A 144,179-nucleotide genomic window follows, 5' to 3' on the forward strand; every position below is an offset into this window, starting at 1 on the left:
TTGACGACCTCTGATCGACCTCGCGCGCTGACGTCATATTGCCCTAGGACGGGGGAATGGGTCCCCGAAACTCCCTAGGGAGGTAACGTTTCATAATATTATGTTGATATCGGATGTCGCTCGCAGGCGTCTTAACTTACTTTCTGTTTGAAAACATAAAGGAAAATGTTTATTTACTAATTAATTATTTATATATAATTAAATATATCCATGAATGAATACAAAAATAGAATATAGTGTAAACAAAATGCCTGTATATGACTACATACATGGACACCTTTTTTGCACTAACTTTTTGTTAATGTTAACATATCTATTTATTTTTATGCCAATAATACGTTATCTTATTAATTTAATGTAATAAAATTGTAACCAGGCGAGGTCTGCACATGAAATGTATACGAGAAAAGGAACATATGAGGAATTTTATTCTTTATTCTTTATTGTACACAAAAAGGTTATTGAAATGTAAAAACAAACATAATAGTGCACAAGGGCGAGCTTATCTCCAATAGAGACTTCTTCCAGCGAACCCAATATGAGAAAAGTGACAGTTCATTAGTAGTTACAGTCACACACGTGTACCAATCGACTTAAATGTTATAGTTAAAAATAAATAAATAAAATATCTTTACAATTGAAAAGACAGACAGAATTTTAATAAGAGCAACAGAAACTAACACAATTAAATAAAAACAGACAGACATGTAACATTTTTAGATGTTTATCTTCTGAAATCTATGCGTATAAGTAGCTGATAGAATGTTAATACTTATTAATATTATTATATTTTCAACCGACTTTAAAAAAAGAAGGTTCTCATTGCGGTTGTATGTTTCATTTTTTTGTTAAGTCATAAAGTCAGTCAGTTGTAAAACGATTTGGAAAATTCTTTTTTTTTTTTTTATCTAAAAGAATATACTCATACATTGGTATTATAGAAATTTTATTAAAATCAGTTCAGTAATTTCACCAGAGGGAGACTTTGTACAAAAATCGGTTGCTTGGGTACCTCTGGCAATGCATGGGGGTATCATGAGCGAACCAGTATACTCTGTTATGTCCACGGTACTGCTCATGTCTATAGGCGACGGTTACCACTTTCCATCAGGTGGGCCGTCAGCTTGTTTGCCATTCTAAGTTGTATAAAAAAAAATAGTTTTAAAATCAAAATAACTGGTTTCTATTAGGAATTTTTAATAGACAGGGATATTGAAATAAATTTACTAACAGTGGAGTACAAACTCTATCAAAGTGTGGCTCTACTCTTCTACCACTTTTAGCCATTCTATTATCATCCATTAAAATTGAACATACAATATATTTTTTTTATTGCGTTAAAATAACTTATTCCAAACATATAAAAAAAAATAAAAAAAAATGCACGAATGTCATCGTCAGTACATCCGATACGGAAGACGACAAATGTTCTTATACTTACATATAAAGATCGATGTGGTAATCTAATTCGAACCTTGTTACATTCCATTAGAGATCTAAATAAAGGAGCCCGATGACCGATGGTCGGTTCCATATATGTTCCAAGTATGTATGTATTCCAACAAAACTTTTCCAACGCGACATTTCCAAGACCAAGTAATGTTCCACATTAGTCACAGAATCACAACATTGCTATGCGTCGTACGTCAATTGTCCATAAAGTTACGGTCAAACTGACGCGACCCAAGTTAATAGGTTTTTTATGGGAATGGACATTAAATGTTTTTACCAGAGAGACACTTTATACAAAAGTCATTTGCTTGGATACCTCTGTCCCATTCGTGTTTCAACCGTAAAGCAGTTGTGTTTGCATGACTGTGTTTAGGTTTGAAGGGTGGGATATGGCGTGAATTTACAGGGTACAGAGGAATAACAGCTGAGTCCTCAGGAATGGCAACGCATGGGGGGTATCATGGGCGAAACAGAAAACACTGTTATGTCCATGGTACTGCTCATGTCTATAGGCGACGGTTACCACATTCCATCAGGTGGGCCATCAACTTGTTTGGCATTCTAAGTTGTATAAAAAAAAAATATTATAACAAGATACCTAAGAATATTTTGGATCTATCTTTTAGTTTAAAACTGTTATTAAAAAAAACACTTATTGAATAAAACCTATTTATTACACACTAAACGATTACTTAAATGATAAATGTGCATGGTGTTAGTCGATCATGCATTGACTTTTAACGGCCATGTAATTTTAAATATTTAAATAAATGTACATAATGTTAACAGAGATTAAAAAGAGTAACTGTTGAGTTTCTTGCTGGTTCTTCTCAACAGATAACAACCTTCCAAATTCTGCAATAATTAAAAAAAAATTACTAATTATGTCACAATTCAAATTGGTTTTTGTGGGATCTTGACAATCTTTAACTTAATAAATCAAAATTTAACTTAATAAATAAAATTGAAGAGAATGCTTATTATTCTCTCATAGACACCTACGTCACTATCGCTCATTATTTTGTCTCTGACATCTTGGATTTTTTTTATATCAATTATAATATAACGCCTACTCGACCACAATGTAAGTTGACTACGTTACAAAACATATACGAGAATAGTGGCATAACGTATTGTCTGTTTTAATGGATTTAATGGAAAGGTAACCAAGTTCGATTTAAATTATTATTTCTCAACGATGCTTGGAAATGTGAGTATTATTTTGACAATCTTCTTAGAGATAAATCAAAATTGCCGTACTGGCCAGATACATGCGGGCAGCGGCCGGCAAAAGTTGTATGAAAATCCATATCTGTCGTGTTTTGCGGCCAGATAAATTACTATGTAAACTCATATCTGTCCTGTACTTTAAAAATGGAATGACCTTTTACTTCGAAACATGGCTACCAAGGAGGTAACTAGTAAAAGGTTTTATTTCAATTTCGAACTGGCTTGCAAATAGAAAGCTGTTTATTGAAAAAAAAAACAAAGTAACATTATGGCGCGTGAAAAATTATTATTGTTTGTTATTCGTCATTGAACTTAAAAAGTAAAATTGTGTTTTTGATTTCCGCGCATTGTTTAAGAAAAGTACTATACAAGCCTTGGCCAAAACTAGGCATTGATGAACTCACGTATGTGTGCCTGGGCTACGCCTCGGCCCACATTTGCACGTTTGTCCATCAATGCCCCAGTTGCTGGCCGCTGCAGTAATGTACTAATATAAACAATCTCTGAATGAAATTAGTAACGAATTGAAACATTCAATAAATTATTCAATTTGTAATTTGAACTGCTATTAGACAACATCAGACTGACTTCCAGTCAAACCAATTATTCGTTTTGTTTTTATATTTTTACTAAGTTAGAGTGTAATACGTTTCAGTGGAATTAATCCAATTATACTCTGGCGTAGGAGGAAAGGGATTGTTAGTAATTTGAACTACCAGTCTAATTGCTCTAATATACATTGTCAGGTCGACCTCCACGTGGTCCCACCTCGAAATCATCGTGTTGAATTCCACATCCATCACGATAGTCTAACTAATATGTCTTTTCATTCTCATCTATCATCCATCACTGGTGCCCCATCAAGGAATATCGTTAGCGCAGGCAGAGTTGCCATTCCATTATCATGCATAAAAAAAAACTATAGCGTAGGATTGAGCGAAGCTTTAACGTTGACAGGTGAGAGACGTGGTAATTACCTCAATTCACAAACAACAGTGCGACCAGCTGCTAATCAGTGTTTAATGCTAAACACATAATGATATTGTTTTTTCCATTACCTCCAAATTGTAAAATACCAAAAGCAAAGTGGACACATTATTGAGAGTACTATAATTTGCGATATACGAATAAATGAATCTATTAAGTGTATGTTTATCTGAAGGGTCACTGAAATCCCACGAAGTGATAAATAAGCAGTGAAAATGTTCCGTCGTAACTATAGCATGCGTTCGTTGTGTGACCAAATGTGATGTGGCCAAATTAAGTTAATTCACAATAAGCATTATCATCCTATCAGCTATTAACTGTCTACCGTTGAACATAGGGTTCCCCCTATGGGGGGGGGGGGTTGCCAGTAGTTGCCATGTTTAGCAGGCGAAGTGGCAACTGAAGTTAGGCTTTGGTGATATTTTAAGAAGAACCAACCCTAGATAAATAAGTTCCCTTAATTGCCTTTTACAACTTTGTTTTTTTTTTTTTTTTTATAAGTGATAATGAAATAGTAAACCAACCCGCGCTATCGGTATACACCGGCGGGGCACCAGTGAAGGATGATAGGTGAGGATGAAACAGGTCAGTTAGCCCATCGTGACGAATTCAACAAGAATTATTCAAGATGGTTTCGAGGGGGAACCTTGTGTTACTAACTATCCTTTGCCCCATATAAGTAGTTATTATACTACAATATAAATATAAATCCTATCATAAATATAAAAAGATTATTATATTTATATTTCGAGTTATAAGAATAGCATACAGGCTGAATTCTTATAACGTTGAGTGTCCATTAAATTGATTGAACATTATTATACCTCTATTTAGAACTCAAATAAACAATTTACAAAGTACGATTACATATAATAATAATAAATACATATAGAAATATGTATTTGGAGTTAAAACACCCGAGTCCTCAGAAATGACAACGCGTGGGGGGTATCATGTGCGAAATAGTATACTCTGTTATGTCCATGGTACCGCTCATGTCTATAGGCGATGGTTACCACTTTCCATCAGGTGGGCCGTCAGCTTGTTTGCCATTCTAACTTGTATAAAAAAAAATCAATTTCATCATCGTTATCCTTTCCACGAGACAGGCTTTGCCTAGTGTGGGGGTCATAGCTATATTGTTCCATAGACTAATTTTGTTTTTTTTCTTCATTTCTAGAAATAAAGTTTATTATTATATTCGCCATTGAGTCTTCACTGCTGTATTCAGCAGTGAAGACTCAATGACATATGGTATATTTACCATATGTTATGCTTTATATACAAACTCTATAGATATTTTCTCCTTTCTGGTTCTCAAGGTTGACTGGAAGAAACCCCTTTAACTGATAAAATAAAACTGATAAGTCCGTATTTGTACATTTATGATTTAACATAATCTATCTATATATATAAAAACTAATGCCACTTTTCGTTGTAACTTTATCTCTCAAGAACGGGCTCACCTATCCAAACCAATTTGTTCGGACTATTTAGTAGATGGTTTATGTGAAGTTTGCACAAAATCGGTCGAGCGGTTCTTCATTTATCACATTTTTTTGTAACAAATGAATTCAATAAATGGCGGATCGTTTTGTTAATGGAGATTTTTGTGTCAAATTCAAACTTTTTTTAAGTTCGGGATTGTGCTGTCAAATTGAAACTTTTTTCAGTGTTGACAGTACAAGCATGTTGTTATGTCATTCATGCGGTCATTTAAAATATTTTTTTTATTATTTCACTTTATACATAGCGAAGCACGTACCGGGCCGCTAGTATTTATAATATAATTTAATGTAAATATACAAAAGCATACAATAAATAAACAAATTGTATACGTAATTATTCTGAACCACATACTAAGCAGCTGTTCCTGTTTCGACCGCAGTAAGATCGAACCACTGCAATTGTTCTACAGTGGAAAATTCCGATAACGAAAATTATTCAACACGTCTGATTCAACTATTGCTACACACACATACACACAAACGATTGTATTGTAATATTAAACATTTTGCTACCAAGCAACAAGTCCATTATGTAACTCTTGTTAGTGGGGGGAATTGTTAGTAATGGAGTTTGACAGCCCCATTGCTAGCAATATGCCTTATTAGGTCTACCTCCACGTGGTTCCCCCTAGAAACCATCGTGAACACTTCTTGTTGAATTCGTCACGATGGGCTAACTGACCTGCTTCATACTCACCTATCATCCTTCACTGGTACTCCGCCGGTGTATACCGATAGCGCGGGTGGGGTTACCATTCCATTATCATCCATTAAAAAAAAAAACTCTTGTTACTAACAATTCTCATATGCTCTTCTACACCAGAAGGAAACTTCGTACAAAAGTCATCTAGATTAGAACTAAGGCCTATAAAATAAAAGGCAGCTAGACGCCATAAAATCGATTTAATTTTCACTATGTACTTAAATTTTTTTTTATACAACTTAGAATGGCAAACAAGCTGACGGCCCACCTGATGGAAAGCGGTAACCGTTGCCTATAGACATGAGCAGTACCATGGACATAACAGAGTATACTGTTTCGCCCATGATACCCCCCATGCGTTGCCAATCCTGAGGACTCAGGTGTTATTCCTCTGTACCCTGTAAATTCACGCCATATCCCACCCTTCAAACCGAAACACAGCCATGCAAACACAACTGCTTCACGGTTGAAACTCGAATGGGACAGAGGTACTCAAGCAATCGAGTTTTGTACAAAGTCTCTCTCTGGTATCTATATATTTCTCTTAATTAAAAGTTCCATTAATTAAAATTCAAATTATTACTAATATTCTAATTTTTTTTTCAATCTGATTCAAAATATAGAATATCGTTCCATATCCTTGACAATTTATTAGTTTTTGTATTTTCCTAAACATTTGACAGACTTGGATTTAGCTGTCTTTAATTTTATAGGCCTCTCTCTCTCTCTCTGTCCAGTTTTTTATATTTATAGCAACATCTATATATTGTAGTAAGAACAATATCTATACATGTATTGGTCTAATAACAGATATATTGTAATGTAATGTAATGTAAGAAAGACTCTGTTTTCCGCACTTAGCCTCCCATTTGGGCCGTTGTGCGTGTGAGTCGTGGCTAGTACAGCCAACCTAGCTCCGCCCAGAAGCGCAGAAGCTTCCTGGGTTCTTCACAGGCTTCACGGAGCGACCTCACCGTTCCGAGGATTTCTAAACGTTGATGGGCCACAGCCTCACATTCCAGGATTACGTGAGCAGCCGTTTCTTCAGCGTCGAAACAGCCTCGACATAGAGGGCTGTCTGTGGCTCCTATTGTGTATAAATGTTTGTTTAATGGACAATGACCCGTTATTGTCCCTGTCATTATTTTGAGGTTTTTTCTATCTAGATGTAATAAACGTTTTGATAGTCGTTGATTCAACGTAGGTACGGCCAATTTTGATTGTCTGCAATCAGTAGCCTGTATCCATCTTTGGTTTTGTATGTCAGCGGATCTTTGACGAATCCACATTCGAAATTGCGAGAACGGAAGAGGAAGAAGTGGATACGGGCCTACCACCCTCGTTCCTGAGCCTCTTCTAGCCAGTTCGTCTGCGGCATCGTTACCATAAGATCCACTGTGCCCTCTTATCCATTGGAGGATAACTCGGTTATTGGAAGATATCCTATCCAGTGAATGGTGGCATTCAATTATCAATTTGTTGTTTGTCTTGTTGTTTCGTAATGCTTTTAGTACTGCTGCGCTGTCAGATAAGAATCTAATGCTAAAACCATTTATTCCTAGCTTATGTACAGCTGCAGCAGCCTCGGTTATTGCAACACATTCGCATTGGAATATTGAGCTGTGTACGCCAAGCGGTATGTGCACGTTTATATTCAGGTCTAAGGAAAAGACTCCGGCTCCTGAACCGTTCTCGGTTTTGGAGCCATCGGTGTATATGCGTAATTCATGTACACCGGATTGGTCCTTTTCCTCTTCTTGAATTTGTATTTGGTATTTTTTGTTAAATATATAATGATTATGAGTCCTGTCGCACGGAGCCGCAATCAAAGGTTCATATTCGATTGCCTGGTTCAGAATAGAAGTGTGGGGACTGTAGTGATTTTTACCCCATAGATCCAGATGCATTAGTCGGATAGCGGCTAACGCCGCTTCCTGCTGTATGTGCAGGTCTAGGGGTGTTATGTTGAGGGCCAACTCTATTGCTGTTGTAGGAGCTGTTTTCATGCAGCCGCTGACAGAAGAGCAAAACAGTCTCTGAAAGCTTTTTAGTTTGGCGGCGGTGGTCGATAGTTTTGTCCTCGGCCACCAAACCAGTGCACCATAGACCAACATTGGCCTGATTACAGCTCTGTACAGCCATAGAGTTATTTTTGGCGAAAGACCCCATTTGTTTCCTAGCATCTTTTTGCACTGGTAGAATGCAATTGTGCTTTTGTTAAGTTTGTAGTCAAGATGTTTATTCCAAAGCAATTTACTGTCTAGTATTATGCCAAGGTACTTGACTTCTTCCTTAAGTTTCAGTTCCGTATTGAAGAGTTTTGGTAGTCTGTAAGGACATGTAACTCTTCTATTTGTGAACATGATTAATTCTGTTTTTGTAGGATTAACCGAGAGTTCATGCTGTGTGCACCATCTCTCAATTATTTCAAAAGCTACTCTCATGCGATCACACAGAGTACCTTCGAAGCTTCCTGTTAAAAGTACAGCTATATCATCCGCATAACCTACCGTGTAGAGGCTGTTATCGTTAAGCTCTATTATGAGCTCATTTACGACTATATTCCACAATAGTGGTGACAGTACACCGCCTTGTGGACAGCCCCTACCGACGATTCCTCGTGTGGTAGTATTTACAGTAAATTGTATAGCTCGTTGTTTAAGCATGTTATGTATCCATTCTCTAAGTGTTATTTCTACTCCATGTGTAGCTAGTGCCCGACTTATACTGGCAAAGTTTGTTTTGTCGAATGCCCCTTCGATGTCTATAAATGCACCTAAGGTTGGCTGCTTCGATTGCAATGCATTGCCTATTCGGGATACTACGTTATGAAGTGCTGATTCAGTTGACTTGCCTTCACTGTAAGCATGTTGGTTAGGATGTAAAGGTTTGCACAGGGAGACTTGACATCTAATCTCTTTGTCACATAGTCTCTCCAAAGTTTTCAAAAAGAACGAGGTGAGACTGATGGGTCGAAAGGATTTGGCCACAGTGTAATCTCCTCTACCTGGTTTAGGAATAAATATAATTTTTACCTCACGCCATTTCAAAGGTATGTAACGGTGAGCTATGCACGCTCGGAACAGCTGTACTAAGTAGTCAGCTATGACGCTCCCGCTCCATTTCAGAAGGGCTGGAAATATTCCATCCAGGCCTGCCGCTTTAAATGGTAGAAAGGTACTGATTGCCCATAGTAGTTTTTCTTTATCTATAACTCTGTTTGCTACTTCCCAGTCCGAGCTACTGGTTTCCCTTTCCTTGTATGGTTCCCATGACCACTCCGCAGTAGTCTGGAATCCTGGAAAATGTGTGGTTAGTAGCAATTCGGTTGTTTCTGTGTCGTTCTTTGTATAATTATTATCAGGTTTCTTGAGGCAACCTATTGTATGATCTTTCTCATTAGAGAGACATGCTTTTACTTTAATCGCCTGGTTATTGTTTTCTATATTTGTACAAAAACGCCTCCAGCATTCTTGCTTTCTCTGGCGTATGAGTTTCTTATATTGTTTTTTGGATGTTGTGTATTTATTCCAGTCTTCTTGTGACCGTTTGTTCATGGCTATGTTAAACAATTTCCTTAACTTACGACGGTGTCTTTCCAATTTTGGACACCACCAGTGTTGCCTCCCCCATACTGTGGTGTGGTTAGGGCACAGGACTGTTCATAGCTTGAGGTTAAAATGGACGTGATGTAGTTTGCACTATCGTCCAGATCTGTTACCGCTAAATCGTCTAGTAGTGGCAGTTGATTGTCAAATTTTTCCCTGACCAGTGTAAGAAATTTATGTTGGTCAGTCCTTCGAGGTATACGTCTAGGCTGTGGTTTGGGCAACTCCATATTAATGGAGAATCGAATCCATCTATGATCTGAGCATGATATTTCATTGGATACATGCCAGTCACAAACAGATTCCGAAATACCAACAGTCGTTAGAGTTAAATCTATAATAGTTTGTGATCGAGCGTTTATAAAGGTAGGTTCAGAACCTTTGTTAATTAGAGTAAGGTTATTACTAAAAATAAAATGCAGCATTTCCTCACCTCTGTTATTGCACTTGCCGTTACCCCAAAGGGTATGATGCGCGTTGGAGTCGGCAGCGATGACCAGATCCAGCTTCTCCCTCTCACAAAACTCGACCAATAGGTTGAGCTCCGGAGTTGGTATGTCCTCGTCGCTCGGCAGGTATGCGGAGGCAAGGACAATATCCGGGAGATGCTGTTCTGTCCTAGTTAATCTGACTGCTGTCAGGTTCCTTGAACAGAATTCGTTGATTAGTAATGTTGGTACATGTTTCGGTACTAGTATACATGTTCTCGGTTTACTTACGGAGGTGTCTAGAAGAAGTTTTCCTCCGCTGTTTCCAAGACCACATATCCTGTTTTTCCTGATCCACGGCTCTTGGATCAGTGATATGGTCTGTGTGTTGTTTTCCAGCACTCTGCGTAAGGAAGCCGTTGCAGTTTGGCTGTGCTGGAGGTTGATCTGTATGATTTTAGTCTTCCCGGAGAGGGGAGGAGTAGAGGACACCATCGCTGGTTTCACTCTCTCCCCCCTTCCGGAAAGCACTCTTCATCCGAGATAGATCTCGGAGAAGGCAGATTTTGCACTTCCATCGCAATCGGGGGTTCCGCGTGCCCAGGCACGGTCGCAGCTTCCCTCGTCGACAATGTCGGCTTAGGTGCCGCGCTCTGCGTCAAGGTTCGCGCCTCCTCCGGTTGTTGCGTGGGGTTTGTATTGGGTTGTGGGGAAGCATCTTTATCCAGAAACCGAATATAAATGTTCCCCATGAGGTAATATAATCTTCTGTCCTGGGCCTTTAACAGATTAGCATCCGTTTCCGGCACCCGGAAGAACAGACAGGTTCCTGGGGGATCCGATCTGGCCCTCTCGTGTGTCAGTGTCCAGGAGTTAATGTTCAAGTTGCGGTTCTGCCGCGCCAAAAGCTTCCGTAGTGCAGCTGAATCGCCAGTATGACCCGGTACGAATAGCAGACACGGTACTTTCTTTGGGATAGCTGATTGTGGCCTGACAACCAATTTTGAATTAGCTACCGGTGAGGCCATGTTTTGAACGGTCCGATTAAGCCGGGCTAGCGTGAAAGCATCCTCGCACCAGGTTTTGAGGACGCCATCCGCATAATGTGCTCGGCCTCGGAACCTTATATCGTTTGGTTCAGTTTCAAGGGAAGCATCCGGTTCCGCCATGAGCTCATCCCGAAGCTTGCCTTCTATTTCTTGCCGAATACCTTCAGCTTGCTCTTGCGTCATGTCAGAGAAGGGTTCCATCATAACAGCAACGCAGAGCTCGTTAGCGATGAAGGTTGCGGCCGCTTCAGCGTACGACGCAGCGGTTCCTCTCACCGTTCGGGGTTTGTTGGTTTTGGGTTTTTTACCAACCCCAGTCGGTGTTACAGAATCCTCTGGACGTGCACGCTTCTGCGCCCTCGGCTCTGGTTTTTGTTGATTATTACCTGATTTCTTTCGACCTCTTGATTTCATGCTGCGCTTGCGTATGCCTGTGGAAGGCGTAGCACTCGCACCGACAGACGCAGGTGCCGAGGGCCCGCCCAATGTTACCTCTCCTACTGGTTTGGTTTCCACTGGGCGAGAACCCGGTCCCGCGATCTGCCTCGCAGCATCTGCTGCCAATGCACGTTGTGCCGCTGCCTTCGCTTTGGCTTTAAGGCGCCGCTTCTTAGAGGCCGATATTGGTTTTGTTATTGTTTTCCAGGTTGAGTCTGATGGTGATTGTATGGCATCCTTAAGGGATGACATATCCATCGTTGGATAGTCTATTTCTGCATCTGACGCAGCCTTTGAAGACAAACCCTCCGCCACAGCCTCGGTCAGCACCACTGGTTTTCCCTTGGAGGACGCTTCCTTTGACGCAGCCTTAATTGGCGCATCTCGGAGTGCGTCTTTCCTTGGTTCCACCGTTGTAGTAGCCGTCCTTGGTCGGGTAGAGGGAGTTGCCTTGCACGGCGCATCCTTGGACAACGACGTGGATGGTGCATCTCGGGACGCTGCCTGGGTTGGCGCATTCCGTACCGCTACCTTCCTCATCGTATCCTTGGACGCAGCCTTCTTCGGCGCATCATTTGCATTTTTAGACTTAGGGGCATCGGAGGACGCAGCCTTGAGCGGTTGTCGCTTAAGCGCATCCTGAGACGCAACCCTTTGTTCTGAATGTTTAGGCGCATCCGACGACGCAGCCTTTGGTAATTGATGTTCAGGCGCATCCAATGACGCAGCCTGTGATGTTGGTTTTGTTGTTTCGTTATTTGTCTCATTGTCCATGAGGTTGTTTGGTTTTATTCACCTCAGGAGCTCTCCACCCGCCACGGAGCCCTCACGTCGGGGACGTCATTCGTTCTACGAATGATCGCCAGAGCTACTCCCTTGGTATAGGCTCAGCAACTTGAGAAGAAGGTGAATCTGCACGCAGCAAAGCATCAAGAGCGCACCTACGGCACGAGACAATACCATAGGCTCTACCTCGAGACGCCGTGCCGCGCCGACTATCCCTCCCCAAATCGCCGATCCTCGCTTAACAACCCGCTTATGGGATGTCGCAGCCGATTGATCGTGGTTAGCTACTCCACGACCGCCCGTTTGAGAGGAAATCCAGACCGAAGAGATGTGTTGTGAGCAGCGTACAACTACCGCCGGCACACTGCTGCACTCAATCTCCAGGACTCCTTCATCCCTCCGTACGGGTCTCCGCGCACGGCACAAACACGCGGGAGGTCATTACTATCCACCATCAGTCTTGTTTGATGATGAACACGCAAGGACATGACCTCTCCATCCCTGCTTTGGACGCACGGCAGTTTTAGTTACGTCTATTTCTTAAGGAACTAGACCAATAACAAGGCGGCAACCTCGTGAAGGCTAGTCTACCGCACTTGCCTTGAGGATCTACACGACTTCTGCGCTCTCCCTCAAGACCACGCCCCCCCACCCCCTCTGAAGGAGGAAGTAGGGTAGGCCTGTATCTGTACTTCTGACATTATACTCTAGAAGCAGAAACACAGGCCCGCCTCCAGATATATTAACTATCGGTTATCCAATATCGTAAAGAAGAACTCGCTCGTAATGGATATCGATATCCGACTGGTATGGGCGATATCGCAATGGGCGGTTATCAATATTTAGATGAAATCAATATATAAATATCGAATGTTACCTATCTCTATTAATTAAATTTAATTCAATAAATGACTTTTTAAAAAATTTAATGTATGTATGTAAATGTGTAATTCAGTTGTATTGTATGACATTTGTTATATTATTGACTTGTTATGTATTTGTTTTTGTTTAGTTTGTATTTGTATTTGTTTCTGTATTCTTTTGTTTTTTTGTTATTGCATTTGTTGTGTATTCTGCTACTATTAGTATGTGTGTGACTGCTAATATATTTTATGGTTTGATCCTACTCGGCTATTAATATACGTAGGCCACTAAATTATAATACTAAATTTGCATGCCTTTAGATAAGGCAAATTGATCTATTATATTTAAGACCATTATTATTACCACATTTCGAGCAAATAAATAAATTATTATTATAAATTATTATTATTATTATTCTAATTTTTCCACCAAACAACTACTGCACAATTGCGTTTCAGAACTACCTGCTGACAGACTAGAGGCAACCAATTTATTATAATTAACATTTAAAAATTTAAAATGAAACAGATTCAATTCAGATCAAAAGTAGAGCAGCCTTTTTGCATTGACCTACTTGTGGCTTCAAAACTCAATTCAGCTTGTAGTATCGAGGAGCTCGTTTTAATCTGTAAAAGTGTCAGATGCTAACCACACATAATAAGCCCCTGAAAATCTTGAAATAATTTGTTCTATGAAAATTGAAGTATATTTCGTAATAAATATGTAAATATTTATTATTATTGTTTTGATTTCTGTTTTGCACTACTGCTGCCCACTCACTACTTTCTATGCCATTGTGTTAGGTTGACTGGAAGAAATCTCTTTTAGAGATAAGTTCACGTTTGCCTAAGTTATTACTGTCATTATTACTGTATGTTTTAGTGCAATAAAGAATATATGTATGAATGTTGAACCGTGTCCGTTTAGATTCTCTACGACTCTACATAGGAACATAGTACCTATTGAGCTTCTTGAAAAGAGGGGTAAAGAGGTTTCTTCAGGGTCGGCAACGCGCGCGTAATACCCCTGGTATTGCAGGTGTTCATAGGCTACGGTAACCGCTTACCATCAGATGGTATCAAAAAATACACAAACTGTATCTTGGCTTCTCTCCTTGGCCAAAAAATGGCGTTGAATAAAATTTCTAATTTATTTACCTACTTATTTCAATGCAATCCAATAACCCTTATCAACGTTGGCGCCAAACAATCAAACAAAACAAAAGATAAGCTGTTTTTTTTTGCAATGTCGCAAAAAATATTTAAAATGAACACGAAAAAGTTGCAACATGTTTGTAGTCCTACAACGTGACTCAACTTACAAAAATTTATAGAGTCTAATGCTATTTCGTCATCCTTTCAAGTGTCCCCAAAATAATTAGTCCGAAAGGAGTTTTAAAAAGAGTTCGAATTCCGAACAATTTTAAATAAATCGTTAAAATAAAATCCAGTTGATTGAATGTTAGAAACATATTTAAATTGCAAATTTAAATTACAATGTTTAAGTACAATTTTTTTAGGGACGTTTAAGACAATCCTTTATTTTTAAATTTGTTTCTGGCATTGGCAGTTTAGATGATGACAACCCTAATCTAACGACAACTTTGATGGCTTACAGTGACTTCTCTAAGTAACCAATTAAAAATACAATGTATATATAGTCTGTACTTGTAAAAATAATAAAAAAATATCAGTGTAATGAAATATTTTTCCTAGAGGAACCAAATATCCAAAAAGAATCAGGTTATGGAATGAGCTCCATGCCGAGGTTTTCCCAAGAGACTACAGCATGGGGTTCTTCAAAAGGGGGGTAAAGAGGTTTCTTCAGGGTCGGCAACGCGCGCGTAATACCTCTGGTATTGCAGGCGTTCATAGGCTACGGTAACCGCTTCCTGGGTTCTTCACAGGCCTCATGGAGCAACCTCACCGTTCCGAGGATTTCTAAACGTTGATGGGCCACAGCCTCACATTCCAGGATTACGTGAGCAGCCATTTCTTCGGCGTGGAAACAGCCTCGACATAGAGGGCTGTCTGTGGCTCCTGTTGTGTATAAATGTTTGTTTAATGGACAATGACCCGTTATTGTCCCTATCATTATTTTGAAGTTTTTTCTATCTAGATCTATCTATCATCTAGTCTCCGTACCATGTAATTTTCTATTTATTTAATACTAGCACCCAGTCCCGGCTTCGCACGGGTGGACATTTTTACGACATTTTAAAAAGTGGTTATTGTGACATAACGATAATAGTTAGGCATACAGTATCACGAAGTTTTTTGTAGTAATTTATATTTTCTTCAATATTGTAAAACATACTTTTGTTCTATCACCAATAGTTTCCGCAGCGCATGAGACGCAAAATATCTTTTTAACATTTTTTTACACCTTGAGTTACATTACTAAAGTTTTAGTAAGGATCCCTAATCTTTTCTAGCAATAAATATAGTCTATACTTACTCAGGGTGAATACAGCTTTCTAATGGTGAAAGAATTTTTGAAATCGGCAAAGTAGTTTTTGAGTTTATTCATTACAAACATACACACAAATATACAAATCTTTCTTCTTTATAATATTAGTGTAGATTATACCAATGTCATGGGGTATTGCTATTTTTTTAAAAATCATTCAAATTGACGTCAAGGTGTCGATGATACTGATAAATGATAGATAACGTAGTAAATAAATATTTCCGTTATCGGCCGTCCGTTACGCCGGCCGCAAGGCCAAATTACGGGCTTACAACGATCTAATCCTCGCGAATCCGTGCAAAGGACTTTAGTTTTTTTTTTTTATACAGCATGGGTGACAAACGAACCAGCCTAGAAACTCCTAACAACACTAAAAACATCACTCTTGCTTTACAGATCCTTATAGCACAAAGACTTTGATATACTTAAAGTTCAGCAACCATATGATAGCCCTGGTATTTTTTTTTGATGGGTGAAAATGGTATGGTAACCCCGCCTGCGCTAACGGGATACGCTGGCGGAGTACCAGTGAAGGGTGATAGATGAGAATGAAAACAGGCCAGTTGGCCCATCATGATGAATTCATCAGGAATTAACCATGATAGTTTCCAGGGGGTACCGCGAGGAGGTCGACCTGGTTGGGTATATTGCTAGCAATGGGATTCTCAGTCTCCAGTACTAACAATCCCTTTCCCCCCAATATCCCTGGTATTACAAACGTCTCTAGGCTATGGTAGCCTCGTTTAGCATCAAACGTATGTTCATTTGCCACCTTTTTTGCAGTCGGTTGAAAATAGTCCGAAACTAAGCTGTACCTTAATGCAATATATAAATAAATCTATCAATAGAAGCTCCGATCAGCGCTTACGTGAGAAAGAAAAAGACAGTGTACATTGCCATCTCATTCTACCTCATAGTCTCGCTAGTGATAACGATTCTATCAATAGATTCGTTTGAACTTTGTCTAAACGAACAGAACTTGTACTATTGTACTCGTATACTAATCAGTCTTATCGTCACAGTTAGAAGGTTAACAAGCGATCAGTCACACTTTGGATGTTTCATCTCTTAGTAATGTTGCAGTGTTTTCCCAATTTATTAGGCCATATATAAACTTAATAATTATATTGAGGGTTTAGCACGGCCATTTGGCAGCTACCTATTACACCAAGTGCCAAATCGGTGATAACAAATACCTGACATATCACAATACAGATGTGACCTTCATGATCACGCGGCATGCCCGTGATACTACCCATAGTTATGTTACATTCCTTTTTAATTCACATAACAAGTATTTGAGTATTTACCATATTATTATGATAGTAATATTTTATTAAACCAGAGGGAGACTTTGTACAAAAGTCGTTTGCTTGGACACCCCTGTCCCATTCGTGTTTCTACTGTGAAGCAGTTGTGTTTGCATGGCTTTGTTTGGGTTTGAAGGGTGAGATATAAAAGTGAATTTACAGGGTACAGAGGAATAACACCTTAGTTCTCAAGAATGCCAACGCATGGGGGGTATCATGGGCGAAACAGTATACTCTGTATGTCCATGGTACTGCTCATTTCTATAGACGACAGTTACTACTTTTCATCAGGTGGGCCGTCAGCTTGTTTGCCATTCTAAGTTGCATAAAAAAATTTAATATCACCATAGAAGAAAGCCTACTACTACGTACTATAAACTAAATGTAAAAATTCGAAATTTTCTTAAAAATATCTCTCGTATAGGTCTCGGTTCGCTCTCGCTTCGCTCTCAGTACGATAATAACAAACAGTTCGAGAGTGATCGGAACGAGACTAGATTGTAGTGTGAATACACACATTGTTTCTTACGTACCTAATAATATTTTACCGGATCGGATCGGGAGCGAACCGAAACCAGCATTATAGTGGTGATCCAGCCTTATTAAAATTTAGAGGCTCAATTTGCCTGTATGCAATTTCTTTGTACCTACCTTCATTCTAAAAATTTGTTGGAGAACACTAAATATGCAAAAGTATAATTAATAAATTATATTCAATTTAATAAACATTTTGCATGATAGTAAACTTCTTAATACTGTAATAACCCCATATGGAGGGTAAGACTAAAAATAATACCATCTCTTGAAAGAAGTATTCTACCATTGAAACGAAACGTAAATATTTCTCAAGAAACACGTGCAAAAATTTTTATATCTTCATACAACTTTGTATCATTCTTGTTTTTTCTAAAATAAGATGTAATCTTGATATCGATGACAAAAGGTGCCGACGTGTGACGCCGTACACCTGACTTCGCCACCGCTAGGGATGTAGCGACACAGGCTGACTCGAACACTCGAAAATTTTCATATGTATTCACGAAATAGATTAGATTATAACTGTAATATATTAATAAAACAATTACTTGTATTACTAATATAACAAAATTGTAACTAAACAATGTCTGTACATGTGAGATATTTAAAAAAGTTCATATGTCTTAACAAGCACAGCAGCGGACATAACTATCAATTTTAGGACTTTTTTTCTATCTGTCATTTATAGGCACGATTATTTTGGATACGATTTTTAAAATTGTTTTCCAGAAGGTTTAAAATAAAATTTTATGTGTGTTTCATTAAAGTAATGGCTACCTACTTGCAAAATCTGTTATGGGCAAGTATAGATTACAAGTACAGAATATTCGGAAAACATTTTTTTCGATGAATTTGACGTATGGTATATTTTAATTCTTATCGCATGATTGTCATTAGTTATTATATTACCTATGGTTTCTATTTCACCCTAAGTAAAATTATATTCATTTATTTTATATACTCATATATAACTGACAGTTAAATATTAGACATTAAGCTCGCCTCTTGTGCAAAGTTTTATTGTGAATAAAATAAATACATTAACACCAAAAATAAGCTTTACAGCTTCTTAATAAAAACTCGAATCCAATGAAATATTATACACTACAATATTCGAGTTTTGCCAGAATCTCAAACTCGAATTAATATAATTCTTAATTTTAATGAATATTAAAATACTAAAATATCAGAGAAGGCCCAACCACAGTATTGAGTACCTATTTATCCGAGTTCTCAAATTAGATTTTTTTTATATTATACTCGTATGTACCAAAATACTCGAATGCAATAAAATGTCGACTCCACACAGCACTACCGGTCATACCGTTACTCAACGTGATGTATCGGCTATACAATATTGCTAAGAATAGCCCGTTGTAATCTGATGCTGCGTCCTTCAAAGGTGACTGCGGTTGTGGGCGCCACAGTAACCTACCACCGTTTTCATTCAGTAGGTATTACCTGTATAAGATCTACAGAAGTCTATATTTCTAATTTGTAACCTATTTAAAAGGGAGTAAATTGTCAATTTGAGTGTATATAAATTGGCGTTATCCTCACCAATAATGATGAACCAATATTAATTAACTCTTTTTAATTTAATCGACTTACACAAGCTCGATTTAAACCAGTTTCAAAAATTGTTTAGTTTTAGTAAAAGGATACGATTTCCTTTTGGAAATCATCACTGTTGATTCTTGCAACTTCATTACATTGAACTGACTAGCCTGTTTAACAGATTGTGAAGAAGAAAGAAACTCTTCGACATGCCTACAACCACCTTTTACCATCGCACCGCTCGCCATCAACAAGGAATCCCATCCTTATAAACTAGATGCAAAAGTGTCACACACAATGCAGTTTCAGAAGAGCTTCTTCCCGGGAACGCTCAGGTCGTAGAATGATCTTCCTGTCGAGGTTTTCTCTAAAGACTACAACATAAGATTCTTAACAAAATATGTAACAAGGTCTCTTAAGAGTCGGCAACGCACACGTGACACCCTTGGTGTTACAGACGTTCATAGACTACGGTAACCATGGGGTTACCGTAGTCAAATCCTGTGATATATTGGATGAAGATTTCTTAAAAGAATTTAAGAGTAATATTAATTAGATTGGATTACTTGAGTATTAAGCCGCACAAGCTTATTGGTAGAATACATATACCGTTCGAGAAGGGAAAGGAAAATGTAAATCATTACTATTTCGAATAAAAATAAAATTAATGCGTTTTATAAATATCCTGAGCCTAAGTCAGCAAATAAATACCAATAAGAGATAATATATAAGTACCATGGGATACTTATGTATTATTCCTTATTGGTAACCCACCAAACAGATGATGCGGGCGGGTTTCCCAATCCGTTTTCATACGTCAATAAAGTATTCTCATTCATTTCGACTCGGATCTGAACAATAGAATGTTTATTGATGATAAAAAATCGAATTCGCATCAGTATCAATAACCTGGCACTTAACCTAATTTTCATCGACCTTGATATACGTGGGTATAATGATTTTATCGATATCCAATGATCGATCGATGCGGAAATAAAGAAAAAATATATGAAACGGACCGAATGATCGCGAAACAAATGTCGTTTATCTATTCTCAAGGACAATTCGAATTATTGTAACTTTAAACAATACCTACTACCACAATGGGGGGGGGGGAGCAGTAAACAGATTGTTAGTAATAGGGATTCGTAGCCCCTTTGCTAGCAATACACCCTATCAGGTCGACCTCCTCACGGTTTCCCTTAGAAACCATTATGCACAGTTCCAAGTGTATTTATCCCTATGAGCTAACTGCTCTGCTTTTCCATCCACATCTATCATCCATCCCTCTGCAAATCTAGCCCAACTCATCTGACTTCATCCTCACCTCACTCTGCTGGGGAGAAAGAGATTGTTAATAATGAAGACTGAGAATCCCATTGCTAGCAATATACCCAACCAGGTTGACCTCCTCGCGGTTCTCCCTGTAAACTATCATGGTTAATTCCTGATGAATTCATCATGATGGGCTAACTGGCCTGTTTTCATTCTCATCTGTCACCCTTCACTGGTGCTCCGTCAGCGTATCCCGTTAGCGCAGGCGGGGCTACCATACCATTTTCACCCATAAAAAAAAACACCTCGCTCTGCTAGCCTAAATAATTATACCCCGCCTATAGTCACCATTCCATTTTCATTCATTGTAAAAGGAAACAAGAAAAAGCAACACTGTAATCACTTATATAAATAATTACATAAATTAGTGGAAACCAATATCCATTCATAATTTACCAGTAAAGATAAAAGGAAAAAATTACACCCTTAGTCACCAGATACGTACCCTGATGAGTAACGCTGGTTGTTCTGTGAGTAAAAGAGAATATAAAGATGAGTATAAAGTAGAGATTAATAATATCTGATATCTATATATTGAGTTCTTCTGAACATTGATAACTACTTACTGCGATATCGTCCATACCAGTCGTATATCTATATTCATTACAAATGCGTTCTTCTTTTCGATATTATAAATTGGATAAGCAATATCTAATATACTTGATATTAGGCCAATACATGTATAGATATTGTAACTACAATATATATAGATATTGTTAGATATTACTCATATATAATTTAATGGTACCAGAGGGAGACTCTGTACAAAAGTCGATTGCTTGAGTACCTCTGTCCCATTCGTGTTTCTACCGTAAAGCAGTTGTGTTTGCATGGTTGTGTTTTGGTTTGAAGGGTGGGATATGGCGTAAATTTACAGGGTACAAAGGAATAACATCTGAGTCCTCAGAAATGGCAACGCATGGGGGGTATCATGGGTGAAACAGTATACTCTGTTATGTCCATGGTACTGCTCATGTCTATAGGCGACGGTTACCACTTTCCATCATGTGGGCCGTCAGCTTGTTTGCCATTCTAAGTTGTATAAAAAAAATTCGAGTTTTGTATTTCATTTAGTCGTTCGTTTAATTTATGAAACATTGTCTTGTAAATATATTTTGTCACTGATAAAATCAGCTGCAAATTAATCATATTGAGGAATTTAGAGTAGTGTTGATTTATGTCAAATCATCATGATAAACAAAGAATTGTAGGTAATTCCACTTACCTAATCGATATATTTTTTTATTTGTGGGCCGTCAGCCCACCTAATGGAAAGTGGTAACCGTCGCCTATAGACATGAGCAGTACCATGGACATAACGGAGTATACTGTTTCCATTCCTGAGGACTCAGATTACAGTTTTTTTTAGAAATTATCATTATTTAAATGAAATTTTTTATTAGAGACTACAGTATGGGTTTTTCAAACGGGTAGGTCTATTAATGTTTTTTCAGGATCAGCGACGCGCACGCGAAACCCCTAGTGTTACAGTCTGCAGTGACCGTTCACCATCAGACGGACTATATGCTTATATGGCACCTTTGTGGTGTAAAAAAAATTAGTAACAAATTAAAACATTCCACCGATTAGTCGATATTTTATTTGTACTGTTCTTAGATATCAACTTATTGTACTGGGGGGAAAGGGATTGTTAGTAATGGGGTCAAATAGCCTTATTACTAGCAATATACCCTGTTAGGTCGACCTCCACGTGGTTCCCCCTGGAAACCATCATGACTAATTCTAGTTTAATTCGTCAGGATGGGCTAACTGACCTACTTTCATCTTCATCTGTCATCCCTCACTGATACCCCGCTAGTGTATACCAATAGCACAGACGGGGTCACCATACCATTACCACCCATTAAAAAAAACTGATTCTACTTTAATTGGGCTAATTACATTTTCATTAAATTTTATTAAAAGGAGAGTTTATACCTACAGAAGTCAAATACATGGGTACCTCCAATATTCCTGGCGTAAAGCAGCTGTTTGCATGACAACGTTTTGGATTGAAGGTATTTTTTAATGGGTGATAATGGAATGGTATGGCTATCGGTATACGCTAGCGAAGCATCAGTGAAAGATGATAGGTGAGGATGAAACCAGGTCAATTAGCCCATCGTTAAGAATCCCATATGAATTAACCACAACAGTCTTCAGGGGGAACCGCGTGGAGATCAAGCTGATAGGAACATTACTAGCAATGACTCCATTAATAACAATCCCTTTCCCCCGTGTTCGCGACATTATTTGTATATGTGTAATTATAGCGATATTTATAGCAATGTTTATAGTTGTTAAGTTTCTAGTTTAATCGTTTTTTGTATTCTGTTATTTTATATAGATTTACATAGATTTAAGATACCTATAGTGTAAGTTAAATAAAGTATTCCTTTGTGTGTTGTCATTATTACCTACAAATAGAAATAGAAATTGTAACAATAAATAGAATTAAGAAATTGTAAATTGTAATAAATAAATAAACGCTATAGGGTACCGATCTGAAGAGACACGCGTCTCGTTCATTCTCGCCCCGTCCCGCTCACACAGATTCGCTAACGCGAGTTGGAAACGTTATCGTGCGAGCGGGCGGGTATAAAGATAGGCCGCCTCCCGTCGAGCGGCATTCGCTTCCGGGCAGCGACGCACTACACTCGAGAAGAAATAGGACAAGAAGAAAAAATACTCTCTTCAGACGGTACCGGAGGCTTCAGAATAGTAATCGCTGTGTTTCACTCCAGCCTGAACCAACGCCCCTACAGTCCACGCTCACCGAACGGCAGTCCACACCGTTCATCGTGGTCCTTCGAGAAGCCGGATTGCTGGAGGAACACCGTGGTCCTTCGAGAAGCCGGATTGCTGGAGGAACACCGTTGGTACATCAAGAAGCCGGATCGCTGGAGGAAGACCATTCTGAAGCCGGATCGCTGAAATGCCGACTACGAGAAACATGAAGTCGTCGCAACAAAAAATCGCCGTCACCGAAGCCACAACGTCCGCCGCCACCACGTCGACTACGGCCGCCGGAACGCTGTCCGTCGCTGCCACGCCGTCCGTTGCTGCCACCACGTCGTCTGCGGCTGTCAGAATGCCTTCTGTCGCTGCCACGTCGTCTACCGCCGCCACCACATCGACTACGAATACGTCCGGCGATACGACGACCACAGGAGCCACGGAGACTACCGAAGCCACAGGAACGACAGAGGAGACAGCAAGGAAGAAGGAACCGAAGCACGGCACGGCACGCACGGTTCGCACCACGGCCTCGCAGAAGAAGAAGGCTCTGGCCAAGGCACGGGAGGAGCTACTTCGAAAGGAGGTGGAATTGGCTGCTGCACGTGTCGCCGCCCTGGAAGCCGAATCAGAGGACGACGAGGAAATAGAAGACGACGACGCTACCGTCAGAAGAGAACGAACGTCGGATTGGGTTCATCGAAGCACGCTAGCACTCACGATGGAGCCGCATGTACCAGAGATAGAAGAAGTCACCGGCAAGCGTCAGGGGTTCGTCCCATCGAGACCCGTTGAAGAGGATTCGAGAGCGCCGCCGCCACAGCCGAGCAGCGACGCACTTCACCGGGACCACGCACGCCACGTTGACCCACATGCCGCCATGCCTACGATAGCAGCAGCGATGCAGTCGATGAAGAAGGAAGAACCGGTGCTGAAAGTGGGCATCGATTGTAATGAGTTTGCGATCGCCATGCAGATGGCCGCTCGCAACATACTGCCCTCCACAGCGTCAAGAGTCACCGAGTTGCCAGTCTTCAATGGATCGTCGAGCGAGTGGTTACCATGGAAGATGGCCTATGAAGAGAGCGCAAGTCAACTCACAGAACAAGAGAACCTAGCAAGACTGCGCAGAAGTTTGAAGGGGGCCGCAAAGGACGCGGCACGCTCCCTATTCGTCGGGTCTACGACCGCAGAAGAAGTGATGAAGATGTTAGCCGCGAGGTTCGGCCGCCCTGGAGCACTCGTCACAGCCGAACTGAACAAACTCCGCGCGCTACCACGACTCTCGGACAACGCAAGAGACGTCTGCCTCTTCGCAAGCAAGGTGCAGAACGTCGTCGCCACGATACGAGCGCTGAACAAGAGCCACTACCTCTACAACGAAGAAATAGTGAGAAACGTCACAGAGAAGATGCCGTCGGTACTACGCTTCAAGTACTACGATTTCGCCAACGACCAACCGGAGGGACAATCGGACCTCATAACACTCTCTCAGTTCCTGCAAAGGACCGCCGCACAATGTGGAAACTTCGCCCCCGCCGAGGAGATACCGTCCGAAGACCGGCGGGAGTCCGCTCCTAGGAAGACGGCGAAGACATACACGACGCAGGAGAAACCCGCTACACCACCGTGCCCGATGTGTCGACGAGAGGGACACGCTCCATCGGACTGCAAGACGATGAAGGAAGCAGACACATCGGCGAGATGGGAGTTAGCGAAGACTCATAGGCTGTGTTTCCGCTGCCTCAAAGTAAGAAGATTTCGCCACGCCTGCAAGAGCAAGAGATGTGGAGTGGATGAGTGCACGCAGACTCATCACCCTCTGCTGCACACCACGCGACAACAGCCGGAGAATGAAGTAACAACACACGTCGTCGAGGACAAGTCCGCCGCAGTCACCGCATCGGCAAGGGAAAACGACAAGATCGCGTTCCTGAAGATCCTGCCGATACGAGTCACCGGTCCCACGGGAACGTGCGACACCTACGCGCTACTGGACGACGGGTCGACTTGCACCATCATCGAGACGACGGTGGCGGAGCGAATCGGTGCTACGGGTCCCCCCGCACCATTCTACATGGAAGGTGTGGCCGGGGCACGGATCAACGCAGCTCAATCGACGCGTGTTCACTTCAAGATCCGCGGGCGGAATTCACAAGAATACACAGTGGGGGCACGGACGATGGACAGACTGCAGTTATCACCGCAGTCGGTACCACGCAGCGTCATCAAGGGCTGTCCACATCTACGAGACATAGAGAGGGAATTGGTCTATGAAGAGGGCAAACCGACGGTACTGTTGGGACAAGACAACTGGCACCTACTGCTGGCCCACGAAGTCAGAAGAGGATCCGACACGCAGCCGGTCGCATCACTCACCGACCTGGGATGGGTACTGCACGGTACGAGTCGCGGCAGGACAAGACAGCAGGTGCACAGAATCAGCCACATAGTGACGACACATGAAGAGGAACAATCGATGGAAGAAATAATGAAGCAACATTTCGCGCTCGAATCGCTGGGAATCGCACCGAAGAGGTCTTACAATGAAGAAGAACGTCGCGCCCTACGCATTTTAGAAGAGAAAACTCGTCCGCTACCGGCGGGAGGATACGAGACGGGGTTATTATGGAAGAAGGACGACCCTGTGCCGCCGGACAACTACGAATCGGCAATGCGACGTCTCCGACCGGTCGAAAGGAATTTCGACAAAAACGAAGAACAGTGGCCGCGTGAAGATAGTACGAGCGACGATAGTCAAGCGGAAACGGGAGAAGAACGCGTACACAAGCTACAGAACGCGACGCAGTTGTCTATAGCATTACCCGATCCGTCACGTTTTTCTAATTGGTTGAAACTTGTTCGCAGTTCAGCACGGGTGTTGCAGTTCATCGACCTCCTGCGACCGACCAGTCAACGCTGTACCGCCATCCGAAAGAGGAACAAGAAGAAAGAGAGCACCGACCCCACTTGGACCCGCACGAAAAAAGTCGATAGAGAGAAGACGAAGATGAAAATCAAGAACAGCAATAGTCCATCTGTGTGTTTCATCCCCATAGACACACACACTACCTAGATCGCGCGCGACGGCTATGGATTCGCGCGATGCAACAAGAGGCGTTCGGCGACGAAATCGCAGCATTAAAACGAGGGAAACAGCTGCCGTCATCCAGTCGACTCATACAGCTGTCAGTCGTCATAGACAACGACGACATTCTGCGACTTCGATCGAGAATAGCAGCCGCCGCCGATCTGTCAGCCGAGCAACGAGAGCCCCCATCGTCGACGGAAACCACGCCTGGGTGCGCCTATACATCGCATGGGTGCATCGGAAACTTCACCACGGCGGCTTCGAGATCACCACGAACGAGGTGCGACAACACTTGTGGGTGTTGCGCCTACGACACACCGTCCGCAGTGAACTGAAGAGGTGTCAGCTGTGCCGCCTACGAAGAGCAAGACCGGCGCAGCCGTCAACGGGCAACCATCCACAGAGCAGGCTGGCGCATCATCAACGACCGTTCACGTTCACCGGCCTAGACTACTTCGGGCCTATGACCGTGACAGTGGGCCGCACTCACCAGAAGCGGTACGGAGTGCTCTTCACCTGCTTAACGACGCGCGCAGTCCACCTGGAAATCGCCGGCAGCCTCAGCACGGACTCCGCCATAATGGCCCTGCGGCGCTTCATAAGCCGCAGAGGGTGTCCCACGGAATTATGGTCCGACCAAGGCACCAACCTCAAAGGCGCTGACGTCGAGTTGAAGAAGGCAGCCGAGGAAGCCATCCAAGAAGAGTCATCAGTCCATTTCATCCGGTGGCGCTACATTCCCCCGAGCGCACCCTTCATGGGAGGTGCGTGGGAATGGTTGGTGCGTAGCGTGAAGACCGCACTAGCCGCCACGTTGAACGAACGGGCGCCCAAGGAAGAGGTCCTCCACACTCTACTGGTCGAAGTCGAGCACACCCTCAACAGCCGACCGCTAACCCACGTGTCGACATCGCCAGACGACGACAGCGCCCTAACCCCCAATCACTTCATATTGGGCGGTCCATCGCGCGTCCCACTGCCAGGCAGCTTCACCGAGAGCGACGCGGCGGGACACAAGGAGTGGCGTGCCAGCCAGAGGCTAGCTGACTGCTTCTGGAACCGGTGGGTGAAGGAGTACCTACCCGAGTTGCAACACCGGCGGGAGCCCCGAGCTACACACGGAGCCATCAAAATGGACGACCTGGTCCTAATAGCTGATGGGACCTTGCCTCGCAACACGTGGCCGCGAGGCGTGGTGGTGGCAACCTACCCTGGACCAGACGGCGAGATCCGAGCGGTCGACGTGCGGACGAACAAGGGCATTCTACGGCGACCCACTAAGAAGCTGATCATACTGCCCACATCGACATCGAGCGACGCGAACACGAGTTAACTCCAGCTACGAGAGCTGCGGCGGGAGATTATGTTCGCGACATTATTTGTATATGTGTAATTATAGCGATATTTATAGCAATGTTTATAGTTAGTTGTTAAGTTTCTAGTTTAATCGTTTTTTGTATTCTGTTATTTTATATAGATTTACATAGATTTAAGATACCTATAGTGTAAGTTAAATAAAGTATTCCTTTGTGTGTTGTCATTATTACCTACAAATAGAAATAGAAATTGTAACAATAAATAGAATTAAGAAATTGTAAATTGTAATAAATAAATAAACGCTATAGGGTACCGATCTGAAGAGACACGCGTCTCGTTCATTCTCGCCCCGTCCCGCTCACACAGATTCGCTAACGCGAGTTGGAAACGTTATCGTGCGAGCGGGCGGGTATAAAGATAGGCCGCCTCCCGTCGAGCGGCATTCGCTTCCGGGCAGCGACGCACTACACTCGAGAAGAAATAGGACAAGAAGAAAAAATACTCTCTTCAGACGGTACCGGAGGCTTCAGAATAGTAATCGCTGTGTTTCACTCCAGCCTGAACCAACGCCCCTACAGTCCACGCTCACCGAACGGCAGTCCACACCGTTCACCCCCGGATTGAAGGGTTGTATCTTCATACCACTATCCAACTTGGACATAGACCTCCCCTATAAAGAGGATTTCGCCATTAGTAGCCATGCTTGACAGGCTGATTGGCAACCGCAGTTAGGCTTTTAGAGATGTTTTAAGAGAGACGTTGCTGCCCATCCCTCGCCCTCCCTTAGTCGCCTCTTACGACACCCACGGGAAAGAAAAAGGTGGTCCATTCTATGCTGGAATTAGACGGTAAGGATTGGATATGGCAGTGAAATTTCAGAATACGAGGACGTAATACTATAGTCCTCAGTAATGGCAACACATGAGTATACCACGGCCATCGCAGTATATTGGAAATGTCAACTGTCACATGAATGATGAAGAGTCATGTGTTGCCATCATAAAATGGGTATCATTAAAAATGACATGATTGCAGACTATTTATAATTCACTTATGCATGTTTATATTTGATATATAATTAACGATCTTCAACATAACATTTTTGAAGTCTATCCAAATTGCATTAGTAACAAATAAACACACGTTCTAAACATTAAGTTCAAAAATAGATATTACATAGGTTTTTTTTTGATGGGTGAAAATGGTATGGTAACCCCGCCTGCGCTAACGGGATACGCTTGCGGAGCACCAGTGAAGGGTGATAGATGAAAATGAAAACAGGCCAGTTAGCCCATCATGATGAATTCATCAGGAATTAACCATGATAGTTTACAGGGAGAACTGCGAGGAGGTCGACCTGGTTGGGTATATTGCTAGCAATGGGATTCTCAGTCTCCATTACTAACAATCCCTTTCACCTTATTACATAGGTATTAATGTGTTAAACAAGTTAAGTGGTTCTAAAGAAAAAAAAAAACCGGAAAAAATATTGCCTCTAAAAAGGTGTAAATATTAAATATTAATTCTTATATAACAGAGTCTTAGATTATATAGATAGAGTGTCACCATACAAACGCATCGAGAAAAGCGGGTCAACTTTTTCATACAATTTTGCGTGACAAATAGTTATGAGTGTTTCCTTTATAACTTCTACGTTTATTTTGATTTATATTTTTTGCATCTTTTTGATACGCAAAAACGCATTTTATTTATTAAACAATTAAATCTAGATACGTCAAGATATATTATGTACGTAAATAATACACCGATACAAAAACGAGTCAGCTAATTTGACAATTAGCTGACAAAAATTTGACCCGTTTTTGAGACTCGAGACTCTATCTACATAATCTAAGTGCAGATCTTTGTTCGGGCTACAATACTTATGGCCTTTGCTGCTTCATCAAACACGCGTAGGAAGAAGGGAGAAGGGCACTCTTAACCTGTAAAAGGTGGAAGCGGTAAAGGTCAATTCCCACCTGCTCCCTCAGGATACGAAATTATCTTTGACCTTATACCGTCCCCGAGGGCCTACCATGAAATGTTTTCCGAAATTTCGGAGCCAAACGAAACACAAATTTGATGTTAAAATTACATAAAACATGCCGTTTGGAAATATTAAAAATGTTAAAATATTGTTCCTTTGGGCTTTTATGATAGGATGTATGACGAATACGATCTGGAGATAGGAGTGACCCAATAAATTATAGACCTATATCCATACTCCCAGCACTCAGTAAAATTTTTGAAAAAATAATCCTTATGCAACTTGTCAGTTATTTCAATTTAAATAATTTAATCCACAATAGTCAATTCGGTTTTTCCAAAGGTCGTTCAACTACAGACGCAGGTGCAGAGTTGCTTAGACACGTATTTGCTGCATGGGAAACTAAAATGGATGTGATAGGTGTTTTTTGTGACCTTTCTAAGGCTTTTGATTGCGTTGATCATAATACATTGCTAAAAAAACTTGCTTTTTATGGCGTCAAAGACAATGCTTTAAATTTAATAAAATCTTATCTATCTGATAGAATACAGAAAGTGAAGATTAGCAACGCTACGTCTGACGGGTCACTTGTGCAAATGGGTGTACCTCAAGGATCTATTCTCGGTCCATTTTTATTCCTAGTTTACATTAATGATCTCCCATATGCCATGCAGGATAGATGCGGCATAGTATTGTTTGCAGACGATACTTCATTGATTTTTAAATAATAGAATGACTAATAATTATGACGATGTAAATAGTGCTTTGCGGCGTCTCCTGCACTGGTTTACAACTAACAATCTTATGTTAAACGCTAAAAAAACAAAATGTGTTAATTTCTCTCTATCTAAAAGTTTTAATACTAATTGCAATATTAAATTAAATGACGAATCTCTCGAATTCATAGACTCTACTGTCTTTCTAGGAATCACACTAGATAATAAAACACAATGGGGTGCACAAATTCAAAGCCTTGCAGCGAAACTAAGTTCAGCAGCTTTTGCCGTGCGTAAAGTTAGACAGTACACTGATACTGATACTGCTAGATTAGTCTATTTTAGTTATTTTCATAGTTTACTCTCTTATGGAATATTACTATGGGGAAAAGCGGGAGATATTAAGAATATATTCATATTACAAAAACGTGCCGTTCGAGCGATCTACTGTATGAAGAGTCGTGACTCATTAAGAGAGAAATTCAAAGAGGCAAATATTCTCAACGTTGCTTCTCAATTTATATATTCAAATATTCTATATGTTCATAAAAATCTTGAATTTCCAAAAAACAGCAATATTCATAATATTAATATAGTTAAACTTGCTGTCCCCAAGTATCGTTTAGAAAAAGTTAATAGGTCTTTTATGGGAATAGGTATAAAAATTTACAATAAGATACCAAAGGATATGTTGCAATTACCCTTAAATAAATTCAAAACATCTGTTAAATCATATTTACTGAGCAAAGCCTATTACTCACTAAACGATTACTTGAATGACGAGTGTGCATGGCAATAGTTGTTCATGCACTGAATTTTCATTTAATGTTAGACATAGACACCTATATAAATATACATTGTAAATAAACTGGCTTTAAAAAAAAAGTAATTCAATTGAGTTTCTTGCCAGTTCTTCTCAATTGGATCTATATACCGAACTGGACGGTAGGGTAAATATAAAATTATAATGTACAAATTTGACGTTCATAAGCGGCTAAAATGTCCTACATGAATAAATGATTTTTGAATTTGAATTTGAATTTGAATGAAATGTTAAACTCCATTTATTGGTCCGATTTTGGTATAAACAAATACACGAAATTGAGTCTGAAATTTCGGAATTTCATTTCATGGTAGACCCGCAATTCATGTACGAGTATTAGTTTATTGTTGTACTTCTACCCCCGTTTGATTATTATGAAAACAATAATAGTACAAACTAAAATAATAAAATATTTATAGTAACATTATCAATAGGTATCAGTATATCTAAATGGTTTTATTTAAACGTAACATATACATAGAAATATATATAAACATACATATACTTGTATATTTGCCGCGTAAATTCAGCATAGATTTCGATGACATATTTAAACTTTTGTATGTACTTTACTTTCAAAAATAGACTTAAACGAGTCTTATTGTTTTTTTTTCTTTTTGAGTTTTTTTTTTTTTTTAATGTTACTGTCATTGTCAGTTGCAATAACTTTGTATTCAGAGTTTGTTCTTTTTTTAATTTTGGTTATAATTTATTTATTTATTTATTTTTAGTTCAGTGTATTGAGTTTCCCATCCGAAAAATGGGTATTGGTGACCTGCACGAATGCTAAAGTTCAATAAGTTAAAGGGCCGCCTGAAAATCAGCGCTATATAGGTGCATCTCGCTTGAGGTATGCATATATATATAGCAACAGCTGAGGCGGCTCCAGCAACCAGCAAAATTAATTGTTTTTTTTTAACTATTATTGGTGGTAATAAAGACTCTATCTATCTATCTATATATCTAACTTTAAAACTCCTAAACATACATAATTATCCGTTTATTAATCATAGTGGAATTTAACAAACGAGGCACAATTAATCGTACCTACTCTAAATCTCTAGTATCGAAGTGTTGATTGCTCTGACGGTGTGTCAAGTATGAGCAAATACGACGACAGAGTGACGTAGTGTGCAGCCAGAAATAGATACTTACGTTCGGACGAAACAAATAGAACTATTTGTAACTCTGTACCTACGTAGAGTTTACACTGTTTTATTGGTTACACGAATAGTTTTGAGTTGTGTAACTTTAAGTAATTTATATACAGGGTGATGAGATCTGAACCGTCAGCAGCCAAGGTTGCCTGGAAGAGACCGCGGCGCTGTTTAGCGATAAGGCCGCCCCTTGTTGCCTCTTTATCTTGCTTTTATGTAATTATTAATTCTGTTTGTGTACGTATTGTTAATATTTATAATCTGTATCAATATTTGAAGGGAACCAATAAAGTATTTTCATTCATTAATTAAAATTAATTTGCCTGGAAGAGATCGCTTTTAGCGATAAGGTCGCCCATTGTTTTCGCTGTATAATATTTGTAATTGTTTGTATTTACAATAAGTTTACTATTGTAATCTTTTGGAGGAAACAATAAAGAGTATCTATCTATCTATCTATCTAATTAATTCATCCTTTTTCGAGAGTAGTATAAGCGAAACTGTAGGTACATATTGGAGTAAAATTTGTTTTTTTTTATGTGTGAAAATGGTATGGTAACCCCGCCTACGCTTACGGGATACGCCGGCGGAGCACCAGTGAAGGGTGATAGATGAGAATGAAAACAGGCCAGTTAGCCCATGAATTAACCATGATAGTTTCCAGGGAGAACCGCGAGGAGGTCGACCTAGTTTGTCGTTAGTCGACCTAACAATCCCTTTCCCCCCTAAAATCTATGTTAGTTCGTAGTCAATACACTAAGAAAGCTGTTTCTTTATTAAAAAGTTTAATAATTGTAAATTTAGCACTGCACGTACCGGGTTAATGTCCTACCCCACCATTTCCATCTTAATTTCCTTTATTTGTATTTAGTATGTATGATTATTTTTCGTCAGGGATGTTATTCTCTTGAAATCTGTTCGACTCTAGAATAAGAGCAGACGGGTATGCGATCCCGGTCTCCCGAGCCGCTGCAGTGTCCCCCTTTCCCCTTTCCTTTCCCACATATCTCCCTTATTCCTCTTATTTACCTCCTTTACGCATTTCTAACGTTCCCTTCCTTTTTTCCTCATCCAATCCTTTCCTTCATACCATAGGTGACGGAAATCACTAACAAATGAATTACCAAAGAGGGTTGACATCAGGCAGACGTATAATTAGTACAAAGAGGACGATAGATACACCATCAGTTGCTATTTTCCTCAATTCATAGCAGGCTAGTGTATAGAAAATGTTTGATATGTCAATTATTTGTCAATAACAAATTTTACATTACTAGATTCTCGGTGAAGTGCAGAGTCACGCTTCGCGTACCTCCAATAGTCTCCGTTTAAAGACCCCAGCACATACATCCGTGTACTACACCAAATCCTTTTCCGTTCAGGCAGTGTGCTTATGGAACTCGCTGCCACCGTCTATACGGAGTGCTCAATCCTTGGCTTCGTTTAAAGGACAAGTCAAATCACATTTTCTTTCATTGTAGTTACTCTTTTCCACTCCTTTGTAATTTTTGGACTAGATTTGTCATATTTCCTTGTGTGTACTATGTATGTATTTATATGTGTATGTATATGTGTATATGTATGTATATATGTCTATGTATGTGTGTATATATATGTATACATATGTGTGTATGTGTAGGTATATATGTGTATATATATATATATATATATATATATATATATATATATATATATATATATATATTGTTATAGTAAGGAGTTTAATAAATTATATGTATTTGATATTTTTGTGCATTACATGTTTTTGTATTTTATTTGAATTATTCACTTGTCATTGTATATTTTTATTTATGGTGCAATAAAGAATTAAATAAATAAATATTCGACAAAGTTTATGTAGAAAGTATACAAGCAGGTTGTATCTGAATTTGGTAGGGTTATACGGCAGTATATTTTCTATAAACTAGCCCGCTATGAATTAACAATTTTATCACTGCTATGTAATACCTTGTTCTTAGCAATCGCCATACATATCTATTTCCCTGTATGATCAACTGTCAAATGTAACGCCATTGACGTATTAGATATCTAAATTCTAAATCCTTGATAACAACTAACAACGTAACATACGTATAATAATTGAGTCAAGATTATGATTCTGACGCATGTGTGACGCGACCCATAAACAATTAACATCAATTAATTTACTTCAAACTTAGTTAAAAAAAAAAAAGACAGGGAATGGATTGCGCTAACGATATACGTTGGCGGGGCACCAGTGAGGGATGATAGGTTAGAATGAAACGGCAGGTCAGTTAGCCCACCGTGATGAATACATCTGGAATTTGGCATGATGGTTTCGAGAGGGAACCACGCGGAGGTCGACCTGACAGGGTATATTGCTAGCAATGAAATTGATAGTCCGCAAGCTCTCTATAAATATTATTAATACAATTTCTCATAGGTTATGGGCCCAGCATGCTTTCATTAATTTATAAATTCACTTGAAGAAGCATAGATAGTTATAATACAGTCTTATGGAGGGGAAAGTGATTGTTAGCAATGGAGTTCGACATTACTAGCAATATGCCCTATCAGGTCGACCTCCACGTGATTCCCCCTGGAAACCATCGTGAACAATTCTTGTTGAATTCATCACGATGGGCTAACTGACCTGCTTCATCTTCACCTATCATCTCTCACTGGCGCCCCGCCGGTGTATACCAATAGCGTGGGTAGGGTTACCATTCCATTATCACCTATTAAAAAAATTACAGTCTTAAAGCCTCGTACTAGAAATAAATATGAGTATATAATAGTGTTACCTAATGCAATATGTCTAACTTAATTATACTTAAGTAGAACCTAACTGAAACCTTAAAAATACTTAACAGGTGAAATAATATGTAGGCAAGTAAATGAGAAGACTAGAAATTTTATCAAATACCTATGCTACACACGTACGGTATATTTTATGATGTCCACGTAAACCACCTGTTAGGCGGGGGGGGGGGGTAATGTATGGAGGGAGACTTTGTACAAAAGTCGATTGCTTAGGTACCTCTGTCCCATTCGTGTTTCTACCGTGAAGCAGTTGTGTTTGCGTGGCTGTGTTTCGGTTTGAAGAGTGGAGTATGGCGTGAATTTACTGGGTACAGAGGAATAACACCTGAGTCCTCAGGAATGGCAACGCATGGGGGGTATCATGGACGAAACGGTAAACACTGTTATGTCCATGGTACTGCTCATATCTATAGGCGACGGTTACCACTTTCCATCAAGTGGGCCATCAACTTGTTTGGCATTCTAAGTTGTATAAAAAAAAAAATATTATAACAAGATACCTAAGAATATTTTGGATCTATCTTTTAGTTTAAAACTGTTATTAAAAAAAACACTTATTGAATAAAACCTATTTATTACACACTAAACGATTACTTGAATGACAAATGTGCATGGTGTTAGTCGATCATGCATTGACTTTTAACGGCCATGTAATTTTAAATATTTAAATAAATGTACATAATGTTAACAGAGATTAAAAAGAGTAACTGTTGAGTTTCTTGCTGGTTCTTTTCAACAGATAACAACCTTCCAATTCTTCGAAATAGTATACTCTGTTATGTCCACGGTACTGCTCATGTCTATAGGCGACGGTTACCACTTTCCATCAGATGGGCCGTCAGCATGTTTGCCATTCTTAGTTGTATAAAAAAAAATTCAAATTTCTTTGTTTTTTTTTTTCAGAAAAAATACGACTCAAATTATGTTTTTTTTTTTTTTCAATTCAATTTAATGTGCCCCAAAAAGTTACAGATAGAGATACTGTTTATAAAATATGCTAGTTCTTGTTGTTATATATTATTATTTATTAATTATATTTAATTGTAAGTAAAAATTCCGTCTGTTGACTTCATGTAATATATATTTTGTTATAAATCCATTTGTTTATCAACTTTCTTTTTTATAAATAACTACAATTGTCAATGTATGTAAAAAGGTCCATTTTGAACAGACACATAGGTATACCTTGTTCACCACTGTGGAAAATTCCCAAATTGTTTTTATCAACACATTTAGATTACGAGGGTATACCCATGTATACCTACGCTCGCTGCTATCGATGATTAAGATACGTTATCACTGATTTATCATTGATGACTAATAGAACAATACAATATTTACGATGTTCCTTTAAAGCATTGTAAATTTTATCACCGCCTATCAGATCATTGAATAAATAACACCCAACTGAATTTAAATGCAAACAGAAATTGGATTATCAAGATTTAGAATTTGGACAGTGGAATTTTTATCAAAATTTATAATTAATTATAAATTTATTTGTGTGTACATTTACGTATCTTTTTAACAAAACCGATCGCACTATTAAAACTAAACTAGTTGTTGAACATTATTAAAAAAAAAAAAGATTTACCTACACTGTTTAACTAGCCGATCAGTGTGAAAATAAATGTACATCTATCTATATACATCACACCACTAAATTTTCCTAGAAATTCCGGTAAAATCGGTGAAAGGAAGCCCTTTGTCCTTTAACTGTCCGGAATTGAAACGAGATCCAATAGATTACTTTGTCGCCTCTTGCGTGATCTCAATAATGAAAAGAAATGTACTCGTAAACATATTCTGTTTTCATTAAATTATCCAGATTATTTCAAAGGAAATGTGTGACGCGTATTTAATGTATAGAAGGTAAGATAGAAGGAAGAAGGGGGAGAGGGAGACCGAGACATAGTTACATCAGGCAGACCAAGGAAGGAGTTGGTGTCGTGTCGTATCAAGAGGTGAAGAGACTCGCTGATAATCGTAGTGAGTGGCAAGAACTCCACCGACAAAAGCGCAGCTCTTAAATGGATAGAGAGAGTATTTAATGTCTGGCGGAAGGAAAGATAAACGGAGGAAATTGAAATATCGCGGCGTCGAAATAAATTCATTATTATGATTTTACTGGCACTAATCTCACTATATGCGTGTATCACTGTATATCGCCATGTGTCCCGGCATAGAATAGGCTACCCCTTCCTTTCCCATCGGTATCGTAAGATTCGACTAAGGGATGATCGAAGAATGAGCAGCTGCTTCGCTCTTAAAACATTTATTAAAGCCTAACTGCGGTTGCCAACCCGCTTGCCAAATATGGCAACTACTGGCAAAAATCCCCTCATGGGGAAAGTTTATGTTCAGCAGTGATTAGTTAACGGATGAAATAATATTACTGTTTACCATACCATTAGATTATGACTGTTTACATTTCATGATAACGTCCCTCACTAGTTGTATACCGCGGCGTCACCCTCGTGAAGCAGTAAACAAAGCATCCTATGTAATAAGTTAAGATTACTAAGTACTAAGTTTTATTCAAATCCGTTTAGTAATTTTCGTGAGAAAAATTCACAAACATCTATCCATCTATCGTTACAAATTTTAGCATTTATAATTAAAGATGGTGGCCTACAAAAAAAAAACCACATCAATTGTGTGAAAACCATATAAAAATTAAAAAAATTAAATACTGCACCGACGGTAATAAAATTTCTTTAGAACCAACATTTAATCATTTCAGAAAAAAAAAAAAGAATTTTCTTGGTTATAGGTTTAGAACTGACAGAGTCATGAGGTAACGAACACAAAAAAAAATTACAACCGAATTGAGAACTAACTTTATTTTTATTTGAACCGGTCCATTATATTATATTATATTAATTATTAGGATTATATTAACTGTCAAGGTCATAAATATTTACAGATTTGTCATCATTGACTTTGTAATGTTTGTGTGTACTTTAAAAAACTGTAGGTATTTACGATTTGTCATCAGCCAAGGATAAACTGTTCCATGCGTATAATCACGTACGCAATTCGGTTAACTTCCATTTGAAATATAGAGAAAATAATGGCGGGAAATACCCGAACTTCTATGGCAACCAATGAATCACGAGTAATATAATAAAATAATATTTTTTACCAAATATTTCTTCGATGAGAAAAATACTCAAATCGAAACCTCAGTGGTATAAAAAAAATGTAACTTTTTTTTATACCACTGAGGTGGCAAACAAGCATACGGCCCACCTGATGGTAAGCGGTTACCGTAGCCTATGAACGCCTGCAATACCAAAGGTATTACGCGCGCGTTGCCGACCCTGAAGAAACCTCTAATTACTTTAAACTCAAGCGACGGACGATATGTATTAAGTCAGTCGTTCCTCTGTTTTATGTTAAAGTTTCATCCCAATCATCTGGACGAGTGGCGGTCTTCCACTGTGCGTTTTTCAAGGCACTTTCTTCCAGGCACAACCACTCTTTGGAATCAACTTCCAGCAGCAGTATTTCCGAACCGATACGACAACATAACCTTCAAGAAAAGAGCATATTCCTTTTTAAAAGGCCGGCAACATACCTGTAATGCCGTTAGTGTTAGTTACCATCAGGTGTTGTAAAAACCAAAAATGCACGTACCGCCATTTGTATGTTCCCGTCTACAATATAATAATATAATTAGTTTCAGTTAGCTGTAATCTTATTTAAGTGCATATTTGTATTGTTTTGTAAAATAAATATCTTAAATCGTACCATGATACACATATTACCCACGTCTATTCACAAGACCGATTAGTTCTGGTAACACTTTTTTTTTGTACTACTTAGATTGGCAAACAAGCTGATGGCCCACCTGATGGAAAGTGGTTACCGTCGCCTATAGACATGAGCAGTATCATGGACATAACAGAGTATACTGTTTCGCCCATGATACCCCCCATGCGTTCCATTCCAACCCAAGCAATCGACTTTTGTAAAAAGTCTCCCTCTGGTTTTGTTCGCATTAAATCTGAGCACAAGACATGAATATTAGCACGTTTCACAAATGTAACCGCAAATATCGAGTTGTGTCCGCCGCGTCGAATGTAAACGCATAAACAAATTCATTGGGAACAATCATGTGCCAACGTTTATTACGGTTTAAACAATACTATTAATATCCGAACAATTTATTCTCGTATATAGTTTATTATGTAATAATTTTATTGTAATTGTTTTGCGACATATAGTAGTTTTTTTTTTTTTTGTTTTTATTTCTATATAAATCGTCATCATGTAAACTTTATATATTATTCCAGAGATTGGTGCGTTTAAACCAAAAATTTTTTTCGTTTCCCCTCTAACCAAGGTTGTCTACAAGAGCTACTTTTAGCCATAAGACTGACTTTTGTATTTCATAAGGACAATATATATATATATATATATATATATATATATATATATATATATATATATATATATATATATATATATATATATATATATATATATATATATATATATATATATATATATATATATATATATATATATATATATATATATATATATATATATATATATATATAAAGCAGTTGTGCATGGCTGTGTTTCAGTTTGAAGGGTGGCGATATGGCGTGAATTTACAGAGTACAGAAGAATAACATTTGAGTCTTCAGGAATGGCAACGCATGGGGGCATTATGGGCGAAACAGTATACTCTGTTATGTCCATGGTACTGCTCATGTCTATAGGCAACGGTTACCACTTTCCATCAGATGGGCTGTCAGCTTGTTTACCATTCTAAGTAGCATAAAAAAATGATTCGATTAACCATAATTTTAACCTATAAATAATAACAAACCAATGGGATTATAAACATTGTTGAATGAAAATGGCATGGTAACCCCATAAAATGGTATGGTGAAGGGTGATAGATGAGAATGAAAACAGGCCAGTTAGCCCATCATGATGAATTCATCAGGAATTAACCATGATAGTTTCCAGAGGGAATCGCAGGGAGATCGACCTGGTTGGGTATGTTGCTAGCAATGGGTGATTTTGCTAATAGTTGCCACGCTTGGCAGACGGTACGATATCCGCAGTTAGGCTTTGGTGATGTTTTAAGTTTGGTGAATTATCTTTATGTAAATTAGTTTTTTTAAACACCAGCAGGCGCCTTCACGTGCCCTCCATGTCACGGACACTCATCTTTACATATCTAACATATTGTAGCTGTTCAGCTGTTTAACCTTGTCATACTGAGTAGGTATGCAGTGCTTCCTTGAGAATTTATTTATTATTTATAAAAAATAAATCTACATCTCATATATTACTAAAACTTTATAGGGGGGAAAGGGGTTGTTAGCAATGGAGTTTGACAACCCCATTACCAGCAATATGCTCTATTAGGTCGACCTCCATGTGGTTCCCCCTGGAAACCATCGTGAACAATTCTCGTTGAATTCGTCACGATGGGCTAACTGACCTGCTTCATCTTCACCTATCATCCTTCACTGGTGCCCCGCCGGTGTATACCGATAGCGCGGGTGGGGTTACCATTCCATTATCACCCACTAAAAAAAAACTAAAACTTTATAACAGAGTTAATATTAAAAAAAAAACATATATAAGGCGAATTGAAAAACCTCCTTTTTTGAAGTCGGTTAAAAAATGAAAGCTTCATCTTCATTTTTTTTTTTGTTACGAGATATCTTTGAAAATTTATATTCATTTTGTAACGATGTCTGCATATATGTAAGTGTACTGTTGAGTGGTCCCGGCATAGAATGGGCCTCCCCCATCCTTTCCCGTGGGTGTCGTAAGAGGCGACTAAAGCAACTCAATGATCGAGGGATGGACAGCAGCATCCCTCTTAAAACATCACCAAAAGCCTAATTACAATTGCCAGTACCACGCACAGTTACCACGCTTGACAGGCAGGTTGGCAACCAGTGGCGTAACAATAGGGTTGCAAGGCTGGCAAAATGCCACGGGCCCCCGACCCAAAAGGGCCCCGGCTCAAGAGGTGGTCAAATGGTACAGTTACGCCACTGTTGGCAACCGCAGTTCGCCTTTGGTGATACTTCGATAACAACGCTGCTGTCCATCCTTCGACTATTAAGTATAGACATCTTTAATGTGACACGAAAAATATTCAACAAAATCGAAATCAGCATTGATATTATGCAAACACTAGCTTTTACCCGCGACTTCGTCCATGTAGGCAGAATATACTTTCAAACCGGGATAAAAAGTAGCCTATATTCTTCTTTATACTACAAATACTAAAAAAGGGGGAAAGGTATTGTTTGTAATGGAGACTGAGAATCCCATTGCTAGCAGTATACCCAACCAGGTCGACCTCCTCGCGGTTCTCCCTGGAAACTATCATGGTTAATTCCTGATGAATTCATCACGATGGGCTAACTGGCCTGTTTTCATTCTCATCTATCACCCTTCACTGGTGCTCCGCCAGCGTATCCCGTTAGCGCAGGCGGGGATACCATACCATTTTCACACATAAAGAAAACACATTCACAATTAAAAATATTAGTAAGGACTGTAATTAGATAGATAATAAACTAAAAAAAGGTATAGGCATTGACCATGACGCATTGAAATACAAGTTGGTGTAGGTAAGTGACGCGTCGCTAGTAATTATGACGAAATAATGGCAATTCTGAAGTAACATTCTTTTAATTTATGCCTAAAATTATAATTTTAAATTATTATTATAAATAGTTTGTTGTTTAAAACTTTATAGTATACGGGTGGATAATATATATATATGTATATTAGTTACAATATCTATATATATTTTTTATACAACTTAGAATGGCAAACAAGCTGACGGCCCACCTGATGGAAAGTGGTAACAGTCGCCTATAGACATGAGCAGTACCACGGACATAACAGAGTATACTGTTTCGCCCATGATACCCCCCATGCGTTGCCACTTCTGAAGACTCAGATGTTATTCCTCTGTATCCTGTAAATTCACGCCATATCCCACCCTTCAAACCGAAACACAGCCATGCAAATACAACTTCTTCACGGTTGAAACACGAATGGGACAGAGGCACCCAAGCAATCGACTTTTGTACAAAGTCTCCCTCTAGTTAAATATATTGATCCAATAACGAATATGTTAAAAGTCTATTAATCCAAAAAAAAAAAAAAATATTGGATAACAGAGTTTTAATATATTCGGAAACGTATAGATATCTGACCGATATCGAAATGGGTGATGACCTTTTATCAGCCACCAGTGTCCAGATCAACCAAATAACGGATCAATATTCATGTCTATTATTGTATAATCTATATAGAATTAAATGTGAAGCAATTCTGATAAGATTCTACTAAAAAAATTACTTTATTCTAGCTCTTAATTTAATTATTTGTTACGCTATATCTTTTTTTTATTATTTCAAAGCTGGAGAGAGTTACTTCAGAATGTATTGCATTGTTTGGTTTGACCAACTAGGTATTTATATATATTTTTTTTATGGGTAAAAATGGTATGGTGACCCCGCCTGCGCTAACGGGATACGCTGGCGGAGCACCAGTGAAGGGTGATAGATGAGAATGAAAACAGGCCAGTTAGCTCATCATGATGAATTCATCAGGAATTAACCATGATAGTTTCCAGGGGGAACCGCGAGGAGGTCGACTTGGTTGGGTATATTGCTAGCAATGGGATTCTCAGTCTCCATTACTAACAATCCCTTTCCCCTCATTTATACCTTTATATGTATATTTTATTCTGTATTTCATGCAACTGTATTTCAGTTCAATTATTTATAATGTCATTGTTTACTTTTATGTTTTCGGTGCAATAAAGTGTTAAATAAATAAATATATTAGTATTTAAATACTATGTTATGGAATGTTAAATAAAAGAGGGCATACTTTCAAAAAGCTCTGTATTTATCCATTAGGTACATAATATAAAACTTTCAGATCAAACACTACATGTTGCATGCAACATGATATTGTGAACATGTAATACGTTTATGAAATTGCATAAACAAAGCAGACAGTAATACATTTCGATTGAACTCTATTCATTATACCAATATCATAACAGTAAACTATGATATGGCAGTCTGATAAATTATTTAGTTTTATTTTAAGGAACTTTGTTTTAAAATATAAATTATAAAAGTACACATACTCGGCGTATCCACATGTCGCACAGGGCCCGACCTAAGGGGGCCGCCGCCGGGCAAATGCCCAGCGGGGCAAAATAAGTTCACTGTTGAAATAGTAACTCATTAGATATTAAAAGGCCGCAAATATTTTCCCCGGTAAAATACTTAGATCGGGCAATGGCTTCACACATCATTCGAGCTCTCTATAATTCTCCAGCATTCCTCAATTCACATTATAACAGACTTAGTCAAATTTGGTTCAGTTTTACTGATATTATCTAAATATATAACTATAATATATGTATAATACTATTCATAAAGCTGGTCCTTTTTAAACGGCATTTTGATATACCTAATTTAACATCGTAGTTACTCTGTACCATTATTTAACTATACATTTTGATATAGGTCTTAATATCGACAGTTGTCATCATAAAATTTAAATAAATCGCAAATACTGTTTTGAATATTTAAACGGATATCTAATCTGGGTGGAATTCGTTATACTGCAACGTGCAATGGTGCCAAACACATTGTTTGTTCTCGAAACAGTTGTTCACATAGATCGAAACGAATACAACAAGACCATTTAAAATAAATAACATCACGACTTACAAATAACAAATCACAGATACGATTCACAAACTGCCACTGGCTACCCTAGCGACCGCTCGGGCGCCGGGCTCGACTCCGGCGACGCGTACTCCGAGCCGCGCGCAGACGGACCCGGCCGTCCGCACTGCGGTCGAACTTAAACTAACGCAGTCTCGAACCCACTCAACAACCTAATACTGACAACCTGATGAGTTACATGCGGTGAGGTGAGCATCGAACGGATACACTGGTTAGGTCCCGGCCGGTCGGGCGGCACTCACGGTACTCAGCTGGTCCGGTCCGCGGGGCCCGCGCCGCGGTCACAGGTACGGCACGCAGGCGGCGCAGCGCGATCGCTCGGGGCTGGCGGCGCGCGTCCTGCACACAAGCACCCGTCAGCGGCCGCTCACGAGCTTCGCTCCTCGCGCCGCGCCTCCGACCGGCCCAGCGCGCGCTTCAGCTTCTCCACCAACCTGCTGTGGAACTTGTCCGAGTCGCGGGGGTCGCGCGGCCGCGGCGCGCTAGCCGGGCCCCGGGGGCCCCGGGGGCTGTGGGGGCCCTCGGCCGCCCGCAGCGAGGCGCGCGACGGCGGCGCGCGGCAGTACGACAGCGAGCGCATGGCGGGCGCGCTGCGGTGCGGACTGAGGGCGGCGCGCGGGCCCCCGGGGCCCCCGGTACCCCCGGGGCCCTCGGACCGCGACTCGGACACCTTGCGCACGCGGCCGCCGGGGCCCGCCTTGTCCCCCGCCTCGGTGCTCCGCCGCGAGTTGTATATGTCCCAGTCGTTCTTCACTACGGGCATCATGAACGCCATCTCGATGGCGGCGACCGTGACTCTTGAGCTTTAACGTGTTTGATGAAGTACCGGCTGCGCCGAGGTGAAGACGGTGGCTCCGTTCTCGGAAAATAATTCGCCGGTCGATATTAATAAAACTCTTCGTTTCGATATTAGCTTTCACGAGATAGTTTTCCGTTTTTTTTTTTTTAGATTTTTTTATTGTAAGAAATATGTAAATGTTGATATTTTTGCATACAATTTAAGACACAGTTGAGGAAATGTCAACTTTCACCTCAATGTCACTGGCACTGAACCGATTAGGATAGGATGTTCACCCTAGGACGAATTGCGGTAGAATGAAGTATTCGTGAAAACACACCCTGAATATAAGGAAAATATTGGCGCCACTGTCGCTGTGGCCGTTAACGAAAACTTTGCACATTAATATTTTCTAATGTTGTTATTCTTGGAAGTAATCATACACATTAATTTAGCTAATTATCATTACGCTTAATAACTTTTTATTAGAAATTGATAACAATAATAGTGTTTTAAATAATAAAAGAGCGGAAAAATAGATTTAATACGACTATTTAATAATAGCTACTCAATTATAGATGGCGTTATTATATCATAATGTTGCCACTATACAATAGATGGCAGAATGTTCTTTGTCAAAATATATCTAAAAGCACGCTTCGGAAACATGCTTTCACGAAACTTAAATTTGATAGAGGGCGCAGAAATATTAATATATATATATATATATATATAATTTAAATTACATTATTGAATTTGTATTCTTTTTAATCAATTTTAAAAATGTTTGAGTTACTCAATAAAAAGAAATTTAAGACTGTTTTTGTATGTGTATTTTAAACCGATTTTGATTGTTCTTTATTATCGATAGGGTTAAAATCTATTTTTGTTCTCGCCTTTAACTAGCATTATTGTGCTATAATTATTAATATATATCTAAGTATTTTTTTTTTTTTGATGGGTGTATTTTAAACGGGATACGCTGGCGGAGCACCAGTGAAGGGTGATAGATGAGAATGAAAACATCTAGTTGGCCCATCATGATGAATTCATCAGGAATTAACCATGATAGTTTCCAGGGGGAACCGCGTGGAGGTCGACCTGGTTGGGTATATTGTTAGCAATGGGATTCTCAGTCTCTATTACTAACAATCCCTTTCCCCCCTATATCTAAGTTTTAGGTACATATTTAACATATATGCATGGGATTATATAATTTTGTTTGATTGATATATATATATATATATATATATATATATATATATATATATATATATATATATAATATATATATATATATATAATTATTTTTTTTTATTATACAGTTCTATCATACCTACTTGTACGACAATTAGTCCATTACCTTAAGGTTGTCTTGAAAACATTGCTCTCAGCAATAAGACCGCCTTACTGTACTTATACAATTGTATCGTTGTGTTTGTAAGTTGCCTTGCATATTTCCTATATTGAATAATGCAAATAAAGTATACTCATTCATTCATTATTCATAATAATTAATCGTTATGACCATCATAGAGTGCCTGCTATTACTCGTAGAAAGACATTACTATCGCGTTGTTTTGTTATTGCGTTATTCTACCGAATTCGTAGTTACCGAAAAAATCCGCTAGAGGCGCTTTAAGACAAAAAAAATCGACGTAAGTCAATGGTAAAAATAATTAACCGCTATTAGGTTTACTTTAATAAAACTACAAATGCAAATTAAGAATATATTTTTACAATCATTAATCATATTAGTTAACAATAAATTACATTCATAACATATATTTTTAATTTAGCTAAAAAAAGAACATTCCTCTCAGGGATACAATACGTATTAATACATAATATAATACTATACTAGTACTGTTAACGTGCAAATAATTAAACAATTATATCACTTTACAAATACACTAATGGGAAATAATATCACATTAACTTGCAATTAAAGGCATATTCCGTACATAATAAAGATCATTTTAAATTAAACAATTATGACTATAATGAGTATTTAAGGAACAATTAAGAGAGTCTATAATTATTTTATCATCATTAACTTACGGAGGTATGGCAACGTCGTAATTATCAGTCAATTTTTTAAAAAAAATTAACAATTTTCAATATTTAACTATTTTTTATATACTTTTAAAATTGACAGATTAATTTAATGTTACCACAGTTCGGTAAACTGATTTTTTATGCAACTTAGAATGGCAAACAAGCTGACGGTCCACCTGATGGAAAGTGGTAACCGTCGCCTATAGACATGAGCAGTACCATGGACATAACAGAGTATACTGTTTCGCCCATGATACCCCCCATGCGTTGCCATTCCTGAGGACTCAGGTGTTATTCCTCTGTATCCTGTAAATACACTACCATATTACACCCTTCAAACCGAAATACATGGCTGTGTTTCGGTTTGAAGGGCAAACGCAACTGCTTCATGGTAGAACCACGAATGGGACAGAGAAGCAAGCAGTCGACATTTATACAAAGTGAATGTTGTAGATACAGGGTTAACACCAGACTTTCACAAAAATTGTTTTAAATTGTAACCTATATGTCAATGTGCTGTAAATTTTATTATGTTGTTATTTTGTGAGAGAAATAAATATATATTTACATTACATTGCATTACATGGACGCTCTTTAAAAAATCTCTCAGTAATTATCATAGGCATATTTAAAGGGCGAATGGGTGGGCCGTACCCACCCCATAATTATCTGGTACCCACTTCAAAATGCAAGCAAAACGTTTCTGCAAATGACATATGTATATAAGTCCTATACCTTTTTTATGGGGCTGCACTGCCACCTGAAAAAGTATCTTAAATATTCCTGTGGTAATTATAGAGTCATATCTACATGATTTATTCTATAATTTCAACATATTGCATCACGATTCCACTAAATCAGACCCATTGTTTAAGGATTTTTTTTAGATACCACTGTGGTGGCAAACAAGCATACGGCCTGACTAACCTGACCTAAGGTAGGGCAAAAGAACTTTTTGATAGGGCATAAGCCATAATTATGTGACTTCGATAAAGCGAATCAAATTTTCTTTTTCGAAGTCACTTAGTTAGCCTTTCATTTTAGGGGCATTGGGCGTTTTAAGGTAGGACGTTGCCCCTCAATATCCCCCCCCCCCCCCCCCCAACTATGGCTATGCACTAAATATACATATACATCTACCATTTGTACAAGGAGAAATTGAAACAAATATAAGTATTAGCTATTGAGTATTCTACCGCCCCGCCCCATAGACAAAGGACAAACGAATCTATCAATATCGATTGTAGCTTAGTAGCTTTTTTATCTTTTTATCCATACGAAGGTTGTGATAGTCGTTTTAAACGTATAAAGACGTCGTCTCGACTAGTGCTTATAAACGTCTTTAGAGGGAGATCGGATGGACCGTGCCCATTCCAGAATTGGTTGATACCCACCCCAAGATGCCATCGAAGTTTCACAAAGACTTGTTTGAGGATACAAATAAGGCTTTGTAACCCCTTACACACTACACTTTATATACATTGATATTCGTGTTAAATCATCGTTATTCCTGTTTTCACGAATCGTTAATAATAACGAACCGTCAACGGATGTGAGAACGGACCGTAAATCTTCATTTCGCATATCCTTTATGACGCATTTAATGATTTAACTGTAGTATTGTGTTCGTCCTTCGATTTATCCGGCTCGTAGTACCCATTCAAATTGACCATGGTCAATAATTCTACTAGATGGCGCTGGTAACCGCACTCCATGAGTTTGGTGACCACTTTGTGCAGATATTTAGCTAGTTTCTCGAACAAATGAAACAATTCCTGGAGCTGGGCGTAGCTGGTATGTGTGAAGTTGCCGTCGGCCTCCCTCTGGTGCCATTCACTGGATACAAAATGGAAATAAATTAAAATAGCTACTTAGAACAGAGTAAAAGTTCTTCATGTTAAGAAATATTGGCAAATCATAATTATTAAATTAACTATCAATGAGACAGAGTTATATTTCTTTTATACCAACAACACTGACATGACATTTTTATTTTAATAATTAAAGATGCTTGTCCCTATCTATCTATCGTATTTAAGAGCTACGCTCTTGTCGGTGGAGCTCTTGCCACTCACTACGATTTTCAGCGAGTCTCTTCACCTCTTGATACGACACGACACCAACTCCTTCCTTGATATGCCTGATGTAACTATGTCTCGGTCTCCCTCTCCCCCTCCTTCCTTCTATCTTACCTTCTATTATAATGTTCATAAGTTCGTCGTGTCGTATCAAGTGTCCCAACATTTTTCCCCTTCTGTCCTCAATAGTTCTAATAATTTGTCTTTTTTCCTTAACCCTAAGCATTAAAAAAGAAACAATTTCAATTGTGTCTAAACCAGTCATTTTGATTTAAAAACTACAAAACCAATTTTGATAAAATTTCTATGGAGTCAATCTGTGAGTATAATATATCCTCTCAGATAACAAAATAATTTTCCAAATCTCTTTAGAATTGACGGAATTATGTGCAAACATAAGAAAAACAAAAACAAAACAAGAAACAACCGAATTGAAAATCTCCTTCTTTTGAAGGCGATTAAAAACTTATTCCAATTAATTTTTTGATTTATTTTTAAATGAAGAAATTTAATAAAAAAAAAATAAAAGCCACTGGTATTCACTAGTTAGCCAAATATAGTTATTATATATCAAATAAGGAACAACACAAATTAATCATCGTTTTTTTTTATTGTGAATGGCGTATTACAACTGATGACAAGCTATGTATTAGTACCCTACATAATAATAGCTTTTTCCATAAAAAGTTATAACAGTGAGGGTGGTTCTAGAAAGAAACTGACACATCGAATTATTGATAATAAAACAAGAGTAAAACGGAATATACACTAAGAAAATATTTTTAATAACTCACCCGGCTTTCAACACGCGGCTAAACTTCAAGATCACGGTGAATATATCGTTCAGTAACTTCATGACGGGCGTCGATCTGTTATTCAAGAGACACCTGAACAGCACCTTCTTTATGTATACAACGTGACACTCGTACAAGTCGTCCAAGGTCCTCGCTTTTTTCAAATCATTCTCGAACTCGGTCCACGATGTCAGTATACAGGTCGTGACGATGTAGTTGTCCAGCGCCCTGATCATGGAGGCCATGATATGACGGTATATTTGTATTGAAATGTATTGTGGTGAACGTAGAAGCCTCCGGGAGTGCTGCTTTGACAACTTCACTGACAGTTTTAGCGCCTGATGCAAAGATAAATTTAAAATTAACTAAATAAATATATATATATATATATATATATATATATATATATATATATATATATATATATATATATATATATATATATATATATATATATATATATATATATATATATATATATATATATATAACAAAGGAACCGACAAACGTACTAAGTTTATAAAGCTTTTGTTATATATATATATATATTTTTTAATACATGGAGGTCAACCTGATATCCTTATTATCAGGTCGACCTCCATGTGGTCCCCCCTAGAAACTACCTTGTTGAATTCCAGGTGTATTCATCACAATGGTCCAACTGACCTGCCTTCGCATTCTCACCTATCACTCTCACTGGTGCCCCGCCAACGTATACCGTTAAAGCAGGGTCACCATTCCATTATCATCTATTAAACAAAATATACACACGTAGCCTTCCACTAAATGGAGAAACGAGCTCAAATATCACATTTGCACCATGCAGGGAACCTGAACATAGATTTCCAACCCGAACATAGACTTTGGGCTGCTCTATGGTCAGCTAGACAATTAATATCTGAAATGTTAATCTTACCTCAAAATCTTCACCGAGCACCCAGAATATTCTCCTCATCTTGACGAGAAATTGGAACACCTTAGCGTACCGAAGCAGGGCCTCTTGGGACAGTATGATGTTCAGCGGCCAGTCGACCGCATACGTGAGCGAGAGACATTGGAGCACGTCCGGGGAGCTGTGCTGGAAACTGAGCGGCGACTCCGTGATGGTGAAGGACAAGTTCTCGGAGAATTTGTGGACATCTGTATAACGTATTTATTTAATCCTTTGTACTCCAGCCTAGTAACTCATAGAGGATACTAATAACCCCAGCACTATATTAGTTACAAGGAAAAAAAGGGGTGGCCTATTTTATGCCGGAACCACACCAAACCAAAGTATTATATAAAGTATGTATAAACTATTGTATAAAGTATATACGTAAGTATTGTATAAAGTATAATATATATATATATATATATATATATATATATATATATATATATATATATATATATATATATAAAGTACAAAAGGCGGCCTTATCGCTAAAGCAATCTCTTCCAGACAACCTTTAAGTAGAGGGGAAAAGAAAAAGGCGGTAGCTACTGACGCAAGAAGTGTATATAATAAATAAAATACATCAAAGCCTAAGTGTGATTGCTACCCGCTTGCCAAGTGTGGCAACTACTGGCAGAACCACCCAATAGGTGAAGGCCTATGTTAAGCAGTGGACAGTAAACGCCTGGTGTGATGATGATGATCATGACTGCGTATCTAAACCACAAATATTTGAATCGGAACATTGTTTGGATTGTCGCATATGTATACTAAATCTGTAATGCAAGAATCGTGAGCTGAGAAAGCCATTTACCATCAACCTGGCCGTATGCTCTATGCCATATGCTCGACTGCCACCATAAAACAAATGCAAATAATTACAATCAAATTAAAAAGCAAACTTACGCGAAATCGAAGATCCCAATGCCTTATCCAAAATATTGTGCAACGTTCCAAAATTGAGCAACTCCTGCGGATTCAACGTCTTGGTCAACTTTGAGAACAAGTTGTGACAGATACTTCTAGAGAACTCTCCGTCCATCAAGAAGAAGTAGTCCTTCAAGCTCCTCAGATGTTCGTACATATCGAGATTCACCAGAAAGTACGTTAAGATCGAATTATTTACAACCTCCAACTGATATGTCAGGGGTAACATAACAGATCTTTGGAGGCAAGCCGTCAGCGTTGCTATGTTGTCGCAAGTAATCTTTTCTTCTTTCACCTCATCGTGGGAGGCGAAGATATTTGCATACGGTCTTTTCTTTACTTCATCCATTATGATAGCCGGATGTGTATACCACGACATTGCCATTTCAGCGTCCATTTTATTACTCAAGTATTCTTTCGAATAGTTTTTCAATTGTCTTATGCCGAAGGGATCGAAATCTTCAACCGTGGTAGCTCCATCCAGTACATTAAAGAAGGAATACTTTTTGGTCAACGGTTTCTCTTCGTGATCTACACTTTTCGATGGGGACGTATCTGGACTATCTTCGGTCTGTGCATCGCTGATTGTCTCAATATCATCTATTATGGGGTAATTAAAGCCATCGGATGATATAAATTTGTTGTCAGGTGCAATTTTTGCTGATTCTATATCTTTGAATTCACTGCGTGGTGTGAATACGTCAGCGGACTGACTTCCGAGAGGTATTTCGGCTGTTGTAGGTGTTTCTAAATCGAGCTGTAAATTAAAACATTGCTTTTTTTTATTCAGATATCTTTTCAAATTAATGACTTTTAAAATATTTGGTAGTATCAACCCTAATGATTACTCAACTCATTAATTTCAGTTGGAAATCAAAAACCACGTTATTAACTGCAAGATAAGGTTTCAAATAGATAATTAAATGATTATAATAATAATAAAGATGATGATAGTAATGCCACATAATAATAAAAGAACAAAAATAAAGTAATAATGTAATAGAAAAGAAATATTTTTTAAACAAGTAAACACAATTTTTTATTGTAACGAAAAACATAACAATGAGAAGCATTTTTAAAAGGTGATCGCAGAAAGGATGTATGAACTGTGTGAAAGATAATATTCATGACAGAGGAGTGTACGAAAGACTGACGGTTGACAGGGATTTGTTGAAGAAGACATACTGCGTTGACCCCAAATAAATTGAAAAAGGCAAGGCAATAATAATAGAAAACATTTTGAGGTGAGCAAAATGCAAAAACAAAGGAAAAAAGTACATGTGATATCAACGAATTAATCAAAAGTCTGTGTAGTCAAAAAGCTACCAAATAAAAAATTACTTACTTTCGGAAAAAAGTCTTCTGGAGTCACACCTCCAGCGTTAGATAATGCAGCTATATTTTGGCCAGACGATTCACCATATGGCTTCAAATTTAACGTTAAGCCCGCCCTCCTTACGCTCTGTTTAGAATTTGATTCCCCACTCCTAATATCGTACTCAGAACTCAGTACCTTCTTTTTATTACGTATCGCTTCCTCCTGAGCCACATTTGCGGGCTCTTTCTGAGCTGTTTCTTCAACTGGTAGATTATATTCAACACGCATTACTCTTTGCTTATTCAATAACGCTTCTTTTTGAGCTTCTGTTGCTGGTTCAACTTGTTTGCATTCAGGTTTTACCAAATTAAACTCAGTTCCGAGAACTTTCATTTTATTCCGTTTAGCTTCAGAAAATGGCGACAATGATTTTAAATTGTTCTCTTCATCGACTGGCATCCTTATTAGTGGAGGGTCTTTCATCAAATTATTTTCTTTATCAGTCCCGTATTCATGTGACATCACTTTCTGTTTATTCAACAACGCTTCCTGCCTTGTTTTCATAAATAGCAAATTATCGCATGCCTCGTCTAATTTACTACCGATAACCTCACTTGAAGTACCTTTAGTGTTAGAATTTACTTCGGTGGCAACTATATTGCCTTGGGCATCTAATTTGTTTTTATTATCACACTTTTCTTCGTTACTCTTCGAAACGCCAAATATACTTTTAGCAGCATTACAAATAACACTAAACATGTCACTGGTCGTTTGTTTTTTACCAGACTGAGCCATTTCCGATCTTTCGCCGGATTCGGTGATGACAGACGATGATGGTTCCATCGCAGTATTTTCTATTTTATCACCATCACCATCTTGTTCATCATCAGATCTGTGATCAATACTCTGTATAGACATAGCCATAATTTCTTCGTTCTTCTGATGTTCTAGCTCTAATTTTTCTCGTTTTAAATTTCTCTCTTCAGTTGACAGTAACTGTATTCTACTCTGGTCCAACTGTAAACGTCGTATTTTCCATTCTGTGTGTATTTTACTTTTTTCCACTTCCATATTTAACTTTGAATAGTACTCCATAATTTTATTCCTAGAATCATTAACATTCATATATTTAATTTTGTTCTACTCAAATTTACTTTCTTAAAATGATGTTCTGAATTCTAGTAATCTATACCGATATGAGAAAGAAGAAAAGATTTTATTGTTTATTTGGATATATTTAAAAATTAACAAATTGACTTACTAAAATCTTTCATCTATATATAAAAAGCTACATCTATCTATCAGCGACTAAAATAGGCTATATATGTATTATTTAGAAAAAATCTATCTATTTATTTATTCTTTATTGTACACAATATATATATATATATATATATATATATATATATATATATATATATATATATATATATATATATATATATATATATATATATATATAATAAAAATATAAAACAGGCGAGCTTAACTGTGTAAGAGTTTTCTTCCAGCAAACCCTGAGTGGAAAGGAGCATTATAACCGTGTGAACTCGGCATTACTTACTTTCTACTTTGCATTACTTACAGCACACAAATAACAATAGACACAGTAAAGAGATAAAAAATACATATAAAAAAAAAAACAATATATAAACAATTTTTCTTTAAAGCGTATGTTGTGTTGTGACCATTTTGGTCACAACACAATTTACTGTTTTGCCCTCAAAAGAGCAAAACACTAATATTCTGTTGTGGCCAAAAGCAAGTGGCCAAATTATATACGGTACCTTTCGTCATCCCGGATCCTGGAGTCGACATCGTCGGTCAGGTCATCAGCGGTACGCTGTAGCCTGGCGATGCGGTCCGAGTGCTGTCGGCGGCGAGCGGCCGCTTCCGCCATGGCCGCCTCGAGCACACGCAGCGAGTGTTGCTTCTCGGCTATTATGAGCTGCCCCAGTCTTTTGCGTTCAGCTAATACAGATACACAATTTGATGGTCAGTGTTTTTTATTGATGATAACATGTGCCCTGGTGCCTTACAATTATACATCATCAATTTAGGGCAAGGTTTTTTAATGGTAGTGATGGAACGGTACACCGACCATTCCATCTTCACCATTTAAAACCCTCTGCTACTTACCAACAATCTTTTCCAAGGTCTCCGCTTGCTTCACCGACGCCATTTCCGTGAAGGCCTTCTTCTCAGCCTCCCTCTTGAGTATGATCTGGTCGAAGGTGACGGGCTCCCCGCTGACGAACAGGCATCTGGTTCTATACACATCGAGGATCTGCTGCTGCTCCTGCAGATCCTCAAAGCTCGCGCAGCATTTAACTGACGGGTGGTCTGACGATATCAACAGGACTAAGGGATCCTGGGACAAATGATAAATGTTTTTTATACAGAAGACTATGTTTAAAGCTTTATAACAAACTATTATCGGGATAAAAATCTTATCTCTCTAAGGATGGAATAGGGATTATTAGATACTAATGGGACTGTCCGTCCCCATCGTTTACAATGTATCCTGTCAAATCAACCTCCACGCGGTCTCCTAAAAACCAACGAAGAACTCCTGCGCTTTCGATATACGCTGGCGGGGCACCAGTAAGCAATAATAGGTGAAGATATGTGTGTAACAGGTCAATTGGCCATTACTGGCGAAATCATAAAGAATTAGCCAAGATAGTCTTCAGGGGGAACCGCGTGGAGGTTGACCAGACAAGGTACATTACTAGCACTGAAGCTGGTAGTTCCCCATTACTAAAACGCACACACACAAGCACGAGCACGCGCACGCACGCACACGCACGCACGCACGCACACGCACACACACGTTTGTAAAACAACCCAAGTCTTTTGCAATTGTCGATGTATTTAGGTACACTAATTTCAATGAGAATTGAAACAGTATTAGTCCATTTTCAATCGACACAATAATGTGGGGACAGATGGATCATCATCATTATTATCATCTCGGCTATTACCCATCCATATGTTGGACATAAGCCACCCTCACAGACTGCCATAAAGATTCCCCTCAGATCAACAATTAAAAATATCTTTCTATACTCACACTGGGATTACAGAGCTTTAACAATCGCAATGATTTCCCACACAGCAGTATGAACTTGGCGAGGGCTCTGAGGAAGTCCGGTATCGCTATACTCTGGGTTATGTGGAAGCCTTTGTCCCAGTAGCGTTTCGAACGACAGTTTACGTATTGGGAGTCTCTGCGTATGAAGAACTCGTGGTAACGGTCGTCTAGTTCGCCTTCGAAGATAAATCTCTCGATAAACCTGCCAACATGCATTGTAACTAGTTGATGGAGTCAAATAAAAGAAGCTATAGAGCGAGAGTACATGAAATGCTAAAAATTACTTCTTTTATGTATTTTTTTTTTGTATATTTTTTTTTATACAACATAGAATGGCAAACAAGCTGACGGCCCACCTGATGGAAAGTGGTAACCATCGCTTATGGACAAGAGCAGTACCATGGACATAACAGAGTATACTGTTTCGCCCATGATACCCCCCATGCGTTGCCATTCCTGAGGACTCAGGTGTTATTCCTTTGTACCCAGTAAATTCACGCCATATCATCTCTGGTATATATGCATAATATTGCTGATTTAAATAGAAATATATTATACTAGGGATGTAACAGTATGCAGAGTTTCATCCCAAAAAAGAACTACAAAGGGTATTCCAAGATGCATTATAAAAAAAAAACAATACTCACTTGAAATAAACCTGGCAAACGGAGAACAGCATGTTGAACGTCGTGAATGCTGTCTTCCTCTGTGTAACCAGTGATATTTCGTTGAACAGGTACGACATCAGCTCGGCGCCGCGTGGCAATGTTGTTGATTCTACATTGAAATAAATTTAAGTATTTGTGAATAGTTATTTTTTTTTTTCTATTTCCAAATCTGAATGCGATTACAATGGAGACTAACGGGAAAGAAATTCAGCTGTTGCTTTTTACAATTCAATTTTTAAAGTTAAATCTTTCTATACTACTATTAGACAGAAGATTTAATTGTATGTTTGTTTGTAATAATAAATTCAAAAAATACTTAATAGATTTTAAAAAAATTTTGACATTTATAAAGCTACATTATCGACGAATAACACAACAGTAACATATTTTTTTTTTTAAATTCTAACATAAATAAATAATAATATTATTAATTATATTAATAAAAATTAAGAATATTAGCATATATGTATGTACCATTTAGTTTCCACCCACGGAACCTCACGCCGTGGGTGGAAACTAAATGGTTGAAAGATGGGCAACAGCGTCCCTCTTAAAACATCACCAAACTAACTACGGTTGCCAACCCGCCTGCCAAGTATGGCGACTAATAATAAAATCACCCTAGGGGAAGGCCTATATTCAGCAATGGGCATTGAATTACTGATATAATAAAGAAATAACAATAATGTATGTATGTATATATATTTCATATGTATTAGTTTATCCATATATATAAAAAGTAATGTTTATGTATTATATGTGCATTTCTTATGTGTATATTATATTTATATTGTGTATTAATGTGTTACTATAATTGTCACATATTTTTCACCGCATCTGCCCTTCATACGCTTTCTGTTTTTACCCAATGTTTACCTAGTAGAGAATGCCATATGGCATTAAGCTGGCCATTTGTACAAAGTTTTATTGTGCAATAAAGAATAAAATAAAATGTATGTAAATTTCGTTCCGCTTGAAAATGTAAAGTTTTCATAGTAGACAAGCAGTGCTAAATAAAAAACCGTACCTGAGTCGATCATTTTGTAAACGGCCACAATAGTTTCAATTTCACATTTGAGCGGTTCCGTGTGGTACAATATCTGCAGCAGTGTGGGCATGCAGTTCAAATCGTCGGACCTGTTTCTGGTGCATTCCTCGTATATCTCGGTTGCAGCAAGACGGAACTCCAATAGGTAGCGTCTTATTACTTCCCTCGCCGCCTAAAACGAGATATTTGAGTAAAATGCATATGACGGGTCTTAGTACGAACAATAGACGCCACAATTCCGTTCAACATTGTTGATACTTTTAATCACAGAAAATTAAAGAGTTCCTGTGGGATAATTAAAAAACTATAGTAACTTATACAGCTTAGTACACAACCTACTTAAGTAAAATCGTTTTGGGGGGAAGGGATTGTTAGCAATGGAGTATGACAGCCCCATTGCTAGCAATATGCCCTATCAGGTCAACCTCCGCGTGGTTCCTCCCTGGAAACCATCGTGAACAATTCTCGGTGAATTCGTCACGATGGGCTAACTGACCTGTTTCATCTTCATCTATAATTCTTCACTGGTACCCCGCCGGTGTATACCGATAGCGCGGGTGGGGTTACTATTTCATTATCACCTATAAAGTCGTTTTGACCTAAGACAAAGAGTGAAAACGACACGTCATTTGTTAATTTTGGTCCAGTATTCCCAGACATAATAAATAGGTAGGTACATACATCGATACGTACTAAACGGGAATAACATATAGCACGTAGACAAAGTGGCGGACATTAGCTAGTATTTTTTTTTGATGGATGAAAATGGTATGGTAACCCCGCCTGCGCCAACGGAATAAGCTGGCGCAGCACCAGTGAAGGGTGATAGATGAGAACGAAAACGGGCCAGTTAGCCCATCATGATGAATTCATCAGAAATTAACCATGATAGTTTTCAGGGGGAAACGCGAGGAGGTCGACCTGGTTGGATATATTGCCAGCAATGGGATTCTCAGTCCCCATTACTAACAAACCCTTTTTTAATTAAATTCCCCCTATTAGCTAGTATTGAATAATAGTGTAAATCTATTTATTGCATAATATTTTATTATATATTTTAATATTTTATTTAACTGTATATTTGTTTATGTATTAATAGTTGTAGCACTTCAGCTGCTCGCTAACGAAATGCTTTCTCACTGTACTGGGTTGACTGGAAGAGATCTCTGTCAGAGATAAGTCCACCCTTGCTCACAACATTTATAAATACATCATTTTACATGTAACTTACAAGTGCAATAAAGAATATATATTAAATATCTGTGAAACGCTTACCTCATAAATCAATCCGTGGCTGTGAAAATGGTCGTCCAATGTGTGGTTGAAGGCGAATCTGTATAGTCGCCGGTAATAGGTGCCGATATGCAACAACTCTGATGTATAGCCTTGCAATCTCTCCCTGGATATGCCCTCGAGAACTAAATTACCTCTCATGTAGAAGCTATTCGTCTCATGATTGAACGGAAACGAACTTGTCTCTACTCCAACTAAAATCATTTTTAATCTATTTAGATAGATAGATAGATACTCTTTATTGTTTCCCCAAAAGATTACAATAGTAAACTTATTATAAATATAAACAATTACAAGAAATGATCACAATGAGAAAACAATGGGCGACCTTATTGCTAAGAGCGATCTCTTCCAGGCAACATTTGGATTGAGAGAATTATAAACAGTTTGATCGGAGGCACGGTGAAAATTCTATTATTTATTTATATAGATATATGATATACATAATAATGTAAAATATATATACCTACTCATTAGATACTAAAGTTTACATGTTTCACTCAATCATACTTCAATGATTGAACAAATTTGAATAAAATTTAATACACATATAGATCATAACCAAGATACACATAATACAATATATATATAGTCCTAAATTATACGAACAAAACTGTAGAGTATAGCTAATAAAATTACATTTGGCCCAACATTTACATTTGTTTCAACCGTAAAGCAGTTGTGTTTGCATGGCTATGTTTCGGTTTAAGGAGTGGGATATGGCGTGAATTTACAGAGTACAGAGGAATAACACCTGAGTCCTCAGGAATGGCAACGCATGGGGGTATCATGGGCGAAACAGTATACTCTGTTATGTCCATGGTACTGCTCGTGTCTATAGGCGACGGTTACCACTTTCCATCAGATGAGCCGTCAGCTTGTTTGCCATTCTAAGTTGTATAAAAAAAACATACTGCTGAACAAATATGACACTTTGCATCACAACGTGTCACCTCGCATTAATCTCCGGTATTCATATAGACATTGAATAAAAATGAAGATAAGTTTTAAATATAGTAACGAGTATTATTTATGTCTCGTGCCCCGAGATAGAATGGGCCACTCCTTCCTTTCATAAAAGGAGACTAAGGGAGGGCGAGGGATGGGAGCAGCGTCCCTTTTAAAACATCTCTAATAATCTAACTGCGGTTGCCAATCCGCCTACCAAGCGTGGCAAACTACTGGCAAAACTCCCCTTAAGACAGCAGTGTCTTGTGTCAGACAGTTAACGGCTGGAATAATAATAAAAAACGTTTATATCTAGTTAAAATGACAGCAACCACTTCCTACAAGATCCTCTGCGCGATTATCACTTGTTTTTCTTTTTTTTTTTCAAATAAATAAACTATTATTACTTACTAATTAAATACATAATATGCCTTATAAACTGTTTCTCCGATACGACCGTGAGGTCAGACAGCACATCTTCATGTATCCGCCGCCATAATCGAAGCTCCCTTGGCGAGCTTGCGATCAACTGTCGCTCATTCACTGCTGGTAATTTTGCTGTAAATATTAAGTAAAGTAAAATAAAGTAAGATCCAGCAATATCTATACTAGTGATATAAAGTGGAATAGTTTGTTTAAATGTTTGAACATACTATTAGCCTTAGATTATATAGATAGAGTGTCTCCCATACAAATGCTTCGAGAAAAACGGATCAACTTTTTCAAACAATTTTGCGTGATAAATAGTTACGAGTGATACCTTTATAACTTCTATATTTATTTTGCATTTTTCTTATAAATTCTGCACCTTTTTAATGCCCAAAAAACTGTATATTTGTCTATGTATTAATAGTTGTAGCACTTCAGCTGCCCGCTAACGAAATGCTTTCTCACTGTACTGGGTTGACTGTAAGAGATCTCTGTCAGAGATAAGTCCACCCTTGCTCACAACATTTATAAATACATTATTTTATTTGTAACTTACAAATGTAATAAAGAATATATATATTTGAAAAAAATCATTTTTTATTTACTAATTTTAATAAATAATTATATTTTTTATATTTTTAAATAAATATAGATATTTACTAAATAAATATAGATAGGTACATCAAGATACATTGTGTGCGTAAATTAATTTAACAATGAGCTGACAAAAATTTTACCCGTTTTTGAGGCTCTCTATCTATATAATCTAAGGCTATTGCATATTGCATATTGTTATTTCCTGACAATAGGCTGGAAATACTAGTTAGATGTGGAAAAATTTATTTGCATCTATAGTTAAGGAAATAACAGGCTATTAAACATCACGATGCGACCATGCGTGAAGAGATGGCTAGTGGGTACTATTTGTGATAATTCAGTCACTCAGCTTTACTTAGTTTAATTCTTATATTATAAACAGAAACAAGTGTGAGTCTATGACTAATGTACTTACCAACAGTCTCCCAAATATCATCAGGTATGTCCTTATCAACCTGCGTCGCCAGCTCCCAGATGTCCACTTCCTCTTCTTCAGCTCTCCCTCTGTATACTTCCTTCACATCCAATTTCAAATTTGTACTTTCTGATGAAACCTGTAATTTTTTTTACTATTTATTAATGACTACTATGAAAAAAAAGGTCAAAATAATTACAAATAACAGTTATTATACTTTTTTACGAGAAACAAGGTAATGAACACCTTAAGCATTAATCATGTGATGTTTTAGCAACTTTTTTACTCCCTCCCCCTCTGTTGATGTGCGAGGTTTTAGACTTTTTTTTAATAGATGATAATGGAATGGCAACCCCGCCCGTGCTACCGGCATACACCGGCGGGGCACCAATGAAGAATGACAGATGAGGATGAAGCAGGTCAGTTAACCCATCGTGACGAATTCAACAAGAATTGTTCACGATGGTTTTCAGGAGGGACCACGTGGAGGTCGACCTAAAAGAGCATATTTCTAACAATGACGAACTCTCTACGTCATTAGACCCCATTACTAACAATATCTTTCCTCCCCGAGGTCAGACTACCCCCCGCTCCCTCATACCCATAATCACATATATTTTTTTAGTACAAAGTATATTGAAAGAATTGATAGTATATTCTATGGGCCAATCTGTAAGTATATACCGGTGTATACCGATAGCGCGGGTGGGGTTATCATTCCATTATCATCCGTTCTGTAAGTATGTCCTTTCAGATAAAAAAAAATTCCCAAATAAGTTAATAACTGAAGGAGTTATGAAGTAAGAAACATAAATAAAAATATATGTACAACCAAACTAAATACTACCTTCTTTTTGAAGTCGATTGAAAATTAAAATTAATATAATTTTACGTTTTAAATTAATATTATTTGTACCTTCTCACTGACATCATTAGACTCAGATACAGGTATCTGCAAATCTCTGGGTGCCGTCAATTGTGGATAATTGAACATACTTTCTGAATATGGTGACAGATGGGTGGATGTCATTGATGCAAGTGACATGGGATTTTGAATTGTCTTCAGGTCTGATGGCTCTCGCATCTGAGAGTTGGTATCTAAAACTAAAAAAAATTATTATAAAATAGTAACATTATAATATTAATGATATAAGAAATTGAATTAATTAATATATATATTTTATGGAGTTAATTAAATATTAACTTAGACACTATTAAAGTCACCTTAAAATTATAATAATGATCCAATTCAAACAAAGCTCTTCCAGTTTTTTTTTTTATATGACTTAGAATGGCAAACAAGCTAACGGCCCACCTGATGGAAAGTGGTAACCGTCGCCTATAGACATGAACAGTACCATGGACATAATAGAGTATACCGTTTCGCCCATGATACCCCCCAAGCGTTGCCATTCCTGAGGACTTAGATGTTATTCCTCTGTACCCTGTAAATTCACGCCATATCCCACCACATTCATCAATATATCCATACAAGCTAGCTGGTTACAACTGCTTTCAGTTTAGCCATTTTTCAACACATCATCTATTTGGTGGATGTGGGCGAAAGGACTGTATGCTGGTATGGAAACACGGTGTTTTAGAAAGATAATATAATTATATAAAAATATACATAGCAAACCAACGGAGTAAAAAAGCGAAGGCAAAAACAAAACCGAAACTGACACACACTTCAAATTACAAACAAAACATCTTTTTAATAAATTTAAAAAAGAAACTAAAAAGGTGCGTTGTGCACAGTGGACATACTTTTTAATGAATGGATGATAACGGAATAGCAACCCCTGGTATACACTGGCGGGGCACCAGTGAAGGATGACAAGTGAGAATGAAAAGACAGGTTTGTTAGCCCTTTATGATTAACACACCTGGAATTCAGCACAACAGTTTTCAGGTGGACCTCATGGAAGCCTACCTGACAGGGTATATGTATTTCTAGCAATAGGACTGATAGTCCATATTACTAACACTCCTTTCTCCCCCCACGAATGAAATACTAGGCCCCTACTATAATCACTACACAAGTCGAGGTTTTTTCAAGAGACTACAGAATAGGATTCCTTAAAGCATTTCAACATGCATGTAATGGCTCTGGTAGGGGAAAAAGGGATTATTAACAATGGGGTTTGACAGCCCCATTTCTAGCATTATACCCTATCAGATCTACCTCCACTTGATTCCCCTTAAAAACCATCATGGCTAATACTAATTCTTGTTAAATTCATTATGATGAGCTAACTGACCTGCTTCATCCTCACCTATTATCACTCACTGGTGCCCCACCAATGGATACTGATAATGCAGGCAGATATATCATTCCATTATCACCCATTAAAAAGACGGCCCTGGTATTTACCATCTCAGAGGGATAAAAAATACAAGATGCTTGATAAATACCCATATCACAAAGAAATATTTATTAGCATATACTTACGAGATTTAGAGTCAAAACTCTCCACAGTATATTCAGTGTATGTTTGAGATATATGGCTGTCCAGCAGTGATGCCTGCTTTTTTAAAGAAAATGGGAGCTCAAACACATGTGAAGGGAAGTATGGGTATGGTTGCACAGAACCAAAACTCTCCCTAGGTGGCTTTGGAAGCATATCATCCAGGACTCCAAAGGAAAATGGATTCTGAAATTTCAATATAGTCAACTGGTTGGCCTCTCAAGGTATCATAAAAAAAAACGAAATATTTAGTTAATGGCAGTAAGCAGCTTTATGGGTAATGTGATCAAACATAAGCATAATAGTTTTACCTGATACATATCTACCGACAAATCATCTTTAACAGAATTACTTAACCCAATCAGAAATCTCAAAACGTTATAGACACAATTGTGATACTCTCCAAAATCCTTATCACGGATATCACTAATAATCTTCTTCAACTCAACAGATCTTTTATATTCGGCTACATTTCTTGTATGTTGATGGGAGACAAAATTATAACACAATATATCAGCTGTTGGGTCTCTATCAACACTTTGAAGACAAGGCACCGCCATGGGCGTCTTTCTAAGTAATATCTCATAACATTGAGACCTCATCTTGCTCATAAGCCGCTTTTGAGGTATTCTATTTTGAGCACAATATTTAGAAGCGGTTTTCTGACATAATTCTGTGAGAAGATCAAACACTCCATCATCCTCCGGTGTCATTTTATTAAATAAAACCATGATTTATGTAGTCCAAAACGACGCAATAGAATATTACATATTCGATATAAATAACTATATCATATAAGAAATTGAAATCTAAATTACTGTCCAAACAGGTACGTAAGGTTTTTAATTGTAACCGATATAAGTTAGTAAATAAAACAATAAACAAATACAAATTAAAGCAAAAACGATCTGTCAGCTCGAGTTATCAGATCTGACATTGACAATTTGTACTTTTAACAATTTGGTAGATTAAGAATAGTAACTATATAAAAAAAACTAAAGAAATAGTATTCTATAAACACTATTATATGTATTAAATAAAAATTCTCAAATCATGTATCTTGTACGCGTATAAAATTAGTATTTTAGGCTTTAAATCAGAACACAAGGGACAACCCATAGTATTTTGGATAAGTACTTAATATATACTGAGGTATACCACATGTCACTGTCATAATAATATTGACAAGTAATGGTGCATATGACCGAATGGTTCTACTTCCTTTATGTTATTTTTCTATCTCTAAAAAAAATAATCTAACCTAAAATTTTATTTCTATAATACTGTGCATTAAATTAAAAAACATTATAATTAAATAAACATTTTTACTAGTACATTTTAAACATGAATCAAGCTGATGTTACTAAATTGGTTTCCAAACTTCGTATTCCTGTACATCCAGAACGTCGCAAGCTTAGAAATCCAAAAGGTCCAGAAGGAAGAATAGATAAATTACGTAAAACTGTAACCGGCTTAATAAAATACGAAAGAATTGAACTTAACTACAACAGAGCCGATGAAGCTCGACAATATGCAGAAAGGGTAATAACAATATTTATTTTTAGGATACACATAGGACAAGTGAAATAAATTATCGTGCTTAATACATAAGATGGCCAGTAATATTTGCAGACAAGATTATTATTGTTTATTGACAAGTAACACTGCATATCAACATTGAATGTATTTTGTGGAAACAATTGTTGGTAAACCTAAATAAATAAATAAATGTACAATGTTTACAACACTATTATAAGTAATATTTGCCTAGAAAAATATCATTAAATCTTTAAATCTGCAAACTACAATTAATTAATTAATTATCATTTGCAAGTAGTGTACTAACATACATACTCAGTGTACAGTGTAATTACAAACATTAAAGTTACCTTTTTTTTAATTATTATCTGATAAATACACTTCATAAATGTATAATGAAATAATGGGAAACACTATAATTGAAATGTGTGTGTAATCAAGGATTGAAATGTGTCATTTCTCCAAATCTATCTTTTAAACTTTTAATTTGATATCACTACAATATTTTTATTCTAAGAACAAATATGAGCTGAATTTTTAATAAATTTGTCAAAGTATTATAATAGTAATTATAAATTTAATGCATGAAACAGTAATTTCAAGAAAATTAAAATATATAAAAATAGCTTAATGGAAATGCTGTCTCTGAAATAATCCCATTATCTACATATTTTTTGTGAGTTTACACTGTAGGTAAATGAAATTATGAGTAAAATTTACACAGCTATTGCCCTGTTATGGTGCCTCTGCTATTTATAAAGATTTCTTTTTTTATTTATTTCTATATTTTTTTTTTTTTGTTTTAGCTTATATCAGAAGCAATACAACATGGAGACTGTCATAAACCAACAATGGATATTGCAGATTACTGGCTCCTGGAAAAAGAACTTGTACACAAACTTTTTAAGGTCCTTGTGCCTAGGTATGAAAATCTCAACTCTTGCTATACAAATTTGCTGAAGGCACCACGACCTCAAAATACTAGAAACATTGAAAAAGTTGTTCTAGAATTGAAAGGGAACCCGTACCCACCATTACGTAATAAACAATCTAACAATAAGCTCCTGATTCAGAATGTTTTGCTAGATGCAGCCAAATATGAGTACAGACAGTCCAAATACGCTGAAATAGCTGATAAAATTGGCAAAGGAGAAACAACAGTTGACAATAATCAAAAAGAAAAGGTCACAGAAAAACCTTCTCAGAGTTAAATATTTTAATTATTATTAAACATTTTAGTATTGATTTAGTGTAAGAAATAAATTGTGTTAGATTTTTTAATTTACTATCATTTTCATTAAAACCAACTTTCTCTGCTTACCCCACAATTGTTCGATAGAAAATACCTTTAATGTGTCAAGTACATATGCCATGCATACTTCAGTTGCATAGTTAAGTTATTATTTGCATTAATGCCATAAGCAAATAACATCTAGTAACAACAACAATGTTAATTGTACTAAATAAGCAAATTTAGGCTATTTTATATATCAATTGTTTACTAGATATTTATCTTTTGCTCACATTACTTATATATATATATATATATATATACATGCAAACTTAATGCCTGATGATTCTGTGCCAATTAAGTATTATGCTAAATAGATATTAAACAGAGGAACTAAGCAAGAATAGGTAATAGACACTGGTATTAGACAATCAAAGGCAAATGATTACCCTGCCTGCGCTATCGGCATACCTTGGAGGGGCGCCTGTGAAGAGTGACAGGTGAGAATGAAGCAGATCAGTTGACCCATAGTGACCAATTGCACAAAAATTTACCACTGGTTTCCAGGGGAACGGCGTGGGGGTCGACCTGATACGGTGTAATGCTAGCAATGAGGCTGTTAAATCTAAATTTAAAATGTAAAACAAATAATTGTATTATGTAGTGACATTCCTAATGGCTAGATGAGAAATACACTCTACTGTGACATATTCCTTTTTAAAAGGCCGGCAGCACACCTGCAATGCCGCTGGTGTTGTGGGTGATCATGGGCGGCGGTAGTCACTTACCATCAGGTGAGCCGCATGCTCGTTTGCCCCCTGTGTTGTAAAAAAAAAAAAAAAAAATAGCGATCTAATGACAATAGGTACAAATAATTCATAATACTAATTATATTATCCAAATCACTTAGCAAAGACATCGAGTAATGCTTTTTAGATAAGACGGAATATTTCAAAAAACAAAGCTAATGGATAGAAACGAGCAATTTTAGTTATCGCAATGTTTACGAGATTGTTGGGAGCTGTTCTTCTTTTTTTCGTATACATTCGACAGTGATGTCTGTATAGATGAAGTCGTAGCATCTTTTTAATATTCTAGCAGTGAAACAGAGTATTTTTCATTAAAATATTCTTCCACGTTCTTTTTTTTTTTTGTCGAGGGGAAATGCTTCATGCAGATCCACATAGTTTGGAGGAGATATGTGGGTACTGCCGGACTCTTATCGGCTAAAACCCCCCGGTGTTCCTCGTCCACCTATTCCCGGAGCCGCGGGGAACCCACTTGAAGTCGTCCGAGACTCCGACGGCTCCATATGACGGCTATGTACCTATTTTTTTTTTGATGGGTGAAAATGTTATGGTAACCCCGCCTGCTGGAACAGTATACGCTTGCTGAGCAACAGTGAAGGGTGATAGATGAGAATGAAAACAGGCCAGTTAGCCCATCATGATGAATTCATCAGGAATTAACCATAATAGTTTCCAGGGAGAACCGCGAGGAGGTTGAGCTGGTTGGGTACATTGCTAGCAATGGGATTCTCAGTCTCCATTACTAACAATCCCCTTCCCCCACTATGTACCTATTTGTCAAGCGACTTTAAAATTTCATAATTCTTTTTTTTTATGTTTTTACCTCATTACTCAGTCAATTCTAAACCGATTTGGAAAATTCTTTTGTTATCTGAAAGAATATACTTATTAATAGACGGGACCAGTCTGGTCCCGTAGAAAGTTTATCAAATTCGATTCAGTTGTTTAATTATTAAATCGAAATAACTTATTTTGTCACAATTAAGGTGGGTCTTTCTGTGGGATACGATTCTTTTTTAATGGATCGTTTTAAAAAATGGTAACCTCGCCTGCGCTATTAGCATACCTACGCTTGCGGCGCACCAATGGGAGTTAATAGATGAAGATGAAAATAGATTAGTTAGCCTACCATGACGAATTCAACAAGAATTAACCAATGTGGTTCCAGAGAAACTGCGTGGAAGTCGACCTAATAAAGTATATTACTACCAATGAAGCTGTTAGACCCCTTTTTATAATTTTTTCATTCCTAATTATATTCTATAGCATCGGTATATTCGCAGTTTAACATACAACTAACAATTCCGATTTCACCTGTATACCTCGTCAGCGTGTACTAAGTGTAAACAGTATTACTATTTCATTTTCACTCATTAAATGAAAAACGGGCTCAGTACGGGACGATAGGGGGAAAGGGATTGTTAGTAATGGCGACTGAGAATCACATTGCTAGCAATATACCCAACCAGGTCGACCTCCTCGCGGTTCCCCCTGGAAACTATCATGGTTATTTCCTGATGAATTTATCATGATGGGCTAATTGACCTGTTTTCATTCTTATCTATCACCCTTCACTGGTGCTCCGCCAGCGTATCCCATTAGCGCAGGCGCAGTTACCGTTACCATACCATTTTCACCCATAAAAAAAAAAGTACGGGACGATAGATGTGGATAAAGTCTGGTCAGTCAGTCCATTGTGACTAATTTACTAGAAATTAACCACAGTAGTTTCTAGGGTAAACTGCGTAGAGGTCGTCCTGATAAAGTGTATTTCTGGGAATGGGGCTATTAATGCCCATTACTAATAACCCCTAACCCCGTACACTTTTTTTAATGAATAATTATGGAATGGTAATCCCACCTATGCTGGCGGGGATGAGGCATGATAGGTAAGAATGAAAAGGCAGGTCAGTTAGCCCATCATGATGAATATACCTGAAATTCTGCACGATGCTTTCTAGGGGGACCACGTGGAGGTCGACCTGACAGGTTATATTGCTAGCAATGGAATTGATAATCCCTTGGGAGAAGGAGGGCGACCGAGCGGCGCTTGGGGTTGTCGAGACCCAATGTGGACGATATTGAAATTATTTTTTTATGAAACTTAGAAAATAAGCCTTATAGGCTACCTAATGGAAAGTAGTAACCATCGCCTGTAGACATGAACAGCACCATGAAGGTCACTTTCTCTCTTTGTGATACATAGTCGCCTCTCTGCGATACCCGTGGTATCCCTTATATTTGCCATTCCTGAGGACCATGGTGTCTCTGTATACTGTAAAGTACAGCTATATAAACACACTTGCTTTCAATTCTTGAGGACTATAGGAACACCTTTTTAGGAATCCAATATATGGATCCGGTATGTGTGATATCAAATCCGATCTAAGCAGCTTCCAAATGTATTACCTTTTGTCTTTATGACTTATTTATGATCCTTTCCTCCTTTTTTCATCGTAAAATGTTCGCAGGGGCCCTAGGTACACTAGGACCGGCCCTGCTGAAGACACAACATGAAATTCTTTAGAAAGGGCCTAATAAGACTTCTTAAAGATAGGCAACACGTGCGTCAAACCTTAAGATACATTGGTATTGGATGTATCGTTACTATTAGACGGGCGATACTTATTTGTCGTCGTAATAATATATAAAAAAAAAATAGGATTTTCATGTGGTAATACACGCAAAATACTAAAAACGCATTCACAGAATACCCAGAGAGGAATATAGGAAGTATACGTATGTTGGAACAAAAACACTATTACAAGAAAGTGAAGCTTGTGTGCGTAGGGCTATAATCCGTTATAAAAAAAAAAAACCAGCTACTCGGGGATAGTCGCCTCCGGAGTTAAAGCCGGAGCAAAGGGGTTTATCCCGAGGCCCTACCTAAATACTTCTAGGAGGGATAAGAAGACCCGTCGTCGTCGGTATTCGCTCAGAACCACAAATCCACAGCTATGCGGCACACGTCTGTTTTAATAAAAATTGAAATGCACTGTACAGTGTGCAAAACAACAAAAAATATATCTTTTTTTAATTATTCTAAAGACTTTACTAGGTAAATATTATGTTATTATAATATATTTCAGCCATTATCCGTCCACTGCTGGGTATGGGTCTTCCCCATAGACTGCCATAAGGAATAGTCCTGAACCACCTGCATTCACTGAAATTCATTTGAGGTCGTCATTCCATCTAATAGAGAGTCATCCTGCATTGGCCCGTACGGGATCACCACTCAAGAATCTTTCTTCCCCATCGGTTGTCGGTTCTTCGAGCTATGTGACTAGTCCATTGTTACTTCAGCTTGCTTATCCTTTGGGCTATGTCGGTTACTTTGTTTTTTTTTTTTTGTGAATATCCTCGTTTCGGATTTTATCACGCAAAGAGACTCCGAGCATAATGCTCTCCATAGCCCGCTGAGTAATTTGAAGCTTCTGCATACAGGGAATCGTGTAGGACCATGTTTCGGCTCAATAAGTCATCACTGGCAACACGCACTGGTTAAAGGCCTTGGTCTTCAAACTCTGAGGTATTTTGGATGAAAAGATATGGCGTAGTTTTCTGAACGCTGCCCAGCCGAGTTGGATTCATCTGTTAACCTCACGATCGAAGTTGGACTTACCTATTCGGACAACTTGTCCCAGGTATACGTACTCGTCGACAAATTCGAGCATAGTGTAACCTCATGCGTAACCGGTAGGTATAGCCGTGACGCAGTGAGCATAACCAACAATGTGATAGAGATAAGTTATGAGGACGTTTTAAAAGCAATGAAGAAATTTAAGTATTTTATCATTTTATTTTTTAAAATAATTTCATACTACTTTAACATGAAATTCCTTTTTTATCGTAATGTATATATCTAATACTATGCCCTGTAGCAGGGAATGTAGATAATTTGGTAACAACATATATATGTATATATAACTGTCTTGTGACAAACCTTACACATTTGTCGATACATCAAACGAGCTTTCCTTCTGGGTATAATATCTAATCTGTGACGCAGCCACGTTCATGGCAAGGAAATTTGTGTTGTACAACGGTCACGCGCGTGACTTGGTGATGGCAGAGGAGTGCGCCTTTAAGGCCCGACTTCATCGACTTTTATATGAGCTGTTTGCTTTCCTAAACGACTTATTATAACAAATTTAATTAACAGCACTACTTAAAAATTTAATCCAGCAGTTAATCACGAGATTTATATAATCTTTTTTGTAAAACATTATCTTTTTGCATCCATTATTATTAAGTTACAGTTTTAAAAATAAAAATTATGCAACAAACACGGAATAAGAACATTGCCATAAAAATAATTAATCCGGGTTAATTTATTTTTATTATAACCCTACATTGAAATTGAAATATGAATATAGTCAGATTTTAAAAAATATGGGTGATCACTGGTATGCGATTTATAACAGTGTGTTTTCCGTCTTAGGCATGCTTAACGTAGATAAATATATCATATATAAAATGAATAAAAAAGAATTTAATATATTTTTTACAAATTTAATAGGCAATTAATTCCTTATATTAACACAAAAAGGAACGTCACTATGTAAGGTTATCTCTGAAATGTCATCATGGAATCAAAACAACTACTTAGGTAGAAATAAATATTTTTATCAAGCCGAGGCACAAAAAGTATTTTAGTGAGATTAGTATTTTTTTAGACACGATCCCATTATTTAATGCTCAACATGAATTGTGGAAACGATTTAGTACCCAAAATAGTGGTTTTAGGATCATGTAGTGTAGACTTTACAACGTAGGTATTACGTATGTTTATTATAACCTTGCTATGTCTGTCAAATCAATAGAAATTTAAAACGAACGAGACAGCAGGTAAGCGTCATATGATCTGTTATGTAATTGACATTTTTGTTCTTTTATCTTCCAGTTATGCTCCCAGACTTCCAAAACCTGGAGAGACAATTATTGGTAGTAAATTTACAACCAGCTATGGTGGGAAAGGTGCAAATCAATGCGTAGCTGCGACAAAATTGGGCGGAAATACATCAATGATATGCAGACTAGGTTGACAATTATCTCTTCTGTAACCTATAAATATTTACGAATAGACAAATGGGTATTAAACAGAATATATATAAGAACCTAGTAAATACAAAAATAATGCAAATACTTTACTGATCTAAAGACCTATATTATTTATTTATTAATTATGTACGATGAGTTCGTACAAATGTAGATTTATTGTAAAGGCACTATTTTATTCGAAAATAAAGACTGTAATACTCGGTTCGGCAAGTAAGATTATTGAATTGTTGTTGATTATATGAGTTATATTTTCGAGAAGTAAGACCTGGTTCACACTAACGTCTGCGTGTGAAAGTAACGAGAGAAAGAGATAGGTATATTGACGGCCGTTGCTGATTTTATATAAAGTGAACCGAAATATATAATTTTACAGAAGCATTCCGGGATGTCTCAGTTTTTTAATAGGGCTTTATTATGTTTCTTGATTTCTTAACATACCTATATAAACTACAACCTATACATTTGTTTTTTGCTTTTTGATTAACATCATTTAAGTGTTTAAAATATAACCGTATCTGCTACAATTTCTTTTGTTTGGCAGGTGACGATCGATGGGGCACCCAATATAAACAATATCTTAAGGATATTGGCGTTGATGTGACTTACGTTCACATAACACCGAAAATTACTACAGGAATAGCTCAGATATCTGTGGCAGAAAGTGGGGAAAATCAAATAGTCATTGTGCCCGGTTCTAATGGTTATCTAAGCAAATTGGATGTGAAAGAATCTGCTGATCTTATAAAAAGTGCAGATGTTCTTATCGGTCAACTGGAAACTCCATTCGAAACTACCTTAGAAGCATTTAAATTGAACAAGGGGGTAAGTTACAATTAAGACATGACGTTTGTGTGAATGTTTGTGAGATCGGCTAGTATAATTATATTTAATAATATTTACCTATATACTATTACCTACTATATACTTACAATTTGTTTTTATTTTTTAGATAAAATTATTAAATGCAGCACCAGCTCGTGAAGATATTGAAGAAATACTACCTTATTGTTCAATATTATGTGTAAATGAATCTGAAGCCTCAATACTTACAAAACTTGATGTTGATATTTCGTAAGATTTTTTTGTGATCATACATGACTATTATATTATAGGTATTATATTATAGGTATTACGGATAATGACCTTTTTTATTGCTCATCTAATATTACAGAAATGCTGTAACTGCTCTGGAAAAACTATTGGAAACCGGCTGTGATACTGTTATTATTACTTTAGGAGAAAAGGGAGCTGTCTATTCATCGAAACATGAACCAACCCCATTACACGTGTTATGTGACCCAGTGACTCCTGTTGATACTACTGTATGTCAAATTTGCTACTAATACATATTTTTAAATAAAAAAATAACTAATGTTGTTTATTTAAGACATTAACTTAAGTATATTATACAATTATTTTTTCTAGGGAGCTGGTGATGCTTTCGTGGGAGCTCTTGCCACGTTTCTAGTTACGCAGAAGAACTATTCATTGCATCAAATTATTGGAGCTGCATGTGAAGTCGCTACTATATCAGTTACGAAGGAAGGCACGCAAACCAGCTATCCCACAAAATTAAATCCTTTTAATAAAGAATTTAAGTATTTGTACCTATAACATAAATATTGTTTAAATAAAACAAGTTTCATCTAAACCATCAAGGCTTTATATTTAATTAAACAATCTACGTGCGTGTATTTTTAAAGATAAAGACATCTTTAGAACATATCATTATTCGTAATCTAAAATCTAAATTAATGTAAAACAAGGAAACCAGTAGTAACAAAGTTACTAATAAATTATAGGTAATTTATAGATATACCAACTTATTATAAAGATTCATATTTATAATTATATAAGTAAATCTTAGTAACTAATTATACATTGAATTTTAAGTAACTATATTCTAAACATTAACATCTTAATCTGAAAGAAAGTTATGCAAGTTTTATTAATAAAATAATTATAAAAATTAAAAATATAACAATTTTTTACTCTAAAATATTTCCGCGGTAAAATAATGTTTCACTACATAATTTTGCATTGAAAAGATTTTTTCAAAATTTACTTTATAATTTATTTATTCAGCAAACAGAATGAAAAACATTAATTAATTGGATACAGAAAAATGAGGACGTAAGGCAACATATTTTTATGTACTCTTCGGTAATTCAGCTTAAATCACAAACTTAATACAATTATTAATGTAATTAGATCTTTATTAATGCTGAAATTTATATATTTTAAAGGTATGGCATAATATATCTAAATACATAAAGATTTTCTGTCTTTGTACAGATTATCTAAACAAAATATTTATTATTATTATATATCAAACCGTTTCGAAAAAACGTCATTTCTAAATCGACAACACCCGCATGTGTATACTCAACTTAAATCAGATAATCAGTTTTTTTTTTAGTTTTGGTTCAAGAATAAACTTACAAATCTTATTTAAAATTATTAAATAATGAATGAAAAGTGTCGCTTGTCTATAACTGCCTTATTTATTTTTGCTTATTATAATCTTAGGCGGATCACACACTGTAATGCGCCGATGCGCGACTGGACCGTGGAACGGGTACACGCGCTTGGTGGCAATCACGCACGCCATACCGTGCGTATTGTCTCATCAGAATTGCTAAGTCCTTGTCCGGGCTTTAAATTAAATTAAATAGAAAACAGATTTAGTCCAAAAAATTTAAAATGGTATTTCAATGGCATCTATTTAGTATTTAGCCTATTTTCTTAATAAAATACAAAATTTTGGATGCACATTTATTTATACAAAATAATTTCTTGTGAAATTAATAATCAAGGAATATTATAAAACCTGTATTAAATAGAGATATAAAACATTAAAAATATTGTCCGCGACGGCTTTGGAAGCTAGCGTTTTCGTAAAAAGGCCCAAAAACAAGTGAAAGGGTGTGAGCATCATGGTCGTAACATTATAGAGTATTTTAAAAGTTGAACATGATCAACATGAGACTGTACTCGGCAGAGCAAGCAGTCTCGATATACTAATTAGGATGGAGGATTACGGAAAAATCGGCGGCGTTTCACATATCGTCGTTGAAAAAGTTGCAGTTTTGATATGTGCCTTCCTTGGAGACAATGCCTTCATTGTCATTTGGCGTATGCAATACGCCTAAAAATCAAACCCCATTATTTTGTTTCAGTAAAATATAGATGGTCGTACTAGAACACGTCTTCAAGTGTATCATAGATAACACTACCATTGACTATGAGATTCGTTCCACATTTAATTTGTAGAAATATCTAATAAGTATTTAACGTTATTGTCGGAATTCTTTTCCAATATTATTAAACAAAAAGGTTCAATATTAATTTCAACCTTCATAATTATGAAGAAATAGTTTAATTTTAGTAAAATAAATAAGAAAAATGTTGCCATGTTAACAGGAATTAAAATTTTAGTAGAAACAATTATATTACCGAGGAAAATCCAAACTACATTAGTAAAACTTAGTTTGTAAAATAAAAAGCATATAATTATAGAATAGCAGTTGAACATATATACATAGCAGAAAATATTGCCAAGAATAAGAAAATGGTAAATTACTACCATGCAGAACTCAAAAAATGTAATCGGTACAGTATAATTTTTATTATGTACTCATAGTACCTAACTTTTCATATAGAGAAAAAACACAAAATTTTAGTGTTTATTTTTGCAACTGAAAAATTAGATAATTAATAAGTAAAAAATCTAAAAGAATATTATCGTTTTTGTCTAGTATTACAAAAATGAATAAGTAGTTTAAAATTATTTAAATTTAGTGTTAATATTGATGTGCTTTTTATATATTCTAGGAACACTCATATTGAAGTCGGCAACATTTACAATTATCTGACAATTTACAAGTAAAAATAATAATTTGAAAATAATAACTTCAATAAAAAATATTTAATGTGCTTTTCATACAGCATATGAAATAATTTTCATTATTTATTCATATATATTACTATAAGTAATTCCTACTTCCATCCAATTGCTAATGCAGATTGAACTATGTGACAATATGTAAATTGGTTTAATGTTAGCAATAGAACAAGTTACATAAACTGAATATTTAGCAAATAATTATATTTGATACTTTATTTATCAATCACTTAAAAGAGATTTTGTAAATTATTCTATTAAAAACAATTATTCACTTGAACTTTGACAGCTAATGCAATGTTGCCTGTTTACCAGTAAAGATCCTTTACTATATAATCTTTGTTTACTTGAGACACTGTAAAAAAAGAATTTTTGAATTTAATTACTACCAATATTACAACACTTGACTTTTAGACTGTTCTAGGGTAAAATATTTAATGCTGAACAGGATTTGTATTCAAAATATACATATAATAAGACATTAGATATTAACTGTCAATAGACTGCAAAATTATGCTCATGATGTATTAATACAGAGTTTAATTATTGATAAAACACAATGTTTTAATTATAATTGATGCTAATTTAACAGATTATTCTTTGATAATTAAAACTAATATTTTCATCACCTTAGTGATATAAATAGTATATAGAGTACAGGAATTTAAATAGATGCAAAACATTAGAACTTATCAACATAAAATGAATTTACAAAATTTGTAATACATCTCAGTAAGGTATCAGTAAATTCATATATTAATTCAGCTAACACAACACATATGGGCTATTCAGTTCTGTATCATTGACAATCTGTAACAATACTTGTAGATCCTCCAAACTTGATATAAACTTTGGTGCACCTACAAACTCAACAGTCTTTCCATCAAATTCTATAACATACTTTAAATTCTTAGGGCATTTTACTGATTTAGAACATGTTCCATTAACACTTTTCTTGAATATAACATGAGTAACATCAACCTTAGGTAATAACACATTTTCCTGCTTACTTTTCTTATCGACACTCACATTTTCTGCTTTTTTCTCATTTTCCAGTATCACATTCGTTTCTTTACTTGTACTGAGAGTTTGAGGAATTGCACTGATTTCCATAGAGGTTTTATTAACAGAACTGTCAGAAACTGTTGTATTTATATTAATTGGTTCTGGATCACAGGCCACTGGTAAGTGTTCTTCAATTCCCTTCTGCAATGCCTCGTCCAATATTGAAGGGCTATGTGGATTTTCTATTTCATCTATAACTGGGGTAACAGGAGCCAGTTCCACTTTTGTATTACTCCCAGTGCTCTCAGTACCTTGAATAGCATTTAACTGTGCAACATCTTCAATTAAATTGCTCATAATAGTGGTATCTACCTCCATGGGTGTAGATTCTTGTAATTTAGGCTCAGTTTTGCCTAGAAGCATGGCTTCAACATCACTAGACTCTAAGTTTGTTTTAAATTCTACTGAACTGCTTTGGTCACTTGTTTTGTTGTCATTATCACTTGAATTGTCATTGAGAATATCCATTATTGAAGGGAAATCATCAATTTTATTTTTATCAAGTTCCGACTTTGTATCATTCTTTTTTTCAGGTTTTTCGTTGTACATGAGATCTTCTAACTCTGCTGCTATTCTGTCATACACTTTATCATCAGTTGGTTCCTCATTTTTTGGAAAATATTCTATGCACCACTCTTCTGATGGCAATATACTTTTGTTGATGGCAGGTAGTAGGGCAGACAATGTTATATGATTTTTCTCTTTATTATTATTATTAGTAGAAGGGTCTACAAATATTATACCATAACGTTTCAAGTGTGAAGCATTTTTTCTCCTTTTGTCATCATATTGAGAAATATTGATATTTGAGTTTTTATCTGTCACCGCTGGAGTCTTCTTTAGTCTATTAATCTCTTTTAATACATTATTTGAAGACCTTGAATTTGGCGGATCATGTATTCTGACTCTCTTAGGGCTTAATAGTTCTTTAACAGGATGTTGATTGTAGGCAGTTCTGTGGATTAGAACCATTCCATTTTCATTACTCTTCAATCTTTTATTTGAATTCGGAGATGAAACCTCGTTCTTTTTCGCTTTGGGAGTCGAGTTGCTCTCATATTGAATTTTTACTTTGGTGAATTTTCCCAGTATCTTGGCAAAGTCCATGCGAGTTACAACAACAGCACATTCCCGACACTTTCCTTCTCTATAAAGTCGTTCTATGTTCTTAGGCATTTTAGGAAGCCTTGACCTCCTGGATTCACGAATTCTATGAGAAATCATATTGACGCATAAATATTTGCTGTTATTCAATAAAAATTACTGGTTAGTTGACAGAGGAAGATCAGATATGGTTACATTTCCCGCGCACGATATTAGCTCACTATTTCACAAGTTAATGGATCACTTTTATGTCTCATGGAATGCTTACAATAAGTAGATTTAAAATATTTTTTACATACAATGAAATAAAATATGTTTACAACGAAAATACAAATAATTATTTAAAAATGACACGGAGAAGACTCATAGTCAACGCAAAAATGGCGTCACTTTAGTGATGTCCATCGACTGTCAGATTTGAAACGATCTAAATATCGATAGAGACAACTCTCTACTCATACTCTCTTACTTTTTAGATATATCCAAATAATGAAACGGTCCCAATTAATAAAATGCAAAATAACGAACCATGAAATCATGCTTGTAATAAACGTGACCTTAATCAATTAAGTATTCTAACATAATATGATATATCAGATTTGTTATGATATTATATATTATATTATTAAATATGTAAGTTCATAAGTGAAAAAATATATTTGACGAGTTTTATATATATGTATGTAACTCATGAAATGTTTTAATATTTTTAAAATCGGTTAGGATTTAATCCAAATACCAATGTATTTATATAGCAGTAAAAACTTTCTTAATGTTAAAAAAGCAGAGACGTAATAGTTAATTTAGAACTACTTCATTTAAATTCAATACCTTAATATTTTTAATTGAACATAAAACCGAAGTAGAATTTATCTAAAGCGAAAGTATGCATTGATTCTTGATCAGAGCTAAAGCTGGCGCTAAAACTCTATTTATTTCTAAAGTGCAAGTAAGATGTTGACTGATGAAGACTATATTATTATAACTTTTTAAACTTTAATCTTTTAACTGATCTGGTTTCAGTTAACGTATCCTAATGAATTCAATAAGAATTTAACATCATAGTTTTCATGAGGGACCTCGTAGAGATCAATATATTAGGGTATATTTAAAACTACGAGGATTAATGTCCCCAATACTAACGATTCCATTCATTCTCATTCATGATAGTGTTATTAGTCAATAAATTTAAAAATACATGTCATTTATACGTAACTATTATCTACTGCTTATGCTAATGGTGCTATACTAGTAACAGTAAAGCTCACGTGAATGGGAATTAAGACTGGTACTTTTTATAGTCTTAATGGCCTGCGCAGATGGTCAGGAACTTATAGATATTTGATAAATCTCTAATGCTGCGAAAAAGAGTCTGACCTGTAAATTAGAGTAGAGAACACCATCATATTTTATCTAGGTAGGAACTCTTACTTCTCCCAATCCAGGAACACCAACTTATTCAAAGAAAATAAAAAACTTGCAAGATATCAAGTTCTGCCATTAAACTGTGTAAGGATAGATAAAACAGACAATATTCCAAAATAGCATAAAACCAACAAAAGACATTTTTGTGACAAAATAATTTACTGGAAATATATTTTATGTGAAATAATAATAAATAACGACATGTGAAACTGTCAATTGGAATCTTATTATTAAAATAATTTATTATATTACCTACTTTAATTATAAATACAAATTCAAATTATTCTTTATTTAATTACAAAAGTAATTTTGATTGAAATTTATATGAATAATTTAAATATTTTTTTTTTTAGTTTCTAAAAGAGGTTTTATAAATTTTGTTTATATAGTAAATTGTTATCTCAAAGAAAGGCTATGTAACAATTTTTTTTAATAGTTTCTTTTATAATTCATAGAATGGACTTCATTAAAGTAATATTAAAAATTAGCATTTTGAAATATGAAACAATATTTAGAATGGATGATTGCACATCACTAATATTCGCCAAGCCAGCAACGCAATTCAATGAGCACGCCTGGCTAACAAAATGGCCGATCGTTTAATAATATGTCAATACTAGTTGTATGTCAAAAAATATTTTTTTTGATAAAAGTACAATATATATCTTAAAAACTATAACCTAAAAACTGTTAATATAAGTTTAAAATGTCTTGGCCAATACCGCCAGCTGGTCCATGGAATCCAGGTATTCCTGTTCAACCAGTTCCGCCTATTCAGACTATTCAGTCTGTTCAGCCGGTTCAGCCAAATATGAATATGGGATCATATACTCCTGAACAATGGTCAGCCATGCAACAGCAAAACTGGCAACAGTGGGCTCAATGGCAACAGCAATACGCACAGTGGCAAAGTCAATATGGAGAAAAGGTTAGCATCTATTTTTATTCTTAACTAAATAATTCGACCTCCTAGCCTCTATTCAATTTTTTATTATTTTAAATCTGTCTTCTAGCTTCAGGTTACTTTCTTATCAAATATCATCGAAATAGGTGCTAATGGGTGAGGTTGGGGAAAGGGGTTCTTAGTAATAGAGAAAAAGGCGCCATTACTAGGAATATATCTAATCAAATCAGCCTCTACGTGGTCCCACCCCAGATCCATCTTGCTAAATCCAGGTAGATTAATCACTATGGGCTAATGGACCTGCCTTTCATTCACACTCTTCATTCCTCACTTGTGCCCCTCCGACAGATACTATTAGAGCAGGCCAGGTTACCATTCCTTTAAAAAAATAGATATAATAGTTGATGTTTGGTAATGGATGATTTATTGTAAAGGAATCAATTTTCACCCCATAAGAAAAGATTAATCTAAATCTAAATTAAAAATCTGATGTAAAGATTACATGGCTTATTAGTTCCAACTTGCAGCTTTGCTCACATAGATTATGATATAAAGTATCCTCTATATCAAAAACTTTTGTGACAAAGTGTGGCAGTGTCACAAATGTGTTAATTTAAAAAAAAAAAATTATTGATTATTTAAAAAATGCTCTGCAAGTGAACTAACACATTAATCATGCAATAGCATTATTGCTTACTAAGCTGTCATTAAAAATTTTAATATTAAGCAAGAAAAGAAATAAATAAATAATTTAATCGAAGAAGCATGCAGCCCACACAGTAGCAAAACAAGAAGAAAAGAAACGACCAAACAAAAAATTGTATAGTAATATACAAATAAAAAAAAAGTATACAATATATAGTATACATATTTTGATTGCAAAAAGGTATTTAAAAAATTCTGAAGCAAATTAAGAAATGCTGTAAAGTTTTTAATGGTAGATTTGTTAGTAGTGTATTTATTACTGCTCATGTCTATAGGCAACGGTTACCACTTTCCATCAGGTGGGCCTTCAGATTGTTTGCCATTCTAAGTTTTATAAAAAAAAAATATTAATGCTTTAGTTTGTTAACATCTTTGAAAACTGATAGATAATAATCTCTCTCTCTCTCTCTCTGATATTATGACCCATGTACATGCCTATTTCAATTAAAATCTGTTAGCAGTAGTAACATCTCAACAACCTTTTACAATTGTAATGCTAGTACAATTATAATTTATGACTTGGAATGAAGATGCCAAACAAGGTGACTGTCCACCTGATAGAAAGTGGTAATAATTTCTAGCCATGATAGCCATGAATACCACCATTACTTATATCTATGATTACATCAGGTGTGATGTTATTTTGTTTGTACTTCAAATTTTTCTGTTTACCATCAGTCTTAATACTATAAGCATACACAATGAATATAAAATGTCATTAGAAAGAAGGTACAATTTAGTTGTGAGTTTCTTTTATCATACAAGTAGTTTTATTTATGAATGAATATGGTAACCCTATTTGCACATTGGTGTATAATGGTAGGAATGCTATGGAAGGGTGGTGAGACCGCTGGACAGGTGGGGTTATGAAAACGAGATTTAAGTTACTCCTACATTCTAATAGTACCTACTGACTACTTATTTTTGTTATGGATAATTGATTAAAATATTAGTAAAACAATTATGTTAATTCTTTTAGAAATTTAATTTATATTTTAATTGTATTATTTTTGTTGTAGTAATTTATATATGCATGTTTTTGTTTAATATAATTTTCTGATAGTTTTTTTTTTTGTTTTGAAAAAGGAAGATGTTGGATTATTATTCACAGTTATGTAGGTAGTCACATTATAAAATATTCAAGGTAATTTGTAATAATTTGCATTATAATAAATCAGTGGTTGTTCCAAGCTCTTCTTTCATTGACGTGCTGCACCTACGTGCGTGACGTGTTGACAGGAATCACAGAAAAATAGATAAGGATGAAAATAAGTCATCTAGCCCCTTGTGACAAATCTATTAGCAATTAATCACAATATATTTCAAGGGGTAGGGGACATGGAGGTTGACCTGATAGGGTAAATTGTTGCAATGAGGCCATTAGATCAGTATATGTGAAGTATGATAGGTGAGGATAAAAAGGCAGGACAGTTAGCACATTATGATGATTTCACTAGCATAATAATTTCCAGGGGAGATTTATATTTTACTTTTAAATAGAAGTATGCATTTAAGTGCCATGAGGTTCCAGTATAGAATAGGCCACTCTTTCCTTTCGGTATTGTAAGAGGTGACTAAGGGAGGATGAGGCATGGGTACAGTGTCCCTTTTTAAACAACTTCAAAGCTTAATTGTGGTCGTCGATCCGCCTGCCAAGCATGGCAACTATTGGCAAAACCCCCTAAGGGGGAGACTTATGTTCAGAGTAGCAATTACAACTGACAAAGTACTTCAAAGGTTGACTGGAAGAGATCGCTTGTATGAGATAAGTCTGCCATTGTACTCATTCTTTTCTTAAGAACTGTGTAGGATAATTTAATATTTTCCTGGACAATAAAGTGTTACAAACAAACAAATTTTGCACGGTCTCAGTCTAGATTGTTATTTTACAAAATTATTGTTTCAAACTTCAACTACAACACAGTATTTGGTGTCATAATAAAAGTAGCTCTTGGTTACTAGTTTATGATGATGTGGATTCATATGTGATTATTATAATTTATACAATTGACACATTAAAGGCGATCTTGACGAAAGTATGCTAGGTAACCCAGCGATTTTGCCACTTCTCCATGACGAGTATACTTGTCAATCACAGTTAAGCTACAGTAGAGATAAATTGTATTACTACGACTCCCACCCTTAATGTGTTAATATTTATGCTATTTAAAATACACCCTGTCTGTGTATTGATGGACTCTATTGTGACTGCATGTATTTTGTGTGTTAATTTTCAGATTTAAGTAGGCTCAAAGAAATTCAACTGCATGTTAATGTAAAGTTTCTACATAAAACTTATCTCAAAAATATTTAGAAGGCAGTCAAAAACATTATTGCAGTTTCTTTGATATGATTTGATGTAGAAGGAAATTTTCTATCAGTACATTGATTATTATTATTATTATTATATTGTTTTGTATGTTACAGTATGAACAACAAATGCAGGCTATGCAATCTATGGGGGGATTCATGCCCCCTTTGCCGCCTGTCTCCGCTCCGCCACCGGCGCCTCCACCGCCAGAGAATCCACCACCCCCTCCACCCCATGAGAATAATCAGCCCCTCTATATACAGAAAAACCAACCAGCACCAGTTCCTGCACCAAATAATAACAATGTTAGTGTTGGTGCAGGACCCTTTAGTAATACTAGTGCCAATTCTGGAACAGGTAATAATAAACAATGGTATGGTTCAGAGAAACCTGAACAACAATCAACCATTGACAATGAAGCTTTAAAGAAGCTAGCAGAGGAGCAGAGACTTTTTGACATTCAGTTTCAGAAATGGGAAGAAGAGATTGAGAAGTGGAGACAGGAGAATGTAAACCATCCAGATAAGGAGGCATATAAAGAATATGAGCAAAAGTTTGAGGCGTGTCGGGCACAACTTTTAGAGCGACGGCAGCAGATGATCCAAAAGAAAGCTCGACTACTAGGTAAAGATCCAACGGCAGCAAATAACCCAATAACAGGTAATATTTCTACTGCAGTTCCACCTCCATTACAGAACATGAATAAAAATAACTTTAATCAAAGTAATGTGCCTAAGCAGGATTATAAAAGGGCTGGTCAGAATTATACAGATCAAGGTAATGCAAATCCTTCTTATAATCCGTACAACCAACCTCCTCCATCTGGCTATAATAGAAATGTCAACAAAAATATTAACCCACATGATAAATATCAGCATGAGGCAGGCAATTATTCTGCAGCTAACAAATATTCTCATAATGATAACTATTCTGGTAATGATAACTACACTGAGAATGATGCCTATAGGAATAATTACTCCGAGAATGATAATTATTCTGGGAATGATAACTATTCTGTTAATGATAATTATCCTGGAAATGATAATTACTCTGCTAATGATAATTACGTGGGTAATAATGACGGTTATCCTGAAAATAATGGCGATTATCCAGGTAAACCAGATAATTCCACATTCTTACCTGCAAATAGATCCAGTGCTGGTATTCCAGGATTAGACTTGGTACCTGAAAAAGATAAAACATTACCACAATCACATGAGGTGATTGACATAACTGATGAACCTGTAAAAAGTCAGGAGGTGAGAGGACCTGATTATTCAACTATATCTAAGGGAATAAAAAATATACTTGGAGATGAAAAAATTATGAATATGTTGTCAATGGTTCGTGATCAGACTATGATTGGTAATCAAAATAAGAGTACTCCTAATGTGCCAATGAATACAAATATCCAGAATATGGTACCAAACAACCAATGGGATAGGAATGCTGGTAATTTCAACCAGCAAGTTGTTGACAGACAGATGCCTTATGGTAGACAAGATTTCAATTATCCAACTCAACCCAACCAAGAAACAAATTATCCACCACAAAGAAGAGATATTCCGCCACCTCAGAATAGGCCATTTGATGATCAAAAAGTAGCACCTGGTCAAGACCGCTATTATGATAGAAATAATCAATATGGCCCTCCTGGGATGAATCATAAGGGTCCACTAATACAAGACAATATGGCGCAACCAAGACCTTTAATGGAACTGAGACCATTGATTGATAATAATAGAAACATTCAAGATAATAGAAGCATGCAAGGTAATAGGGGCATGTTAGATAATAGAGGCATGCCAGATGATAATATAGACATGTTAGACGATAATAGAGGTATGCCAGGTGATAATAGAAGCATACCAAATAATAGAGGTATGCCAGATAACAGAGGTATGTCAGATAACAGAGGTATGTCAGATAACAGAGGTATGCCAGATAGTAGAGGCATGCCAAATAATAGAGGCATGCCAAATAATAGAGGCATACTAGATAATAGAGGTATGCGGGATGTTGAGGACATACAGAATGTTATGCCCATCCATAATAACCAACAAATAATCAATCAACCTCCAAGGCCGAAGTGGGTTGAAGAACCAATGTTCACTCCATCCCTAATAGTTGAATATGAACACAAGCCTTTAAGACTTAAAGGTCAGTTGATTCATTTTCATAATTATTTTTGGTTTTTTTCTTTATATGAATGCCTAATGTATATACAGCAGTTTTCTTTTATGTGAATGCTATATTACTTTGCGAAGTCAAAATAACATTATTCAAGGCGTATTGCCCATCGTTCTATACGAGCAGCTTGTGAATTGGCGATCTACGGCGAGCACTGCGCTGTGCGTGTTCAATACAATAATGTTTTCAGGGTGTAATTATGGTTGCCATGTTTTTGTAGTGCATACACAATATTTGCAACTCTGTAGCAGCAGTAATAACATTTTGAGGGCGTTATGTCATAAATATAATTGTCCAGCCAACTCATTTAGGGCTAGAATTATTATAGATACCATCAAATGATTTCATAGTCATCTGTAATAAAAAAAATTATATATAGATGTTAATACTATATATTTTTGAAACTGGATTTTGAATTTGAAACAAGTTCTATTACTGTGTCCATTAAAAAAAAAAAAATAAACAACTCAAAACATCTATGGAAAAATAACGATAAATAGTCCAGAATAAGTGAAAGCTGTACTGTGGATACTAGACGACTAGTCATATTTGGATCCCAAATATTTTTGTACATGTATCATTAAAATAATTAGAAAATACACACATGAAACATGTTCAGCAAATGATAATGCAAATTAATATGATCCTAAAAATATTATACCCTTCATCTTCATCATCATCCTTTAACTGATCACTGCTGAACATAAGCCTCCCCCTTGGAGGGTTTTGCTAGTAGTTGCCACGCTTAGCAGGCGGATTGGTAACCGCAGTTGGCTTTGGAGATGTTTTAAGAGGGACTCTGCTGCCCTTCCGTTGCCTTCCCTTAGTCGCCTTTTACGACACCCACGAAAGTAAGGGGCTATTCTATACCGGGACCACACGGCATTATACCATTAGATAAAGATTTATTGGCTTTATTTTTTACCTAAAACTGTTTGCTGATGTCCATTAGTAGTAAAAATCAAAAATGGATTGTAACTAATTTCGCATTGAGTAAATTTGTGATAATTCCATTAAAGCTTTGTTACATTTTCTTTTAGTTTTTTTATATTATATTTTATAAAGCAAAATTTCGAGTCTATTCTGAGACGTTATTTTTCTAAAATATCATATCGAATTCTATATGCTCAGGACCAATATGGACTAAATTTCTAATAGATTTGATTCAAAATTATAATAAATTTAATTTATAATGATCTTTAATGCAATAATTTCGCAAAACTATCAAATTCAAATATTAGTTTAAGAGTTAAGAGAAGTGGCGTTTCAGAATCGAGGCCATTGGTGAGTGACATTATTATTTTTCTATTTTAGCTCGTGACTTCATTGAACCTGTACACATGTTCGATTACAACCACAAATCAAAAGACGGTGAAACCAGAGACGATTTTGAAAAGGAAGTTGTCGATTTGTTTACAAGGAAACCTAGGAGACCTGAAGTGGATGATGATTATATGAACGCTGATAGATATACAAGAGATCAGTATTCCAGAGATTATGAGAGGCGGGCGCCAAGAAATGATTATAGAGATGATTATCGTCCAAGGATACCGCCTAGAGACGAATTTGATGATAGGCGAAGGTTTGATGATAGGCATGATGATAGAAGGCACGATGATCGCGACAGAAACGCTAGGCGCGATGATATGTACAAAGACAGAGAACGGGATAGAGACAGGGACAGAGATAGGGAGAGAGAAAGGGATAGAGATAGGGAAAGGGACAGAGACAGGGAAAGAGATAGGGAGAGAGATCGGGAAAGGGAGAGAGAGAGGGATCGGGACAGAGATAGGGAGAGAGGAAGAGACAGAGATACGTTTAGAGATAGAGACACGTTTAGAGATAGAGACACATTCAGAGACAGAGACACATTTAGAGATAGGACCAGAGAGATTAAGAGAGACGACGATAGAAATAGGAGTACTAGTATCGATAAAGATCGTAAGAGAGGGCGTAGCAAGGAGAGTGATGTTAGTGAAAGCTCAGAATCGAAGAAGCTGAAAGATTTAAAACAGAAACCACCCAGTCATATTGTGATGATTGATGATCTCTTGGAGATGCCCGGGCGGGCGATGCGGCCGGAGAAAATTGTCATCATACTTAGAGGTAATTTTTAAACCATTTGTAACTAGCAACCCGTCCCGGTTTCGCGCGAGTACACATTACATCACGTCACATTAGAAACCTCTAAAATTATCAGTGTTTCTTCACTATATTATTCATGTATTATATATATAAACCTTCATCTTGAATCACTCTATTAAAAAAAAAACCGCTTTATAATCTGTTGCGTAGTTTTAAAGATTTAAGCATACATAGGGACGGACAGACAGCGACAGCGACTTTGTTTTATACTATGTAGTGATTCTTTTATCTCACGAAAGTAATTTTTACTCTTTCACTGTTATTATTTCAACAAAACACACTTCATAGTAATATGAAGGGAAACTTTGTACAAAAATCGTTTGCTTGGGTGCCTCTGTCCCATTCGTGTTTCAACCGTGAAGCAGTTGTGTTTGCATGGCTGTGTTTCGGTTTGAAGGATGGGATATGGCGTGAATTTACAGGGTACAGAGGAATAAAACCCGAGTCCTCAGGAATGGAAATGCATGGGAGGTATCATGGGCAAAACAGTACACTCTGTTATGGCCATGGTACTGCTCATGTTTATAGGCGACGGTTATCTTTTTCCATCAGGTAGGCCGTCAGCTTGTTTGTCATTCTGAGTTGTATAAAAAAAAAAAAGCTAAATCAAATATGTATTATTATGTATCATGTATTATTTATTTATAGCAAGGCAACAGATTACAAATTAATACATTAATAAAATAAATATTACATAAAACAGCATTAAATTTGCACTCCAATAATGAATGTTATGCACTGCTCTGCATAACATTCGTTATTATATACAAATTAAAAAATGATGGCTATAAATTTAAAGTAACAAATTGACATCTTTAATGTAACATTGCAAGGATTGTTGGAAAATATCAAGGTCCTTGCATACATTGTTATATTTTCTGCACATGCGGATAATTGGATTGTGATACATAATATATTATAATACATACATAATATATTGATACATAATATAATATATACATACATTATTATTACAAATCGGTATATAAAATATTTTTTGTATTCTTTTATTACCTGTACGAAATGAAACAAGGCTCAACAATGTGCTACTGTCCCATTTATAGTTAAATATTTTATAGAGAGTGATGAAATCAGATATATATATAAATATCTATATAAAATCAATTTTCCTAGAACTCTCGTTTCGAAATTTCAATTATCGTATTAAATTAATCTAGATTGATATCTTTAGTGAATGATTATAAATTGTAATTTGAAAATACATGTAAATAAGTATTATACTGGAAAATGTATTTCGGGACTCAGGATTCGACTTTGTATCCCTCGGCTTTCCAAGTTGAGTCTGTATCCAATCACTATTAAATATACAGTTTTTAATTTTCTTTAAACTTTTATCATAAGTAAAATAATCTTAATTTTTTTAAATCAGAATTCCTAGTGATTTTTTAAATATGTAAAATCCTTTAACATAAATTATAAGAATGCTTAAAACTGTTTTGTTTATTTCTAGGTCCGCCTGGCAGTGGTAAATCATATTTAGCTAAATTAATCAGAGATAGGGAGGCAGAGCATGGTGGCACAGTTAGAATCTTGTCAATAGATGACTATTTCATGCAGGAAGGCGAGATAGAAGAGAAGGATCCAGCTACCGGCAAAATTGTATGTGTATATTTTTTAACACCTCGAGTGCTAGGGGGGAAAGGGATTGTTAGTAATGGAGACTGAGAATCCTATTGCTAGCAATATACCCAACCAGGTCGACTGCGAAACTATCGTTAATTCCTGATGTATACACTGGTTCTCCGCCAGCGTATCCTGTTAGCGCAGGCGGGGTTACCATACCATTTTCACCCATCAAAAAAAACATCTCGAGTGCTTAAATTCTTATATCCTGGGTATGGATGCTAAATACTAATATAGATTTTTGAAGATGAAATTCTTGTAGTATAGTTTTTTTCTTTATTATATTTTCACTATGGGGTAAACTGTTATTTATATATTTCGTCTTTATGTTTATGACCTTAATGTGAGTTTGACGACATAAATTTCTTTATGACAAAGTTAACATGCAGTAAGTTTTGTGCATCGATGACGCCTTATAGTTGTTCGAGTGTTAACACAAAGTAGGTATGTCGTTAGTATATATTCAATATGATGCCTACAGCCACTTTCTACCATCGTACGGCTCGCCATCGACAGGGAGTTCACCCTCATACCTTACAGCCTAAATGGTCGCGTACAACGCGGTTTCAGAGATGTTTTCTCCCACGAACACTCAGGTTATGGAATGAGCTCCCTGCCGAGGTTTTCCCAAGAGACTACAGCATGGGGTTCTTCAAAAGGGGGGTAAAGAAGTTTCTTTAGGGTCGGCAACGCGCGCGTAATACCTCTGGTATTGCAGGTGTTCATAGGCTACGGTAACCGCTTACCATCAGGTGGGCCGTATGCGTGTTTGCCACCTCAGTGGTATAAAAAAAAAATATCGGTCATAATTTAAATATTCTTTATTACACTAATACATACAGTAATAATAACAATTAGAAACAATATAAGTAAAGGTGAACTCGTCTTTAAAAGAGATATGTTCCAATCAACCTAACACAGTGGCATAGGGGGGAAAAGTGATTGAATAGAATAGAATAGAAACATTTATTGCCGTACAATTACAATATAAAATATAAATAACATATACAAAAAGTATCCCCCGCACAGCTGATGCGTCCCAGCGCAATGTTACACATTCCATTATCATTCATTAGTTAAAAAAAATTACTATTACGTACTTTCGCCACGTTAATTGTAAACACAATTATATCATTTCAGGTAAAGCACAGGCGGTTTTTTTTTAATGGGTGATAAACCCCGTCTGCCTCTTTGAAATACGAATAGGGGGATCCACGTGGAGGTCGACCTGACAGGGTATATTGCTAGTAATAAGGCTATTTGACCCCATTACTAGCTTAGAGGACACATTATCATTCATTAAAAAAAAAAAAATACTATTAATTCGTTAATTGTAAACACAATTATGAAGAGAGTTTAGAGGACACATACCTTAATTCAAAGAGAACTATTACTGATGGTTACTTCACATTTTTAATATACGACGCCACGAATGAACACTTACGATGTTACGCAGATATATGGAATTATGCCCGACAGAATAGTTTCCAGGTATTTTAATTTTTTAATTCTTTTTTTTTTCAGAAGTTGTATTAGTAAAAGGCATCTTCAATAATAATAGATATTATTTTATCTATTGTTATTGGAGACCTGTCTTTTTGCCATTTATATGTAGACATTCTATGTAATCCTATGTAATTACCAGAGAGAGACTTTATACAAAAGTCGATTGCTTGGGTACCTATGTCCCATTCGTGTTTCAACCGTGAAGCAGTTGTGTTTGCATGGCTGTGTTTCGGTTTGAAGGGTGGGATATGGTGTGAATTTACTGGGTACAGAGGAATAACACCCAAGTCCTCAGGAATGGCAACGCATGGGAGGTATCATGGACGAAACAGTATGTGTGTGTACTGTTATGTCCATGGTACTGCTCATGTCTATAGGCGACGGTTACAACTTTCCATCAGGTGGGCCGTCAACTTGTTTGCCATTCTAAGTTGTATAAAAAAAAATCTAAGACACTGTCATGTAGCAGTGACTTCAACGTTCCTATTGCATATTGGAGAAGCCTATATTCCATGGAGGTCAAATATAAAACAAACGGGTTCATGTTACAGGTTTACGTTTGCACGCTGGAGCTAGACGCACAAACGTGCTTTAAAAGGAACATCCACAATCGTAGCTTGGAAGACATTCAAGTTATAGTGACGCGCTTCTTCGAAACGCCAGCACATCACATACAACTGGACCCCACCACGTTACTCCAGAGCGCGGCTATCACTGAGGTTCAGATGGAGGACGCCGTGGATGATGTAGTCATGGAGGATGTCGAAGAAACTGAGGTGAGGAGATGACCATGGATCACAGGCTACGACATATTTTTATTATGGTTGTGTTCTATTTATCAAGCCATTTCTATAACAGTGATAAATGCATGTAATTATTTTAATACACTCCAACTGTGGGCAAAATAGGTTTAACATGAGTTATTTAATTATTGTCTATTAGTGAATGGTAAATACTTTTTAATATTTTTTTTTTTGGGTCAAAGAATGCATTTGCTATTAATTTTTGAAAGAAAAGTGACAGTGTTGAAGTACATAGTTTTTGGTATGCAGACTTTAAATCTACGTATAATCTCTTAGAGTTAATAATTTTGATAATATTATTTTTTAATTTACTTAAACTTAAGTAGCTTTTCTGAATGCAGGCTACAATGTTTTTTTTTTTTGTACTACAAAGTCAAAGACTATGAAATTATTAATTTTCTACGTATTATTTTTAATTTGAAACATATGTAGCATCTATAACTTTCTTACAATGTACAGTTGGAAATTATGAACATTTTATTTTTTTATATACAAATTTTGGGGCGTAGAATACATTTGAAATTTATGTAGTGTATGTTAGTATTTGTAGGTTGTATTATTTTTTTATTTGGGAAAGAGAATATTCGAACGAAGAATTTCAAAAGTAGATTACATAATTCGTTCATCGAACGATATTAATTATGATGAGTTTGGTTTGTTTGCTTTTTTTGGGTCTAAGAACAATTGAAAAGCATCTATTATTGTAGGCTGAGTGGTTTTATTATAAGGTTTAAATGCCATCTTTATATTTCTGTGATTGTCCCTTAATTTTTTTTTTTTTGTATGTAGATAGGGTAGGGCTAATAACTTTTATTGCAGCATCTTTACTAAACACGTAAGATGGTGGTCGATCGCAGGTGGAAAGCGTTTTTACTTCCAAGTGGGAGCGAATGGACGACGCCGCGCAACTAGGTAGGTTATCGATGGGATTGCATACGCATTATTTTTTTTTTTAGTGTTACCAAAAACCGCATACACGTGTTTTATTGAGTTATTTTACATTGTGAGGTATTTCAAGAATAGTGATCGCGAAGAGAATCTTTAAATCTATTACAGTGACATTAGATGTTCATGGCTTCGGTTTTTTAATTAATTTATGTTAAGGGAAATTTAAAAATGGCGGACATTTATCGTCCTTTAGTCTTTTTTACGTACGTTACATAAAAAAAAAAATGTATCTTATTGCGTCGGTTTACTAAAGAGGTGCAAAAGAAAAACCGATTTTTTCTTCAATGGCAATATTTAAAAGATATAAATTTATAATTTATGAAGGAGATAAATGATCTTTTCGATTGGTACTTGTCATGGGGTATAATTTTTATTCATATTAAGATAAATACAAAATGGCGGGTAGTTATATCTCACTTAAAACATATAGAACTAAAATGGCTTTTAAATGATAATCTTACCTACAAATCTAAAAGGAAATTAAAATTTCTGTGTGTACGTTTTGTGCAACATTACCCATATGTACTTATTATATTTTACAATGTATTCTATATTTATGATTATTGATAAAATTACAAAATGGCAGTTATTTGTATTTGCTTGCATTTGTCTGAATTATTCTATTACATCAGCCGTTAACTGCCCACTGCTGAACATTGAACTCCCCTATAAGGGGCGTTTTGCCAGTAGCTGCCACGCTTGGCAGGCGGGTTGGCAACTGCAGTTAGGTTTTGGTGATGTTTTACAAGAGACGCTGCTGTTAATCTCTCGTCTATTAACACCCCTTAGTTACCTCTTAAAACATTAATGCGAAAGGAAGGGGTAGCTTTATTCTATGGCTGCAAAATGGAATAGGTTTTTTGAATGCTACGTTTAATATATTGTAATCCCAAAGTGGTATATGCATAACGTAATGTCTAAATATATTGGTGCTTTGTTCTAGCCCGCCTCGACGGGATCAGTAAGCCGCTACGACCATCGCACCTCTCAATGGAAGACTACCTTCAGTTAGACGACTGGAAACCGAACGTTGCTAAACCTGGCAAGAAAACTGTAAGTATAATAATTTCTAACTTTCAATTTGTAGTCAATAAATATTATAACTTTAACTAACTTTAGTGATCTCGAACTTATGGTCTGCATTCCGATATGGTTGTGGAAATGTACTGTACTAGTATTCGTTTTGACCCGAAATTTCCACTTGGAAGTTATTGAGGGTTATAAAGCGTTGCCATAAAGGTGGGTAATGCCTTTTATTATGTATTTAACATTGAACCATGTAGTTGGGAGAATTCTAGATTGATTCCTAGATTGAGGAGATTGAAGAGTGGTCAATAAAGTTTTACTAAGTTAATGTACACAACAAGTTTTGAAATATTTTTTTTTTTATTTTGCGACTGTTATGCGTTTGACTAAAACAATTGGTCACGGAACTTGTCGAACTCTCGTGTGCAGTCCCCAACACGCTCCCGCGGGAGCTGTATTTTTTTTATACAATTTTACAACCATATCCAATTTTAAATTTTCGACGTTTTCCGTTTAATTTTTCGTTTTGATACTCGCAAGAGTTCCGTTGTAACTCGTCAAGACGATTCGGTTACCGATTGGGTTTTTTTAACAGTAAAAGGTGAGTTAGCAATGTCTGAAGTACAGTGTGGCGGTGGATTTCATCCTTTGTACTTGAAACAGGTACGCTGGGCCGATATAGAAGAAAGAATACAGCAGGAGAAGATGCGCGCAATCGGTTTTGTTATCGGCCAAACGGATTGGACTCGTATGACGGATCCTACTATGGGCTCTAGCGCTCTCACTCAAACAAAGTATATAGAAAGAGTGAGACGCACATAAAAAAAATATTTAATTGCTCTAATACGCAGGGTTGACACAACGTCATGTAGGGTACAGAAGTACAAGTATGGTTGTGGATGACGGAATGAATGATTAAAAAATCATTGTATGTAAATTATTTATAATATTATATTTGTGAGTGTGTATGGTGTGAACAGAAGTATTTTTTTTAATGGATGATAATGGAATGGTCACCACGCCTGCGCTATCGGTATACACTGGTGGGACACCAGTGAAGGGTGATAGATTATGATAAAGCAAATCAGTTAGCCCATTGTGACAAATCGAACAATAAATCAATTACGATGGGTTTCCACGTAGAATCGAGGGGAGGGTATATTGCTAACAATGGGATTATTAATATTCATCACTAACATTCCCTCCTCTACCAGGGGGTAGAGGAGAGCAGAGGATAACAGAAGTGGCGTTTCATTTTTAACAGACAAATAAACAGTTATTTTAAAATGGGATATAATTTTTATATTGAAATGCAAAGAATCATGTGATTGGAATTGTCTCAATGATTTATGAATTCATCACCATCATCACCTTCCTATCCTTATCCCAATTATTATTTGGGGTCGGCATAATATGTTTTCTTCTTCCATTCTTTTCTATTCCCAGTTATTTCCGCATTCACTCCCATTCTGGCCATATCGTCTTTCACACAATCCATCCATGTCTTTTTAGATCTTCCTGTGCTCTTATAGCCATCTACATTCATTCTTAATACTTTTTTTAAAATATGATTAATGAATTATTGGTACATTATAGCAACAATATCTGTGTCAATTTGAATTCACTGTGAGTGCAGTAACAGTCTGCTTTCTGAATGCGCTAAGGTTTCATGTCCAAAACCTTACAATAGTTAGCTCACATTTTTAAATAAATAGCAACCCTAAATGTAAAAACATCGTAAAGTTCATTTTTTTGTATTATTTTTGAAATTACAAAGACTTTATATATATATATATATATATATATATATATATATATATATATATATATATAAAATCTCGTGTCATGGTGTTTATGGTCGTATTCCTCCGAAACGTCACGACCGAAATTATTTTGTGTATATTTTTGGTAGGTATGAGAATGGGGCGTAAAGTATATTTCATACCATAACGTGATTAAGATGTTCCAATTCAGAAACATTTATTTATATGCCAAAACAACGCTTGTCGGCTTATTTATTTTTTACATAGTTTTTTTTTATTAAGTATTATGTTTTTTTGTATATCTGATGATATAGTATTTATGATAAATATCCTACCAGCGAGCTTAAATAAATGTTTGGCATCTAAATAGTAAATATTAGTACTGATTAAGAAGGTTTATACCATAAGGTCGAGAAAGTCTGTGTACTGTTGAGGCCATTCATGTAGAAAATAGCTTTCTTTCATTGGCATCTCATAGATGTTTCTACATATAACAATAATAGAATTGAAGGGCCTAAACTGAGAGCCGAGTTTGATAGCAAAGTATTTTAGTGATAATGCAATAAGATTCTTAGTGATCTCATTGGAATTTTGGTATTGGTTAATAAAAATGATGTTTTTTTTTTTTATCATCAAATCCCAAAATTTTGCTTGAAAAGTGTGATTGGAAAACATACTATAATTTGTATGGTCGATTTTTTTTTGTATATCTTTTGCTGTAATTTATTGCATTAGGCAATACAATGTTACTTGGATTTGAATTAGTTATAATAAGAAGTGGTAGTGGAAATTGTTTATTTTTTTAATTTTATCGAGTCTTAAGGTATGAACGCTCTTAATGACATTGTCAAAGGAAGATTCTGAAACCGGTTTATTATCCTAACCGGTTTTTTTCTTCTGAACCACTTTTATTTATTACTTATTATTGGTTTGTGAAAAATTATAAATTGTCTGATATCAACTTATTTGCAAAGTAATAAACAATTTTGTTTATAATTTACGTATTCACGTAAATTGCATTAAAGTGCATAGTATGCAATAGTCGCGCGTGGTGACCTTTTCATTATTATCTTGCAATTATTCAGTCTGATAGAAGTAATTAATAGTCTGTAAATGCTAGTGATGAGTTAGTCAAGTTGGTTATAAGTTAATTGTACAATTTATCAATTTAGGTATAATAAACCGGTTACGAATCTAGCGTTCAAGTTGTCGAGAATAGTTTCATGAACGTTTATATTTATTATTTATATTATTTGACTAAACTTCATCACAGTTAATTCTCTTTTAAAATGCAATAAAAACACATTTACGATTGCATATTCACAAAATAGTATATGTAATGTTTTTAGAAAACACAAAAATGTTTTTAAACACTTAACTGTCTATCTAATAATTTTTATATTAAATGTAGATAGTATAATTCATAATAGATTGGTTAGTTTACAATTTGTAAAAAGTTAAGACTTTCACACTTGTCAAAATATGTTTATAAATAAGTATACGTAATAAATAAACTTTTAAATGTAAGCTTTGTATTATTGACCTTATTTTATTTTAATATATTAATATTAAAGGTACATTTATTGTCGCATACATGTTAGAGGAAGTTATTTAACCGTTGTTTCGAAAACCGTTAAATTTGAATTGTCACGACTACTAAGGTTGCCTTTGTATTTCCGCCGCGTTTTCGGCGGCTCGGCCGTGTCGATTTTCATTAAATTATTTTCGATCGTATCAATTACATTTGCGGTGTTCGTTTTATTTAAATCATGTGCGTGTTGGCCACTCTCTTTTATTGCCATTAGACCGGTCTTATCGATTTTTTCCATACTGTTTTTCTTTAAGATCGTCTCGCCCTCTCTTCCGGCAGTCATGACCATTATTTGTGGAGTGCTCATGTCTGTCATATGGTCCCTTATGCACTGTTGGAGAATGTGCAGGAAAAAGAGAAACGCCAACAAAGTGAGCGCGGACATGGCAGCGTTGTTCTTCTGTCCCCCGCCGCCATAGTTGCTGTAACGAAAAAAATAACCGGTTTCATACAATTCGTACATGTTACAGTTTTTTTTTTGATTACGGTTTAATAAAATAATTACGGTTACCATTTTTTTACCGTGTTTCTTTTAACGTAAACTTTTAAACACTTTTTTAGTTATTCACAATTTTTGAATCTAATTACTGGTAGCAGCCAGCTGCTATATAATAAATTTGATATATTTGTTTTTTTCTGTTACATTTAATACACACCGTATTGCAATAAGCCATAATGTAGTGTATAATAAAAGTAATTTTTTGAAATTTAATATTACAATAATTTACATTATTAAATTTTAAAACTAAATTGTTTACTGAACTACTACGAAATATTTGTATTTAAAAGATTAAAAAAAAAAAGAGTCTCAATGCGTCATTGTCAATGGTTTTTAATATTTGTATACTTATAAAAAAAAAAAAAAAAAAACTGAAGCAAATAATAAATGAAAACAATGAAATAATATTATTTACTTCATTGTTTTCATTTATATAAACGGATTAGTATTACAAATTGTAATCAATAAATTATATAAAAAAAATACGATAAAATACGACTAAGAGACTTCGAGAGCATCACTCACTATCGACTCAAGAGACTCAAGATATGTCGCGACTATCACTGGGTTGGTTTCTGTTACGATCAATATTGCTACTATACAGGCCACTGCGGAGAATGGATCTATTGAAACAGCCATATTTATAAAAAAAGCTTATGATGTACCTACAAATTTTTTATGACTTTTGCCCTTGTGGTGAATTTTTTTTTCTTTTCAGCTTTCAAAGTGTGTAGTGTAGACACACGAGGACTATTATTGCCATACTTGAGATTATTTTCAAGGGAGGATATGGCCCTTTAAAAAGGTACTTATGTACTCTCAGACGGCCGTTTTTAGCGTATATTTTAAAATTTACAAGGGTATTAAAACCTGTGGCATAGCAGTGTCATAGGTTTGTAGTAATGAAAAATCTGAAAACCGTGAATTTCTAGTTCATGTCAGCCTTTAACTGTCCACTGCTGAACATAAGCCTTCCCTAGAAGGGGAGTTTTGCCAGTAGTTGCTATTCTTGCTCTTACTCAGTTATAATTTGTAACGAACCATTGGTATGCGAGTCCGACTCGCACTTAGCCGGTTTTTTTTTGTTTATTTTTATAAATATATTAAATATTTCATCATAAAATTAAATGCCCAAAAATTATATAAAAGACCAAGTTCACTTTAAGTTGATCGTGTCTGGATACCTTTTTAATGTCCATTGCAAAAAGCAAAACATAACTGTCAAATGTATAATTTTTTAAAACATTTCTCCTTTAATTTTGAACATGTATTATATCACCTTTAGTTCACCAATAAAAAAAAAATCATGCAAAGAAAGGTTAAGATATAATATTCGACAACTTACTGTTTCGAAGATGCTTCATGCCCATGCTGGGACGCAGGCTCGTAAGAGTAGTATACCGGTTGTTCATGGATCGGTCCGCTGTATTCCGTGAATCTGTAGACATCGACATTTAAAAAAAAACTGTATTTTACTTAAAAATAGCTTTTGCGTGCTAACAATATCTATATATTTTGGTTGCAATATTTATATACTAATCGAATAACGTTAAAAGTCCGTTATCCAAAAAAATATTGGATAACATATTTGAAAATAGATATCCGACCGATATGAGCGATACTGAAATGTGAGATGACCTTTTTCCGTCATCAATGTCCAGGGAACCCGATATATAGATATCGGATCGGGATCGGTATTATCCCTGCCTACTACTTCGTACATTTGGATCTCAGAAGTGAAAAAAATAATTAAATAGAATATTTCTAGATGATGTATCAGGATGTACATATATCAGTTTTTAAATTAGATCCTCAGCTGAGAAAACTGCATTCAATTTGGTGCAGTTGTTTTTCTATAATGCCGAAACAAACAGCCAGTCTTGTTAAGACCTCTATATTAATTTTTTATTAAATATCTCTTATGTTCAGACATTGTATAGTTATTTTTTTTAATAAGTAACGTAATATAATGGGAAGCAACTGGTTTCTAAGTCCTGTCTTCCTGATGACCTGTGTTTTTTTTTTTTTTGATGGGTGAAAATGGTATGGTAACCCCGCCTGCGCTAACGGGATATGCTGGCGGAGCACCAGTGAAGGGTGTTAGAAGAGAATGAAACCAGGCCAGTTAGCCCATCATGATGAATTCATCAGGAATTAACCATGATAGTTTCCAGGGAGAACTGCGAGTAGGTCGACCTGGATGGGTATATTGCTAGCAATGGGATTCTCAGTCTCCATTACTAACAATACCTTTCCCCCCGATGACCTGTGTTATTTATTGTATGTGTGTATGTACTAGTAGGTACTAGTAATGAATGATAATTGAGGACTAAGCCAGGTTAGTTGACTCGTCGTCATTCTCCAGGAATTAAGTACGTACTTAATGGATTCCAGGGGAGAATGCGTGGAGTTCTAGCTTACAGTGTGTATTTCTAGCAATGGGGTCGCTAGTCCCCTTTTTTAACAGTCCTCCTCTTACGCTTTTCTAGAGGAGAGAAGAAAGAATATCTCGATGTTCTTATAGGAAAAAGATATGACTATTTTTGTGCGGGCAAATTAATAAACGAAATAGGTAATTCCAAATAAAGTAACAAAATTTTGTTGATATTAAAAATTTAACCCATATTTCAACGCGATAAGGTTGAATTTTGTTTGAGACTGTACATAGTATTAATACTATTTCACTAACCTGTCAGTGAGGTGCTTCGTCCCTGTTCCCATTTGTGACAGCAACTTTTCCAAAGTCATATTGTGTAGTGTCACCCGCGAATGTCAAGGTTTGAATGACGGGTGCGCAGGAGCACCGGTGCGTTGTTACCACGCTCTACTTGTTTGTATGCGGGACCTAGCATAGCGGTTTTCACCGTAAATATGTTTTAATAATCGTCGCAGATTTTATTATGTCATATTATCTATGTGTATATAAATGAAAACGAATTGCTAAATGTGTTCTAAGCGTAAAATTCGATAGCGTTGGCCTAGCGATAAGACCGCTTTGTACCTTTTAATCTGTACTTCATGCTACCGTATTTCAGTTGAATTGTTTATATGTTATATTATATATATATATATATATATATATATATATATATATATATATATATATATATATATATGTTTTTGTTGCAATGAAGAGTTAAATAAAAATAAATAAATAAAATCCGAGAACGACTGGACCAATCCAGCTTATTGTTTTTTCAAATACTCGTCGAAGTCTGAGTAAGGTTTTTATAGATTTTTATAATGTAAAAATCCCTTTTTTTCACAGTATATGTGCTGTTTATGGCTTTAAACGACAGTTACTACTTTTCAGCAGTACCATTCAAGCCTTTTGACATCAGCTATTCACTTTCTTGACATTGTAGTTGTTTGGAGGAAATAAATAACAACTAACTTGATTATATTATTGATTTTCATATAATGAGAGAACGACAGCAGAAATGAATGTGAGAAGTAAACGTCGCTGTCATGTCTGTATGTCCAGTGCGAAAGATAGAAAGAGGTGAAATATCTATGTACAATTAAATTAACCTACTTGATGGAAAAGAAAGTAATGATGTTGACAAGTGGCTATGAGATGAATATTTACAATATTTATTTACAGACGCCACAACATATTTTATCGATTATGGTTTAAAGTACTTGACCTCTGATCCATTGTTTTTATTCCTTTATCAGTACGGATTATGCGTGAAGCTATGGAACTAATTAATTATTAATATACGTATTACAGGACCTCAAATGCATTGTAGGAAGTCAGGGGAAACAGGTGGTTCAGGGCTGTTCTTTATAGTAGTCTATGGGAGAGGTCTATGTTCAGCAGTGGACGGATTATGGCTGATTTGATGATGATGATACGTCTGTAATTGATATAATCGAAATAATCATGAAGCTACAAAACCAACTTTTTTTACAATTTAGAATGGCAAACAAGCTGACGGCCCACCTGATGGAAAGTGGTAACCGTCGCCTATAGACATGAGCAGTACCATGGACATAACAGAGTATACTGTTTCGCCCATGATTCCCCCCATGTGTTATCATTCCTGAGGACTCAGGTGTTATTCCTCTGTACCCAGTAAATTCACGCCATATCCCACCCTTCAAACCGAAACACAGCCATGCAAACACAACTGCTTCACGGTTGAAACACGAATGGGACAGAGGTATCCAAGCAAACGACTTTTGTACAAAGTCTCCCTCTGTAAATTATATACCTGTAAACTATCTCTCCAACTGTAAATTGATAACATGCTAATTTTTACCCAAGATTTTTTTCGCCTGATCGGAATGCTTTGACTGATCGGGTTAAAAAATAGTCCATCTTTGTTTATCCAAAATATGGGTATTATGTTACATGCGTACCAAATTTCATGACGTTTGGTTCGAAGCCATTAAAGTGCCAAGTGGTAACAAACTTACATTGATTTTTATAGACGGGCAGTCCTTGATTTACGTCGAACAACGTTTTGATGCTATTCCTTAAGCATACGTCAATTGTTTCGATTTCCGACATAGGAGAATTCACTTTGCATCATATTTAATTATTTTAAGAACTTACTTTTTATAATAAAGTATGTTATCATTCAGTCATTTCATGGCTTGGTATATCTATTACGACCAATCATCTTTAGGGCATAGAGAATAAAAGAGACTTTAAAAAATATTTCTATTTATTTTACAACAATCACAATCACACAGGACGTCCTCAATCACACAAACACATAAAATATACAATACTAACTATTATGTGATAAAAACAGTTAGTTAGTTATATCACACAGAATTATTTTTACATCAGTCGTTAATTTTATATTGAAATTGGCGGAATATTAATTGTTTATACCTATAATACAAACGTGCCAATGGTTTGCAACATTGATTTGGAAGGATTCACTGGACGGGACCATACGGGTTGGATATATCTTTGTTTTCCTACTTATTAACTTCTAAAATAAGTTAAATAAATAAATAATTTAAATAAATTAATACAACACTATGTTCGACGCGCTGTTGGCCGATGGGATATGTTTGAGCACAATACACCTCAGTAAGGCACTATGCAGAATTTTGTAACCGAGTATCGAATTTTGTTTCTTTTTTTCTTTTTTTTTTTAACAAAATTTGATACCAACGCCAATAATGAAATTTTGACTAATGTAGTTCACTCAATGTTCACACTATTTATCGAACCACTTACGATGTGCATTTTGGATCGAATTTTAATAATTTGTAGCAAACTCAGTGTCACCAATATTCTTCGCTTGCTGGTGGTTTTCATACTGGTGTATAAGTTTTGCCAGCGTTATTTTCGCCCTTAGACTTCGTTGCACTGAAGGTACATCTGGCGGCAATCTACGCCCGAGCGACCTCGACGGCCCGCCTCGGTGAACTCATCGAAGGCACCCCCAGATTGTCTCTCCATCACGAAGCTTGCTGCATATCTGTAAAATAAATTTTGATTTAGGACTCATCCCTTGATAATGTTAACGAATACTAATCTGGAGTACTAGAGACATTGACAACTTGAATTTGATTCAAGAGGCTACAGGCAGGAAAAATAGAATCAAGATACTTACGTTCCAAGTTGGCAGAAGATGCTTTTAGGGCCAATATCCGTAGAACACTCGAGGTTTGCATCGCATATGTATTTCTGCAGGCATCTGTCGTCGTTGGTTCCAAAGGACTTCACATAAGTCTTCAGCATAGCGATACCGGCTAACGCAGCGTCACTGACTGAATCCTTGCGGCCCATAGATCGCGCAGTCAGCGACCGATGAGAGAATGATGTCTTCAAAGCGTCCAGGAGGTTCACCACGATGTTGATGAACTGTAGAAAAGAGATAATATTAGGGAAGAATAATGACTTCGGTAAGAGGCTATAAAAATTTCAAGAAACTGTAAAGAAAAGGCAATCGGAAATATTTATGAGTTACCTGACAAAATAACTTATTACATCGTGATACTAAAAAGGAGGGGAAATGGGTTGCGTACCTCTCCAGCCTGCTTTGCCATGGAGGCGACCTGGTCGGGATCTTTTGCACCGAGCACCGTCGACAGTACCGCAGCCAATATACCCTGAAGCAAGCGAGAAGCGACACCGTATCCGTAACCAAACTTTACTATTTACACTCCAAAGTATGGGAATACCTCAACGATTATATTACATTTTCAGATACAGTCTTCATTGACGCGAATCTATGAGGTGATCCCAGGATGTGAAGCAATTAATATTTGTTGTGAATTAAGGTCTCTATGAACTACTACATGGATATAAATATACCTGTTACTGTGAGGGTAACTCGCAAGGTGCTTTACAGATTATACTATCGGAGTGACAAATTGTTCTAAACTATATATAGCTACAGAAATGATTTGTTAGTAGATCAGTATGGATAAATAAGATGCCATTTTTGTTTTCCAGTTTGTACATAGTTTTGTGAAAATGTTTTTATTAGATATATATATAAGTAGGAAGTGTTTATGATGAAGGTTCTAATTGATTGGCATGTATCAAAACATGCATTATGTGATTTAGACGTTTGATATTAGTACCTGCATGGGAGAGGATCCGTTGTCAACTTTGTCGATGCCATCGCTAGAGGCGCCTCCTCCAAGGATTGCCGTCAAGATCTTGAGACCCATGGAAAGAAGGTTAGCCCAGGGGGACGTTGTTGCGACGTCAGTATCCAGATTGTCACTCTTATTGGGTCCGGTATTTCCGGGGTTGAAAAGCATTTGCATTATCATCCCTGAAAACGAATCATGAGCAACACGATTTATATTTTGTTTTGTCCAATTTTGTGTAATTTATCTGAAAATCGCAACAATACAACAATTGTTTGGAGAAAGTTGTTGTATTTAACTTCAAAGATTACATATATTTAATATAATAATATATTTAATGACTACTACACGCTATAATACGGTCAAAATTTCTAACATTTATTTGCTGTTTTCTTCGACGTTAATATTGGCGCCCAACATGGGACAAATTGAAATAATCTTATAAAAAATTGAGTAAACATTTTTCTTAAATGACTAAATTTGACTAAAATTATTATTTGGCGAACTCACCAAGCATGTTGGACCACGAGAATCCACCGTCAGATATAGAATTAGTTTGTATATCTTCGAGATCATCGAGAGCGACTTTCTTCAATGCATTTGGTTTCTCAGCAAATTTACGTTCTTGAGCGACTTCCTGCGGCAACGTGTTACTATAGTACTGTGGATGATTTTGTTGCCTAACATTGCTAGTTGCCTGAAAACAATATGCATAAGAAAATAAATCTAACGTTCTTTTATAACAACTTATTTTAAATTATATAAGAATTTAAACCTATTAAATTATATCATCAAGCAACTGCTTGAATGCTCGTATAATGAGTTCTAGTTGGAAAAGTGAGCAGTAAAATTTCTGGGTATCTATTGTAACTCGAGATCTTCATGCCACAAATAACTGTAACGAACATTTAATGTCTCTGGTCCTGCAATTTGCAATTGAAAATGTTCATGGGCTGTGTTGGTCGATTACCATCAGGCGAATCGTATGTTTGATTCAACCGTTGTATAAAAATATTAATACACACAAGTTGAGGTAAGTATTATTTTAAATTATTTAGCACCTGTGTGATAAGCGGAAGATGTTGCTGTGGATACGCTATCGTGTGGAGGACCATCGACGAACTAATCAGCGCCACGAGCGCCCAGCCTCCGACCTTGGGATGCATCCTGTCAACAAGGAAATATTTCGTAAGTAACTCAAATTATTGAAATATGATGGGTAAGAAATTTTAAAAAAATAAGACACGGTTTGATATATTTTTAATCATCACGTATTCGTCGAGTGAACATTTTTTAAAACATCTACTCCTATTACAACATTAATATATTACGCAACGAACTGAGCTCATCCGTCGTGAATCTTTATTTACTTAAAATAAACACACTTTCTTTTAATTTAATTGTGCTCTCGCGCACTGGACGTCGATTAGAAAGTGTTCTGATGAGTGATTCCCGCAAATTGATCGCTTGCCTTCAGAGTTGTCGAGAAAGTCGCTCGCGCGTCGCGTCCGATGCATTTTTAGAGGATGTCGGACCTCTAATTAGAGGATGTGTATAAAAATAATAGTTCGAAAGTTTACAACTCAAATTCTAGCCTACACCAATTACGTGAGGCTGTTACGTTGTATTTTTGTTCGTATTCCGAGATATTTTTATGACGGCATTATTTTTAAATGGCATACATAAATTTACATCGATAGCTATTCGAATGTTCCCGTTTAGACCTGTCTTTGAAGCAGGTCCATCAATCCGGTATACAAGTATGCGCAGCCGTCAGTTTGTCCGGCCTAGATGCAGTAGGTGACCCGGTCTCTACTAACTGTAGTTCGGATGTCACCTCTCGCACCTGTCTTAATAAGGCGCTAGTTATATAAATTGACGTAAATTTTTATACCACCGTTAGTCACGAGCGTCTATGGACGGTACACTTTCTACGACCGATAAAAGCGAACTATTTACACCTGCTTCTTCGTTTTTGGTCTGACAATTGTTGTGTCACGACATTGGTTGGTCGAATGCATGAAGAATTCTAGGAAGGGCATTACAAATAGTTTTCTCTGTGTACACAATAATAAACAAAACTTTTTAGATATTCCGTGCCGCAAGTATCTGTGTACGAATACGAGGCATGGTGTATTTTTTCCATTTTGTTATTACGATGTTACAAGAGTTATTTATTGACAGCAATCAACCTTCTTCGCCCAATTGATACAACGATAACACCTGTACGTAACTGTTTTTGTCGATCGCCTAACCTTTTTTTGACATCAATACCATGTAGAAAGTTCGAATAGAAATTTACTCGCTAGTCCAAATAGGCACTTTTCCCTTAGGGCAAAAAATGGGGACGCAAAGTAGACGCGGCGTCTATTTAAATCTATGTAATTTAAATAGTTTACTTGTGAGGAAAATTATAATAGTAGGTACATATTATCGTGAAGTGGAAGCGTGTGGGCACGGCGACGCGGCGCGGGCGCACCGGTCCGCAGTGACAGCGCGACCGTCGAGATTCTTTCCGGTGAAATTTGTAGCTGTTGAGACCGGAGAGCTGCGATTGCTTATGTTTTATGTATGCTTTGTTGCTCGGCAATATGCGGCTTATATTGCTATTTATATAAAGGCGTCCGACTAAGCACTTCCAAATGACATACGGCATATGTTTGCAAACGATAATTACATATAAAGATGCCCATTTTGTTGTAGAGAAAGCAGGAAGTAGTTTGTAGTGGCGATTGGAAAACAATTCCGTTTATTTTGACTAGTACTTAATCGAGGTTTGTTCACTGTGATTTAATATTTTTACTTTCTATGTTGTTTATCACGCGACGAACGTTAATGCGATGCGGTTTCATTAAGTGAAGGGCAAATTATGGACGTCTATTCACGGGGTGAAGTGGCATCGACCGGCTGACCCAGTGACCCTGCGCCGGCGCAGCGGCGTGGTGCATCGCGGGAAACCTCACTTTCGATGAACGCGGATCTTGGCGGTGTCCCACATCATGTTACGATAAATATACTGTTTATCAAATTGTATTGCTTTTTTTTTTATAAATTGTAATGCAATTTTGTAAATGGATATTATTATAACTTTTTATTTGATTATATTAATGAATAAGTCAATTGTCGACTTATTTATATAATTTTGACATATATCATACGATTATTATGATAGTGTATACATACATACATACATATAGTAGTAATAGTCTCCAGATATTGACATATTTTACAAAATAATCTTAAATACTTAAAAAAGATTATACGAATTAAAAATACTAATCTATACGTATCTACCTCCAAACGGTAAATACTTTTTTTAAACAAGTAAACGTAAAAATACAGACGAGGGAGAGTCACTGCTAATTTTATACGTTTCTTATATTACTTTATAAGTAAAGCAGAGCACAAGAACAACCCCAGCGAGTGAAAGCAAGCCCTGGTTAGGGTAATATTGTTCTATATCGATGGCCTGCAGAGGCTCAAGTGGCCACTTTCTGTTTGGTTTCCATCGGAAATTATCTGTAGAAAAATGTGTATGGCGAATTTCTCCAACAATTTTCCTACATATGCCCCGCAGTTTCTCTGCCTACATTACCGAGATTATGTTGAGAATGGAAGATAATTTTGTTTATAAACGTCAGTCATGAGCGATCACTGAAATAGTGGAAACGTTAAGAGCAAACTGTACCAATTCGGCTCTATTGTTTTACCTTGCTGTATATTTCTATGTATAGTTTTATATTAAAATACAAGTGGTTTATTTCGTATTTAAAGTTATACTGTTATTATTAGTGAATTTACAGGGTACAGAGGAATAACACCTAAGTCCTCAGGAATGGCAACGCATGGGAGGTATCATGGGCGAAACAGTATACTCTGTTATGTCCATGATACTGCTCATGTCTATAGGCGACGGTTACCATTTTCCATCAGGTGGGCCGTCAGCTTGTTTGCCATTCTAAGTTGTATAAAAAAAAATATAAATTGAAATAAAAAAATTGTCAGCAACAGTACCGAAATTGTTGTTGACATTTTTTTTCTTACATGTTTCTGACAAATTTCTATTATATAAGTGCTCAACAAGAACATAAGTACGTTATATCTTGGCCATTATCGTACTCAATTCAAAGTGTGTTCATCACGATGGGCTAACTGATCTCCTTTTTTATTCTCACTTATTACCCCTCTGGTGCCCAACTAGCGTATACCGTTGCGCAGGCGGGGTTACAATTGCATTAACATTCTCAAAAAAAAAAATGTGCATACCTTTATCTATTATTTTATACTGTTTATGGTCTGTCGTTATTTATCTGTGTTTCTATTGATACTTTTCTTCACGTAAACAAACTTTTTTAGCAGGCATATTAATTTTGTGCTGACCTCCTGGTATGGTAGGTGGGTGTAGGAAATAATAAACAATAATATGTCACAATACGACTCGCACGACCACCCGCCCGGACGTCACCCAGAGGAGTGGCAGGAGCAGGGGGACTTGCAGTCTAAACTTTAATGAATACATCACATTTCTTTTTTTAAACATTAAATAAGGAGTGGTATAATTTTTTTTCGTTACATGAACTGGCATTTATTCTAATTAAAACAATCGGAAGCGAAGTTTGAATTAGCGATGCAATAGTTTAAAATATAGTTTTGCAAAAATTTTTTTTTTTGTGAATCTTGACATTTTTTATGGAGGGTTTCGCAAATTATAAGATCGTATTAAGTAATGTATGAATATTAAATATGGTATCACTGTGTTTATGTATACCTTTATTGTTTACCAACATAGTGATAAGAAATATTTAATTTTAAAGGTAATGTAAAGGCGATCTTATCTCTAATTAGAGATTTTTTCCAGTAAACCTTTTCATGTGAATTAAATTGTTACTGAAAAATAAAAATAGGCAGTCATACGATTTGTATACATTGCAATATAAACATTTAAAATTATTAGCATAAATATATTTGTTAGATAAACATATACAAAATACAGTACAAATTATGTATTAAATACACAAAATCTACAAACCATTTAAATATATGAATATTAGAATAAATAATATATAAACAAATAAAATAAAATAAATATATAATAAATTTGAAGTCTATGTAATAAAGAATAAATAAACAAACTGTGAATATTGTCTGGATTAAAAATCGCGTGGTAGTCCTAATTGTTGAATTTCCTAAAATGTGGTTGAACACAACGATAGCTGGCTCGTCCGTCATGCTCGTGAACGGTTTTTGTTTAGTACACGTGACTTTATAAAATTATAAATAAACATTACAATGGTGATTACAACCATTGTTTTGTATACCTATTTTGTTTTCAAATTAAGTTTCTTGCCATTTTTTCTCTGCAAATACGAGTACCTTTCTCTCTGTACTTATCCATTCTTTATGCCAGGTTGTCTGTAAGAGATTGCTTTTAGCGATACGGCCGCCTTTTAATACAAGGAGTATTTATACAGAATGTGCATATACGCACATTCTGTATATATATATATATATATATATATATATATATATATAAATACTCCTTGACATCTCTACTGTGCGCAATAAAGAGTTTATTATTATTATTATTATTACACTCTGATTTCAGCGGTAAAATAAATTAAAGTGTCTATTAAAAGAGTAAACAATACTGTTTGAATAAAGATGATTTCTATTCTATTAGGCACTCATAGCTTCGAAACTGGACCGCAGTGTAAATGTATAACATTTACTGTGTGAGTGGACGTTTTGCTAGAGGCATATCTTTCTCCTGGCCGGTGTTCCGTGTGTTTTGGTTGTTTTTTCGTCGCCGGTGACCGGTGTAGCATGCGATCCGCTTTCTAACTGGCCACTATCAAGTCTCGTGCGTGTTTCCTTCGCGGATATGAACTGAGTGGCTAGTGTGAGTCGGTAAGGTTTACGTTACGCCTGCGTTTGAGTTGCGTTGATTTTTGTAAAGTTATCAGCGCCTCTAGCGGATGATTTTAGAAAATATTTCTATACAAACTTTTGATCAATCGTTGCAACTTTTATTGTATATACCATTCAAAGGAGTTTTTCATTTTTGACTTATTATTTTTTATCATACGCGTTCAATTTGAATGATTTTTGATCGATAGTGACTATGCCCCTCACTTTAATCACATATGGGGTTTTTCTAACAGAATGGTTAAATTTTAATTGTATTATTATTATTTTCTTCATAATAACAAATGTACACATTTAAATTAAAACAACAATTCTAAACGAGTATACTCAGCAAAAAGTTCAAGAAATAAATATATAGGAACTTTTGAGGGCACGACCCAGAAGGTGCTTCTAAAACACCATGTCTCCCCTTAGAAATATTTGTTTCCTAAATTAACTGATAATCACATACATTCCTCCAATCGAGAATCGAACTCAGAACTTTATTTACGCAATGTTGTGTAATTTACGTACTACTGTGTCACGGTACTCATAAATGCAAATGCTTTTACAAAGAATGTCAATAGTGTTGCTAATTTGATTTGTGGAACTATAGGAGACTTTGTAAACAAGTTTATTTAAATAAAAATATATAATTTATATTCTGGTAATACTCAAATTTCACGCATTAACATAATAATATAATTAACATGATAATAATTTGTATGACCATTCTTTACGAAACTTTTGTTCTACAAAAATATATAAAAAAAAAATATATTTTATTTGGTGTCTTTCAGCTTGTTTGAAATTCCGATTTCAAAAAAAAAACTGACTGAGTAGCCAATAGCCAAACCGAATTTAAGTTCTTATCTTTCTAAACCGACCTCTAAAATTAAAATATCAATTTGATATCATGACAAAATCTTCCATCCCATGTATGTATGTATGTGCCTAAATGTATGACAAATTTTATAAATTAGTTCTGTCTATAATTGGTTTTACCTCCTCTTTGCTACGCATAGGGGCAATGTCTGAATTTAGTATAATGGATACACTGTTTCCAAAACTAGTAATGTAGGAAGCCTCTTATATCTTTAGCTTAGAATCGATCTAGATATTTGACCGTTCTGGGCAAAAACAATAATTGCCGCTCTTGAATATTTTGTGACGATAACAAAACGAGCGATAAAGCCACATTACCACAACGTATAAGCTCACGGGACAAGTTGAATGGTGACATTTTTAGCCGTCAACCGCCCTTAATTTTGCCGCCCCTCAACAATTTCTCTATTTGCCTTCTACATCTGGTCCAAAGTAGCTACCAGAGGGAGTTTACCAGAGGGAGACTGTACAAAAGTCGATTGCTTGAGTACCTCTGTCCTATTCGTGTTTCTACCGTGAAGCAGTTGTGTTTGCATGGCTGTGTTTCAGTTTGAAGGGTGGGATATGGCGTGAATTTACTGGGTACAGAGGAATAACACCTGAGTCCTCAGGAATGGCAACGCATGGGGGGTATCATGGGCGAAACAGTATACTCTGTTATGTCCATGGTACTGCTCATGTCTATAAACGACGGTTACCACTTTCCATCAGGTGGGTCGTCAGCTTGTTTGCCATTCTAAGTTGTATATAAAAAAAAGCTACCTACATATGGTATAAAATGTAATATATCACAAATAAAACGTCACATGTAGTCACAGTATATCCATAACAATAAGTAATAAAGTCGTACGAAATAAGTTATCAAATAAGCATTGCTTATCGTTATTGTGTATTTGAATTATTGATAAAGAATTGCCTTGTTTCTAATTTCGGTCTTTTCATATCGTGACCCAATACAGTTATCTTTTACCATAAATATGCACATACTGTTAATTTTGGAAGGCAACACCTATAGTTGGCATAGTTCTACTGATTTTGGCGACGAGTTTTTGGGTTAACTGTTCAAATATTGCAATGTCCTTACAATATCAGCAAGTCCATATTTGGATTATTTAAATAGGATGTTCAAACATTTCTTTTCACTCTAAAGTTTATTTAGGTAATAGACTATAGTACTTATAGTGATTGTTACTCTAGGAATTTATACGAGTGTATTGATATAGTAAAAACAACTATTTTCTTGCAATATTAATTATTTAAATTATTAGTTATTTCCAGATAAAAACTGCAAATCGTTGCTTTAGAGTCTCTACTATGAAAATACTTTACATACTTACTTATTTACTAGAATCTACTGTTCGAAGTTAACAAAACCGAGAATTAATAAACAATATCCCAATATTTTCACAGAATTGGGAAATAATAGGGTGGAGGAAGCCGCGTTAAATGGTGTATAAACTATGAATTGGGTCGGCTCAGATCTCACCAAGAATAAAAAATAACTTTATTTCAATATAAATCATAAACAAAATAAAAAATACTGCGTATTCTTAAGGAATTAGTTACAGCATGGGTATACATATTAGACAAGTGGTAAAGGAATCTCGTTAGAGACGTTATGGCCACAGCGCATGAAATAGAATTCAAATGCCATAATTTGTCGAAGGGTTACTGGCCTTGTTGTTTGCATTCATACAGTACAATGTAATATAAATACAATAAATAGTAAATATATAGTATCGCTCTTCTTTATTATAAATTTACGTGTATTATACTGACAATATCATCAGAAGAGAGTACAATGAAAAAAGAAGTAAAAGTGCTATGGACAGTACGGCAATTGTACAAACTCATATTTAGCCCACAAGTGGGAACCTATTAAGGTTACTTCTGCGTATAATCTTGAATTAATAAGTAATTAATTTGACACAATAACAACTAATATCACCTTACATATATATATCTCTTTAAAAGCGACCTTACGAGTTTTTGAAGAAGTTCTTAAAAATATTTTTCATTAAACTTCTGAGTAATTCTTTCAAGAAGAACGGCAAAGGATTTTCTACTATTTACTTATATTAACTAACGATGTTTATACAGTTTAATGTTCTTTAAAATCTAATATGAAATAGCGTTTCTATAATCAAGAAGATCCGACAAAATGAACTGTTTTGACAAAATAAAATCGAGGCGCATTCTTGAATATGAAAAAAAAAACTAGACGATAAAATGCAACGGATACGTTTTTTAACAATCTTCATTTATGACTAAAAAATTGGACGTTCAGAGGTTTTTGGAAGATAATCATATGCCATCATAATCATATCCGCCGTTAACTGTCCACTGTTGAACAAAACCTCCTATTTTAAGGGTTTTGCCAGTAGTTGCCACGCTTAGCAAGCGGGTTGGCAACCGCAATTAGGCTTTTGGTGATGTTTTAAAACGGACTTTGCTGCCCATCCCTCAACCATAAAGATCCCTTATCCTCTTACAAGGGGTGGCCTATTCTATCCCGGGATCACACCGCGATATAATCCGATATGGTTGATAACATTCTCAACTGTACCATTAGCTCGTATCAATTAAAAAGTTAATAATCATGTCTTGAAAAAAAAATCTTCCATAACCAACCGTTGCGTGTCCATAGAACCGTTAACTCGCTCTCGATGTGGACCGATCATATGCCGTACGGTACATTTGATTCAAGATGCACATGTTCAATTTGTGCCAACACCATCACCCACTTGTTAACGATGCCAAACAACATGCCATTGTTCGATTATTGGTAAGGTGCGTGGCGAATACAAGTTTACGATCGAATAAAACGAACTATCGTCGAGAAAATCTTTAGTCTTCTAGCAATGTCTTCCATTCAACGTTCGTAAATGGTAGTCTTTTGCGTGGCCCAAAAAGTATTGAAATAAGAACAAAAGTTCTTGGATCAACATAGAGACTTTGGTTGCGGTGTAGTCCAACTGAGCTACTTCGTTTTATTTGATTGATTTATCGATCAGTCTATTTACCTAGTTTAGGAAAGACGTGGTGTTAATTCAAGATCTTTTTTGTCACTGATTTTGGTTTGAGTATTCACGTTTGTATCTGAAACTGTTTCATTGTAGTCTCTGTGGAAATTATAGTTTAAAATCCAGCCTATTGATATAACTGTTTGACATTTCATATCCTCATGATTTATCCAATCATCACTTTTATTATCAATTGATCATTGGAAAGCCATTCTTTCTATACTTTTAAACATTTTATAAATACATATATGACAATTTACTAATTGCAGATTTCTATCTGCTTTGAAACTTTTTAATCCTACAAGAATTGATATATTATGTTCATATTTTAATATCTCCATAGATGTTATAAGCAGCGTTCTTGCATGGCTAAGTATTACATTGAATATTAATTCCACAAAAAGTTCGGCCACTGGCTGCAGAGCGGTACAAACGGGCCGGCATATAATTTTCTTTTTAAAACTGCCTCGATTACCCAACGCGTCGAGTGACGAGATTCCTCTCGCCGTACAACTTTCACTTTAAAGTTTTTTGGACATGAGTGAAATGATTCGAATGACGGGACGTTCCAAATAAATAATGTTAATCGTATTCTTTTTTTTTATATTTTATTTCTTGTTTTGCTTTTAACGGAAATAGAGAATTGGTTTTTTATATAGAGTTGATATTTAATATGTATATTAATTATGTATTAATTAATTTTATAAGTACTATTTTGTACAATTAATTAATATTGTTTTAAAATTATGCATAAAATTTTAATGCAATAAAATGCAGTAAGTATATGAGTGTTATCCAACGGTTTTATTTGCTAGCGTGGATATTTTACGATCCCCACCCGTCGAATATCCTTTTTTTAGTATTTACTTAGAAAACATAGTATATTTATTTATTCTTTACTACAATATATGTGTATAAGTCAAACTTAATGCTAAAAGTATTCTCTGTCAGTGAATCTTAGGGAAGTGTGCTCGAATGCGGAGTACATATATCTATTTATACATTATAGATAAATTAGATCTCTCTATCTATTTATATATTTTTCATTTCACAAAAGTAATTTCTAGTACTTAGCGACATCGATGTTAGCGAGAAACTATAAACGGCCGCGGCAGCCGGCACGCAAGCGGACTATTGACCATTCCGATCGAGGCAGCTTTCCATGCCACTTTCGACGCTGCGCCGGCGCACGTACCAAGACTTTTAATTATTTAACCTGTCACAAGTTGGCATGGGTAACATCGTTACCGCTACGACAGGTACGCAAACTACGCAAAAATACACTATATCAAACGCCTAGCGGAGGTGAAGAAGGAAGAAAAAAAGAATACAAATTTAAACAGATATAAAAATAAACATCGATACCGCACCAATATCTATATATTAGATTCCTTTGGCCATTGATGACGGGATAAAAAGTCATCACTCATTGCAATTTTTTTTACAACACAGGAGGCAAACGAGCATGCGGCTCACCTGATGGTAAGTGACTACCGCCGCCCGTGATCACCCACAACACCAACGGCATTGCAGGTGTGCTGCCGGCCTTTTAAAAGGGAATATGCTCTTTTCTTGAAGGTTACCTATTGCCTATACCGGTCGGACATTTATTTATTATAAAGTCTTTATTTAACCACTAATAATAAATACTTTACAGTACATAACTATTTAGGTTTTTGTCGAAAAAATTTTAATCCTTGTAAGTCTGGAGTTTGAAATAGGTCGAAACTGGTACTAATTGATTGCGATTATCGAATTAATTCGATTTCGTATTTATTCCAATCGGTTTCTTTATTTCAATGTTAGAAGTAGAGAAACCATAGAAATTCCAATCACTTCTAGATGGCATATCAAGATGGAACCTCACCAGCTTTTGGACTAGATCTTTAGGTATACGGCTGTGAAAACTGCATCCAATTTGGCATAGTAGTTTATCAACATACAGACAGCAAAAATTTCAAAAAAAATTGTTTTGGCTTCTATTGGTCGTACACTTTTTACGTGTAAATTTCTTAAATATCTCCCATATATAGACAACGTCTACTTACAATTTTATTATATTAAATTGGATAACTGATATTTAATATAATAACTACTAAACCAATATATATAGATATTGCAGCTGCAATATCTGTATATAGCTGAGTATTCGCCCACCACTAATCACAAGTACATATCACTTTGTTTACTATACGTGCACACATAAGAAGCACTTGTTGCCTTACTATACCATATTAACGAGCGCATTCGATTTCTTACTTGTCATTTTATGTGAACTAACTTTCAAACTGCCATTATCGAGAACCAGTTTTTTTTCTTTCTTTATTATTTACATGTTTACGCACTTTTAATTTAAACCACTCACTATCATAAATGTGAAAGTTTGTTACTTCTCGGCGTTTCAACTAATCGTATTGTATTGTATTGTAAAATCTTTATTGCACATAATTTATTGGGTACATTAAAAGATTTAGTAAAATACTCGCTGTTTGTAAAATGAATTGAAGTAGCGTGATTTGGGCATATTGTTTTGACCGTGGTCAATGTCCCAGTCGTGTGCTCAGCTAGCCTTAGTAATAAAATTGTAATTAATTTTAATTTTTATAGATGCCAAGATAATATTTTTTTAAAAAATTGTCTGCCTGTGTTTTTGTTCCGGTATCACACAAAAACTACACTACCAAATTAGATGTGGATTTCACACTTGTGTTATGAAGGCTAAACTTAAAATTTAGTGTACCTTTCATTTTGATATATTATCTAGAAGTGATATATTCTGTTGGTTTTCTTACTACTAAAATCCACATGTAACGTAGCAGGCACAAAGAAGTTATTAATTAGAATATATATATATATATATATATATATATATATATATATATATATATATATATATATATATATATATATATATATATATATATATATATATATATATATATATATATATATATATTGATTTACGTTCAGCGCCGCCTGACTTACAAGATGAGAAAATGTAATTTAAAAACCGTTCATATAAGTTCATAACAATATATATATATATATATATATATATATATATATATATATGTATAGGTAATATCTTTCCGAACGACATCTGTAAAAAACAAAGCAAGTTACTTGTTCCGCTAATTTCAAGTAAATTGATAAACCTCTCAAACCTTTCATTTGATTCGGAACAGTTAAAACAAATTTCAAATTCCGAACAATTTAAAACATTTATCGCTTTATTAACAAAATGTTTATTTAATATGAAATTCGACTTTTTAAGAGTTTCCTCTTGTCGGTGCAACTAAGTCATGCATCTTCTTTCGGCCAGCTCTATCCTATATCTCTATCCCAGGTCACTCGACTCGAAGTTCGACTAATGTTTAATAAACTATAGATTAATTTTGATATCATTTTCAATCAAAGCTTGTGTGATACCTGAGTGAGAATCTACAATGTGGTCATTCTTTCATCCTTTTCGTTCCCAGGATATCGTTATTTACCAGACAGCCAATTTAGCCAATTTACCAGACAGAAATCGAATTCCTGACCTTACTGGCAATCTTTGTTATTTACTAGCAAGATTAATCTAATATATAAAATTCTCGTGTCGCGATGTTTGTTACCAAACTCCTCCGAAACGGCTTTACCGATATTTATAAAATTTTGCGTCCATATTGGGTAGGTCTGAGAATCGGCCAACATCTATTTTTCATACCCCTCAATGATAAGATTGACCTACCCCTAATTTTTTTTTTAAATTTTATAACATTTTTTTTTATTTTAATTTTATTATGATTTAGCATTGACAAATACATACAAATTCAAATTTTCACGCTTTTACGATTAACCCCTGTTTTTAATCGTGATTTTTAAATAGCAATTATTGCAAGATGGCAATCGAATATAATAATTGTAGTACTTTAAATTTTCATGTATAATTTTCGAAATAACGTATATGGTAAAACAAAGTTTGCCGAGTGAGCTAGTATTTTATATAAACTATAATATGGAAATTATTCATACTTTAAGTTACATTATTGTAATTTTTGTAGATATCACAAATAACGGATCCCAACAGCGTATAATAACTTGCTTAAAGATGCTTCGTTTAGAACTGAAACACGTGTCGTAAAACGTGCATGGACGATATGGCAGTCGGAGACTGATGGCTAATATGGAAGATTTTAGAACTTCTGCTAGAAATGATGGTAATTCTAATCAAATAACCAACAATATATAATCTGTTACTCGTTTATAATGTAGTTTTTTCCGTTCAGCATTGGCAAATATATCGCGTAACACAAAGCTGTCTAATTGAGAACCTAACTACCTTTGAAGTTGGTTAAAAGTAGGAAGAGATTCAACCATTTGTGTTAAAAACATATGTTATCCATTATTAGTTATTACATTGAATAAATATAATTATGAACGCAACGCAAAATGTTTTGTTCTACATCGTACCCGCGTCGTACCGTCGCGAATCCAGGGTTGGCACAGCATTTTCACATTTTAGAAAGTGAAGGTCCAAATTTACATGTGTATAAGCCAATGTTTGTTTGTTGACGTGTTCGTAAACGGTGTGAAACTCGTGTCCGATCGCAACTTTTGTTCCGACGCGCGGACGCTAATGAGTTTTTACTTTTCAATGTAATGTAACGTCATTACGTACTATTAGACAAATTTTGGCCGTAGAAAGTGATGCTCTCGAGTGATTACAGCTGTTGGTGTTGCCATATTCATATTCGGCATTTATTTATTTATTAACTCTTTATTGCACTATTTAAGAAATAATACAAATATATATATTTGTTATTATTGTATTAATTATTTATTATATAATTATTTTCCATGTGTGTCGTAAGAGGCGACTAAGTGAACTTAATGATCGAGACATGGGCAGCAGCGTCCCACTCAAAACATCACTAAGAGCCTAACTGCGGTTGCCCACTCGTCTACCAAGCGTGGCAACTACTGGCAAAACTTTTCTTATGGGGAAGTCCTATGTTCAGCAGTGGTCAGTTAATGGCTGATATATTTATATCTTATATATAAAAATCTAGTTGTACGGTGTTTTTGATCGAGTTCCTCCGAAACGGTTCGAACTATTTTTATGAAATTTTTATTCATATTTGTTAAGTATGAGGATAGGTCGATATATATATATGAAAAAAAAAAATTATTTAAATTATAATCTGGTGTAGGTATATTTTATTTTGATATGCCATTTCCAAAATCTGCACTTACGTAGTTGCGGGCATAAGCTGTACAGTCATAAAAAAAAATATGTTACTCGTTTATAAGTGTATCACTTAAGAACGGTTGGAACGAATGTAGCATTTCTTTTGTATGTTGATAGTAATCCGAATAAGGTTTTCGAAACACGAAAAAAAAACATTGGAAAATAGACAATAATGTGTCTGGTCGTCTAGTTTAAATAAAAAATTGTAAATATTATTAAAATAATTGTAGTAAAATGTATTTAAAAAAAAAAACCTTGTTATAACATACTTATATATGCATTATCTTGTTTTAAATATTATAACTATATTAACACCAATGTAATTGAAAGAAGTAGAAAAGAATTATTCAGTGTGATAATTAATTATTACAAAAAAAAAAAGTCAATAAACTATCGTGATTTACTACACAAGTCTTATTTATATCTGATGTATTTATTGCTCTAAAAAAATATTTCACATTGTATTAAAAAAATACTAAAAAAAGTTACGTAGTGTATTTTGTCTTTGTAAAAAAAAAAAAAAAAATCGGCCATTTGAGATTTTTAGCTCATTTAAATTCCACTATACTTTCAATTCCATCGGTTCAACCGTATACGTAATAAATCAAAGGTGATTTCACAATAATTTTGAATAAAAAATTTGATTTTCGAATATCACTATTTATATTTTTTTTTATTCACCAAAATAAGCACAACAACAAACTTTTCCACCAAAATCACTTGTGAAACACCTTTCCGATCACGTGGTCACATTCCGTCCCTCCGACGTCACTGCACTGACTTACCTTACGCCTGGAACAGTCACTATGCACAACACTATCCTCTAGTAGCTGGCCTGTTACGGTGAAAGTGCGTGCGGCTTCTTGGAGAGTGTTACCCAGTATGAGCGCTGTGCCTTGAACTTCACTATATATATATAGGATGACCCAGTTCGTTCGCCGCTAACTGTGCTAGTCCGTCAATCCATTTGTCCGACCTGTTCATCCCGTTGTCCGTCCTGGACCTTGTCAAGGACATTGACAACTTAACCCACCTGTTATTACTGTTGACTTTAACATTCATTAATATAGACATAGAGATATTATTTGTACCGTGTTAAATTGTTAACTTCTTTTAAAGTTTATTTTTTTATTTTTGATAGTATATTAGTTTGTAAAGATATGTGTATGGATGGGCGTTTGTTATTCTTATTGGTTTTGTTTGGTTTGAATGTTTGATACACTGGTTATCTTAATTTGGAACATGGATTTCTTTATATACTGATGCATGCGGGTGAAGCTGTATGATATAAATAGTTTTTTTTTATTATTATTATACCTTCTTCAGGTATATCAGCCCTATCGTACCCTGAACTGATTTTTCAAATAAAGCTTTATCTTCTTTCCCTAGACGCGGAAAGAGAAGAATTAATAGGCATCAATAATTTACAGAGATGTTAAAAAATTTCTAGTTTAGCTTCAGCTAATATAGATTGAATAAGACCAATTTATTTAAGTTAAAGTGGCGCATGAATTCTTCTCTTTCGTTCGTGTTAATACGACATTCTTATAGAATTATGGGTATATATATCTCATATTCATAGAAATATATATAATGAGTACCTAAATATTAAATACATTTAGGTACAGTACATGACAGAATTACGGACAGTACACGAGTACCTAAATTTATTTATTTGAATAAATTTAGATACTTTAAAATTTAACTTTATTGACCGCTTTATGGTACAAGAACACAATGGTATAATGTTAATTAAAAAAGGATTATAAAAATTATAAAAAGGTAATATGTATCCTGTAATTTTATAAAATAAAGTTTATCATTATTGTTGTATTACAAAAAACTGTCCCTAAAAGTGAAAAGCCGCAATTTTAGCGTGGAGCTTTTGCTAAAAAGAAAAAAAAGGTTTCATCACGTGGCCATTGTCAGGGTTAATTGGCAATTTGATATGATAATAATAATAAGATTTTGGATTTATTATTCAGACTACAATTTGGTCCATTTTTTTAGTAACAATTTCCTTACAAACTATGTTAGTTAAAACTCACGTTCTATATTTTTACTAATGTCATCTTGTCTGGAGTTTCATAGCCTATATGTTAATTAATATATCTTTTTTCTTTATTACAGGTACATGTTTCTCATTTGGGGTAATTGGTAAGACGGGAGAGTGGTGAGTATTCATTACATTCTAATACATTCGTCAAATCGTATCGACTTCAAAAAGAAAGAGATAGATAGATACTCTTTTTTGTTTCCTCCATAAGATTATAGTAGTAAAATTATTATAAATATAAACAATTACAATATTACTTGAAGAAAACAATGAGTGGCCTTATCGCTAAGAGCAATCTCTTCCAGACACCTTTGGATGGAGAAGAATAATTATAAACAGTGTGACTGGAAAAAAAAAACGAAAAAAAAGAAAAAAATCTGAAAGAAGTTCTAAATTTGGTTGTATTTTTTTTTTTTAATGTTTGTTACCTCATAACTCCGTCAGTTATAAATCTGTTTTTTTTTTTTATCTAAATGTGTATACTTACAGATTAGTTCAATAGAAATTTTACAAAAATCAATTCGGTAGTTTTTAAATCAGGATAACAGGTTTTGCTACGTTTGAAGTCGGTTTGTTTTTTGTTAAATACATTTTTAATTATTCCAATCTTATATCTCAACTAGCTGACCCGGTAATCTTTTTTTGTCTCTATCATCTATCTACCGGGCCCATATTTTCTTATTTGGATTTTTTTTTGTTTTTCAATTCAATTCAATTTATTTATTATAGAAATATTATTTAGAAAAATCTTAATAATTAACAAAGTATATTGTAGAGCCTGTCGGGCATAGCAATTAGAAGCGAGGAGGGAGTCGTTTTTAAAATTTTCTTAAAAATTTCAATAATTTTTGTTTAAATAATAATATCTAACGATATTAAGTTTATTTTTATTAATTTAATTGTCAATTTTATTTATTTTCACTTATTATAATTAATTAATTTTTAATCTAAATATTTTTTATTGAATTTTATTTAGTTTATAAATGAAGGCTATCAAATTTTAATTTTATTAATTTAATTATAGATTATCTCTCAATTTAGAGCATATAATACCGAATACAATTATAACATTTCTTTAAAATCGGTTTAAATATTTAGGTGATTAGTGTTTTTTTTTTATACAACTTAGAATGGCAAACAAGCTGACAAGTCCGCCCGATGGAAAGTGGTAACCGTCGCCTATAGACATGAGCAGTACCATGGACATAACAGAGTATACTGTTTTGCCCATGATACCTACCATGCGTTGCCATTCCTTAGGACTCAAATGTTATACCTCTGTACCCTGTAAATTCACGCCATATCCCACCCTTCAAACCGAAACACAGCCATGCAAACACAACTGCTTCACGGTTGAAACACGAATAGGATAGAGGTACTCAAGCGAACGACTTTTGTACAAAGACTCCCTCTGGTACAAAAGTACAGTTCCTCTAAAGTACAAAACACCTGTATAAAAGGAGTCGACAATATTATCACCCACGCGTTGCTGATGACTTGTCTATTGTATTTTTTTATGCAATTTAGAATGGCAAACAAGCTGACTGCCCACCTGATGGAAAGTGGCAACTGTCGTCTATACACATGAACAGTACAGAGTAAACTGTGTCACCCATGATACCCTTCATGCGTTGCCAAACGAGAGGAATTTTCTTTTAATGGATGATAATGGAATGGTAACCCCGTCCGCGCTAACAGTATACACTAGCACGGCACTAGTGAGGGATGATAGGTGAGGATGAAAAGGCAGGTCAGTTAGCCCATCGTGATGAATACACCTAGGATTCAGCACGATGGTTTCCAGGGGGGAACAGTTCGACCTGACAGGGTATATTGCTAACAACGGGACTGGTAGTTCGCATTACTAATAATCCCTTCCCTCCCTTTTTGAGGACTAAGGTATGCCTCTGTACCTTGTTATTCAATGACATTTTCTCTAAAAATGGCATCGGTGTCATAGAAAATCAAGCCTTGAGGGACTAGCACGATTTCTCATATAATGTTGGGATAATCGTTTATTAGCGCCACTCGTTACTATGTGCTTATAGAGCAATTATGGTACCAATTACATACTGCATCTGTGTTAGCAGCGATGCTGTCCCAATTAAGCACGGAGACGCATCTGTAGAGCGGCTAATTGCGACGCCGGTTTTACAATGCTGAATAGATGAATGAAAACTCTTTATTTCAAAAAATGATACAGATTATAAACAACAATATGTACACAAACAATTTTTTTTGTCTATATATACTATGATTAGTATTTTTGACGTATATTTTAACGGCGTGCTCAGTATGCGACCTGAGTCGCATCCTACTTTATAGAATCATGTCTTGGGGCATTTCGCGTTTCAAACAAAGTGAATAATTAATTATATCCATTTACTTCCAGCAGTAGTATTTCCGATACGACACCATAACCTTCAAGAAACGAGTATTATCCTTTTTAAAAGGCCGGCAGCACACTTGCAATGTCTTTGGTATTGTGGGTGATCATGGGCGGCGGTAGTCGCTTACCATCAGGTGAACTGCAGACTCGTTTCGCCACTGTGTTATAAAAAAAATATTAACTTAATTACATAAAAGCAAGGTAAAAAAGCAACAATGGGTGACATTATCGATAAATAACGATCTCTTGCAGGCAACCTTAGAATGTAGAGGAATGTAAATTGTGTCTAGTCAAGTTGTAAGAGAACAATGGAGAGATTAAAACAGAGAGAAAAAGGGGACTAGAGATAAATTTAAATGCAGTATAAACATATTAATCGAACATATAACCTTCTCCTTTTTTAAGTCAATTAAATACTTGAGTGTATTTTGATCTGTACTCCATGCCACTGTTTTTCAGTTGAATTGTTTATAATAATAATAATAATAATATTTCTTTATTTATAGATCATAAAGATCCATTCTTGTTAGTAACAATCGACTTAAACTATGTTAGTAGAAAAAAAAAAGAATACAAAATTAATTTTATGGCCCCTATAATAATTTTGACCCACAATGAGAGGATCGGGCTATCGTATTTATTATATGTCATTGTTTATTTTTATGTTTTTGGTGAAATAAAGATTTAAATAATACTTGTAATATATATACTGTATAGGGTACTACGAAGGAAATGATTTTCTTCAATACTAAAATTTTATTTGATAATTTTTCTACTTTTGAATATTTGAAGTTTATTACTAATCACCAAGAAACGGTTTTTAGTTTTATTATAACACTAGCGATGCTTCCCGGTTTTGTCCAGTTTTTTTTTTAAATAAAATACAATACGTGTTACTCAGTGACAATATAGCTTTCTACAGGTGAAATAATTTTTAAAATTCGTTTTTTTTATTCATTATTTGTCACTCGATGATAATGTAGCTTACTATAGGATTTTTTTTTTTAAATCGATTCACTTCTAGAGTTTATTCATTACAAACAAACGAACAATCAAATCTTTTCTCTTTATAATATTAGTGTAGATGTAGTACTAATGTATGTACAAATACAATCAAATATTGTAAAGTGACTGTTACAAACTCCTTTGTAATTTGTAATTTCTAATATTGTATTCTTTTAATTATTCATTTTTTTATAAACTGTCAGTATAACTTTTCAACACGAACCGGCGTTTTCTTTCTTACAATCAGTTCACAATATTATTGGTCCTTCTACCGTTTTAAGTGTTGGAAATGGTACTCACACGTTCCCAAAAAGGCAAGCCGTCGAATAAATACGAAAATACCATGGATCACAGCAATGGACAGTCAAACCCTACGTATGGAGATTTCGGAGGCCCAATGTGCGTCCACCAGTCAAATGGATTCGGAGGGAGTTACCCCCACCCAGGTCTCGGGGTGACAGTTCGAGAAGATATTGGTAAAGGCTAGGCTTTTAGCAGCCAAACAGAACGTAAGGTTGCGGTTGCTGAATCAAAGCGTACATGCAAACTCGTATGCAAGCTCGTGTTGAGTAGCAAACAGGTTGAAACGTGGTTGAATAACGGGTGATGGCCCGTTTATTAGTGCCCCAGAGGTCCCTGCGTCACACTCTTTAGGGTTACCATTTCATCCTACTACTTCTCACAACTCTGTCAGTGATCTCCAGGGACAAAAGTACACGGGGAGTTTTGATGCACAATTCATAGCTAAGGCTATAGGTGATTTAGGTGCAGTCTTAATAAGTAATAAATCGAATACCTGTAATACCAAGTTGCCGTTATTTGATGGTAGGTGTGCTACTGAGTGGCTTAGCTTCAAACGTACATTTGTAGATACGGAAAAATTCTATTCAGCAGGTGAGAATCTCGCACGCCTAAACGGTGCGCTGCGTGGAGCCGCGCGGGAGGCTGTTCACGTCCTATTGGTATCGGCGCGTGACCCACAGCAGGTCATCAGTGCACTCGAAACCCGATTTGGATGTCCCGAGATGATTATGCTACAAGAATTAAATTCCGTACCGAAAGTTAGTAGCGAAGGAAAGGATTTAGGTATTTTTGCGTGTCGAGTGAAAAACTGCATTGAAATAATGCGATTATTAAATCAGGCAGATTATTTAGGTTCACCTGAACTTTTCAACGTATTAGTTAGCAAACTGACTCCACTTTTACATATGCGTTGGTTAGATTATGCAGCTAGTCATACTGAGGGAGGTAGTAAACTCGAGGTATTATCTGAGTTTCTTGTACGGGAGATACATTTACAAAATAAATTTGGAATAATTTCAGACACATATTTACATTCGACCTCTCATACTACTCGTAATACATCAAATCACACACATAAACAGGGTAAGTATCAAGTTAATTGCAATACGGGAAGCGTGAGTTCAGGTTCATCTAAAAAACCTAATAAATCGTATGTAAATAAATCTGCAAACATGTCATACATATTTTGTAAACAAACAGAACATGACATTGTCGTATGTGACAAATTTTTATCTTTATCTATTGATGACAGATGGAAATGGGTAAAGGCTAATAAGGTTTGTTATCGTTGTTTACGAAAAAATTCGCATAGATTTAAATTATGTAAAAATAAATCTACGTGTGGTAAGGATGGTTGTTTATTCAAACATCACTTTCTTTTACACAACAATAGCGTAGAACTTAACCTCGTTGCACATGCAGATGTAGACATTGTAGATTCTGATTCTTCTACATCACAAAGCGACAAGAATCAGATAGTAAATACTCGCAGAACTGAAGAATGTGCTGTCGAAGTTTCAGCTCATGCTACCACCACTTTTCCGAACACACTTTCTCGCTCTTTACTAAAAATAATTGCTGTCAGAGTGTCTGGTCCCTGTGGTACTGTCAACACATATGCACTATTAGATGACGGCTGTACTACAACACTGATTGACGCGAAAATTTCGAAGCATATTGGTGCTGTAGGTCCCAAAGGTCGTGTGCATATTGACTGCTTAGGTGGACTTTCGAAAGTGAGTGATTTTTATTTAGTTAATTTTACACAGCGAAGATTCCTTTCAAATTCACGGTGCTCGTTCCGTTGACAATTTAGGTGTAGCTTATCAATACGGTATTCAAGCTGACGATTTGAAGAAATATCCTCATCTTTTCGAAATTGCCGATGAGCTTTGTTACGAAAACGCGCAACCTACAATCGTGATAGGGATGTCACTTGAGGTACCTAAATTAATACGAGCGGGTACTGCTATGAACCGATGGCTATTAAGACTGTTTTAGGTTGGGTTGTTTGTGGACCTATTAGTAAAAGTAAAATAGGAAGTGGTCGTGATATAATAAATCACGCTACAGTTTTTGATGATTGTCAATCCGATAACATTCAAAATTTTGAAGAGATAATTAAAGAACATTATAGATTGGATTCAATTGGCATTGTTAAAAAAGAATATCGCGGTAGGTCGGACGCGCATGCACTCAAAATTTTGGAAACCACAGTGCGACGATTGCCTGATGGACATTTTGAAGCTGGTCTTTTGTGGCGTCCTGATATTAGCCAAATAATTATAGATTAGCACTTTCACGTTTTCTTAGCCTAGAAAAGAAGATGAAAAGTGATAATCAATACGCGCAGTTATATCGTCTGAATGTACAAGCTATGATAAACAAGGGCTACGTTGAAGAATGTCACAAGTCACCAATAGGTATTTCCTGGTATCTTCCGCATTTTGGGGTGACACATCCGCATAAACCAGGAAAATTACGCATTGTTCATGATGCTGCTGCTAAATTCCAAGGGGTCAGCTTAAATTCTTTATTATGATCTCTTACAGCCCCTTCTTGGTATACTCATGAGATTTGCCCTATTGCTTTAGCCGATATTCGAGAGATGTTTCCGCAGGTTAAGAAAAGGACCGAGACGCTCAAAGATTTTTATGGCGCGATTATCACACGCAGGAAATTAAAATATATCGCATGTCTTCAATGATGTTCGGCGCTTGTTCGAGTCCATGTACCGCGTTGTATGTTAAAAAAGCGAATGCTGATGAATTCCAAGGAGAATTCCCGGAAGCAGCACATGCCTCTGTATTTGATACATACATGGATGGCTATATAGGATCGCAGGACAACATTGAGAAAGCAGCTCGTTTAGCTGCAGATATTGTAGAGCTGAATAAGCGAGCTGGTTTTGAGATGCGCGGTTGGGTATCCAACAATCCTGATGCCCTATCACTTTTATCAAAAGACTTGGTTTCTACTTGTATCAAAAGTAGAAACGAGTCCATAGATTTAGGTAATTCGAACAACGACGTAAATGTTCGGACTCTAGGTCTTATTTGGCAGCCTAATATTGATACTCTCGAAAATGATAAATTGCCACATCAGATTACTAAACGTGATGCGCTTTCTTATGTAATGCGTATTTATGATCCTCTTGGTATTTTAGGACCTATAGTTATCAGAGGGCGTATCATGTTTCAGAATATATGGCGTAAACGCCTCACATGGGACGACGAGTTACCTCAAACCGACCTGAAGATTTGGCATAATTGGTTTCAGGATCTAAATTTGGTATCTAATCTCAAGATATCACGCTATTACGGTTTGAGTGAACCCGATGTATCCAAACGCGAGCTTCACATCTTCTGTGATGCTAGCGAAATGTATGCAGCAGTTGCATATTGGCGGATGATTTTTACAAACGGAGATGTGAAGGTCGTTCTCATTTCCAGTAAGTGTAGAGTAGCTCCATTAAAGCCGACCTCCATCCCCCGTTTAGAACTCCAGGGAGCGTTAGTCGCTGCTCGTCTAGCGTCATTCATAGTCGAATCTCATAACCATAAACCAACAAAACGATTCTTTTGGACTGATTCGTTAAACGTGCTAGGGTGGCTCCGGAGTGATGGCGTACCTATAAGCCATTTGTAGCTCATCGTTTGGGTGAGATACTCGAACTCACACTAGTCAATGAATAGCGATGGGTTCCAACATAGTAACATGGCCGATGATGCTACGCGTGTTAATCGTATTGTTTTAACACAGTCGTCTCGTTGGCTTGTAGGTCCCAATTTTCTGTATGACAGTGAGTCTAGTTGGCCATCATCTCCACCAGTATCTATGGCTGGTAGCTTGGACAAAAACGACGTAGAACTTAAACCGTCTACTCGTCATCACTTTTCATTACGTCACAGCCATCTCCCATGCCTCTTGTAGTTAGCTCTGACAGACTAAGCTCCTGGTTGAGATTGTTAAGAGCAACGGCAAGAGCTCATAAATTCATTACCTTGTGCGTCGGCCTGAAATTACGGCTGAAGATTTGTCTGTTGCTGAAAACATTTACTGCGACATAGCCAGTTAGAAATGCGGAAGAACTTGTACTTTGAAAAATGGTATTACCACGGAAGAGCAAATTGTTCACTCTTTAGTTATCGATGATCAGCGAGTCATCCGTTTAAAAGGCAGGATTGATCGTGCAATAGACGTCGAAGATCACGTGAAGCGCCCTATTATCTTGGATGCTCGTCATCGGACTGTGCGTCTACTTATTGCCTATTATCACGAAAAGGCAGCTCATGGCAATACAGAGTTGGTAGTGAATGAACTCAGACAGTTTTATTGGATCATTCACCTTCGAAGCGCTGTTCGATCTGTTGCTTACAATTGCAGAGTCTGCAAGATAAGACGTGCTACACCGTATCAGCCTCCTATGGGAGACTTACCCGCTGCCCGTGTAGCTCATCACAAGAGACCCTTCAGTTTTACTGGTCTTGACTATTTTGGACCTCTTCAAGTTGCTGTTGGCCGACGTCGTGAAAAGCGGTATGTCGCTCTTTTTACATGTTTGGTGACTAGAGCAGTTCACCTAGAATTGGTACATAGTTTGAGTACCGATGCCGCTATTATGAGTTTACGCAGATTTATTGGTAGACGTGGGGTTCCTACAGAAATCTGGTCGGACAATGGGACGGCATTCGTCGGTGCCAATCATTTATTGAAGTCTTTGTATGGAGCTGAAATGGAACTGTTTGCTGCAAATGAGTGTATTTCTTGGAAATTCATTCCACCATCTGCTCCTTTTATGGGCGGTTCATGGGAGAGATTAGTGAGATCAGTGAAAACCGCCATGCAAGTCACTTTGAAAGAGCGTACACCCAGTGACGAGATTTTGTTAACTCTTCTTATAGAGGCAGAAGCGCTCATAAATTCCAGACCTCTCACTCACGTTGACCCTGATAGTGCTTTGACTCCTTTCCATTTTATACTTGGAACTTCGTCAGGAAAACCAATACCTGCACGTCTAGAAGACCGAGACCTCTGTAGTAGAGCAGGATTACGCCTCGCAGATCATTTCTGGTCCAGGTGGGTTAAAGAATATCTGCCAACACTATTTAGACGAGGGCAGGGTATTGCGCCAAGAGTGAATGTGGGGGACCTGGTGCCAGTTGTAGATGATCAACAACCGCGTGGAACGTGGCTAAGAGGTATAATCACTGCAATTTATCGAGGACAAGATAGCATTGCTCGAATAGCCGAAAAAATCGGCTTAAATGAGGAAGTTGGTGCCCCTGCCTACGTAAAAAATACAAACTCCTTTGTAATTTGTAATTTCTAATATTGTATTCTTTTAATTATTCATTTTTTTATAAACTGTCAGTATAACTTTTCAACACGAACCGGCGTTTTCTTTCTTACAATCAGTTCACAATAGTGACATTAGTTTAATCAGTCATTCTATTCTACTCGTCTATACATTGCACTAACCGGAATATTAATATTATAGTCAACTTTGCAGTTAACGCACGTTATCTAATTAAGCACGTTAACATTAATCTGTAATCCGTTCGACCAACGGTTATTTATTTATCGATATTCCATGTATAGTATTCGTAAGATGACAGTTAACATTTTGACCATTTTTACTGTAAAAGTATGAATCGTTTTAGATTTTAGAATTTTAACTTTTACTACTACACTACTAGTTTGTACAAAAGTCGATTGCTTGGTGTACCTCTGTTCCATTCGTGTTTCTACCGTGAAGCAGTTGTGTTTGCATGACTGTGTTTCGGTTTGAAGGGCCCCACTCTTCAAATAGAAACATAACCATGCAAATTACTTACTTAATTGCTAGTTATTAATATAGTTTTAATTCACAGGTACTGTTGGTGAAGTAAACTGCGAGACTACCAATGTGCATTTTCAATTATAATGGTAAGTAATTAGTGGCTTAATCATACGTGAATTCTTTTTTAAGACAAAAGATAAAAATACGTACATAGTTTATTTATTTTATATAACAGTGAGGGATGATAGATGAGAATGAAAAGGCAGGTCAATTAGCCCATTGTGATGAATACACCTGGAATTTAGTACGATTCCAGTAGGGACTATGTGGAGGTCGACCTGATAGAATATGTTGTTAGCAACGGGACTGGTAGGCGGCATTACTAATAATTCAAATCTTCTCTATAGGCCAGAGGGAGACTTTGTACAAAAGTTGATTGCTTGGGTACCTCTGCCCCATTCGTGATTTAACCGTGAAACAGTAGTGTTTGCATGGCTGTGTTACGGTTTGAAGGGTGGGATATGGCGTGAATTTACTGGGTACAGAGGAATAACACCTGAGTCCTCAGGAGTGGCAACGCATGGGGGGTATCATGGGCACACATAACAGTATACTCTGTTATGTCCATGGTACTGCTCATGTCTATAGGCGACGGTTATCACTTTTCATCAGGTGGGTCGTCAGCTTGTTTGCCTTTCTAAGTTGTATAAAAAAAAAAGAATAAAATTTTATATTAATGCAATCTTAGTTTTATTTTGATAATAATAGTTAACCCTGAATATGTAAGTTGATTGACCGTGTGGTCTCGGCATAGGATAAGCTGCCTCTTTACCTGTAGGTGCCGTAAGAGCGACTAAGGAAATCAGTGGCCGAGGAATGAGCAGCAGCGTCCCTGTTAAAACATCACCAAAGCCTTACTGCGATTGCTAACACGCCTGTTTAGTGTGGCAACTACTGGCAAACCCCCAAAAGGGAGGCCCATGTTCACCAGTGGACAGTTAACGGCTGATATAGTATAGTATGGTATTTGCCCGCAACAGTATTAATTATTTTACTATAACTATTGTGACAAAACTGGTTTTTGTTTAAAAATTAAACTTCTGAATCGATTTAAAAAAAATCTATAAGACTTTCCTGTAAGTATATCCTTTCTGATAAAAAAATAATTCCAAATTGGTTTATAATTGACGAGATTATGAAATAATAAACATTAAAAGATACAACAGAATTCAAAACTTTCTTTTTGAAGTAGTTTGTAAAAAATACTCAACCAAACCTCCCATACAAAAGACATCAACGTAATACTTATCAGTTTCAGAACCTTGTATCCTCATACACACCTATGCTTATATCTACTTTTCAACACTAAAAATTTTAAATACGAACAGAAATATATTTGGAAGGCATTAGTAATATTAGTACTTCTGACATATTGGGTTCCTCTAAACAATGATAACGAATAAAAACCATAACCCATTTTAATATCGCCCATACCAGTGGGATATCTATATTCATTTTGATAGGGTTTTTCCTTTTTATATTATAACCAGTATTTGATATTTCATATATTCAATTAATATATAGATAATTGTAACTACAATGTATAGATATTACTGTATATTACCTACCTTTAGTTTTAATTCCTTCTGTATGGTGCACAAGGGAAATCATATTTATGCTAGACAGTTATATTGTACCTACAAAAACTAGGCTATATACTTACTAAATTTCATGAAAATTGGTTTAGTAATTTCGCTTTGAAGACTTTATGAACTCGCTTGAATGTATATTATTAGTTACTTGCTTACAATAAATGTCAAGTGATAATGTGATGGATAAGATAACAAGATTGATTATGTGAAAATCTAATTGAATGATCAGTTACTTAGCTAGCTTAGTTATCTTAGAAAGTTGTCTATCAGTTTCGTATGAATGCAAAAACATAAAATTGTGTGGGAACTGGGGACATGAGTTATCAGAGGCTCAGTGGTTATTATATACACAAAAGCGGCTCATTTTCAAAGTTAAGGTTGCCAGTAGGGTTTACATTTTCAACAATTTTTTTTATGACATTTTCCGATTATTGATAATTATTGTACCAATGCTGCATTCAGGAATGTTAAAAATATTGATAGAAAAATTTTGGTTTTGAACTCGCATTAACAGAATCGGAGTCACGACCTCGAAAGCATTGCAGGGAGTCAGTGGAGGCTCAGGACCGTTCCTTCTATGCTGAGAAGATGAGATTAACAGAATTGAAAAAGTAAATTAATCTTTAAAAAGAAGGAGGTTACAGATAGATACTCTTTATTGTTTCCTCCAAAAGATTACAATAGTATACTTATTATAAATATAAAAAATTACAAGAAATAATCACAATGAGAAAACAATGGGCGACCTTATCGCTAAAAGCGAGGTTCTCGATTGCATTTTTTTTTTTGTGTTTGTTACGGGGCAAACCAGCATGCGGCTCATCTAATGGTAAGTGACCACAGCTACCCATGATCACTCACAACACCAGAGGCATTGCAGGTGTGCTGCCAGCCTTTTAAAAAGGAATATGCTTTTTTCTTGAAGGTTATGATGTCGTATCGGTTCGGAAATATTGCTGCTGGCAATGGACTCCAAAGTGTGGGTGTGCGTGGAAGAAAGCGCTTTGAAAAAGGCACAGTGGACAACCGCCACTCATCCAGATGGTTGATATAAAACTTTATCAAAATAGTTTTAGTTTTTAAACCAAAACAATAGTGTCAATATGTGCAACCCTGACATCAGTGGAATAACCCAAATAAGAAAGCGTTGTATGACTAGTGTGAGTCACGCCGGGTCACTGATCCGCGCGCTCAGTATCGCTGCTCCTCGCATTCAGCAAGGAGTCGGGCGAAAGTGTCCGATCCCCTTGTTACTTTCATTCGGCAGTGACGTTTTTTGTCTTAATCGTTATGTCATTTGTAAACAACAGTGGCAAAACTTTTTAAAACTTAAACACAGATAAACTAGCTTCTACCCGTGGCTTCGTCTGCATGACCGGGATATGTTCATCGACTGACTGACCCATATAATACGTGTATGCTAAATTTCATAATAATTGTTAGTAATGCGGATTACCAGTCCCATTGTTTTTTTTTTAATGGGTGATAATGGAATGATAACCCATCCTGCGCTATCGGTATATGCTGGCGGAGTACCAGTGAGGGATGACAGGTGATGATGAAAGCAGGTCAGTTAGTAGTGACGAATTCCTTTAGAATTAACCACGATGGTTTCCAGGGCGAACCACGTGGAGGTCAACCTTATAGGGTGTATTGCTGGCAATGGGTCAATTAGACCTCATTACTAACAATTCCTTTCCCCCCAGTCCCATTGCTAGCGATATACCCTGTCAAGTCGACTTCCCCATGCCCCTCCCCCTGGAAACCATCGTACTAATTTCCAGTATTCATCCCGATTTGTTAACTGACCTGCTTTTTTATTCTCACCTATTATCCCGCCGCGGTATACGGTGGAGAGGCACGAGTCACGCGGATAACCATTCCATTATCATTCATTAAAAAATATATCTACTTAAAACCCCCCTTATTGGGTAGGTCTATGTCTAACAGTGGACAATAAACGACTGATATAATAATAATGTAATGAATACCTACCTACCTCGAATTGGGGGGAAAGGGATTGTTAGTAATGGAGACTAAGAATCCCATTGCCAGCAATATACCCAACCAAGTCGACCTCCTCGCGGTTCTCCCTGGAAACTATCATGATGAATTCATCATGATGGGCGAACTGGCCTGTTTTCATCCTCATCTATCACCCTTCACTGGTGCCCCGCCAGCGTATCCCGTTAGCGCAGGCGGGGTTACCGCTCCATATTCATTCAATAAAAAAAAACCTACCTCAAATTTTTTAATAGTTCTGGATCACGTAAATGACAGAGTGATCCGTCCTCGCTATCGGATACGAGAGACGGGTCAGCTCTCGAAGTATGGAAGGTGAGATACATAAAAATGTTCTACTCAATTATAATCAACTATTACTATTTGCATCCTATTACATTTTCGTGGAAAAGATTTCTAGAAAGTGGCGGCAAGGTTTCTTTTCTTGATCGAGTCGTGATTGTCCTTATGTTATTTTAAGAATATCCGATTGGCATATGGCGAGCAAACATTTCCCGGATATAAAATATGTTTATGCTCTTACATAAATATGACAAGTTAATGACTAATATCGGAACAACTTATTGGAGTTTAATCTAATATATAAAATTCTCGTGTCGCGGTGTTTGAACAAATTAACCGATTTTTTGAAATTTTGTTTAATATATTCAACATTTATTTTTCTATCATCATAGGTCTAAATATTAATTTTTTTGTTTTTTTGACAAATATTTTTATTTTATTATGATTTAGCATTGAAAAATACATACAAATATTTAGTTGATACCTCTGTTTTTAATCGATTTTTATATGCCGAATACTTTATCGAATATAATAATTTAGTAATATAATGTATAGTTCTCGAAATAAATGTGGTAAAACAACGTTTGCCGAGTTAGTATATTATATATTAATATTATAGTTTCAAATTAGCATTGATATTTCAGGAACACTTTAAATTTAATTATTTTAAATACACATTTTGGTTCACACACATATTTTTAATGTATTTATTTATTTATTCATAGGAAAACCAGGGCTACACTAGAGTAAAAAAATACAGTTTAGGATTACAAAATAAGCCACTAATAGGTTTTTACAAGTAGCAACAATATAGATACAAGCCGCTGTGCACAAAGCAACAAAAATAAGAGTTAACAAAAAAGTGAAGTTAAATGGAAGCTTGTAAAAACAAATTAACAAACAAGAACAAAAATAAAAAAAATATGATGAATAAAATATAAAGCAAAAATTAATTACAAGTATTTGATTAAAATATGGCCTTCTTGTCCATACAATAGCTATTCAAACTGACTATGAATAAAAAAATTGCCTACTCAGTTGGTCTCTCACTGATATTATGTTTTTCGAAAATAGATCTATATTAGGACTTTTAGAAATAGTAGTAAAGTAGTAGTATAGTAATAAGATGTAAATGCCTTTACAGGTAAATAGTACGTACATACCTGCTTCTTTATTGACCACGTTTCGACGTGAATTACACCACGTCGTAGGCACGACAGGACGTTGGTGTGTAAGTCCCGATTGTGTATTTGACATAATTAAATCGATTGTTGTATATAGGTATGTATTTTAACACAATTTAATGAAAAGGCAACCAAGATTTGTAGAGACCATCATAGAAACACTGAATTATTATATTAACCAGAGGGAGACTTTGTACAAAAGTCGATTGCTTGGGTACCTCTGTCCCATTCGTGTTTCTACCGTGAAGCAGTTGTGTTTGCATGGCTGTGTTTCGGTTTGAAGGATGGGATATGGCGTGAATTTATAGGGTACAGAGGAATAACACCTGAGTCCTCAGGAATGGCAACGCATGGAGGGTATCATGGGCGAAACAGTATACTCTGTTATGTCCATGGTACTGCTCATGTCTATAGGCGACGGTTACCACTTTCCATCAGGTGGGCCGTCAGCTTGTTTGTCATTCTAAGTTGTATATAAAAAAATATATTTCATTTTAATGGAAACATTAAACTATTTGTAAAAAAATGAATACATTCAATTATGTAATTGATTTTTTTATTTTTACGATTATTAATGCAGTTATATTAGCAAACTCTATTTCCTTATTTCTGCCATATTGCCTTGCTTTTTACTACTGAGTAACTATTTCGTATTTCTGTCTATTCAATGTTAAATATGTTCTGTTTTCTTGCGGAAACTATGCTGATTTGTGTGTTATTTATATGTATATACTATTGAATTTACTGGGTGCAGAGGAATGCCTCAGGAATGGCAACGCATGGGGGGGTATCATGGGCGAAACAGTATACTCTGTTATGTCCATGGTACTGCTCATGTCTATAGGCGACTGTTACCACTTTCCGTCAGGTGGGCGTCAGCTTGTTTGCCATTCTAAGTTGTATAAAAAAAAAAATTATATGTATATATATATCTGGTAATCCAACGCGGAAATGCCGCAAGTGTCATGGGGACCTTTGAGTCGATGGGTCGGGTACGGATCATGAATGGGACTGATCATTAATTTAATTTTTTTTTTGTGATTCTAATGATATATTTATATATTTTTATCATTAGTTTGTTAGATATACTAAATGTAATAAAAATCGTTTGTTTCCCAAATACAAACAGTATCTTTAGCTATTTGAGTCCAGAGTACGACGCGAATTGGATACATAGATATTCGAATATATAGCTAATGGCTGATATAATAAAATAAATACTAGATAGATATCCTGTATGTGTGTGAACGTAGATATTTTTCAATTAACCGTCTTCGAGATTACATGTTCCGTACCGTAAAACTGTTTTGTAAATACGTGCGTGATATGAATTCAATCATAAGTCGCGTGATACTGCATCATTTCCATTCCATTTACTGGATTACGAGCGGGTATCAATACGAAAGAATGCTATATATCATTTATAGAAAATACTAGGCTAAACTATTATTGTAATTAGTCATAAATAATTTTAAAAATGTATATTTACGTTATGACTCCTAATGGCATAAGTAGAGGTGTTTTTTTTAATGAGTAGATATGGAATTGTAACCCCGCCTGCGCTATCGGTATACGCTGGGTGGGGCACCAGTGAGAGATAATAGGTGAGTATAAAAACAGATCAGTTAGCCTATAGTGACGAATTGTACGATGGTTTTTTTTTAATAGTTTGCGGTACAGTATTTAAGGTATCCCGTCCTCGCTATTGGATACGGGTGACGGAATGCCTATACAAGAGGGTACATGGCGGGCGCAGTTTAGACGCAATATTTGAGAACCATTAGGAAGGTACTACGGCCGAATACTGCAACAAATGAGTATGTGGTCGGCCCCGAATTGGCGACCTCTGCTGTCTACCGGTCCCCAATTTCGAGGAACGACCGATACACTGTAAAAATGATCGAAAACGGCTTATAGAGAGCGAAAGAATGGTCGACTACCGGGCACGCGACCACCCCGAGCATTGTTGCGGCCGCGCGTCCAAGAGTCGACCGTTGCACGATGGTTTCCAAGAGGAACCGCGTGGAGATACATGAATACTCATTGTACTTACTCATTACACTTAGTATTATATATACTATATATATATAGTATATAAGCGGTAACCGCTTACTATCTGGTGGGCCGTATACATGTTTGCCATTTCAGTGGTATAAAAAATTATATAATAATTTTGACTAAAATCTATTACAAAATTAATTCCTACCGGTTCTTACAATGATCATTTAGCTGTAATATATATATATATATATATATATATATATATATATATATATATATATATATATATATATATATATATATATATATATATATATATATATATATATATATATATATATATATACTTAACATAGTGATCTTCATGGGCAATGTTTGTCAATTTACATGAGCTCGACTAACTGTACCGTCGCTGTGGGTCAAATTCTTCTAACATCGTCTGATCCAGATAGGCATTACTTGCTCATAACTTGAATGAGGTTTCTTACGGCTGGTCGATGATATGAGGTCGACCAATCGTAATAGACAGTTGTATAAATGTTCCACTTGTTTTATATAGTGATACCATTTTTTTTTTCTTTTTTTTTTATAAATTGAATGGTAACACCGCCTGCGCTATCGGTTTACACTGGCCGTGTACCTGTAAGATAATAGGTAAGTATGAAGTTGGGTCATTTTGCTCTTCACGTAATGATTTTTCGGTAATGAAAAAATACTTTTTTTTTATACAACTTAGAATGGCAAACAAGCTGACGGCCCACCTGATGGAAAGTGGTAATTGTCGCCTATAGATATGAGCAGTACCATGGACATAACAAAGTATACTTTTTCGCCCATGATACCCCCCATGCGTTGCCATTCCTGAGGACTCAGATGTTATTCCTCTGTACCCTGTAAATTCTTCATAATGAACTCACCAGGTGTTAACCCTTCTTTGCATAATGGTGGAAATTTCCATCATAACATTGAATGCCCAAAATTTATATAAAAGAACAAGTTCACTTTAAGTTGATTTTTCTGGATACCTTTTTAATGTCCATTACAGAAAAAAAAACAGCTTTTAAATTTATTTTTTAAACCATTTTTCCTTTAATTTTGAACATGATTTATATCACTTTGATTTATTTCACCAATAAACAAAAATCATGCAAAAAAGGGTTAAGAGGGAGGCTGCTGCCCATTTCTCGACTATTAAGCTCCCTTAATGATCGTTTCACGACATACACTGAAAAGGAAGGATTTGCCAATACTGTGCCGTATTCATTGCTAGCAATTGTGTTAATTCTGTTAATTCCCATTATTGACAATACCTGAGGGAGTCATGGCTATGCTCGGGGTTTTTTTTTGAAAGATCGAATTAAAAACTATATAAAACGTCAAAGAATTAGAGTACTTGATAAGGATGAATAGTTGAATAGGATTATCAAAATGAAGTGGCAATAGACTGGTCGCATTTGTCGCAGAACTGCTGACCGTTTATGCAAACATATTCGGGAGTAGAGACTGCGTTTGGATTATTATATATTAGTAATAAATTTATTATAACAACAAAGTATTATTTTAAAATATCTACTCTCCTGTATTTAACACAAACATATATTTAAGGTTATAAAATCCGAATGCCAACAGTAGTCAAAAGAAATAAAATCATTGTTAATATTGTGTACAGTTGAAGTCGTATTGCGCAGGCGCCGCAGCGCTTTCTTCTCAGAAATTTCAAAATTGTAATATTGACATGAACGTTACCGGAATATGAATAATACAAACGGAACTTTGCAATTGGGACGTGCATACTAGATCTCAGCGGTTGGTATAGACCGCAAAGGGCGGTTGCTGCGACACGCTTCGTACCTGCATTTATTCATTTATCATTAAATAGCGACCCGCCCAGCTATGCACGTATTTTTTTTGTAAAAAAATGCACATGCTCTATCTATCTATCTCTGCATCTCTTTTCTATTTGATTTTCTGTCGTGAAGCAGTTGTGATATCATGGTTGTGTTTCCGATTGAAGAGTGAGTTATGGCAGTGGATTTACAGGGTACAGACGAATAACACCTGAGTCCTCAGGAATGGCAACGCATAGGGAGTATTATGGGCGAAACAGTATGCTGTGTTATGTCCATGATATTGCTCGTGTCTATAAGCAACGATTACCGTTTTCCATCAGGTGGGCTGTCAGCTTGTTTGCCATTCTAAGTTGCATAAAAAAACATTATGTTAGTCGTTGATAAATAGGTGATATTTTTTTTTAAATCGGCTAAATATAGTTTGACTTTAACCACTGAAAAAAAATCTTTATAATATTAATTTAGACAGATTAGTTCTCAAAATATGTTCACTAAATATTCTTTACTGCACTTGTAAATTAGATAGATAAAACAGTTATAAATATTGCGAGCAAAGGTGTACTTATCTCTGAAAGATTTCTTTTCCAGCAAACCCAATACAGTGAGAAAGGATGTAAGCGGGCAGGTAAAGAGCAGGAATTCTGTACCAATGTCATTAATAAAAACATAAAGCACAAGTAAACAGCTAAATGAAATATTAATATGTTTTATAATATTACATAGATATATATTATGATTTTAGCAATATTAATTTTATATGGATTACATTATAAAGTAACAACATTGGAAGAGAACAAACCAACTCTAGCCATTACACACACGTGACAGATAATTTTGGAGGGAACTCTCCTTTTTTTTTAAACCACAGACTAACAATTTTTATAGCTATCTATTACAAGACATAAATATAATACCTATATACTTATACAATTAAGATTAAAATAAATTAGTATACTGTTATAACTACATTACAAATTTAATGTAATGATTTTAAGATATGGCAAATATATCAATAATGATAGCAAACATTGCTTATTCAACCATGTATTGTTAACTGATAAAAGTACTGATTAAAGACTTCTTTCAAAGACAAGGAATGGTCCTGAGCCACGTGCATTGACCTCTGCAACATATGACGTCATCGCTTTCTTTATTTGTTACCAGTTATTCAGTTATATAGGTAGAGGTATTTTTTGTGGATGAAAGTGGAATGGTACACCCGCCTATAGGCACCAGTAGAGGATGAAAACAGATCAGAAGACCCAACTTGGCAAATTCACTAAGTATGAACCGTGATGATTTCCAGGAAGATGAAAGCCAATCTATTCAAATTCAAATTAACTTACTTCAAATAGATTTACGATCATTTTAAATCGTCATTTTTTTTATGAATGCAGGGTTCGGAAAGTCGTCATCTGTTGAGAAGAGCCTGTAAGAAACTTAACAATTACTTTTATTTATTTACAGGAAAACCAGGGCTACACTAGAATAGATAGATATAATTTAGGATTACATACCTACCTAATAGGATATATAGTTTACAATATGAACTAACATCCCAATACTAACAACATTTCCTACTAGAAAGTATATCTTTAAATTTAGCATTTTAACTGCCCGCTAACTACATGCTTTCTCATTGCATCAGTGTTTTTTTTAATGGGTGATAATGGAATGGTAACCCCATCCGCGCTATCGGTATACACCGGCGCCCACCAGTGAAGGATGATAGGTGAGGATGAAGCAGGTCAGTTAGCCCATCGTGACGAATTCAACAAGATGGTTTCCAGGAGGAACCACATGGAGGTCGACCTAATGGGGCATATTGCCAGCAATAGGACTGTCAAACTCCATTACTAACAATCTCTCAATCTCAAGGGGAAGGAATCCCCTCATTGCATCGGGTTGACTGGAAGAGATCTCTTTCAGAAATAAGTCCATCCTTGCTCCCAATATTTATAACTGTATTATCTATGTAATTTACAAATGCTATAAAGAACATTTATAATATATGTAACCTCTTATGTAATTTGGCTTGAATTAAACTGTATATGTGTTAATTACAATATGTATATTAGTGTAACGTGTAAGTACTAACGCGCCGACATTGACGGCCTGTTACGGTACCCATCACAGACTGTTATCCGAGTACGTACGTCCGCCGCCGATTCAATTTATTGGCATCTCAAACTGCGCACTTAATAACGGTGCACTTATAATGCTTAGAAAATCAATATAGTTGGTAAATGTTATGGATATTTTGTTTTTGAGAGAATATTATGTATTCTAAGTATGTATCTATAAATCCAAAATCAAATCATCTTTAGTAAAATAAACTTGTTTACAAGCACTTTTAAATCGTCATTTTTTTTTTCTAAATCTATTGCAGGGCTCGGAAAGTTGTTATCTGTTGAGAAGAGACCGCAAGAAACTCAACAGTTACTCTTTTAAATCGAGTCTAATACATGGTCATTAAAATGCCCGTGCATGATCGACTAACACAATGCACATTTGTCATTCAAGTAATCGATTAGAGTGTAATAAATAAATATAATAATAATATAATATACCTGTAATATTTATAATAAATATACGTTTACATATTTACATACGTACAGTATGAGCGCAAGTAGGTATAATATAAGTTTTTTACGTTTAGATATTGACATAAGTACAGTATGAGCGCAAACGAACATCCTGCTCACTTAGGTGACTACCGCCGCCCATGATCACTCACAACAGCAAAGGTATATAAGTAATTAAATAATAATAATTAAGTAATTCCGTGTAATTCTGGCATAGAATAGGCCACCCTTCCTTTCCCATTGGTGTCGTAAAAACGACTAAGGGAGGGCGAGGGATGGGCAGCATTGTTCTTCTTAAAACATTTCTAAAAGCCTAACTGCGGTTGCCAAGCGTGTCAACAACTGGCAAAATCCCCCAAGAGGAAGGCTGCTTTCAAGAGTGGACAGTTAAAAGCTAATATGATGTTGATGAATTATGTAATAATAATATAAGTAATTAAATATAAAGTCTAAAGTGACATTGATGCACGTATATTAGCTGCCTATCGATTAAATTTGGCTACACCCAAACAGGGTTCATGTACTTACTCTTCATAAGATAAGATAATATAGCAGCCAGCCTTCTAGCATACTGATAACTAAAAAAACGGCAATGTAAATTAATAATAAATAAATAAAGAACACTGTACAACTATATATTATGTACATGCTTGCATTATAATAAATAAGTGATTAAATTGTTTATAAGATAAAGAACTTTATAAGTTCGTCGTGGGTTCAATTCTCTTACAGGGTTCAGCATAAAACATAAAAGTACACTCAATTACACAAATTGGCTTCGAGTCTTTAAATTCATATAGTCTGTGTGAAGTTTTTTTTTTTATATACAACTTAGAATGGCAAACAAGCTGACGGCCCACCTGATGGAAAGTGGTAACCGTCGCCTATAGACACGAGCAGTACTATAAACATAACAGAGTATACTGTTTCGCCCATGATACTCCCTACGCGTTGCCATTCCTGAGGACTCAGGTGTTATTCCTCTGTACCCTGTAAATTCACGCCATGTGTAATGTGTAATTCACGCAAATGTGTTTTTAAAACAAATATTTTTCACACGTTACAATTCGAATTCGTGCCGGTGTAACATCAAAAACATACTCTCCATATCAACAGCATCTAATAACAGAAAGTGCCGGCACGTATTCAGGTATGATATAAAAAGAAATGTCAACAAAACATGTACACAAACAGTGCCAGTGGGCCACGCGAAATGGCTTGCTTTCGTCCGGTGTCGACGAGCCGTCCGCGGCCTAGAAGGACGCATTCCAACGCCAAAACAGCTCGGCTTTCGATAATCAGATACCGTGTTATGGTTATCGTGTATGCAGGTGCTCGGGCCCTACGCCGCATCGAATGCCAATTCATCGAGTAATAAACAAATCGACAACGGTTAATCGAAAAAACCATTTAATCGAATAAGATACTTAACAAATCTGTCGGAGATTAGAAACGGTTTTGTAAAAACAGATTTGTTTTTTGTTTTTTTATATAAATTATTCGAATACCTTTCTTTTTATTTATTTTTTTAATATATATTACTTTTATGTTTATTTTTGTCTAATATATTTTTTAATTGATGATAATAAAATTACGACCCCGCCCGCGCTATCGATATACACTGGCGGGGCACCAGTGAGGGATGATTGGTGAGAATGAAAAAGCAGGTCAATTAGCCCATTGTCACGAATTCAACGATAAATTAGTCACAATGATTTCCAGGGGGAACCGTGTGGAGGTCGACCTGATAGGATATACTGATAGCAATG

The 144,179-nt window shown here is 36.0% G+C and overlaps 9 protein-coding genes and 1 long non-coding RNA gene across 13 annotated transcripts; 3 read left to right on the forward strand and 7 right to left on the reverse strand.

The window, feature by feature from the left end:
* Window positions 1-9,457: 9,457 nt before the first annotated feature.
* On the reverse strand, window positions 9,458-10,411 carry LOC128200541 (uncharacterized). Its single transcript, XM_052894306.1, has one exon. It carries the CDS (start codon window positions 10,409-10,411, stop codon window positions 9,458-9,460), a length of 954 nt encoding a protein of 317 aa, XP_052750266.1.
* A 32,372-nt stretch (window positions 10,412-42,783) lies between these two features.
* On the reverse strand, window positions 42,784-44,746 carry LOC113512868 (serine/arginine repetitive matrix protein 3). Its single transcript, XM_052894360.1, has one exon. It carries the CDS (start codon window positions 44,434-44,436, stop codon window positions 44,029-44,031), a length of 408 nt encoding a protein of 135 aa, XP_052750320.1. The 5' UTR covers window positions 44,437-44,746; the 3' UTR covers window positions 42,784-44,028.
* A 1,420-nt stretch (window positions 44,747-46,166) lies between these two features.
* On the reverse strand, window positions 46,167-64,437 carry LOC113512802 (gamma-tubulin complex component 6). Its single transcript, XM_052894352.1, has 16 exons — window positions 63,823-64,437; window positions 63,496-63,697; window positions 61,960-62,147; window positions 61,044-61,182; window positions 60,014-60,160; window positions 58,637-58,848; window positions 57,341-57,533; window positions 56,293-56,422; window positions 55,625-55,847; window positions 54,691-54,922; window positions 54,339-54,522; window positions 52,579-53,656; window positions 51,213-51,990; window positions 50,286-50,509; window positions 49,370-49,707; window positions 46,167-48,333 (listed from the first exon to the last, which is right to left on the reverse strand). The coding sequence occupies exons 1-16, from the start codon at window positions 64,240-64,242 to the stop codon at window positions 48,087-48,089; spliced, it is 4,935 nt and encodes a 1,644-aa protein (XP_052750312.1). The 5' UTR covers window positions 64,243-64,437; the 3' UTR covers window positions 46,167-48,086.
* Window positions 64,438-64,709: 272 nt separating this feature from the next.
* LOC113512813 (39S ribosomal protein L17, mitochondrial) lies at window positions 64,710-66,331 on the forward strand. Its single transcript, XM_026896741.3, has 2 exons — window positions 64,710-65,053; window positions 65,857-66,331. Exons 1-2 carry the CDS (start codon window positions 64,856-64,858, stop codon window positions 66,259-66,261), a joined length of 603 nt encoding a protein of 200 aa, XP_026752542.1. The 5' UTR covers window positions 64,710-64,855; the 3' UTR covers window positions 66,262-66,331.
* A 5,331-nt stretch (window positions 66,332-71,662) lies between these two features.
* On the forward strand, window positions 71,663-73,808 carry LOC113512808 (ribokinase-like). Of its 3 annotated transcripts, none has more exons than XM_026896734.3 (6): window positions 71,663-71,702; window positions 71,997-72,133; window positions 72,696-72,976; window positions 73,104-73,225; window positions 73,326-73,476; window positions 73,580-73,808. In XM_026896734.3, exons 1-6 carry the CDS (start codon window positions 71,680-71,682, stop codon window positions 73,766-73,768), a joined length of 903 nt encoding a protein of 300 aa, XP_026752535.1. In that variant the 5' UTR covers window positions 71,663-71,679; the 3' UTR covers window positions 73,769-73,808. The 3 variants fall into 3 exon arrangements, with proteins under 3 accessions (XP_026752535.1, XP_026752534.1, XP_031766821.1); XM_026896733.3 differs by lacking the exon at window positions 71,663-71,702 and adding an exon at window positions 71,709-71,864; XM_031910961.2 differs by lacking the exons at window positions 71,663-71,702; window positions 71,997-72,133 and adding an exon at window positions 72,163-72,185.
* Window positions 71,761-72,435, reverse strand: LOC128200550 (uncharacterized). Its single transcript, XR_008252767.1, has 2 exons — window positions 72,245-72,435; window positions 71,761-72,157 (listed from the first exon to the last, which is right to left on the reverse strand). It is a non-coding gene; the product is annotated as an uncharacterized LOC128200550 (long non-coding RNA).
* Window positions 73,809-73,960: 152 nt separating the features above from the next.
* On the reverse strand, window positions 73,961-78,621 carry LOC113512804 (uncharacterized). The gene has a single exon (XM_026896728.3). The coding sequence runs from the start codon at window positions 78,345-78,347 to the stop codon at window positions 76,824-76,826; it is 1,524 nt and encodes a 507-aa protein (XP_026752529.1). The 5' UTR covers window positions 78,348-78,621; the 3' UTR covers window positions 73,961-76,823.
* Window positions 78,622-80,194: 1,573 nt separating this feature from the next.
* Window positions 80,195-95,661, forward strand: LOC113512803 (YLP motif-containing protein 1-like). The gene is made up of 10 exons (XM_052894298.1): window positions 80,195-80,580; window positions 83,689-85,732; window positions 87,077-87,868; window positions 89,379-89,527; window positions 90,628-90,644; window positions 90,886-91,042; window positions 91,609-91,833; window positions 92,718-92,772; window positions 93,752-93,861; window positions 94,498-95,661. The coding sequence occupies exons 1-10, from the start codon at window positions 80,359-80,361 to the stop codon at window positions 94,654-94,656; spliced, it is 3,930 nt and encodes a 1,309-aa protein (XP_052750258.1). The 5' UTR covers window positions 80,195-80,358; the 3' UTR covers window positions 94,657-95,661.
* A 1,543-nt stretch (window positions 95,662-97,204) lies between these two features.
* LOC116413225 (uncharacterized) lies at window positions 97,205-100,668 on the reverse strand. Its single transcript, XM_031911086.2, has 3 exons — window positions 100,377-100,668; window positions 99,033-99,125; window positions 97,205-97,610 (listed from the first exon to the last, which is right to left on the reverse strand). The coding sequence occupies exons 1-3, from the start codon at window positions 100,433-100,435 to the stop codon at window positions 97,205-97,207; spliced, it is 558 nt and encodes a 185-aa protein (XP_031766946.2). The 5' UTR covers window positions 100,436-100,668.
* A 1,673-nt stretch (window positions 100,669-102,341) lies between these two features.
* On the reverse strand, window positions 102,342-120,180 carry LOC113512810 (uncharacterized). Of its 2 annotated transcripts, XM_052894296.1 has the most exons (7): window positions 120,085-120,180; window positions 105,316-105,421; window positions 104,765-104,951; window positions 104,243-104,439; window positions 103,682-103,765; window positions 103,267-103,517; window positions 102,342-103,131 (listed from the first exon to the last, which is right to left on the reverse strand). In XM_052894296.1, the coding sequence occupies exons 2-7, from the start codon at window positions 105,418-105,420 to the stop codon at window positions 103,005-103,007; spliced, it is 951 nt and encodes a 316-aa protein (XP_052750256.1). In that variant the 5' UTR covers window position 105,421; window positions 120,085-120,180; the 3' UTR covers window positions 102,342-103,004. The 2 variants fall into 2 exon arrangements, with proteins under 2 accessions (XP_052750256.1, XP_052750257.1); XM_052894297.1 differs by lacking the exon at window positions 103,682-103,765.
* Between the last annotated feature and the right edge of the window lie 23,999 nt (window positions 120,181-144,179).

Source organism: Galleria mellonella, unplaced genomic scaffold, assembly GCF_026898425.1.
Source record: "Galleria mellonella isolate WM207_F2 unplaced genomic scaffold, CSIRO_AGI_GalMel_v1 utg21, whole genome shotgun sequence".
In the NCBI taxonomy this organism is placed as follows: Eukaryota; Metazoa; Arthropoda; class Insecta; order Lepidoptera; family Pyralidae; genus Galleria; species Galleria mellonella.

Bases quoted from the DNA above. Each gene is read 5' to 3' on its own strand.
- LOC128200541 (XM_052894306.1), bottom strand. From the start codon at position 10,411: ATGGTGTCCTCTACTCCTCCCCTCTCCGGGAAGACTAAAATCATACAG.
- LOC113512868 (XM_052894360.1), bottom strand. From the start codon at position 44,436: ATGGCGTTCATGATGCCCGTAGTGAAGAACGACTGGGACATATACAAC.
- LOC113512802 (XM_052894352.1), bottom strand. From the start codon at position 64,242: ATGGTTTTATTTAATAAAATGACACCGGAGGATGATGGAGTGTTTGAT. The intron at 56,423-57,340 runs GTACGGTTTTTT...ATTTCAATGTAG, and splicing joins TTACAAAATGATCGACTCAG to AATCAACAACATTGCCACGC. The intron at 54,523-54,690 runs GTAAGTAGCAGA...TATCTGTATTAG, and splicing joins GACCTTGGAAAAGATTGTTG to CTGAACGCAAAAGACTGGGG.
- LOC113512813 (XM_026896741.3), top strand. From the start codon at position 64,856: ATGAATCAAGCTGATGTTACTAAATTGGTTTCCAAACTTCGTATTCCT. The intron at 65,054-65,856 runs GTAATAACAATA...TTTTTGTTTTAG, and splicing joins CTCGACAATATGCAGAAAGG to CTTATATCAGAAGCAATACA.
- LOC113512808 (XM_026896733.3), top strand. From the start codon at position 71,788: ATGCTCAACATGAATTGTGGAAACGATTTAGTACCCAAAATAGTGGTT. The intron at 72,134-72,695 runs GTTGACAATTAT...TTTGTTTGGCAG, and splicing joins ATCAATGATATGCAGACTAG to GTGACGATCGATGGGGCACC. The intron at 73,226-73,325 runs GTAAGATTTTTT...CTAATATTACAG, and splicing joins AAACTTGATGTTGATATTTC to AAATGCTGTAACTGCTCTGG.
- LOC113512804 (XM_026896728.3), bottom strand. From the start codon at position 78,347: ATGATTTCTCATAGAATTCGTGAATCCAGGAGGTCAAGGCTTCCTAAA.
- LOC113512803 (XM_052894298.1), top strand. From the start codon at position 80,359: ATGTCTTGGCCAATACCGCCAGCTGGTCCATGGAATCCAGGTATTCCT. The intron at 91,043-91,608 runs GTATTTTAATTT...TTCATGTTACAG, and splicing joins CCCGACAGAATAGTTTCCAG to GTTTACGTTTGCACGCTGGA. The intron at 91,834-92,717 runs GTGAGGAGATGA...GGTCGATCGCAG, and splicing joins AGGATGTCGAAGAAACTGAG to GTGGAAAGCGTTTTTACTTC.
- LOC116413225 (XM_031911086.2), bottom strand. From the start codon at position 100,435: ATGACTTTGGAAAAGTTGCTGTCACAAATGGGAACAGGGACGAAGCAC. The intron at 99,126-100,376 runs GTTAGTGAAATA...CGATGTCTACAG, and splicing joins ACGAAGCACCTCACTGACAG to ATTCACGGAATACAGCGGAC. The intron at 97,611-99,032 runs GTAAGTTGTCGA...TTTTCGTTACAG, and splicing joins CATGAAGCATCTTCGAAACA to CAACTATGGCGGCGGGGGAC.
- LOC113512810 (XM_052894296.1), bottom strand. From the start codon at position 105,420: ATGCATCCCAAGGTCGGAGGCTGGGCGCTCGTGGCGCTGATTAGTTCG. The intron at 104,952-105,315 runs GTGCTAAATAAT...TATTGTTTTCAG, and splicing joins ATCTTCCGCTTATCACACAG to GCAACTAGCAATGTTAGGCA. The intron at 104,440-104,764 runs GTGAGTTCGCCA...ATTCGTTTTCAG, and splicing joins CTCGTGGTCCAACATGCTTG to GGATGATAATGCAAATGCTT.